This window comes from Polypterus senegalus, chromosome 14 (assembly GCF_016835505.1).
Source record: "Polypterus senegalus isolate Bchr_013 chromosome 14, ASM1683550v1, whole genome shotgun sequence".
Taxonomy (NCBI): Eukaryota; Metazoa; Chordata; class Cladistia; order Polypteriformes; family Polypteridae; genus Polypterus; species Polypterus senegalus.
In genome coordinates this window covers 29,930,191-30,074,369 of record NC_053167.1, presented here as the reverse complement: position 1 = coordinate 30,074,369, position 144,179 = coordinate 29,930,191, and the positions used below count along the sequence as shown (strand labels likewise).

Below are 144,179 nucleotides of genomic sequence, written 5' to 3'. Positions count from 1 at the left end.
CATTACAGAAGGACTTGGATAGCATACAGGCTTGGGCAGATTTGTGGCAGATGAAATTTAATGTCAGTAAATGTAAAGTATTACACATAGGAAGTAAAAATATTAGGTTTGAATACACAATGGGCGGTCGGAAAATCGAGAGTACACCTTATGAGAAGGATTTAGGAGTCATAGTGGACTCCAAGCTATCAACTTCCAAACAGTGTTCAGAAGCCATTAAGAAGGCTAACAGAATGTTAGGTTATATAGCACGATCTGTGGAGTACAAGTCCAAGGAGGTTATGCTCAACCTTTATAATGCACTGGTGAGGCCTCATCTTGAGTACTGTGTGCAGTTTTGGTCTCCAGGCTACAAAAAGGACATAGCAGCACTAGAAAAGGTCCAGAGAAGAGCGACTAGGCTGATTCCAGGTCTACAGGGGTTGAATTATGAGGAAAGATTAAAAGAGCTGAGCCTTTACAGTTTAAGCAAAAGAAGATTAAGAGGTGACATGATTGAAGTGTTTAAAATTATGAAGGGAATTAGTACAGTGGATCGAGACTTGTATTTTAAAATGAGCTCATCAAGAACACGGGACACAGTTGGAAACTTGTTAAGGGTAAATTTCGCACAAACATTAGGAAGTTTTTCTTTACACAAAGAACGATAGACACTTGGAATAAGTTACCAAGTAGTGTGGTAGACAGTAAGACGTTAGGGACTTTCAAAACTCGACTTGATGTTTTCTTGGAGGAAGCAAGTGGATAGGACTGGCGAGCTTTGTTGGGCTGAATGGCCTGTTCTCGTCTAGATTGTTCTAATTCTAATTCTAATTCTAATTCTAATTCTAATTCATCCTCCATCAGCCTGAGAAACACAAATTAGAAGCATAGTAAAGATTCTAAACTTAATACTTAATGAACACTCAACCATGAAATTCTCTACACAGTAATGTGTGAAGATGAATCAATCATCAACATCAAACTCCCTACAAAGCATCACGGGGTCCAAATGACTTAGAAACTCTGACACCCAAGCACTTTCTGCTTTTGAAGACACAGCCCAGCATACCTCCTGCATGTTTCTAGAAAATGGCGTTTATACTCAAAGAAGCTGAAAGCAAGTTCAGTACATATCTGGTTTATTTTGGTTAACGTGGTCTAAAGAACACTTACCAATACTTCAAGAAAGTCAAAAATGGCTTACATCAAGAGTAAAGTAAACTGGGAGACACTCCTTTGATATTAGAGGATGCTGCACCCCAAGCCAAAGCCAAAGGAACAGTCAGAAGAGTTTGAGTGTAGACCAAAACCAGCACACTGGGCAGACCTGTGAATAAACTTTGTCTGCCACAACAAATATCGAATAACTGAGATATAAGAAATTCTTAAATATTTGTTGTGTAGTTAAACTGCATTTGTAAGCAATATTTAGTGTTTAAGAATAATTTGTGGCTCTTACTGAAGTAAAATATAGCTCCCTGCATAAACAATTAGTGGCTGTTAATGTAAGAGACAATCTTAGAAAGTTAACATTAATATTCACAGAAGTGTTTGTGTAATTTGAATAGAATATCAGGATCACAGAGTCACTTACATAACAGTGTAGTCTTTAACCCCCAGTAAGTTAACTTGTAATTGAATATCTATAGCTATTTCTCTAACAGCACAGTGTTTTGTTAGCCAGTTAGCACACTAGAGCCATGGACCAATAGATTAGCTTACAGACAGAACAATGGCAGAGTTTTCTGACCGTTTATTAAACATCATATGATTGTATGAAGAGATGCCCTGATCAGAGAAATCAAAGAAATGCAGCAAAATACCTAAACCTTAAGCATCTTACACAAGAACCTTCCCTTTCATTTGAATAAGTTTTTCTCTTTATTTTTATGTGCACTGTTTTTACTTTGAATTTTAGTAAACATTTTATAACAAAGACATTTGGTTTGCAGAAGCGATTTGAATAAATGTCACACTATTGCCTGAATCATTCTATGAAGTATTGCAGAATTTTGAGAACTTTGGACAAATGCAGCTACAATGAGTTTTGAGGACAGAGTGAAGGATTTGAACCTTTTCGTTTTAAGTTAACAGATTGAGAGGTGACACGATCAAAGTATTTAAAATTATGAAGGCAGTTGGTACAACGGATCCCAGCTGTTACTTTAAAATGAGTTCAAGGTTGAAAACCTGTAAAGGGTAAATTTAGATGCTTTTCTTCACAAAGAGAACCACAGATACTTGGAATGAGTTATCAAGTAGTGTGGTAGATAGAAGGTCTATGTTGACATTCAAAACTGGACTTAGTGTTATTTTTCTCGATTAACAGGTTAGACGAGCTTGTTGGGGTGAGTGGCCTGTTCTCGTCAAAATTTTATTATTTTCTAATGTTCTAATTTGAATCCTCAACTGTGGAACTGTGAGACACCAGCGTAAATCGCTGTTGTTATTATTGTGCTTTTTATTCTTATCATGTTTCTGTTCATTAATATTCATGTATTTAATTCATAGTAAAACAACACTTTTTTATAAAATGAAACTGACAAATAAAATGGCAAATTCGTTGACACTGCTGGCTCATTATTTCTCACCTCGGGGGCATTCACTGAGATGGTGACTGGATAGACAGGCCCAAAGCACACCCAAAACCAGTCATTCAACATAAGCATGGAATACAGTGAAAAAGGGTGTGTTCTTTTTGTGTCAGGAAATTTCCTTTCTTTTTTATTTACTTTCATTTTCAGGATAATATTTGTCCCTAAAGCTAGAACATCCTATAGAGCAGGACCTTATCATGATTATAAACACAGAAACTCAGCTGCACTGAGGACTAATATTAATAATAATAATAACTTTTTTTATATAGCACATTATAATACATTGAAATAACTAACAACCAGACTGGTCATCTGCCTTCAGCCATCAAATCCACAATATGTTAGCATGCAATTTCAGAGTTATGTTAAACTATTACTTACTTTAGATGAGCTTCTGATATAAGCCAAATTTTCCCTTGGGGACAAAAAAAGTTCTATCTATCTATCTATCTATCTATCTATCTATCTATCTATCTATCTATCTATCTATCTATCTATCTATCTATCTATCTATCTATCTATCTTCTTCGAAGGAAGCAAAATGACCCTTAAAAATATTAAATTGACCTTAAATTAAAGCTGCTCTAAATTCTTCATTCAATCTAAAATCACAAGCCATGTATTTTTAAGGCTTGTTAAAAACCTTGTCTTTGCAATTGAGTGAGCTTTTCAATTCATTCATTCAGTGAGGTTTTGTTCAGCAAATTCCCATCACCGTCATTGTCCCAGTCGCCCCCCCTCCATACTAACCCACCCACCTCATCTGCATTGCTGATCTGGAAGGGATGGGTTTTAACTCCTACTATTCCTGTCAAACTTGTCTGAGCAGGTCGCCCCTCTGTCCCCACTTCAGAGTATCCCCTCCAGTAATTTAGGGAATGTCTCCATGGGCTCTCCCTCAGTTAAAAGGTCCAAGGGAGTCATTAAGCATGTCTCTGCACTTCTGGTTTGGTGACTGTGAAGCCAAGCAAGCCTCCTAATCTATCAGCTCAGACATTTTTGGCTGCCCCCTTCATTGATGATATTGCCACTTCTTCTGACATCAGGTTGTATTTCTCTCAGTAAACAGAATTTTAAAAGTGATTTTTTGGGCTTTTTCGCATGTCTGACCTAAAGTAAACCTAACCCTAAAGTACTTCAAACCCAGACTGTAGTGTATTTTTGGGTCTGAAATAAGGGAGGCCGGTTCATCATAGCAGCATATCATTCTTGTATTCCGTTTAGAGATTTAAAACATCATAACTCAGCAGAGCTTGCCATATTGACCTCAAACAGCACATAGCACCGTGTTGTCTGATGTGACAGTCGGGAGCCAGAGCTTCAGTGAATATCACTGCCACCACCACCACAGCATCCATGCACTGCAGACTTTAGGGATTTCACCCTTGGGAAGTTTTGCCTTCCTGATTTATTGCATTTATGTGAATTTTTGATGGGATTTTTAGAAGGTCACTGTTGATTTGCTGCTTGTTCCACAAAAAACAAAACTTCTAGAATTGTTTTCAGGAAAATAAAGAGCAAAGTAAACACATTCGATGTTCAATGCTCCAAATACAATTATCAATTCTGGCTAAACAGTTTATTTGTTTGATTTTATATTATTGACTGAGCTGAAAGGTCAGCATTACATCACAAATTGTTTATTTATAGAAGCTCCCACCTTGAAGGGCATTCATGTGAAATGTCTGAGAAACTGAGAAAATTAATGTGTGTCTGATAATATGTGAAGGAAACAACCAACCACACAAAAGCCCCACAGACTAAGTAATCTGTTGAGAGACACTTGCTTTCAGCATTTCACCTTTCTTATATATTCCATATTAAAAGTAAACTCAAGATCCTTTATCCCCAAGACAATTACAGTATAGCACCATGTTCAGTCTAGATTCTCTCACTGTTAAATACGGTTTTAACTACCACACATGCCTACTAAATTTACCATTGTGGGGATGATATGTGTGCCCAGCCACTCTCTGTGCAGTCTCCTCACTGCTATCAAACATCTGTGGGGTTTCCTTCCACTTGTCAAACATGATTGGTGACTTTAACCTGGCCTTGTGTGACTGAGTGTAGCTGTGAACATGGTTGAGCACTGGCATGGACGACTACCCACATGGAGGTGGTCACTATTAAGCCCAAAATCAATTAGTCAGGTATGAGAATCAATGGCTAGATGTTACTTTGACAGGACAAAAATTAGATTGTCTCAGTGTGTTTAGATCATTTGCTTATACTACATACTGACTTTGGGATTCCAGTGCGTTACAAAGTTCGAAATGATTAAAACGATTTCTTGTGAAATCTAAATATTCTTTTAGGTTAGAATGAGGGGAGCCAATCTTGCTTCTTCAGCCACCAAAGGAAGTGGAGACGCTGCTGTGCCTTCTTGGCTATACAGTAGAGGTGGTGTTAGCTGATCAAGTAAAGTTAGATGTCAGGTGCACTCTAAGGAGTTTGACAATCTTGACAATTCCATGGAAGAGCCCTTGATATGCAGTGGAGTACAGACAGCATGGGTCTTCTTGAAGTGAACAATAATTTCTTTTGTCTTGTCGACCACTTCGCCAATCATTGTCTCTCCATTCTATTAGCTGACTCATCCCTGTTACTGATGAGACCCACCACAAAACTTAATGATAGTTTTTGAGCTGTGAGTTGAGAATCAACAGAGTGAACAAAAATGGGCCAAGTATGCAGCCCTGGGGGGTCACCAGTGCTCAATATGATGTAGCAGGAGGTGAGGTTTTCCTGATACACACTGTCTGGAGTGTCTCTGTCAGTAAATCCAGGACCCAGTTGCATTGGGAAGTGTTTTGGCCTAGCAGACCCAACTTTGCTAAGAGATAATGAGTGATGATGGTGGTGAAATCTGAAAAGCATCTTAGCGATAGATGGCTCTCTTATCCAGAATGGACAGGGCCAGATGAAGAGTAGATGATCTGGCATCTTCAATGGGACGGTTTGGATGATAGGTAAACTGGAGAGGATTGTTTGATGTGAGAAATTTAAGAGGCCTAAGACAAGAATCTCAAAGCACTTCATGATGACATGTGTGAGTGCAATAGGGCGATAGTCATTGATAGTCTCTCTTCTCAACACTATCTTGGCCATGTTTGTATCATAGTCCAATTATCTACCTTAATTAAAGGATAAGTGTCAGTGTGTCTGTCCAGTTACTATGACTCTGTCATTACAAAAGATGGCGTTCTTTCCTCTAGGGGTCGCTAGCTCCCTAGTTGGAATAAGTTCTTTTGTAATTGCGGTGATTTAAGTAACCCAAAACTATATAGATATAATATTAAAAGGCAATATCTCTCCCATAGTGATATGGCGGAAAGAAATCACATAAGAGAAAATAACTTAGCTTTCTTTAATGACGATTTACATGGCATTACAGACGAAAGGAAGCCATAGCAAGACAATTACCAAGGTGGGATCTTGATGTACAGTATACAGTCTGCCATTTTCCGTCGCTGCGTTGGAAGGATTCTCAGGACGGATGACGTTATCAACCTTCCATCCATTGGCTGCTGTCCAAGTCTTTTATATTGTTTTCTCCATGTGCAGGCCCTCACTTAGGCTCCAAACAAGGCAAGGAGAGGATTCAATTTAATCTCTAACATACAGAAATAGTACAATGCCCATTTTTTTAGTTGTCTCCTTCTCTCTTCAAATGCTTGCCTAGCAGTTTTAAATGCTGAAAGCCCCCGTGTGCTAACTTTGGCCTGGCCTGTACATGTGAGTGGATTTATAAAATAATTTTTGTACAGAGCACAGTGACATTAAACTTATGTTCAGATTACAGGCACATCACAAAAAATATTTGGTAATAGAATTCATTGCATTTGTTACTCCAACAGATGGTGCATCACAAACATGTCCACTGCTTTTACAAATCCCAAACTGAATGACATATAACAGAGGCACATGTATTACATGGTGCACTGCAAATGTTAACGTTGAGGTCTACGTTGATTATTCAGATATCAAACATTCTTAGATGAGTAGCACAGCTAGTACTTTATATGGGTGTAATTTTACTTTTAAAGTTGGGTTGATTTTACATTATACTAACTGCCATTAATGGGTTAATACTTGTAAGCCAAAAGTAAATAAAGAGCTGCCAGAAGTAATTCAAAGATGAACAGAGCAACACATTCTGGCATATAAAGCACAGAGGGTTATAGAGGGAGTGCCTAAAAAAATGTAACCCCCCACAAAACAAACAATGTGAAGATTTCTCATTATATGTAAGAATAGGTGTTTTCTTCATTTGACATAAATGTATGGCAGTTGAAATGTAGGTTTCAGGACAGGAAGGATGGATGATAAAGGTAAACTACCAACTTGTAATGCTAGTTTTTTTCTTTTCAAAAATAAGTAATTCAGTTCCAGACATCAGTTTTCTAAACCTGTTTTATCCTGAGCAGGGTTGGGGGGCTATAGCGTGATCCATGAAAATAAACCACAAGTCAGAAGCAATCCTTGGACAGGGCACCAGTCTATCACTGGGTAAACATACACACATACACTCACACACACACATCAGGGCCAGTTTAAAAATGCCAATCCACTTAACCTGCATGACCGTAGCACCTAAAAGAAACCTAAGCAGTTACCTAGGGGACATGCAAAGCCCACCTGGGATGTAAACCCTGGTCTCCTTTCAGCGAGGCAGTAAGACTTTCAGTTTTTAACAATGAAGATATCAAATGGCAATGTAAATTAAATTGTAACTCAGATAACAAAGCCTCATTTTCACACCATAATTGTGAATCCTCCCTGGTCTCTCCTGACTATTCAGTCAAGCCAGCCATTAAAAGAGGCTGTAATGGTTATATTAACTTTCACAAAACTGTAATAACCCCGGGTCCTTTAAAAGCTTGATTTTTAATGAATGAGCTCATCTCCCTTAGGGGTAGCTTCTCTTTTGTCAACAAAGGCTTTGTTTCCAGTTCTGACAGATCAGTTTCTAACTTTTACTGCCTTAATGGCCCTTGGTTATTGCTAACATTGCACTTGCTAAGGTGGTGCCTTCTGTTTGTCTTTTTACAGCTTGTCTAACTGCTTACCTGTGACCACACCTCAAATAAAAGTACACTATTAAACAGGTCAGAGCATTAAAGAAGAAGTGGAACATGCAAAACAGAATTACATATCAAAACGTTCCCAGAAAATGAAAAAGAAATAGAAAAGCTTTCCATTTGCCAATTTGTGTAAATCTGAAGTCCAATTTGTTTACATTTGAAGTGTATCTAATCTGCCAAATCAGAAAGAAGTGTTTAATTTGCACTATTCGTTTGCTAAGCCTAATTTCTTTATTAAAGGGTCATCTGTCAAGACCCCACTTGTTGTAAGGGAGAAGCCAAATGTGAATGAGGTGCCAGTCCATTGCTGGGCACTCACACTCCTTTGTTTTGACTCAACAATGAATCTAATACACATGAGAGGAAACCATAACTCCAGCTGTCAAGGCCTTACACTGGCTCCCGGTTAAGTTTAGGAAAGATTTCAAAATCCTCATTTTAACTGATAAAGCCTTAAATGACCAAGGTCCGCTTACGTATCTAAACTTATCATGAATTACAACCCAGAGCACATATTAAGATCTCAAGTGTCTGGCCTGCTTATGATTCCAAGAGTTAATAAAATAACATTTGGAGGTCGAACTTTTAGTTACAGAGCCCCTAAACTGTGGAATGGTCTGCCTGCTACTATAAGAGATGACCCTTCAGTCTCAGCTTTTAAATCTCAGCTGAATACTCACTACTTCAGTTTAGCATACCCCGACTAGAGCTGCTGATTAGTTGTGCATACTGCATCTCTGTTATTAGTCATTGGTACAGTATTACAACAGTTTTAAATGGTTACTAACACTTCTCTATTCTGTTTTGCTGCTCAGGATCAGGATTGGTGCCAGGCTGCTGTCCTGTTAATGAAAAGGTCCTCTGGAATAACAGAGCATTGGAATCATTTTCTCTCATCAGATTAGCAGGCCCAGCACAAACTACATTACAGAAAACCCAGTAGCGGGTAGACAGCCAGTTAACCGAGGTCTCCAGGACTCTGAGCATATCTGACTTTATTTTTGACTTTCTCTTTTACAGTTTTAATCTCTTACCATTGCCAACAGGACATAGTTCATCAATTAACAATTGGACAGATATTGTTGGTTTCCATCCAGAAATTAGTTTAATCAAAACTTGTATTTTAACTGAGAATTGTTCACTGTGCACTGTACCTGCACTTGGTGAAGAGCGCGAAACAAAAATAATTTGTCGTAGTTATTTTGAGTGTACAAACTCCACATCTGAAAGTGGCAGAGCTGGCACCTGAAACCAAGTCCAACAAGCTTTGTGGCTGCACTGCTACCTTTTGTGCCACTGGGCACAAATTAACTCAGTTAAGCAAGCAACAGCAGCTCTGAGGTACAGTATGTTTAACCCAATGATTAAAGAAGGTGAGCAAACAGAAGAGCATAGGCGCCGTTTGGCCTCAAATGCATTAGCAACATGCAAGGCCAATTAAGTCTGACCTTAATGCCGACATAAACCATGTAATATATACTGTAGTCTTTTATAGTTTGCCCCAGGCAGCCACAATTCATTTAAGCACCACAAGACAAGTAGCAGGCCAGTCTGCAAAAAAGCTTGTTTTCAAGTGCTTGGCTAACCACACCCTCAGCAGGATGGAGCATTTAAAATTGAAGAAATCTTAAAAAATAGTAGTTGCTCATTGTATTTTCTCAACTGTAATGGTGAATGGGGATTTACCTTTGGCAGTGCCCCTCAACTCTATGCCCAGTAGAACAACTTTCATTTGCTACACCGCTCCTTTAAAAAGCTTTCAAGCTTCTTGTCTGGCACACAGGATAGCACTTCTCACTTACTCTACCTGTGTGATCTGGTTTAGGCCTCCATGAAAAGGTCACCATTGCTCCTGATGAGTAAACTAATCCTCCCACTTAATCTCCCAGCTCTAGTCTGATTATCCCCTGCAGTGTGGTTCATTTTACCTGTGGTCATATGTTTTGTTGTCAGCATGATGCCAAAACAAGTTTTTATGGTGACATCTGTACCTTCATTGCAACCCTGACAAGGTTCACTATTTAAGGGTGGCTTGAAACATCCCAAGTCTGCATTAAGAGGTCAACCACCAAATATATGTAACTCTTATGAACACTAGGGGGAACCACTGAGCCCTCCAAACACATGTGACCCAACACAACTCTGGGTACAAATGTCAGAATTTTTAATCCAGACAGCTCAATACAATTACAGTTACAGCCAATATAAAGCCTTTTAAGTTCTCTCTCCTTCTCTCCTCCAAGAAAGTAGCCCACTGCTTCCCAACTCTGGCTCCTCCATGTGTTGCAGTGGGCTCCTTTTATGCTGGACTTTTATGCAGCACTTCCAGTGATGTGACGTGGCCATTTGGAAGTACTTGTGGATCATAAGAAATTCAGGGCAGGGGCGGCCTTAGGCATGAGCAAACTGAACACCTGCACAGGGCCGCCAAATCCCAGGGGCCGCCACGGCAATATATATTGAATATAAAACAGAAAGAGAAAATAACGACACAGCTAAAAACGCAGTGGCAAATTTCGGCAAAAGTTAAACGCTTGTGTCATGAGCACGAGGTGGCTATGCAGTGTTTGCAATGGACGTGGCCATCCGCCATGCATAAGATACCATATTGACATTGGCGGCCTCCGATTCTTTCTCTGCCCAGGGCCGCCCAGCAGTGCCCTCTATTATCCCCCAGAGATCCTTCAGGACTGAACTTCCAGATTCCAATGCCCATGCAGCCTGCTGGTATCCAAACTGGGACTCTATATGAGAGACACTGCCACCTAGTGTAGTGGGAGATGAACTGCTCCCTGTCATCCTCTTTTACTGATTCCTGTAGTCTTTGGGCATCCCACTTGGTATGGGAACCGTAAGATGTCCCGGACAGGTATTGCCCACTCCTCCTGTCATTATGGCACTCACATTACACTCGCTCATAAGCGCCATTCTCAACCCTGTTGTAAACATTCATTATCCAACCCACTATATCCTAACTACAGGGTCACAGGGGTCTGCTGGAGCCACAATCCCAGCCAACACAGGGTGCAAGGCAGGAAACAAACCCTGGGCAGGGCGCCAGCCCACTGCAGAGCACACACCCCAAGCACAATTTAGAATCGTCAATGCACCTAACCTGCAAGTCTTTGGACTGTGGGAGGAAACCCACACAGACACGGAGAGAACATGCAAACTCCACACAGGGAGGACCCGGGAAGTGAACCCGGGTCTCCTAACTGCGAGGTGGCAGCACTATCCACTACGCCACCGCGCAACCTGTTGTAAACATGAAGTTCTATATTTTACTTGCTTCAACTTTCAACTAAAATTTTTTCATATATTTTGTGAAGATAAAAAGAGAGAAGGCAAATTGAAGAGTTGGTGTTTCCAGACAGGTCCCTGTTTCATTGGCAACAATGCTAATGTTAAGAAAAACCAAAAAACAAAGAAAGTCAAATATTATGAACAGGATCCTTCCAGGAATATTTAGCAATTGTGACTGTGGTTTCTCCGGCGGGGAGTCTGGCAGTCTATCTCATGAACATTCACTTCAGGCCATGACATTTCTTTCAGAGCTGAGCAAATGGTAGGAGGTGATGCTTTCAGGACAGACCAGAAATGTTGATTACATTCTTGTGGGTTGCTCCTTTACTGAAAGGCTCGAAGAGGAAGAGCGGTTAGTAATTGAATTGCACCCCTATTTTTCCACCAGGTTACATCAAGAGCTGAGAAGCTCTCGTAGCATACATATGTGACAATTTATTGAACTCTGGTACAATTCTTACCTTAGTAGTAAAGTATGATGATATCCAATGTTAGTAAAGTTACAACAAACTAACGAACATCATAACCATTAACTCTTACTCTCTATAACTCTGTTGTATTCATCCTTCTTAAGGCCCTCCTGCATTCACTGTTGCTTGTCATTTTACAACCAAACTGGATCCTAACATATTCTTATATTATTTTGTAGCTAATCAACAGTGTACCTCAATTGTGAAGGTGATCCTTCACAATAGTGATCCAACAAGTGTAAAAAGGATGTCAAAGGTTTTTGTTTGTTTAGACAACCCACAAAGGAACTGCAAGCCTGAAAAAGAAGAAACTCCCTGTGGACATGATAAGGTTATAAGGAAAGAAGCAGTTAGAAGAATAAACAACTTCCTTGTGTGCTGATCTGTTTTTTGCTCTGAGTTTGGCCATAACGGCTGACTCACTCTTCCTGAACAGCAGCTACACCTCCTAGACCCGTGGCCTGGCAAGCTGAAGAACTTTAGACCCAAAAAGCCATACTTCTTCAAAATAAAATTACCTAATCGCCGATCAAAGATAAGCCAAAAGACAATAAAGTGAGTATATATTAATAAAAAAAGAAATGAAACAAACTCCAAACAATATATATATATATATATATATATATATATATATATATATATAGTCACGCTTGGGTCACAGATTTGCACAGAGACACAGAAGGTCGTAGAAAAAGAAGGATTTTTATTCAGACACCGCAAACACATGAGCTTAAACGTGCTCCATGACAAGTCAGATATAACAGTTCCGCTAGGAGCAGAGAGAGATAAAAGCAAACAATCAATTCCCAAACTGACAGGCGCATGCAAGGCTTATAAGTCGGCGGAGTACCGCACGAGGCTTGTATTACGCGTTATAGTGCAAGGATAAGGAGCAATGTGTAGTCAGTGTTTCAGGGTTTGTGGTTTTCCCAGGGCGTCTGTCTCTATTTGGGGTGCGATCAGCCCTCCAGCTCACACCCTCCCCCTCAGCTTTATTCACATTCCTGTGAATCAAGCGACTCTCTGTACTAGGTTCATTTAGTCGTGATAACACGCTGCGTTGACGTGTTCAGAACCTGGTCGGTGCTTTACTGTGAAACTGTAAGGTTGTAAACCCAGAAACCATCTCATTAGACGAGAGTTTGTATCTTTCTGTCGGTACAACCACTGGAGTGGAGCATGATCAGTTACCAAAGTGAAGTTTCGTCCCCACAAGTAATAGCGCGCTTCCACAGCCCACTTAATTGCCAAGCATTCTTTCTCAATTGTAGAATAATTGCGTTCCCTAGGAAGTAATTTCCTACTCAAATATGTGATTGGATGTTCTTCTCCATCAAAATTTGTGACAGGACTGCCACACCAAATGCACTTGCGTCTGTTTGCAAGATAAAATCTTTTGTGAAATCCGGGTTCCTTAGAAGACAATGCTTTTTTTAAATCGTTGAAAGAACGTTCGCAATTTTCTGTCCACAGGACAGGTCGGTTTTTTTCTGCCTCTAGTAAGTTCTGTAAGAGGAGCAGCTCTATGTGCAAAATTTGGAATGAATTTTCTGTAGTAACCAGCAGTCCCAGAAAGGCGCACTTGTTTCTGTGTCTCAGGTCTCGGGTAAACAAGCATTTCTTCTATTTTCCTTAATTGTGGCCTAAGTAAACCCTTGCCCATAGAATAGCCTAAGTAATGAGTCTCGGACATGCCTAGTTTACATTTCTTAGGGTTAGCAGTAAGGCCAGCCTGTCTCAAGCTTTCAAGAACGGCTTGAAGCCGCTCTAAGTGTGTTTTCCAATCATTGCTAAAAATCACGACATCGTCAAGGTATGCCCCAGCATATTCAGAGTGAGGACGTAGGATCTGATCCATCATACGCTGAAAAGTTAGAGGTGCCCGTGAAGACCAAACGGAGTCTTGTAAATTCATAGAGTCCGTCAGGAGTCGCAAATGCCGTTTTCTCACAACTGCTAGCCTCTAAAGGCACCTGCCAATAGCCTTTCGTGAGATCTAGCGTGGAGATATAGCTCGCCTGACCCAGTTTTTCCAACAGTTCATCGACACGGGCATGGGATAAGCATCAATTTAGAGACCTTATTCAAGCGCCTGAAATCGATACAGAACCGAACCGAACCGTCTTGCTTTGGGACTAATACGACTGGGCTGCACCAGTCACTTTACTTTCACGAATTACACCCAGTGTCAGCATCTTTTTACCTCTTCAAGACAATATTTTGCGCGCTTCGGTATCCGAACGGCCGCATCTGTACGCGAACATCAGGTGCAGTGGTAATTTTATGTTTTGTAATGTTAGTCTTGCCTGGTAAATCTGAAAAGACATCAGTGTTCCGTTCTATCAAAGATAACAGTTCTGTCTTTTGCGTGTCAGTAAGATCGTTACCAATGGTAACATCGGACTGAGAAACAGCAGCCAAGGAAGTGTTAACCTCTTGTCGGTCGTGCCATTCCTTCAAGAGGTTAATGTGTAAAATCTGGAATGGTTTGCGCCGCCGGTATTCTAACCTTGTAATTTACGGACTCATACGCTCCTCAATAATGGCGGGCCCTGCCATTTAGCTAAGAATTTGTGTGGATCCGAGGGAACCAGTACCAAAACACGATCGCCAGGTTTGAACTCACGGAGCTTGCTGCCTATCGTAAAGACGCTTCTGAGTTTCCTGTTCTCGTTGTTGGTGTTCCACAGCAATAGAGGAAAGCATAGAAATTCTGTCTTGCAACGAAATTAGTCGATCTGCAAAGCTTGGACCCTTAGCTGCTCTCTCGTTTCCTATCCATTCCTCACGCATACCACAGGACCTCGCGCCGCCTGCCGAATAACAACTCGAAGGGACTCAAGCCAGTGGACGCCTGTGGTGATTCTCGCACCGCATAAAACAAACGGTAGGACAGTGTTCCATGTTGTGGGATCATTATGAGCAACTCGCCTGATCATCTGTTTCAATGTTTTGTTAAATCGCCGGTTAAACCATTCGTTTGAGGATGGTAAACAGTAGTACTCAATTTCTTAATAGCAAAGCTGTCACACAATTGTTTCATCACGAGAAGTGAAAGGTGTGCCCTGATCAGTTAAGATTTCTCTAGGGATACCAATACGAGTAAAAGTTTCACATAGTGCTTTGGCTACAGCCAAGAGTTGGCCTTTTCAGCGATCATTTCTGGATATCGTGTCGCATAATCAACCAACACCAGCAAATATTGGTACCCATCCTTAGTCTTAGGTAATGGTCCCACAATATCTAATCCCACACGCTGAAAGGGAACTTCCAATATGGGCATAGGACAAAGGGGAGCCCGAGGAGGCTTATAAGCAGAGACGATCTGGCAGTCTGGACATGAAGTACAAAATCGTTCAACATCTTTTCCCATATTAAGCCAATAAAATCGTTTTGATAACCGGTCTCTAGTTTTGTCGGCACCGAGGTGCCCCCCCAAGATGTGTGAATGTGCCAGATGCAAAACAGTTTCCCTATGTGCTTCAGGTACCACCAGTTGTTCAATAAATTCCCCCTCCAAATGATCTGAGATCACTCTGAAAAGGCAACCGTCCTTTTCTATAAAGTGTGGGGTTTTCACACCCCCGGAATTACGCTCTTGGTAATAAGAGTCATTAGCAGGGCGAGCCTGTTTAAATGCATATTCTAATGAGCTATCAGTATGCTGCAAACGCACAAAATCTGATTGTTCGTTAACACTCGGTTTGTGTTCGGGCGTTTGCAATCTGGGAAGATGTAGAAGGAGCAGCCCATTCTGGAAGATTGTCGGGGGTGACCTCCTCCGTCTCGCTGGAGAGATCGGGTTCAATATCTAAGTTGGGCTCTAGATTTTCCCCGCCGCTACCAGTTCTTCGTCTTGTATTTCTTCTTCTTCTCCCTCCCCACCAAGTTCATTAGTGGACTGGACTACTGGTCCCTTACATTTATTAATCAGTTTCGAAAAAGGGCATTTCTCCGCCTATGAGTAATGGCCAAGGGCACGAGTCAAACGGCAGACCAAACCTTAAAGTGGCGCCCTATAAGTTAAAGGAAGAAGTAAAGTCTGATAATCTTTAACATCACCATGTACACAGCGTATTTTTACAGTCTCACAGTCTCTAAGGCATTGTTCATTAAGACAGTCTCGTCTCACAATACAAAGGTCACTTCCGAATCTAACAATGCTGAGATTTCTCTGTCCCCCAATTTCACCAGGATCAACAAGCCATCTTTTCCATCCGGATATGTAATAGTTGAGCAACAAATCTCGGCCAGTCCAATCTCCATTGAATGAGCTGGAGACAAGCGACAATCTCTTGCCAAATGGCCGAGCTGATCACATCGGAAACATCTACGGTCGGCTCCGTTTCGAAATATCCTCTGACGCCCACGCCGGCGTGCTCTGTACCTCCACGGTCTGTCGACCGCTGTTGCTGCTGTCTCCCCAGAAACAGGCGTCCCATCTACGACTGGATTTCCCGGGGTCCTACCTGACCCCATTAGATTTTCAGGTCCTGCAGCTTGTCGATCGAAGCGACGAGAATGTCCTGGACGTTCATTCACAGGTTGCGAAGCAGCACGAAATCCACCGCTCTTTCTCCAAGTGGACTGTGAACCCTCTAATTGTCTGGACATAATCGTTAATGATTTAATATCATGGCGTAGAAATTCATCTCGAAGAACTTCAGGTATGCCGGCCAGTAATATATTCACGACAACTGTTTCCATCACGTCTCCTTCAAACCAACAGTGCACTTTATGTATCAAATCTTGAATTTGCGCACGGATTGGGTCATCCATGTTTAGTTTGGAACAGTGGAACCTCGAGATACAAGTTTAATTCGTTCCAGCACTGAGCTCGTATAGCGAATTTCTCATATCTAGAACAAACTTCCCCATTGAAAATAAGGGAAATCCAGTTAATCCGTTCCGTACCCCCCAAAATATCAACATAAAAATCAATTTTCCTAACAAATAACACTGATAAATAATATATACAAGTGGAACTGTTTTATGTTTTATGTTTTTATGATCTTGTAAATTGCCTGCTCTTTTGCCTGCTTTTTATTTTCTTACTTTTATTATTATTTTTTACTGTGTACAGTGTCCTTGAGTGTTTTGAAAGGCGCTTTCAAATAAAATGTATTATTATTTATTATTACTTGGTTTACGAGTGTTTTGCAAGACGAGCTAAATTTTTTAATTTTGACTTGATAAAACGAGCGATGTCTTGCAATACAAATAGTATGGATACACTTTGTCTGATGAGCGTCATGTGATCATAACTGAGCTGATGGTTCTTCTCTCTCGTGCGCGTCTCTCTCTCCTTATCTCTCTCGCTCGCGCACGCCTCTCTCTCTCTCTCTCTCCTTATCTCTCTTGCTCGCTCGCGCGCGCACCTCTCCTTCTCTCTCCTCTTGAGGGCAATCTTTTCATATTCTCCATCTGCATGTCCGCGATATTTTTGGATACGCTTATACGGCGAACTGCTACAGCGAAACAATGAAATCACAAGCGCACAAACGCGTAGATCCTCACACTACGGGAGAACAAGGAACACTGAGTGAGCTGATGGGCTGGCAGCGTCAGCTTGGGTGAATCCCCGAGTCAAGGCGGATCGGGAAACGCGTCACGCATACCCACAGCCTGGCTTGTGGCTCTTTACGCGAGCTAATGCTCGTATTTAGATCCAAATTTTTCACTCATACTTTCCTCTTATATTGAATTTCTCGTATACAGAGGTGATCGTATCTCGAGGTTCCACTGTATATATATATATATATATATACTGTATTTTGTCACAAAAAACAGACATAAGAGTCATAAAAAGGTTTGGGGCAGCCACCCGTACATTGGTATCCCGGCTGCAAAGTTGCAAAATGTATAACAGCACTGATGTGCACAAAACCGAGTCCAAAACAGAACTGGGGGAATAGGGAAAAGATGAAGCCTTAGAAGGGGAAGACAGAAAGTGAAGTCAGATGGGTCGGGCTCATAAGGGTCTTCAGTCATAGGCTCGAGCCCGGACGTGACATCAAAGGGGCCGGAGCCGACCAGGTCTTCCTTCATAGGCTCAGTCCCGGAAGTGACGTTAAGATGTCCAGGTGGAATCACCTGTGAATGGTCTGCAGGAAAGCCAGAAAAACAGTCAGTGCCCTCTGCCACATCCCAGTCTAACTTGGAATTGTCCTTACTCAAGCCCTTTAGCTGCCTCCCATGCGCACGTGTGTGACTATATATTTATATACAGTATATATATATATATATATATATATATATATATATATATATATATATATATATATATATAGTTATAGACGGCCAGGAGCCCTGGAGGATGCCTGGAGGAAGGAAGAACCAGGAGAGCGGCACTTTTTTTACCTGGGTACCCAGCCGGTCCTTGATCCCTGGGGGACAGAACTTTCGGGACACCAAGAATTGCTGACAAACCAGGGATGGTTTATGCCCGGACTGCTTCTGGGTGCAAGGGCAGCACTTACGGCACACTGGGGAGTGCTGCCGGAAGTCGGTCAGCAGGCACCTGGTGCACATCCAGGGCTAAATAAAAGGGGTTGCCTCACTCCATTCAGGGGCTGCAGTCGGGAGGAAGAAGACAGAGTTCTGTGGAGAGGTGGAGGCAGTGAAGGACCTGTTGAAGGATTCAAAAGGGTGATTGGTGCAGGGGCACCATGTGCTGTATATAAGAACTGTGTAAATAAACGTGTGCTTTTGGTAGACATAGAGGTGTCTGTCTGTCTGTGTCCGGGGCTGGGTTCCACAATTGGCGCCTGAACAGGGACTCACCACCTGGTCAAGGCGGGGACCGCATGAAAAATAATTATTGTGGGCAGCCCGGAACAGCAGCGCACTGCGCACCCTGCAGCGAAAGAGCGACTCACCCGAAGACCGCCTGTGGTTGCAGGAAACGTCATCTCTGCTTGATGCGGGAATGGAGGACCTGGCGAGGCCTGGGAGCGGCGGACGCCCTGAAGCACACTGTCGCTGCGGAGCCCTGGGTTGGCAACGCAGGAAGGAAAGCCGCACAAGGAGAGTGCCTCCGGCTGACAGGATCCAGGAGGTAAGTCCCTGGCCCAATGGCAGTCGGCCCTGGGGGGCTGGGCTGCCCGGACTGTGTTTGTGTGTTTTAGGCAGGGGTGGTTGATGAGCGACTGCGCCAACGTGGTGGCAAAAGAAACAATGGGGGAAGAGGAGCCACTGCTGCTCAAAAAGCCACGGGAGCAGACGAGCTGCATGGAGGCTCACCACGGCTCCTGGAACAGGAAGGAGATGACGAAGAACCGGAGGTCTCTCCTCGAGACTGGTAAAGGATTGGACGGGGTGTGTTGCATGCCCGCCGATGATTAGTCGGAGGCGAGACCAAAGAACGTCCATCCTAAGCCAGGGGAGGACCCGACGAAGTGGCGAAGGAGGCTTGGTGATCCACAGCCGGCGCATAGGACTGAAAAACCAGTGAGTCCACCACTGGCTGATGTTTCATCTCTGTTTGCGGCTCAGCGTGACCTGCAGGAGTGTCTTCAGCCGCCGAGTTGCTCCTCCAGGTTATACGCATCCTCTGTGAGCTGTTGGAGAAGCTGGAGAAGCAATTGCGCCCTTGAAGACACTGCGACAGTGGGCGGAACAGCATGGCGCTGGATATTCCAGCTGGAGTGACACGGCAACGCAGTTAGGTGACACCTGTGTCATATAGGGAAAAGGGAGGACGTGCGAAGGGGACTCGTTATCGGTTGGTTGCGAGTACCGAGTAGCTGCTCCTCTGACAGTGGACGCGGTGGTGGGAACCGGTCATGTGGCGGGTGTGCAGCGAGTAAGAGGGCAGGTAAGACGCCAGCTGTTGTGTGCCAGGGGTCTAGGTGCCCTGCTCAAAGAGCCAGCGTCGGTTTCACGCCGGTCTACAGGGATGCAGACGGTGCGGGGTCTCCTTTTATCCCATAAGGAAACCCAGACCATCCTTGTGTCCCAGAGTAGAAGGAGGAGGAACCGGATACAGAGGTCTGTAACTCCTGACAAGAAGCACGCTGGGCCCGTGCTGTCAAGAGCGGGTACAAAGGGTAGCCCCAAGCCTGGCTGGGGACCAAGCGGAGCACAGAAACCCTTCCTATTGCCATGTCTGGAGGGCATGGGGACATGGGGGGAAGCGTCGGTGCTTTACGTGTAATAACACTGGTCACAGGTGGAGGCGCTGTCCATATGACGCCATGGAGTGGTCCTTGCTGTATTTATCTTTTTCAGGGCGGAACTGTGACCCAAGACAGGCTGGCACCCCAACCTGTCAAAGGACAGCCCTCGCGGGACAGGCCGCTTCGCCCTGTGGGCTTCAGCTGCGGGAGGTGCAGTGTGATAGATGGCCAGGTGCCCTGCCCTGCCCTGCCTCTGTGTCCGGGACTGGCTTCCACTATATATATATGTATATCTATACTAATAAAAGGCAAAGCCCTCACTGACTCACTCACTGACTCACTTATCACTAATTCTCCAAGTTCCCGTGTAGGTAGAAGGCTGAAATTTTGCAAGCTCATTCCTTACAGCTTACTTACAAAAGTTAAGCAGGTTTCATTTCAAAATTCTACGCGTAACAGTCATAACGGTCAACAACGTCCGCCATATTGAACTTTCTTATTCATGGCCCCATCTAAACAAAATTTGGTAGGCGGCTTCCCTGCGCTATCCAAAACCGATGTACGTACTTATTTCGGTGGTATGACGCCGTTGTCGGCCGCCATATTGAATTTTCCAAACGTCACTAATTCTCCAACTGCTCGTGTAGGTAGAAGGCTGAAATTTGGCAGGCCCATTCCTTACAGCTTACTTACAACAATTAAGCAGGTTTCATTTCGAAATTGTCCACGTAACGGTCATAACGGTCAACAACGTCCGCAATGTTGAACTTTCTTATTTACGGCCCCATCTTCATGAAATTTGCTAGGTGGCTTCCCTTAGCTAACCAAAACCAATGTACCTGCTAATTTCGGTGGTATGACACCACTGTCAGCCGCCATATTGAATTTTCCAACGTCACTAATTCTCCAACTTCCCGTATAGGTAGAAGGCTGAAATTTGCAAGGCTCATTCCTTACAGCTTACTTACAAAAGTTAATTAGGTTTCATTTCGAAATTCTACGCGTAATGGTCGTAACGGTCAACAACGTCCGCCATGTTGAACTTTCTTATTTATGGCCCCATCTTCTCGAAATTTGGTAGGCAGCTTCCCTCCACTAACTGAAACCAATGTACGTACGTATTTCGGTAGTATGATGCCACTGCCGGCCACCATATTGAACTTTTCAACAGTCTTTGTTACTTATGGGCCCATCTTCAAGAAATTCTATCGATAAAAGAACTGTCACTTTCCGAGTGGTTTCCATGCCCGGAGATACCACCTACCTTTTCCATTCTCTTTGTTACATATTGCACGGCCATATCAGGCTCACTCTTGATATCCGGAGGAACATTGTGTCTTATGTATTAAATGACTGGGACAGGTTCAAGGTATGGACTGATGACGGTACAGGAGATAATTATACTACACAGGAACACTATAAGAGTGAAATGTTTAAGCCCTTCACCTATGGTTCTGCATGTGAGTTGATGGCTGTTCGGTTGTCGCTTTCAAGTGTACCGAAATGGCCAAATATTTTACACCTTTCGACAACCGCCAATGCCTCTTAAACATCTTAGATTGACAGGTGACGATTTCAGTAGTGGACACTTTGATGTTTATGAATGTTTAAACTCTCAAAAGCTGGATGTGATTTTATCGATGAAACCGATTGTGTGCTTACAACGCTTGACAGATGCCAAATGTCACTTCAACACAACAAATCCTGCAAATACTGTCGTAATTGAAACAAACCATGAAACTCAAACCGATTATGATAGCAGCAATCCAAGCTGTGAGATTTGAGACAAGATTACTGTTCACATGGCCAACTGTAAGTTACATGCTCAAGAGTAAGCTCAGCGCACAGCTTGGTCATGTTACAACCGGAGGGCCGAACTGACAACATGGTATACAAAGAGATCCTTAACAAATAATTATTGGCATATTGTCCCACAGTTTAAAAAGGTTTAATTTTCTTCTTAATAAAAATTTGAATGCAGTACTTCACAGCTGCGAAGCGCGGGTATTTTGCTAGTATATATATATATCACACCCCAACCAGCCCCGACATAACACTCAATCCCAAAAGTGACAGGTGGAATGTAATAATAAAAAGGTGCATCAAAAATTAATGTACAACACAAACTCTCCCTTGATCCCACACTAAACATGAAATCAATGAGACACACGGTAACGTGAAATGCACATAAAAGTCTAGAAGATTAAATGGAGAATAAACAGTGATTGTGAACCTTGTTCAGATGGAAAAGTGTCCTATGGCAATTATATACAGTTGAAAATGATGCCTTGCTCCTCCCCCCAAACAATTAAAATCATTCTCACCATTCTTATCCTGAGCATCTTCGCGTAATCTGGAGCCCCGGGATTTTGCATTGTAATGGTGAAGTTATAAAGTCTGGCATCAGAAGCAGGGGAAGGTGTAGGTGAATCGATCATTGTTCTCTCTTAGAGCTGTGATGAAGTGGCAGTGTATTAGACTGGATTTTTTCCTTCTTTTTGTCCTCCTGTTTAAATAATAAATGAGCCGGATGCAAGTGATGGGATTGACAAGACAAACTATCACGAGGGATCACGGTTCCATGGCATTATCCTTCCCCCTTTGTTTCTAGGGGACAATATTTACACAGACACACAGATCATGTAAACATGACAATGCTGCAAAAGATGGGACTCAGCACAGAATACATTTAAGACAACGTTAATCATGTAGCACCACTACATGGTGGTGGCATCTACTGAGCTGACTGGTACCTCCAGCACAGGATGTAGGCAGAAGAAAAAAACTCAAAGCTTTTTACAGGTTTCCTTTTCCTGGTTAATGACTGAAGTGTGCAGAACATCTTGGAATTCAATTGAAGAAGCTGACATTAATAAAAACTAGTGCTGGGCAACGATTAAAATTTTTTAATAACCATTAATTGCAGACTGTCACAACAATCATATTGTTATGTGCAAAATTTAACAATGAACTCAAAAGTAGTGTATTGTGTGCATTTGGTTTGCAAACACTTTAATCAAATAAGGTGCTTTTTAACAGCAGTATTCCCTTTACATAGTAGCAGTTAAAATATTTATTGTAAATCTCAACCTAAACATTAATATAATCAAAGCAACTAAATAACCAAAGCTATTTGCCACTGCCAGGGCATTAACATTGTTTATAGAAAAACAAGTCGAGTCCAGAGCCACGAACATAACATTATAACAGACACCATCCTAGCAACAGCAAGTTAACATTTCTAAATCTCTTTTCTTTATTATCTTAACACAATGGTTCTCAAACCGTGGGGCGGGACCCCTGGGGGGCACGAAGTAACAAAAAGGGGGGTGCGAAGATGTGAAAAAAAAGAAAACAAGAATCGAAAATATGAAAAATACATCTATTGAAACCAAAACAAATTAACTTAAACTGCATTCTGATACTAGAAAAATAAACATAGAGTTAGATAAATGTCGATAAAAGTTAAGAAGGTATAATAAAATATGCATCTATGATATATCATTAATTAAAAAAGAACAAATTGGTATTAGTGGTCTCCTCGAGTCGCAAATACTTAAAGGTTGAGAAACGCTGTCTTAACAGATGCCAGAAGAAACATTTCCTTTTATCAGGAAGCAGCATAAACAGTCTATGTTCAGTAGCAACTCTTTGAGGGCTAATATTTTTTTCAAAAAACTCAGTTTTGTGAAAAGCGCACAAAGCAATGGTTTCACACATCAGTCAACTGCCTGCTGCCTGTTGTGACTGCTGTCAGTGCCTGTTTGCAGTTTACGGCAGCAGCAGTTGCAGCAGCGGTAGCGAGGGGGGTGGCTCGACAGCCAGCAGGAATGCATGGTGGGCTGGCTGCCTGGCTGTCTTTATGAAACAAGTGCGCGGGGGTGAGAGTTGCAGTGAGACACAATGAAGTTTGTACCTCCTGTCATCGTAAGTGTCTGTCCTCCCAGGCGAACGTTGCCATAGGTGCATCAGCTATATGAACGTGTTCAGCACCACAATCAGCAGGGGACTGATCAGCTGATGCCGGTACCTCACTATCGTTTTTGATCTACATCTCCAGATCACTTGCATCAAAATCTGAGTCCGACTCAGCGATAATATGAAAAAAAATTTGCTTTGAGCATTTATTTTGGTATCTCTCCACATGCCATTTTAGAAGCTGTTTGCTCTTCACTACTTATGCACATGCAGGGAATCAAGGCTAAATCAACAAAGCTAACTTTCCATCTAGCAAAAGTGTATCAAAAGCATTGTAACAAGAAGATCACTGATCTCTATCGATCGCTAGCAAGACTGAGGCTTTCAAAATAATAATAATAATAACAAAAACTGTGTTAACACGAGATAAAACAATTGTCGACATTAATTTAATTAACGCATTAATGCACTAAAAACACATTAACTTGCCCACCCATAATAAAAACTAATCTTAACTCTTATCATCAACCCTTGGGCGAGAGGTGGAGAACAAACCTGTTTGTTATATTTTACTGCAGATGCCTGAAATGGGTGGGGTTGGGTGGTGTTGTGGTAACCGTATCATTCATGATAAATGATAAGGTTTTAACCACAACAACAATGTATTTCTTGTATGGCCCAAAATCACGCAAGGAATTCCTTAATGGGCTCTAATAGGCTCTCTTTTCTGGCTCCCTAAGAAGACAAGAAAAAAACTCCCAAAAAAGCCCTCATAAAGATTAAAAAATTGAAGCTATCATGGTAAAAAGGAATTCAGAGAGAGACCCCTTCCAGGTAGGATGGATGTGCAATGGGTGTCCAAAAATGGGGTAAATACAACACAAAAAAGCAGAAGATAAGTAATCCCTTTCACAGAGCTGGATGGCCAATCTGTCATTGCCACCTCAGAAATACAATATAATAGTACAAGATACTTTGTTATTGCCCAGTGCTCCTCTGCAAGTGCAGGTGCAGAGTGATATGACAACTCTTATGGCAAAATGAAAGAATGAATTATACCACTTACTAAATGGAGAATTATCACATATGGTGACACTGATTTGTTCAAATACATTAAAAACAAAGTAGAAACTTATTAACGTATATGAAAAACCACAATATCTTTCCATCAATTAATTGCTGAGCCATTACCAGTTTGTAGAAAAGGAGTCAGACAAGTCAGGCACAGTCAGAGTCCTGGAGACCTTGGCCAACAAGCTAGTACCCCCTCCCCACCATTGGACATTTTACAGTTGAGTCGATGCTGGGCTGACCAGTCTGATGAAAGAACCCTTATACATCATGATTCCCCCGGTGGTCCTTTAACTGAGATAACTTTTCCTTAGGCAGGCAAAAAACTTGGCAGTAGAGCAGTGCCACTTGAGGATACCAAGAAGAGAAACAGAATAGAAAGAGAGAGATGTTGTTTTATGGAGAAAAAAAGCTTAATGTGTTGGAATGTCAACACGTTGATATTTAAAAGGTGACAGAAGATAATTCTCTTTAGGAGGAGAAGCCACAATGAACAAAGGGCCGTACATGAGGATAAAATAAGCACATTTTTTGATTTTTGGATTCCTAAGCCGGAGTTATACTTCACGCGACGCGACGCATGCTGCAGCGGACGCTCCTGCTACGCAAGCGTTGTTCTGTTTATACTTGCGCGCATACTTTACGTAAATCTGGAGGAATCCACCAGGTGGCAGTGCGAGATATTATCACGGTGAGAACATGTTCGGCTTCTCTGTGTTGTGAATTGCCTAGAACACCTATTAAATTCTGATGACACCTTACCGCAATATCTCTGAAAAGGATGTTTATTGATTAAATCCATCAATCTAGGAATGTGTCCATTCCAGCAAGCATTGGGCACGAGTGAGAAACAATCCCTTGACGAGGCCTCAGCTCATCGCAAGGTGAATACAAGCACACACATACACTAGCGTCATTTTAGCGGCAACAAATCCCTAAATCTGCATATCTTTGGAAGGAAACCGAAGCACAGTGTGGAATACAAGCAGGAAATACCAGCAACGTAACTCCCTGCAAGACAGCAGTGCTATCACTCCACCACCGTGACACCCCCATGTGTGTAATTAACAGTAGGCTATTCATTATTTAAATGAAATTATATGTAAAATGTAACACACAACTTTAATGCATTTCATCATGAAAGTGAGTATAAATCTAAAGATTCTAAATGTGCAGAGAGTTGGAATATCATACATTTAATTTGTACTGTGTGGCATCCTATTGCTGCTTACCGCTGCTGTCAGGTCCAAGAAGCTCGCAGCAATTAAAAACTGGGATGACGTTTACGATGGTCTACATTAATGATAAAGTAAACTACGAGGTTAAAGTGGACATTTCGAGATTAAAACCGAAATTTCCACTTTAATCACAAAATACACGTTTTCACCGTGTCCTTTATTTTTTTTCTCAGTGGCTCAAATATAACGCTATACATTATGTTGCTGTTGTTAAGTTGCAAAAATAAAAAAGACAACACAAAAGATGGTATGTGAGACTTTTAAAATGTATCGTGTCATTACGTTCGGGAACTATCTACATGTGACAGAAAGCCTCTATGCCGATCCTACAGGATAGAAGCTGATGTGGTGAAGCAAAATGCCGACATACTGCTTTTATATTCAAGCGTTGCATATTCCCGATCGTAATGACATTAAAAATTTTAAAAGTCTCACATACCATCTTTTGTGCTATCTATTTTTATTTTTTTTTTGGAACTTCACATCATTAACATAAAGTATAGCGCTGTATTTGAGCCACTGAGAAAAAAATAAAGGACACGGTGAAAACGTGTATTTTGTGATTAAAGTGGAAATTTCGGCTTTAATCTCGAAATGTCCACTTTAACCTCGTAGTTTACTTTATTATTAAAGCAGACCATCTTAAACGTCATCCCAGTTTTTAATCGCTACGAGCTTCTTGGACCTGACAGCAGGTAAAGTAAAAAAATAAAAAATAGACGGCACAAAAGATGGTATGTGAGACTTTTAAAATGTATCGTGTCATTACGATCGGGAATATGCGATGCTTGAATATAAAAGCACCACGAATGTATCTGTATGTCCGCATTTTGCTTCACCACTTTAAACCATTCATCAAACAGCAAAGTGCACAAATTGATCCCCGAAGGATCTCCATAGAGGCTTTCTGTCACATGTAGATAGTAAACAGAGACTCTGACGTCACGTTCCGACTTTTAGCACACTGCGCCCCCTGACTTTTTGCTGGTACTGCAACACGCGTCTCGTTAATTTCTGAGGACCCGCTCAGAGGACGCGTGAAATGAACACTGGGAACGCGTGGCAGCCATGATGTGGGCGCGTATGCGTTCTGAGCGTGAAGTATAAATCGGCCCTTAAAGTTTTTATGGACATATTTCAGTCAATAATTCTAGTGGTATCTCTGCATTAAAGGAAAGTGGGAAACAGTCTTCATCCCTCAGCATGATGGTGTTGTTGTGCAAAAATGAGATAAGTAGTAAGTTAGCCTGAGTAATTCCAAACGTGTGTAGAAAACTCAACTTAATTATTACAAGCAAATTTTTCCAATGATCCATGGCATGCTCCATTCAATCTCGCTATTCTGGAGAATTCATCCTCATTATCATAAACCACATCAATTACTCATCTATGGTATGATTTAACACTTTGGCCAATCAACAGAAATTGGAATTTTATTGATATTCATTTCTGCTTTCAGTATGACCTTTTGATGTTGTAATATCTTCCAATACTTATCATCCCTGATACTGGTAGCCTAATACTTTATGAGACGCAGTGCCATTCCCCCATTCCCTCACACAAGGTTTGTAGGAGGCCATCTACGCCCTCAGTTGCCCTCCATGGCTCTTCCAAGGCTCTTGCCATGCAGCTTTGATGATCTTCTTCAACCTGTGTCAACTGTCTTCACAATCATGCTGCTGGCTCAGCCTATTCTGACTTAAGTAAAAAATATGTCAGTAAAGTGAAATAGGGACTAGCAGATGTAACATGATTAAAAAAAGTCAAAAATTCAATATTGAGCGCTTAATAAACCAAGTTATCAAAGCCATAGTGCAAAAAGGATCAAGATCCAGAAACTAATAATTAAAGCACACTGTAAATTTGTTGAGCACAATCCCGATCTCAGACTACTAGGAAGTGATTTACAACCATAAAAAACATGAACCACAAAATATCAGAACCCACTGAAAATAAAATGATGCCACAGTAACACAACAAAAATACACATAAATGAAAGAAACTAATTTTCTGATAACAAAAAGTACAAATGGAAAGCAAAACCCGTAAAAAAGAGTTACAAAAAGGCCAAAATAAATTGAAAGTGAAAGTGGAACACTGCCTCACGCTACTCACTGGGTGTCAGAAGCGACTCCATCTGCACTCAGTTCCTCCAGCTCTGTGAGATGATCCATACCAGAAGCCTTCTCATAATTATCCAGCGGGCGAGTACCCAGGTCAAAGGATTTAATCAAAGGAGTGGGTCTCATAAGCATTACTCTTTAAGTGGGGGATCATCTCTTTCATACACCCCCTCTACACAGGCTCATCTAATGGCTCTTCTTCCCCTTCTGACAGTCCACAGACACTTGTACAGCTTCACTCTCAGGTCCATGTGGCCCCATCAGCATTTTCATGCCAAAAACCCTACTGCATATTTCTAATAATCCAACAACTCTTGCCTAGAGGAGCCTTTCATCTTTATTCTTCTAAAAGAAGCTTCTCTCTGTGGCAGTGGTTCTTAACCTGTGGGGCGGGCCCCCCTAGGGGGGCACGGAGTAACAAAAAGGGGGACGCGAAGATGTGAAAAAAAAGAAAACAAGAATCAAAAATCTGAAAAACACATCTGTTGAAACCAAAACAAATTAACTTAAACTACATTCTGATACTAGAACAATGTCGATAAAAGTTAAGTAGGTATAATAAAATATACATCTACATTTCAAAAAAATGTTAGGGGGGGCGCGATTAAAACTGTTATGAAAACTCGGTTGTAAATACTTAAAGGTTGAGAAGCACTGCTCTATGGCATTATGAGCCAAGTATGCCCCAAGCAATTAATGACATACATCAGAGTATTTTAGGTTTTAGTCAAGGTAATTACATTTTAGTTTTTGAAAAGATTGTAATTAAAATTTATAACCTGGCACTTTCATGTATTTGCTCCATCTGATATTATAAAGGGATTAAATCTGTTTATCTTGATCAGATAAGCCTATCTGGGAACCTAAAGCAGGTCTTCAAAATTCATTAAGAGTTTGTTCAGCAGAATCTTTACTGTTGTAGTGAATTACATATTTGAGCATATCAGTGAAAATTAAGGGAAACTGCACTTTAGACAGAGGCTATCACACCTCTACACTCTAAAGGATCATGGGAATCAGGAGCAAATAAACCACTTTCTGAAATGGAAACTGGATGACACATTGGGTCAAATCAGCTATCACCTAAGTTTGATGGAATGAATGATATTGTCATTTATGGTATCCTGTTCTTTTATTTAATATGACTAAATTGTTTTCCATATCTCCTTCAGAAAACTTACCTCAATAAATGACATCTTTCAGACTCTCCTCGAATTTTCTTGTCATCAGCCAAAGTTGAGAGTTCACCTGCTTTAACATTTCTCGCTTTTCCTTCAATTGGGAATCTTGTGTTTTGTGAATTGTAAGTAGGAGGACATGTGTGCCATGATCTTAGGGTGTTGAAAGTTGTAGAATGCATTTCTGTGATTAATTGGATTTATCTGCTCATATGTTCAATGCTATTATTTTTGTATCATTACCATTTCATTGATTTTAATTTCTGGTTTGTTAGTATTTACCAGGTCAGGTCAGGTTGTGGTTTGGCCCGGTTAGCACAGTCCAATTCTGTGAACTGGATCACCATTGGGGAATCACTCCCTAGTGCCATAACTGACACTCCTTCACAATGCAGGTAATGTGCCTCATTTGGGACTCCATGAACAACCACTCATTCGACACAAAGTCAAACCGGCGGTACCAAGGATTCTCCACAGAGACACAATAAGTAAGGAGTCCAGTCTTTGTCTCAGGTCACTAAATAGCATTTATGTCTTGTAACCATATAGCAAGACAGGAAGCACAAGGACTTTAAAGACTTGGACCTTTGTCTTTTTGCATAGATATCAGTGCCACACACCCCTTTCCAGTAACCTCATGCTCTTCAAATCTATTTACTGACTTCATAGGAAGAGTCACCAAGGACGTGACTGTCACTGCCAAGGTAAGTAACCCTCTTGACAAGGTCAACATTCTCTCCGCAGACAGACAGACACACTGTCGATGACTGTGCCTAAGAGGTCATTAAAGGCTTGGATCTTGGCTTTTATCCAGGGCACTCGCCATCCCAGAAACTCAGACTCCTAACTAAGTCTTTTGACAACCGTGATCAGAGCCTTTATTGACTCTGTGAAGAACACAGCATCATCGGCAAAGTCAAGGTCAGTGAATTTCTATTCACCAACCGATGCTTCAATCTGATGGGTGTTTTGGAAGTTTTCTGACTGGTGAACTGGCTGCATGTTAGGAATCTGATGCTAAATTTCTGTCTCTTTTATTAGCACAAATCAGGTGTTCTTACACTTGTCATGGTGGTTTTCTAAACCAGTAATCTGATTCTGAATGTTTTTTTTTCATTGATGTGAACTTTGATTGCTGTGATATTTTCTGGTTTGATTTCATCTTCACTTTGTGTCTCCTGTTGTTAGGACAGAGTCCCGTGTTGTTATGGCCGTGATCTTCCATTAATGACATGACAGGTTAAAAAGTCATCTTTCATAGTACTTCCGCATCCAAATTTTTTGGATAACATAACCCATTTCCCCACTGACTTCTGACAACTTCAGAACTTCTTTTCATCAATAGCCTTGGCTTGTGCTTCGTTTTTTAAACACAATTTTGTCTCTTGTTTTGCAACTGTTAATACGGTGTTGATTGACTTTCCACATTACACTTTTATTTCAGCTTTTGTCTACATATTGTTTTCCAGTCACTGTCATTAAATACTTTGTTAGCGTGTCTTGCGTAACACTGTACAACTTGACAGATGTAAAAAGTAACGTTCAAATTGGGAGATGGAGTCATTTCTTTCAAACGAGCCAATGAAGTTAAACCAAAATCAGGTAAAATAAACAAAGAGAGAAAGTTCAGAAGTTAATAGTTTCTGTGAGTAACTAATGCCCAAAAGAAAGACAAAACTGTAGCTGAAAATGGAAGAAGATGCATAGGCAGAAATAAGGAAAAACTAATAACGGAGAACTAGAGGTTTTTCTTTGAATTATCGACAAACTTGGATTACCAGGCAGTGTACAACATTAACCTTTATACATTTGACCTGATGATATCACACTTACAGTTGACCTTTCCTAGCCACAGATTAGCAACAGGCTACATGTCTGCTGTCTTCCGGCGTCTGTGTCAGCCGGCTGCTGCACTTCCAGCACTGACATCAAAACAGACAAACTATGGCATTTTTCACCATTGCTTCAAGACATCATTAAAAAAATGACCTCTTAGACAAAGCCTTCAGCAGTGTTTTTGTCTGCCGATGGAATGTCGGCCTAGTCTGGAGCTTTACTTACCTTGGTAGCAGCATTCATATCTCTGGAGACTCTTTCTAAGAAGTTAGTACATAGATTGTGAGAGCATGGGAGGTCATGAGGTCACTGGAAAGGCATGTGTGGCACTTCCAATATCTCTACAAAATGATGAAGGTCCAAGTCTTAAGTGTCCTTGTGATTCCTGTTTTGCTAGATGATTGCAAGACATGGATGCATGGACCTTAGACAAAGACAGGATTCCTTCGGTACTGTGTTTCTTTGGAGAATCATTGGGTACTGCTGGTTTGACTTTGTGTTAAATGAGCAGCTGCTAATGGAGTCCTGAATGAGGCACATAACCTGCATTATGAAGGAATGCCAGCACTACGGCCATGTGGGTGAATTCCCTGAAGGTGATCTGGCTCGCGGGGTCCTTATTGCTGAGGATACAAGAGGACGCCCACGTAACACATGGCTGTAGCAGAAGCATGGTCATTTGTAGAGAGTGGGACTGGACTTTGTGTCTGCCTGGGGGGTTGCCAACCAGGATCCTGAATTGTTTCGTTGCATGGAGGGTATGGCAACACATTGTACCATTGCATTCTTTTCAACATGAAAAGACATGCTTCAAGACGTGCCCATATTTACAATAAATGAAAAGTTGCATTATTCAAACATTGTGCAAATGTCAGGTCCTAAATATGAGAAGGGCTTCAAACTATATGTTTCAAGCTACAGTACATCGACATTTACAAAAGTAAGATCCAGACATATTAAAAACTTGTGTCTACTATGAACTTACATGGAACATATATGTGATTAAATTATGCTTCTTTGTAAAACAGAAATTAAATAATCAGGCATTAAACTTTATTCAAAGACAGGTGAATATGTATGTAAGCTTAATACTGCAATGGAGCTGGACAAGTTATATCAGTCAGTGAAGAGTCACCATAAGAATGAGCTGGCATTACACCAGCAATATCCAACAAAAATGACAGCCCTGCACAGTCGCATGCACTTTTTCCAACTAGTGTGGCAAAAGGCAGAAGCGAGTCACCTCAAAGTGCTGAGAGTCTATTCATTGTGGCGCTCAGCACTGATGCTACAATCCAAAATAATATGAGTCTGCTGGATATCTTACCTTGAAAAAAAAGTGAATGTCTCTGTGTGAGCCAGCAAAACAGTGAATGCCAAACTGCTACTTCATTGTAAGCATCTCAATTTGTTTCCTCAACGAGAGGATCTCATCTATGAGAGACAAGTTTTCATGAAGCAGTGAGTCTGAGAACTGGATATAAAGCTGAAGCGTAGTGGTAGTCCTGGAGGATTTCATTGTTATCCTCCACATCCAGTGTGCCATCCTCCATCGGTCACTTTCTCCTCTTCCAAACCACTGGTCTTGAAAGTGGAAAGGAGAAAATGTTCCACTCAAACAACGCAGGAACCACTCCCTTCTTCAACAGTCATCACCCTGTCTCAGACTATGGCTCACAAAAATATTCTTTGTTTAAAATGCTGGCTACAAACTTGGGTATGATAACCAACTGCAAAGCTTTCTCTGTCCGGATAGTGATGATCCATTTAAACCGGGTTTCTGCATTAGAGAGAAATGTATGAAAATTACGTACTGGAAACTGAACATAAAGGTACACAGCAATGATCAGCTGTAGAGCTCTCTGTACGCTGAAACTTAAACTTCTGTTTCTCTGACATTATCACCACTAAACAAAATTTCAGCAGCAGTATGCAAAAAAGATAAGGCTGAGCGTGGAGAGATTTCACCGGAAGTACGTCAACACTAACCTGTGCATGTAGAAAAAGCACTATTAGACCAAACAAAATGCACAAAATGGCAGCTCCAGTGATGCAAACAAAATGACACAGTGGAATTGTGTATTTTATTTGCAATTCTTTGGCTTCCCATATCCACAAAACAAAACCTTGGTGATTTTTAAAAACAAAGCAATGACTAAAAAAATTTAGACATAAGTCAGATCATGAAACGTGCAAGAGATGAAATATATCAAACTGAACCTTGAAAATGTTATGTAAAGGTCTGATTTTATGTATATTTTTGTTTAATCATGTTTAATATTTGTATTTATTTTCTGTGTAACTATCTACTTTCTTTTTAAATTGTGCCTCCATTGCATTCATTTTGTGGGTGGAGCCCCAGGAGGCAGGGCCACCCTGACTTCACAGCTGTGTTATATTCCCAGCCATAAGCAGGATCCAGCAGTCAAGCATTCGGTTTGTGAAAGTGTTTGTCCTGAGAGTGTTGTTTTTATTTGATTTTCTGGTTTCTTTGACTTATTTTTCTTCTGTCTCAGGTTCTCTCTCACAGATTATGTATTTGAACATGTTTGCTTCAGGAATGCTCTTGCATTTTCCATTTTTGTTAATAACTTAACTGTTTATAATAATTCTGTTTTGCCCTTTTATCTACAAGCCAGGATTTTATTGTAATAATATCTCTTATTGGATATTTTGTATATTTTGGGACTTTCATAGCCAACCCCCATTTTGGGGTCTGCTAGGCCAGACAAAATCAGATAGTAGTTGTGAGGCTAACTGGATTGAGGTGAGCATGTGAGTTGGTCTGTAATGGTCCTTGCCTTTTATGGAGCCTTTTGGAGCCCACACATCTATCTGCTATGTTTGAAACTCCCAATCACAGCAGAGAAGAGTTTGATCCCTACGATTCTGATTTGCTTCCGGAAACAACCTGTAAGCCAGTCTATTTTTTGTGCTGAACACTGTCTGTAAATAAAGATGGATGTCCATTATTAACAGCAGACCGATGGAGTGACATCATGTTAGGAAATGAGCTGTTTTTACAAAGACTGAAGGAATCTAACAGAACATTTAGGCTCATTTAGATAATATATTCAAATATAGGTTTAATTTAAACCAATCACCTCACATCTAAATGGAATTTTTTCCATAACATCCCTATGCTATCATGTATTATCTAAAGTGGCAAATTGGTTAATGTTTAAAGTCTTTCAAGCACAAATTTCCCTCTACAGATAAGCTTCTTATTTAGAAATTCTTAAAGAGATAAAATATATTTAATTGTAATTATCTCATCATAACCAATCCTTGGTTACTGTTTTGCATTTGAGAGACACAGGAAATCTTACTAAAATAAGAAAGGCACTGCTATAACACTCTTATATTCACATACAAAAATAATTAAACAAGTACTTGGTTGTCCACATTAGTGACAGGTTAGACTGTACCTGTAACACAGAGGAACCATATAAGAAAAGGCAGAACAGACATATTTCCCTTAGGAAACGGCATTCCTTTAATCTGGGAAGTGAGATCCATCACATCTCCTATAATTCTGTGATGGCCAGTACGATTTTCAAAGCTGTGGTGTGCTGGATTGGTAGCATCACTTCAAGAGACTCCCACCTAATCAACAAGGCAATTACTAGGTCAAGCTCAGTTATAGGATGAACTCTGGACCCCCTAGAGGTCAGAGTGGAGGAAAGGATGAAGACAAAACTAAGTGCCATTATGAACAATGTTGCACATTCTCTCCCTGACACACTAACACTGAGGACTGTCAGCTAATGAATCACTCAACAGATGTTTGTCAAGAAACATGACTGAGGGTTCTTTATAACCTTTTAAATTTTTTTATACTTTATACTATGACTGGGACAGCCAAGTCAGACATTTACTTTCTTTTGAATCTTCTTTCTTTATAATCTTTCCAGTATGTGTTTATTTGTTTATTTATTTATTTAAAAGGCTTCTGTAAAAAGCCAAATTTCCCCCTAGGAATAAATTAAGCTCTATCTATCTATCTATCTATCTATCTATCTATCTATCTATCTATCTATCTATCTATCTATCATGCTTTTCATATATATGTATTATATAGTGCCTTTCATAACTATCAATCTATCTATTATATAGTGCCTTTCATATCTACCTATCTATCTAATATAGTGCCTTTCATAACTGTCTATCTATCTATCATATAGTGCTTTTCATAGCTATCAATCTAAATATCTAAAACACACTTGGGTACGTACTTGTGGGTTATCACTATAAATAATAAACTATTATAAAACAAAATCCTGGGAGGAAAAGACTAGGAAGACGAGAAGTGATCTTCAATGTGAAGATCACAGAAGATACTTAAAAGACCCACGAGACAAAAGAGATTGACCCAGGACTGTCTCGCGGGGACATAGAACATGAGATTCTTGCAAGACACACCCTACTTACTTACTTAGAACCAATATCAAATAAGACCACTGGCAGCCAGCAACACACTCAGTCATGTAAAGGCTTTGAGCACACACAGATCCAGGGCTCTCAGCTTATATAAAGCATATAAGGACAATACAGTACATTATAGATGAAACATCGACGACTAAGTAAAGAAGAAAGAGCAGCGTGGAGAAAAGAGACCCAAAAGGGTTGGAGGTAAAAAAAAATGATAAAAAGAAAAAGAATAATGTAGGTGCAAATTCAGAAAATAAGGAAAGTAATAATCAGCCCGGAACAAGTGGAATTGAAAAAAACACATCCAATTGGGCTCAGAATTAAAAGACAAAGAGTAAAAGACAAAGTAGAACTTCATAAAGATGTTCAAAAACGTTGGCGCTATACACATGCAAAGCAGGTTAGAGATTATGAAAGCAGTGGAATTTGAAAGGCTCAACAAAAATAGTTGGCACGATACAAATGCCTAACTTGCTCCCAGCTCTTAAAACAACGACAAGCAACAAGCAAAACATGCAGCTTGATAGCAGCAGAAACCCAGCGGATGATCCGACCTCTTCTCCTTGTGTGCGTTCAGTCATTCTAGACGCCCCCTCTTCAAAACGTGAGCGACAGAGACGCGAAGTGGCAAAAGGATAGCTGCTGTACAGGCTTGACGGGCAGCACAACAGCAACAGAAAGACAGCAGATGATCCGACGACTTAACCACACCCGTGGCCGGAAATAAAGGACAAGTATTGTTTCTACAACATCACACGAGACAAGGCAGTGAAACATCATTTAAAACAAGTCCACTGACATCTAACCAAGCAGTTGTTGGATTGCTTTTGGTAGACACGCATCATGTGCTATCAGCTCTTAAAACAACGACATGCGACAAGCAGAACAGACAGCATGCCATCAGCAGAAAGACAATGTGCGTTCAGCTTCCCTTTCTTCACAACATGAGCAGCGTTATACATCCTGCAAGAAAGTGTTGTAACCACACCTGGGGCCGGAAAAAAAGCACAAGTATTGTTTTTGTAAATGTTTTAAAGTAAAAGTGAAAATAATGCATATGTAACAATTCCCATGAAACTAACAATCTCTTTAAATTGTATATCCAGTAAACCAAACCCAGGAGTGGGTGAGTAAAGCGAGCAGGGGGCGGAGCCACTAGTTGTACTAAAGACATTTTCAAACCTACAAAGCATCTTTTTATTTTTATCATTGACAAATAAATGCCATTTAATACTCTATTATTTGCATTCTGATTCTTATTTAATACATTAACATGGAAAAGTTTAAAGGAAATAAAATTTTAATTTTATTGTCATTGGATGTGAAGTTTCTGAAAAGCACACCCACTTCATTTCAAAGATTTTCCTAAAGAGCGATGTGCGTCTCTGATTTTGAATGAGCTTGAACTATTATGGAATAAAAGTGCAAAATCTGAGAGTGGAAGGTGCTTTGGGTAATGGGTGTGCACACGTATGCAACAAAACACTCAAAGACATTTCTAAGTAGCCATAAAGTCTTACTGAGGGTGAATCAACACTCCCTTTTTTATGACTCATGAGAAACCCAACCCATATTACTCACCTGTGTATTTCACATTTTTTGTTTTTGATTACAGCAGATAACAACAAACTAAAACATGCTTTCTTCTGCCCCTCCCCCTTTTTAAAATCAACTGAGGAAATTATAAAGAATATGATATGAAAGTCTCCTTAAGGAAGAACATGCCCAAGAACAGCATGCAGGACCCGCCTGTAATAAGCTCTGTGCTAACACTTGCCAAGTTCTTTCCATCCAAAGGCAATAAACCAGTTTGTGCAGGCTTTAAAAATCAAAAGCCAACTCACAAGGTGCTGAGGTGAACACCTCTAGCTTGACATAAAGGAGAAATACAGGAAATAAAGCCAGTGGTCTGCATTTGTAACTTTATTTTAAATAGGCCAAATTATCTTCTCATTCATAATACTTCCAAATGTTTCTCATTGTGTTTTCCTTTGTGTCACTTATATTCTGAAGAGATCTCAGAGCAAGAGAATAACAAATGTATATTAATAATAATAATAATAATAATAATAATAATAATAATAATAATAATAATAATAATAGTAATAATAATAATTAACAATAAGAATTCTTTACATTTATATAGAGGTTTTCCCACTACTCAAAGCACTTTACACAGAAAATGGGGAGCCACTTCAACCACCACTAATGTGCAGCATCTACCTGGATGATGCAAGGGCAGCCATTTTGCACCAGTACACTCAACCACACATTAGGTAGTGAAGGGGTGAGTAAGAGAGATAGCAATTTAGAGACAGAGGATGACTAGGTGGCAAGAATACGTCATGGTGGGCTTGGACATCAGGATAGACTCTACTCTTTACGAAGGATGCCCAGGGATATTTTATGACCACAGAGAGACCAGGGGCCTCATGTATAAACGGAGCGTACGCACAGAAATGTTGCGTAAGAACTTTTCCACGTTTAAATCGCGATGTATAAAACCTACACTTGGCGTAAAGCCACGCACTTTTCCACGGTACCTCATGCCTTGTCGTACGCAAGTTCTCCACTCGGATTTGCAGACTGGCGGCACCCAGCGTCAAAGCAGTGCTACTGTTCCTGTGTGGTTACTCCTTATTTTCATGACGCGGCTTTATAAATACACTGAAACTAACCGCATATTGTTTATTAGTGTAATGCATCTGATTGTAATTAACTTGTAACAATATAATGGTCCAGGGAACAGCCATAGTATTCCAAATACCATAACTGCTTTAGCGTTGTTAATCTCGCTGCACCTTCCTCTTCTTATTATTTTTCTTCTTCTTCTTTCAGCTCCTCCCGTTAGGAGTTGCCACAGCGGATCATCTTTTTCCATATTACTTTCACTGCACCACTTGGAGTATTTATATTACTGTATCTGAGTGTGAATCACAGCAGCAGCTGATCGGAAAGAGAATTATCGGGATACAGCTTCAAGCACATGCTGTCTCAGCCACGGCAAAACGTTTTAAAGCCTTTCCTGTACGGACCTCGCGGTTCAGAAACAGTTTAATCCCAAGAACTGTAAATGCAGTCAATCAAGTGCTCCTTGTAGAACTGTTAGGACTTATAAGTACAATCACCCCACTGTAAACTTGCACTACAGTTATAATATCGCATATTTACATATGATGACAATATCATTTTTAAGGTGAAATGCAGCAAAATATGTTTGTTAAATTATACAGATAAAACTTTAACTTCATTTAAATAATCTATATTCTTCACTGGGAGTGTCGTTAAGGATGAATAATTAAACATGTACTACGAAGATATTTCAATGTTCTTTAAAAGTTTTGAAGAATCGGTGCTAAGCTTACAGATGGCTTAACACTAGGAATACCAGAGCCTACGAAAAAACTCGTAATTCCGTCCCACCTTAAATTGCTTCTTAAATCCCTTCACACCTCTCCGCCAGCGTCCTTTGTCTTCTAAATGTGCTGATAAAGAGAAGCTAGGAGCAGCCGGCTATTCCATCCCCCCACCAACAGACGTGGCCATCCACCGTGCATAAGCTACCTTACTGACGGGCGGACGAAGGAGCCACCGATTCTTCCTCTGCCCAGTGCCACCACAAACCTAGAGCCGCCCCTGAGTACTGCTGCAATAAATTATTTCATCGAAGTGAAACACATGTTTAATAACGTGCTTTAACTCCTATCATTATGAAAATGATATCACGTATACATCTCAGTATTTTATTTATTCAGAGAGCTGTAATATCACGAATGTCATGGATTCTGTGTCCAGTCGGAGGAAGAGAGCCGGTTTAAGAAGCAAGTAGTGATTCACATACATAGGCACATAGAAGATCAAATACAAAACAAAACATTTAACGTGCTACTTTAATTACGATGTGATTTGAGAAACTGGTTAATTAAACGATTTTAAGATGAAGTTTATGATGTTCTACTTTAATGACAAAATAAACTATGTGATTAAAGTGGAAATGTCGAGATTAAAGTTGACATTTCGTGCTTTTTCCCCACTGTGTGCCTTTTTCTCTGTACCCTAATAAGCTTTCATATGACACTCAGACAGTGGGCTTACAACTCGGCTTTTCACGGCGACTTTGATATGTGACTTCTTTTTTATTTCCGGCACTGTGCGATTTTATGGATGTGAGCTTTCAAGTTTCTCCAACACGGTATGTCACTCGATCAATTTCCTTTTGTTGATTATACCACGGTTTATTTGAATGAATAGTATGTTTTTCCTTTGCCTCCACTTGGTATTCGCTGAAATTCTTATATTTCCCCCATGCTTTTCCCATTGTCTTTTCACAGAAGGCTGAGCTTCAGGGCGATTTATATTCATTTGCATATTCAAAGAGGCGTAATTCTGGGAGGAGTTGGGGCGTTACATAAAGCGCGTGCACGAGCGTTAGTTTTCACGCTGATCGGGATTTATGTAGCTGAAGAACGTGGAAGTTGGAGTACGCACAGATTCCTGCATCTGGATTTTTCTGTGCGTAAGCACATTTCGGCTTTTGTGCTTACGCCATGTTATAGTGTGAGTTCTACGCACGGCGTTATACATGAGGCCCCAGGACTTTGGTTTTATGTCTCACCTGAAGGGCGGCGGCATTTTCACAGCACAGTGTCCTTGTCACTGCACTGAGGCATTGGGATCCACATTCAGACCACAGGGTAAGTGCCCCCTGCTGTCCTCAGCAACCCAAGATTTCCCTTGTTGGTCTCCAATGCAAGTGCTGGCTGGGCCTGACCAGGCTTAGTTTCAGGTGGATGACCTCTTCTGAACTGCATTTGTGAGTTTCATCCCTCATCTAAAAGACATGCAAGTTAGGCTGACTGGTCCATGGTTTCCTACACTTTTTTTGTCTTGCCCTTCTTTGTGTCTTCTTGATCCAATTCCTTGACGATTGTCAGAGCAAGGATAAAGTCACCCTTAGAGAACCCTCACGGATCGTCACAAGGAGGAAAATAAGTTGCAACAAACACGTATGAAAGGATAGGGCAGTTAATAAATATGCTTTAACACTAGAATTACCAGAGCCTATGAAAAAACTTGTAGATCCGTCCCACCTTAAAACGCTTCGCACCTCTCCGTCAGCGTCTTTTGTCCTTTAAATTGGTTGATAAGCAGCAAACAACAAGCAGCCTGCTATCACATCCCCCCACCCAGCACAGTTGTCTCAGCTCAAGTCTGTTTACCTGCGTGTCAGTTGCTTAGAGTTGTATAGAGTGAGAAGTCAAGCAAAATGACACCTTTTATAAATACTATATCATTACTTGGAACACTTTCATTTCATGTGTGTTCCGTGTCTACAAAGATCTATGCACAGTAAACACATAATTAAAACAGAAACGTTTTTCATGTTTTAGTAATAATTGACAAAATGTAGACATGAAGTGTATAATGTGTGAAGCCTTAATTCCAAATATCAAAGAAACACTTTCACAAAAAGTACAAATATAACAGAACAAGTGTGCTTCTATTCAAGAATATAACTGCAGAGAAAGAACCCGCGTTAGGGTGTGACATTGACACACAGTTTCTACGACAGCTTCAGTGGCGCAACGGTATCAACTGTTGACTGGTAATCAAAGCTTCACAGTTTCAATCCCGGACAAGTCTGTTTTAAGAAGTGAGCTGCTCGTATTCTTACTATTTCAGAATAAAAACATACATTTAATTCCAGTCTGTAACAGCCGGTGTAATTTATGATACTTGTAAAGATTAGCATTGTTTTCTTTTTTAATCAGTTTTATTCTCTCAGGTGCGTTTTATCTGCTTAATTGATAATGACATAATGACGGGCTTTCCCACACCTGCCCATGAAATAGCCTTTGAGTCAATTGTCCAATTACTTTTGAGCCCCTGAAATGAAGGGATTGTTTTAAAAAAAATGCTTTAGTTGCCTCACATTTTTATGCAATCTTTTTGTTCACCCGACTGAATTAAAGCTGAAAGTCTGCACTTCAACTGCATCTGAGTTGTTTCATTTAAAATTCATTGTGGTAATGTACAGAACCAAAATTGGAAAAAAGTTGTCTCTGTCCAAATATTTATGGACCTAACTGTACATATATATACTATATATGAAGTATATACACAGTGTGTATATACAGTATATATAGAGAGAGCAAGAGAGAGAGCCAGACAGACAGCACATGTCACTACAAAGGTAATAGTTGCAGCACAACTCTGGGGATCCTGGCTCCAATCCCAGCCCCAATGCTCCAACATGCCAAATTTATTTCAAGCTCCGCACGGAGGGGGTATGAGTGACTGTGCCTCTGTGTGCCTGTGTGTGTCGACATGACATGAGATAGAAGTGTGAAGCTCAGTCGAGAGATAAATTGTTTTCTTTCCACCACCAGCTCTGCAATGGCAAAATTGGTTCAGGAAGCAATGGATGGATCATACCCATAACTGAGTAACAACAGAGAGAGTGTTATTATTCCTTTCTCTAAAATGCAATGCTCATGCTTCTGAATGTCAAAAACACTAAATAACGCAGTGAGAGTCAATGAGATGTTCCTGCAAGTCAACACATGCAAAACAAAAACAATATTAAAGCAACTGTTAAGAAAGAACCCATTAGAAAACTGCCACTGAGCTAAAGAGAACCCTGGCACAAGAAAAGCATTTAGAGATTATCCTTACCTTTGCATCTTCAAAATCTACAAGACTTGCGCGGAGGCATCACAGACCAACATCTTGAAAGGAGTCCATATCATTAACAGTTTATGAACTTAAGGAAAGTATGCATGAGTGGGGATATGTTAACATTAAAAATATCACGTGTTTGAGTACAGACTAAATACTTAATGTGCTGTCTTTGATTTCAGATGTAGGGTGACGCGATGCCACAGTGCTTTGAGCTGCTGCCTCATATATCCAGCATTCTGAGTTTGATTCCCATGCCCGCTCATTGTCCATGTCTCCAAACGTGTACCAGATTAACTGGCAACTCAGAATTGTTTCTTTTTCAGTGACTGTGTCCTTTGATGGACTGGCACCTTCTCCAACCCTGGCTTTTGTTTTACACCCAATGCTCATGGGACTGACAACTGCCATCAGGACCCTGCATTACATTTACTGAGTTTCAGAATACTATACAAGCACAATGCATGCTTCTCCTTGGGTAAAATTTCAAATGTGTTTCAGTTTGGCAAATGTGGGACAAAATAACATTTTAAGAAATTGCTGAGCCATGCTAAACTGGGGAAGAAATGTCCTTGTTGTGTAAGTTTTAATACAAGGTAACGGATGGCGTTCTTAAGGCCTTGAATAACAGCTTTGTGTTGGTCCCTTTTTATCGGTATTTGATATATTTTGCTGTTTCTAGCAAATCTTCTATCACCGAAGCAGCATTTGTAATCTGGCCTTTTTAAAACACAGCTATTAACAGATTTATTTATTGGGAGAAGACTGACCTAATGAATCCAGCGGCAATTTTCAGAACAGATCTTACATCTCTTCTGTATCAAGTTGTACGGTTCCATACATCATAGAAAGATGCATATCTTAGGATGTAGGCAGAGTCTATTAGTTTACAAAATACAAAATGTTTTCTGACATCTGTTTTCAATTAAAAATTAAAATAGCAACAGTAAGGAATACACAACTTTGTATTTTTTTGTGCACTTTGCTTGGATGCCCACAATGCAGGATGATTATAGAAGCTTCAGTGAATGTGTTACTATAATAGGCACAGTAAGTCTACTGGGAACCTTCAGTCCATTCACCATACCATGATCCCTTCTCTTCATCAGCTGTATGGTACTCAAAGCATAAGGGGAACCATTTATTTATTTGACCCATGCCCCCTGTTTTCCACTCCTGCTTCTTTAAGCTCTGCCATGGCCTTGATGCAGGGGGGCACAGTAACATAAGCAAGCACCATATGAGCCACTCACAAATGTGCTACTGCACTTGTCTTTGTAGCTCATGGTTGCCACCTAGTGTCCATTTGGAGGTGCAGCCACACATACTTGACTTCTTCCATGAGGTGCAGCCACACATACTTGACTTCTTCCATATCTTCATTCACATCTATGCATTGAGAGGTTTTACAGTTTGTCAGGAAGCACATGCAGTAGTTCCAGTAAGCCTAATAATACAAGATGGCTCAGGCTTACGTCAGCCATTTGACATTCAAAAAACAGATACCTAAAGCAGAGAAGCCCCCTTTTAGACCAGCACATCCACTCTAGCCTTTAATAATGTAAGTTTTCCGTCAGTAGGCTTTTCTTCAATACCCAATCTTTGGGAAAAGCACTTCATGACACTTTTTTTCAGCCTGAACTGTTTAATAGTATGCATTTTGTCCCAATTTAACTTAGCAGTGTGAGTAGTTTTCCCATAAAGAACAACTTTAATAAAATTATGTGCTATCAAAAGAAATATTCTTACGATCAAGTTACATTATGCATCATTCTATTTTCTAAAGTGTTATCATTTATATAAGTAAGGCTGCTTTAATTCTGCATATGTGCTTTTGTCCAATTTTAAAATTATAAACCCCTCTATGGTATTTTGCACTGTTTTGGGATTGTATTTCAGTGTGTTTATTATTTAAATATAGTTTATTTAGAATAATAAGAAAATGAGAAAAAAAACACCAGTCAAACGAGTTTTACCATTGAAGGACATGAAAATTTGCTTCATAGGACGCGTTATTAATTATCACAGGCATTTAATGATTTACTGCTGCACAGGCGTAAGAGTGGGGTATAATTCCATAAGGTAGAAAGATAAACATATGAAATACTTTCATCTTGTATGAACTGCCCAGGACTGTATCCAGCAAAGCTCTCCACAGTGCAGCCAAGCCAGCATTACTGCTCAAAGTGCAGCCCAATTCCAAGTACAACAATAATATTCTTGCATAAAAAGGCCGTTGGACAATGCGGCTAGCATACTGATGCCGCAGGATTTCGGGAGGTCCTGCTATGTCTCATGTGCTGGTGAACTGTTCTCCTGAGCTTTTGCTTGGCCACTCTGCAGGTCAGTGTCCTCCTGTGCATCCTCTTCATCTGACTGGACAGTAGGAGTCTCTACCCCATCCTCATTTGTTTCCAGGCTATATGGGTCTGTGGAGGTTGACGAAGTGGAAGACATGCGTGACTTGATTTCATGGGGGTTTGGGACCTGCAGTGTGAGTTCATCTTTGTACACATCATCATCTTCATCATCTGGAAGGGAGACATAACATGTGTGAAAAAAAGAAAAAAATGCAAAATTTGAAATAATTCAGGCCCATTCATGGGTAATATGTTCTCATAGTTATAATTTATTGATGGACTGCTATATTAGTCACACTACAGTTATTACAATTACTTGAAGTATTCCAACCAGTTGTTATGCTGGTGAAGGGAGGTAGAAGGAACACATCTGAAGAGAATGGCACAATAAAGGTGACATGATGTATATAAAGAGCCAAATACTAGTGAAAGGAAAACCAATTCTGAAAAATAAATGTTTGATCGGGTGATAGTGGTGAGCTGAAATTCCAATGTGTATAGTTTGGTCCCAAAGGAGATTCTATGCAGCAGAAGACTAAGGGAATTACCTAAGGAGCCTGACCTGGTGCCAGCTCTTCTTCTGCAAGCCCCTAGATGGTCAGTTGGTGAAGCACTAACATGTTCTTCTCTGTGGTGAAAAACAAACCTCCCTTAGACATGAATGGCAAGTTGAATGCTTAAATACAAAACCATTCTCTGTGGTACATTAGAACCAGGGTTCTGATAGTTCAAGATCTTCACAGAACTTCTCCCAATCCACAGACTGGCTCCAAAGTTGCTTTACCCATTATCGCAAAATAGGACATTTATGGATTCCTCCTGCCAGGACTCTTTGAATAAGGGAGTGAGAAGGAGTGAAGGCAAAATTGGAAGCATGATAAAGTGGTCTGAGAGTTCACAAGGTGAATATGCAGATCCATCATTTTAAATAAAAAACTAAGCTGTATCAAGGCCACAGGTGAACTAAGCTTTGTTTAAACATTTATTTTAGAGCAGAGCAGCATCTTCCAGAATTAACAAATAGCTTTCTCTCACACGGAAATTAGTGTAAAATAGGTTCTTCTTTTAATTCTTGGGAACAGAATAACATCTGCTGGTAAATTTTGATGTTCACATAACAGTTTTAGCAAGGTGAGGACATCTAGTTCCTGTCTCCCTGATTGGAAAGTCAAGTATTAGGTTCTCAAGTCAGACAGCACCAACAATGACAACCAAGATGTGCATCAAATCCCTGGTATTTGTAGTTCACTATAACACTTGTGCAGGCCACTGAGCAATAAGCACCACAGAAAAGATGCCTATGTTATCACTTTAGGAAGCTACAGTGACATTTTATTCTCTAGACCAATGGCTTTCAAAGATAACAATGTCAGGAGGAACTTGGATGTCAACAGAATTCCAGACAAGGTTGACTTCCTTAAAAAAAATCAAATAAAATGTTCAGGTTTCTCTTCAAATTACCTCATGCAGTTATTAAATAAACATAACTCAAAATGCTATTCAATTGTTGCATAAAAGTAGATGTATATTAATGTAATTACATCCTTGATCAGTTCTTGTCTGCCTGTGTATACAACATAAGCAGCTGCCGTTTGGTACATATGTGGTTCGTGCTCTACTCTTTATGTCCCCACTGATGCCAATTTGAAGTCTCTCACTACTCACATACTGTAGAGTCCGAGGCAACAGCTCCCTTCCAACCTCTTTAATCCAAGCCGTGTGGGGATTTTAACTTATGGAATTTTGTAAAAGAGAACAAAAATGAAGTTCTACTTTCTTCACCCTATGCACCTCTCAATAGTAAGTGGGCTGCACATCATGCCTCTTTCTCTCTGTCTAATAGGAGACTTATAACACTGAAGATACAACGGGGTACATTTCTTTTGTTTTTCCAATTGAAGCACAGGCAGGCGAAGTGACTTGCTCATGGTCACACAGTGTCAGTAGTGGAATTTGAACACTCACCATCAGGGTTTGAAGTCTTACGTGCAAAGCCCTGACCACTATACACCACATGTGACTGAAAATAATTATAAAATGGCGGCAAAATCCCTACATCACTAAAGATAAAGCTACAGCAAGAGCACTAAACTTCTCATTTTAAAGCAGATAACACTTTACAAGTATTTGATAAGGTGCAACATGAGAGGTTGAGTGTCAAATGAAAAGAAGTGGGAGTTCAGGATGATGTTTTTAGATGGGTGCAGAATTGGCTCAGACACAGAAAGCAGAGGGTGATGGTGCAAGAAACCTCATCAGAACTGGCTGATGTTAAGAGTGGTGTTCCACAGGGGTCAGTGCTAGGGCCGCTGCTATTTTTAATATACAGAAATGATTTAGATAGGAATATAAGTAACAAGCTGGTTAAGTTTGCAGATGATACCAAGATAGGTGGATTAGCTGATAATTTGGAATCCATTATATCATTACAGAAGGACTTGGATAGCATACAGGCTTGGGCAGATTTGTGGCAGATGAAATTTAATGTCAGTAAATGTAAAGTATTACACATAGGAAGTAAAAATGTTAGGTTTGAATACACAATGGGTGGTCGGAAAATCGAGAGTACACCTTATGAGAAGGATTTAGGAGTCATAGTTGACTCTAAGCTATCGACTTCCTGACCGTGTTCAGAAGCCATTAAGAAGGCAAACAGAATATTAGGTTATATAGCACGATCTGTGGAGTACAAGTCACAGGAGGTTATGCTCAACCTTTATAATGAACTGGTGAGGCCTCATCTGAAGTGCTATGTGCAGTTTTGGTCTCCAGGCTACAAAAAGGACATAGCAGTGGTAGAAAAGGTCCAGAGAAGAGTGACTAGGCTGATTCCAGGACTACAGGAGTTGAATTATGAGGAAAGATTAAAAGAGCTGAGCCTTTACAGTTTAAGCAAAAGAAGATTTAAGAGGTGACATGATTGAAGTGTTTAAAATTATAAAGGAAATTAGTCCAGTGGATCGAGACTGTTATTTTGAGATGAGTTCATCAAGAACACGTGGACACAGATGGAAACTTGTTAAAGGTAAATTTCACACAAACATTAGGAAGTTTTACTTTACACAAAGAACGATAGACACTTGGAATAAGCTACCAAGTAGTGTGGTAGACAGTAAGACTTTAGGGACTTTCAAAACTCGACTTGGTGTTTTTTGGAAGAAATAAGTGGATAGGACTGGCGAGCTTTGTTGGGCTGAATGGCCTGTTCTCATCTAGAGTGTTCTAATGTTCCTTAAAAAAATGCTAACTTGTTTTACGTTACGATTAAGAAATTCAAGCACTAGTAAAAAATATTTTTACTTAACAAAAACACAAAACGCTGTTTTTAAAATGGCATCTTAATGTTATGTTATGCTTTAAAAAATACCAGCAGTGTAAAGCCCTAGCAGCAAAAATGATTTCTTTAATAATTAAGTTAAAAAACAAGCAGCTCTGTCAAGACTGCAGCAAACGTACAGGAGGGTAAAGAACATGGACTGTGGAGGGGGTCATTTACATATTCACATAGTGGGGAACCTTTCCCCGTAGGGATATCACATGACATTTGATCACATACTGTATATATTAATAGTCTGCCATAGTTACACATTTGCTTGGATTAATGAGTCAACTACTATCCAAAATCATACTATGTGAGAGAAATTAGCAATAACCAAGATCCAAGTTCATGCTCTGGTTTTCAGCATCGTGTTTATACAAATGATGCATCTTCACCAGATGATACAACATTTTTGAGGGGGCTTTAACTTAGACTTTTAAAACCCCTTTTCTAGACTTGAGCCACAAATTCGTTTAAAATGTGTATCTGGATAACACCAGATTTTCTTTTTTACCACAATTTTCATAGTGTGAGGTGTTATATTCTTAACAGTCTGAGTTACCTGTAAGTAGGGAACCAATGCCTCCTTCATCTGCACTGGAGCTGAGGAACACATCTAGAGCCTCCTGGTCTGAAATGTCCATCAGCTCCATCTGCTCGAGCATGTCCACGTTGACTTCCATGGAGGATATACTGCCAATAGGAGCTACAAAACAGACCAAACAAGTGTTCTACAGGGAAAAGGTAGTTCTGTTTGTTTTTTCCACACTCTGTTGGACAAACTTAAGAAACCCCCTGTCAGGCTGACAATGAACAAGTTAAAATACAATCTGTACATTTTAAAAGTCATTTTAGCCCTTTATAATGGTCTTTGTAGTTTTCTTCCACTTCCCAAAGATCTGCAGATTAGGATAATTGGGAACTCTAAACTAGCCACCCTGTGTGTGTGTGTGATTGTGGGTGTATCCATGAGTGGGACCTGCAATGGACTGGCATCTTATTCTGTGGTGGCCACTACCTTCTGCCCAGTGCTGCCACAGTAAGTAAGCTCCAACCCTATGACCATGAACTGGATTTTACAATGCAAGAAGCAGGCTGGATGTGTTTGCACCTGTCTAGCAAGAGGAAACACAGCCACTGCATGGCAGCAGATTACCACTGGTGAGAAGAAAAAAAGAGTACACTGGCAGACTTGTGACTGTGTAAAGAAGCTTAGCAGGCTTGGAATAGAGATAAACCCCTCTTGTATGGCATGACGCAAACTGAAAAAGCAAAAAAGCTGTGGGATGAGATCACTGCACTTGTAAAGCCACACGATGTGAATGTTAAACTTCAGTTTTGTTCAAAGTTTATTACAGAAGTTTGTTTTCACTGATCACTGTCAACAAATTTTCTGAATACGTCTGAGCAACAACTTACAAGTGTTTGTTTTAAAATTGGGATACAATCTGCCAGCTTATGGTATTGTGTTTTTATTAATTACTTAAAAAATGACTCGATATGAAAGCGTGCAAGTTCAAGTTTTAAAACAAGGTTGTGTAATAAAGCACAGCTGCCTGATTTGCAACAGTGCTAGACAGTGCCCACTTAATATAGTAATATTTCACATTTTGCTCCTTCATTGTTATATCAACCCGGCCACTTTCCTGGCTAACTTGATATTATTAACCAGCAGTAGGTCTGATTACACAGTAAGCACACTATCAGGATTTGTCTTTCCCAGCAGAACACACCCATTCTCTTAAAGCTTTTATACTGTGGGATCAGAATCCTTTCCATGTGCCTGGAGGAACTGTGAAGTCAGGAAAGACAAGGTGGTGTGTGATCATGTACTGTGAGGCCTACCACCCATCAAGGGTTCATATTTGCCCTGCAGCCAATGCTGCCATGACAGGCTTAAGCTCCACACAACCCTGACTTGAAATATGAGGGCTCAGGAAATGGACAGATGAATAGATTGCTAATGTATGCATTTGGTTATTGTACATCTATTTTTTCTCATTGCTTTAGATAACTACTTTTACATTTTGTGGCAAAACAGTTGTACTCAGAAACGGTGATCAAAGCTGCATGGAGATCAGCAGGACCAAATATGCAAATATTTCTTGACAGGAAGAAACAACTGAACAATTTAGTGAGTTTAACAGGTGACTCTTCATTCATTAGTTCTGGTGAACTGCCCAAGATGTTACAGCACATGTCTGTAATAATGTGACTTTGGTATACTACTGGGATCAATGATTAGAGGAAGGATCTTGAAGGTTGAGGAACAATACCCAGAAGACTGGCAGATCATGCAATAGGCCTTCAAGCCACCACCTGCAGAAATGATGCTCTTTTCATGAACCAAAGTGAAGTAGTGGGGAGACTCCATTTGTGGCATTTGTTACAGCATCTGTACTTTCTGATGTGTGCATCCCGTATTCTGTATGTTAGCTTTTATGAACACTTCTGTTTGCAACTAATATTTTGTTGCAGTGCACTTCATACTATTTTAAAGCCCAAATAACAAATCTGTCATACTTGTGACAGATAGTCAAGAAAATTATATGAAATCTTGCATGGAGTTTAAATCTCATGTAAGTGTAAAAATGAGAAGACACGATTAAGGTGAGCAATGGTGGAGTTGGGACTGTTCAGGTGTATCATTCTTAGAAAACAGCAAAAGTCAACTATTCATCCATTTTCTTAATCTGCTTATTCAGAGCTGGGTCACGGAGAAGCTGAAGCCTATCCCAGCAAGCAATGGGTGCAAGGCAGGAACAATCTCTGGACAGGGTTGTAACAAATCACAAGGTAAAGGCGCATGTACAAACACAGTCAGGGTCAATTTAGCATTGCCAAGCCAACTAAACGGCATGTCTTTGAACTATAGGAATAAACCAGAGCAATGCCATGCAAACACGGGAAGAAATGCAAACTCCTCCCTTGACGTGAACCCCAGTCTTCTTTGTGTGAGGAAGCAGCCCTGCCACTCTGCCATCTTGATGGCTAAAATCAAATATATTCTGTTAATATACCTAAAGGAAGTATAGGCAGAGGAAGCTGGAATGGATGAGAGTGATCCCTCTTGCACGTTATACAATCTGAAAAATATGCACATGGGTGGTATGAAAGTGTGCAAGTGCCTAGATATAAATATGATAGCACAAAACAGATAATTGATATGTAATTTTGTTTTTTATTCTTCATTGTGAATGATGCAGATACCAGTGTGCCAAGTGTTCAGCATCTGTCTGTTCCCTTCAAAATCCGATTGGCCAGCTTTTCTGTACCAAGCTCCAGTACTCCTTTATTCTGTTACTCATTGCTTTGTGTAATGATGATGTGGGTGCAAGAAGACAGTTACAGTTTTTCAAGCAATCATTCCAATTTCGACATGTGATACTTTGCATGGAAGAAACCATATGTATCAATCATGTCATTTTTGAGTACACTAGGCTGTTAAGAAGAGCAGTTTGGCTCAGTAACAGAATGGCCAGCAGATGGAGGTAAAGTGCTTCTAGGACCTCATGCCATCATGCACCTGTGCCATTCACCTTTGCATGTCTTTCACTGAATCCCTTCAGGAGTTACATGCCTGCTGGGGAATTTGCCTGAACGATGACAAACGAGTGTCCAATGCATAATGAAGCCGTACCTTGTTTTATACATTTTCTGGGACACCCAGGGGCTCTCAGGTAACTTAGCAAATGATAAATGGTTGACAAATAGAGTGTACATGATCTTTTCTAATGCATGGACATTTATTTGAAACAATTTACTTTCTTGTGCATTTCAGATCACAATGGCACTGTATTTAATAATGAATGTGTAGAAGAGAAGGACACTACCTTGTGAAAACTGTTTATTTAATCAGGCCAAAACTATATTTCACACATCAGTGCAGCCTCATGGCAAAGGCAGTTGCTCCAGAAATTGTCAAGGCTGAAACTTAAGTTTACTGCCCTGACTCAATGTGAGTCACTTAACCTCTCCGTCAAGTGTGTAACAATGTGCCCCTGTCAATGTGTGCTGTATTGTACCATGTAAAGCCACAAAATGTAACATAGAAAAATAAAACTTGATCAACCTGTCACCCCAGGATCTGAATATATAACTGATGCTGGGACATGTGCAATGAAGTTTAAGAGGTAGGGGTAACACAATGTAGACTTGTGAAACTTAAGGTATGAAAAAATGCATTGATTACTCACGTCTCCTGTGCTCGATCTGCAAATGCGCGGCTGACAAGTAGATATCCATATCATGCTGGAAAACCTCCTCGAAGAATCGTTGCCTCTCACGGAACTTCAGCGGCTGTGCACTCTCAATGTCTAGCGCCCTCTGCCCATGCTCATTTTCAGCTGGAGATCAATGTATGAAAATGAACAGTCAGATTGAGAATGCTGGGAGCCATCGGTAATTCTGCTAGACTACACATTGGAATTCAAATGATGCACTGCAACTTTCAGTCACCACCACCTGATTCTACAGTTAGCATTCTGGAGCTGGGCAGAAATCCAAATGATTACCGGTTTCAGTCCCTGCTAGCTTGGTACCACATGCCGGTCAGGTAGTCTGACTATGTTTCATACTGTAGAATCATAAGATAAACCCATATGCAAAGTGTATATAAAATAAAAGTGTTATTGAATTGTGCAAAATACCATAAGGACAGTGGACAATAGGCCCTACCAATACGTGAATGAGGTAAACCTCAGATCATCAATATTTCAGTACTACCAGTTTAATATGCGGGCAGTTACCAGCAAATGGTTTTCAGCTCCTTCTCCAACTTCGGCAGTACATAGTGTTTCAGCCCAGAGGAATGTGTGCACATTCATTGGCCAAATTAGGACATTTTCCCAGAAAGCCCAGCTGCTGAACACAGCAGCTGTGGAGGAGGATTTGGCACAGCAGGCAGGAAAGAGAAGCTGCCACACACTCACACATTCACACTCACATGAACACATAGACACAGGTACTGCTATACTCACACTCAAAGGCTAGCAGAATCTCACACTTAGGGGCAGTCTTCCTCACACACACACACACACACATTTTCACTCCCATTTACTCTCCACTCTATAGTCACACCCTTTGGTCCGTTTCTCACACTGACACACACAGTCACTCGGCATAGCTTCTTGCACATTGCCTCTTTTAACACTTTTAACTCATGCATTTACTTGTGACTTAATATTAGTACTCCTCCAATGTCACCCAGTTCATCTTTTCTCCTTCCATTGCACAAAAACACTGACTGTGATCACTTCTCCACTGTTTTCTTTTATCTACACTTTCACTCCATCACACTTGTTGATTCCTACAGTATATTCATACTCTAGTATACTTTCCTTCATGTGTACTAACACAAGTACTGCTCCCACCAACATTCGCATGCACTTTATTCACACAGGCACATCAGCTTATTATCGTCAGCATCCACCACATCCAATAAACAAACAGAATGCATGTTGGGATGTAGCTACATTGGATGGAGAAGAGCTCATGTTTCTGCAAGGAGAGCTTATTCGAACCAGATTAGGGCCTTATGATGGGCTAAATTAGAAATCAGTACCTGAGGAAGTATTCACTTATGGTCATGTACACAACTAATATTTCCTCTAACATAATCAGTTTCTTCATTGCACTGTGGTAAAAAAATATATTTTATCTGTGCAAAAGAAGAACTTCTTTCTCCTGAACTACAAAAAATAATTGAATGCTCAAAGAGAGCCTGCTTAAAGTGACATGACAGCTCTGATATCTACTCAGACCTCACAACCCTTACACCAGTCTGGGACATAAGAACAAAATACAGTATGGGAAGTGTAATTGATGCCCTCCAGTTAAGGCAAATCACATTATCTAGCAGTGTGTCATTGACATTCCCTTAAGGACCTACACCTTTATCAAAGGGGTGCGAAGGTTCAATGGCTTTCACATTATGCTCTTCTATTTTTAGCCAGTACAATTGTATGTGCCCTGTTGCCCATGCTCCTGTCAAAGAATAAATGTGCAAGGATAGCAAAAACTAGGAGGCTAGCTTCCAATTAAATTAAGGTACTGAGATGAAACTGCACCTTCAGGCAAGAGACAGCAGGAAGAATGGAGCTTATGTAAGAGTCTCCTGCCGATATGATGTAGTGACTAATGGCAGTTGTCTGCTTACGTTATAGTCAGGGTAACTTGAAAGCCACTTACTATTCTGTGTCCAAAAAAGAAATAAAAACAGTACCTATTCCTTATCTACAGTTTCCAATTAAAATACAAAATAATATCTTTATAGTAATGATAAACCTAAATAAACTCTATAGTCTTAATAATAAACTCTTAAAATGATTCCTGAAGGAAACAAAACCAGATTTTGGCCAACAATAGCCTGGTGTTTTGGTTCTTTACACTCAGGAAGGGAAATTTAAATGTACAATCAAATATAAAAATTAGCACCAAATACAGAATTTCGAAAATGCTCATTTTTGGCTCTATTCAATAAGGGGGGCACAAAAGGCGAGCTTCAAAAGGGCGACCTCAATTGGCTGCTGAATAAAGCGTTAAGTAGATAATTTCGTTCAAATGGCTCTGGAATATGTGAAGAGCAACAAAGGTGCAGATCTACTCGTAGTCGAAGGCTACCCATTCAGAAAGGAGAACACTATCAATGGGAAACACATCTGGAAATGCACTGAATATAGGATTGGAAAATGTTCAAAATATAGAGAGCTTTAGTAATAGTTTGTTAGAAGTTCATGCATTAATTAATTGGATGTTTTAATATTCTTGCTTTCGCCTTTTTATACGTTCAATCATTGCCTTTATCTAATAAATTTTCTGTAATAATTTTGTTGCGTTTACCTTTATTCGCTGCGCCCAATTGAGGTCGCCCTTTTGAAGCTCGCCTTTATTTACGCACCCTTATTGAAGGATACCGTCTGCATCCCATATCTTGTATATAATGAGTTTGGAGGAGTAGTTTACTAGCATTAAGGAGCATACGCATTTAATTAAATGCTCAGTGTGTGTATACAATGTATACCACAACTCTTAACTGGATTTCATGGGTTTGGTAATTGATGGATATACATACAGTGAACATGATGTGCACTGGATTATTTTGTATATCTGTATGTAAGCACACTTGACACTGTATACAGTACATATTGGCTGGTCCCTGTATCAGAGTAAGCAGGTTGGAGATTATACATACAGTACAAAATTTACACACATGTACAGTTTCTCTAAAACAACTCAATTGGTTGATATCTAAATTTGCCCTTACTATGTTAGAATTTCACACCTCACTCTCGTACTTTCTACAAATGAAGTTCACAACTGCCACCTGCAGCCTACTCTCCATATCACTACATCATTTATACACCCAATTCTGGCTACACCTGCATTGGATTTCGACAAACACTTCTACTCTATATACAGTACCTCATGGTCATGCATCCACTTCTTCAATGCTCTCTGCCTCTTTACTCCCATCCACTTGATCTTTCCTGGGTTTACATTGAGTCTTCAGTTTCACTTTTTGTCATCATTATCTGCATGCATGAGTTCTCATGGTAATACTTCATACAATTATCTGGTATCCGCCTCCACCACTAGTACAAAGAGCTAAGAATGGATCCCCAAATCAGCCCCACCAAAACTTGCAGTATCCCCAACTACTGTTCTGGCTTCCCTGTACACCACAGACACTAACAATCCACACATATCTTCCCTACCATACACCCACTTTCTCATGTTGCACCATGTTAAATGCCTTCTCATGATAAACAAATGCACCATATTTCCTATCAGTTTATACCTATTCAACATTTGCCTGACAACAAAGATTACATCTGATATCTGTCCCATCTACGAAAAGAAAACTACACTCTCATCCACCGATGGCATCATTTGTAGACTAAAATCAAAAAATGGAGATCACCTGTCCCTGAATGACTTTTTGCAGGTTAAACAATGAAAGGACCTGCTTATCAGCATTGTATTTATATACTGAGAAATTCAAAGTTGGGAGACATTACAACCTAAGTTTATTGTCTGGATGGCTTGGTGCTGTGATGTATATATGCATGCAATTTCAATAGACGTGCAAATGCAAATAGATGTTATCCATCCATCTGTATCCTTAACCTTTTCTTTCTATTTCAGAGATGTTGGGGGAAATCAGGCTGAAAATGAAGCCTGGATGGGTGCCACTGTTGCACAGGGCATGCTTGTGTACACACATTCATTTCACCATGACAAGCATTTACTGGCAGGAGAGTGGGGGGTCTCAGCAGGTCTCGAGAGGTAGGGGAAGGCTTGGCTCACAATTCTTTATTACAGGAGACAGCAGAAGAGCGGGATTTGGTAATGTTATAAATATGGCTCAAAGCTGATTTAAAATTGTTCTATGTAGACATCAAAGCCAAAAATTCCTTCATCAAAAAACTGAGATGAATGTCTACCAGCAACATAAAGTAAAGTTACCAATTATGTTTACTCATTTGCTTTAACAAATAAATGTATTGTAATAAGTTCATTTCAGACTTTTCATCACGGTGTACACACTACAATGAAATAACTTTTTGCACAGCGGCCAGAATCACATTCCATAGGTTATGTGCAATGTAACATCACAAAATATAGTAATTTGTAATGAGTGAAACAGCCAAGTTTTCTTTCGCATTAAAGTTTTGCAAAATTGTTTAGAGTGTGATTTCGCAATAGTGAAAATCACTAAAACGGTTTTGTGGAATGTAACGCTTTTTGGAATATCGAAAGAAATAAACATTGCTCCTTAAGGGTTTGGCAGCACTCAACTTCCCTACTGAGCCCCTGTATTTTTCAGGAATGGGTCCTTAAGAAAATAAATAATAGAAATATTTCTTTTGGAAATGGAACATGGCTAAACACAATCACAATGAGACAAAAGGATATACTCTTAGAGAAAAGCTGCAAGTGAGGCAATGAAATTGTTATTAAAAAGTAATTGAGAAAAAAAAACACTGCAGCTAGACTCTTTTGGCAGTCTTACATAAGATCTTGATTTACTGGGGCTACTATTTAAATACTGTGTGCGACTATTTCTGCCTTCACCTAATGGGAATTGTGTCCTCACCCTGGTACTGCCACAAGAGGTGAAGATACGAGTCCGGGGGTTAGGGGAGATTTTTATGAATACTAATCACCTTTCTTATGCTGCTTATGAAACGGCATGGCAGCACTTTTCATTTTGTGAAGTGAAAAATCTAAGTTTCGCTGGAATCATCACTAATAATAGGCTAAAAGTAGCCCAAGCCTGGGTGATCCCCAGGTTTTACAGTCTATGTACATTCTAATACTCACTAATGGAAGGCTAATTTAGTGTCTCTCATTACCTCACAAAATCTACACAGTCATTAAAATGTTAGCATCAGAGGGACTTGCACTTGTTGCACTGGTTTGTGTCTGTAGTCAACACACTTTGTATTGGATATCAGTAAGATGAAAATGAAAAAGTAAATGAATAAAAGAATCCAGCATTGAAAAGATTTCTAGATTAATATCTACTTAGCCACACATGCAACAAACCGAATCAGAGCATTTCTACAAAAGCCCAAATGTTCCTAATTTAAGGACAGCCACTGCTATCTTGATGCTCTACTGAACAAGAGAATAAGCCATATTGACATGCATTGCATTTCATTCAAGCCAATTCAGATAAGTGTTATCATGAGCACCAAGGCAAGATCACTAGGGATTAAGATGGTTTAGCAGGAGCCTCTGCCTTCATCTATTTCAATGACTTTTCTTTAAAATATTTAAGAGGTAACACACTGAATGAAAATTAAAAGAAAGCATACACATATTCATTCCATCTGACATCTAAAATGAGTCATGCAGGATTTTAACGCTTACATCTTCATTTTTTTGTAGTTTGTCTGCTGTTGGCAGACAGGCAGGTGGTAATTTCATTTTGATGCTGTTTTTGTAGATTTCATGGATTTGTTTGCCTAGTCTTATCTCCATTCCAATTCATGTTAAAAATCCATCATTTCACATATACATCATAAGATGGCTTTTGTTAACTTTGTGCTGCTGTTCATGAGATAATTCCACCTTAATAAATGGATACATGGTTGTGTGTCTGTCTGGTTGCCATGTCTCTGTCATTCCAACAGATGGTGCATCATAAACATTAACACTACTTTTATGAATCCCAAATCAACTGGCAAATAAAAGAGAGATATGAATGGCTGAGGTCTATGTTGATTAAGTAGAGTTCAACCCCTCTTAGATGAGTAGCACTGCTAGTTGTTAAAGGAAAGTACAATACCAAGATGGGAGCCCTTCAACTACTTGGCCAAAGCTCCACCTTTATTAAAGCAAACAGATTTGGAAAATGAATGAATGAGCAATTATTGTAAGATATTTTAATCTGAAGTTGAGGCTAAACAGTTTTTCTGTAGTTTTGAGAGTTGAAATACTAGTATCGATTCCAGTATGTACAGAAATGTGCTGACAGTACTCCATCATTATACACAGAAGTTCAATATGGTGTCCCGCAGGGCTCAGTACTGGGACCTTTACTGTTTTCACTTTACATGCTTCCACTGGGATCTCTCATTAGGAAACATAATGTTAATTTTCACTCGTATGCAGATGACACCCAGTTATACCTTTCATTTAAATCGAATGAAGTTTCTCCGATGTTGTCTTTAATTAGTTGTGTTAGTGAATTAAAGGAGTGGATAGATGAGAACTATCTGTCTTTAAATAAAGATAAAACAGAGATGTTAATTGTTGGAGGGAATGACGTTGATCACAACAATATTTTGTCATCATTTAACTCAGTGGGAATCACCATTAATTTTACAGAATCAGCCCACAAGCAAGAGTTCTCTTTGACTCTAGCATGTCATTTAAAGCACACATTACAAAGTTGTCTAAATCATGTTTCTTCCATCTTAAAATTGTTGGGAAATTAAGGCACTTTCTAAATAAGCAGGATTCTAAGAAATTAGTTCTTTGCATTTATTTCAAGTAGGGTCGACTACTTCAACGGGGTGTTCACTGGATGTTCAAATAGTTCGTTATACAGCCTCCAGTTAATCCAAGATGCTGCTTTAAGAATTATTATAAGAACAAGAAAATACAAACACATAACTCTAGTTCTTACATCCTTAAACTGGATACCAGTTAAGTTCAGGACAGATTTCAAAATCCTCCTTTTAACATATAAAGCCTTAAATGGCCAAGGTCCGGCTTACTTGTCTGAACTTTTTGAATGACTTACAAACCTGAGTGCACATTAAGATCTCCAGATGCCGGTCTGCTTATGATACAAGGATTAATAAAATAACAGTGGGAGGTTGTGCTTTTAGTTACAGGGCCCCTAAACTGTAGAATGGTCTGCCTGCTACTATAAGAGATGCCCCTTCGGTCTCAGCTTTTAAATCCAGGCTGAAGACTCACAATTTCAGTTTAGCATATCCTGACTAAAGCTACTGATTAACTGTACAGACAGCATCTCTGTTGTTAGTCATTAGCACTAAAATATAAGTAATATGAGATTTATAATTTGTTACTAACCCTCACCTATTCTGTTTCTCTTCTCTGTACTCAAATGTGGCACTTAGTGCCACTGCCCTACCGCCAAGTTGTTTTTCCTGCCTAAGGTAAAGTCATCTCTGATGGTGGATCACAGGAATTGTTGGGTAGAGGGGTCCTTTCTTTGGATTGGCTGGCCCAGCACCATTGAGCTGTGGAAAGGCCAATGGGGGGGCAGCTTGATAGCTCAGGTCTCCAGGACCCTAAACAAATCCAAATCGTATTATGTAATATCATCTACTGTTGAGTTCTGCTCTGTACCTATAATATTTCTATTGTACTATTATGGAGGATTACTCGTGTTATGTTCTGTGTACTGTATTGTATTGAGCCCCTTCTTTTTGACACCCACTGCACGCCCAGCCTACCTTGAAAGGGGTCTGTCTTTGAACTGCCTTTCCCAAGGATTCTTCCATTTTATTTTCCCTACAAAGATTTTTTTTTTTGTGGGGGAGCTTTTCCTTGTCTTCTTACAGAGTCAAGGCAGGGCCTATTAAAGCCCACTGCGGCACTCCTTGTGTGATTTTGGGATATACAAAAATAAATTGTATTGCAAATAGTGCACAGTACATTGACTTGAATGATCATTACAAATAGACAAAAAGTCAATGTCGATCAATAGATTAAACATTATTTTGAGTAGTAAGGGGTAGCACCTGAACACGTTTCCAACCATGCCCCAGTATTGTGGTTGAAGAGATTACATTAAAGTAACACCTAAGATACACTGTACTAACTCTTCCTTAAATTTAAACACTTTGATTATGTCACTTCTATTTATTTAAACTGAAAAAGCTCAATTTCTTCAATCTGTCATAGTTCATACCTCTCAGTTCTGAAATCTGTCTGGCTGCTCCCATCTTAACTTTCCCTAGCACAGTTATGTATTTTATACAATAAATATGGCTTTGACTCCAGATACTCTAGTTCCTCCTACATCCCAAAGATGTGCATTGTCAGGTTAACTGCAGACTCTAAATATGCCCAGTTTAAATTAATATGGGTGTACCATGCAAACAACTGACATCCCACTCAGAGCTGGTTTAGGCCTTACAACTGATGGTGATAGAGTAGGCTTGAACAACCCCCAATCCTGCAATGAAGTTAGCATTTCTGAAAAATAATGACTGGATGAATATTTTATGAATATACAGTATTCAAAATAATAATTAGCATGTTTAAAAAATTCCTCCATTTTTCATAAATTTTCTTACTGTACAGAACAATGCTCTGAAATTCCATGCAAAGGAACAGAGCAAATGGATTTTCTTTTTACTTCATTGCATATCTGCAAACCCTGTGCAGTCTTTTGAAGAGCTCTTTCAAGACAAATGACCTTTGCAATGCTTCAGGCTTCTTGAAACACACAAAGGGACAGACTAAATTACAATTCATTTCCACAGTTGACGCTTACACTGCACACTGCCATGAGTGGAAAAAAATTACCCTCGCTGTTCTGTTCAAAATTGTTTTATCTCTTAATACTGAATGCTGAACAGACACTGTGGCCAGCTCTGTCAGGTATGCTGAAGCAGACAAACTCCCTGAGCAGTCGTTTAAGTGGTACAGTGATTAGATCAGAACAATTATATCCCCTCTTTGTTTATTATGTGAACACTATGAAACAGATAGCACACCATTTCTGCCTGGCCTTGGGCTTGTGGATGAAACAGAAGTGGACAATGTATGAACTAGCGCAATATAATTTTATATTTTATGGTTTTCTTTGGAAACCACACAAAAATAAACTGACACTGGTAAGAAGGTGGAAATTTGCATAAAGATCATCATACTGCTACTGGATAAAGGCTTCTTCCTGATGTTTCAATGGCCAAAGACATTTACGTCTATGGCTAAATCATTTTTTTTTAATCTTTTCGTAGCCATACCTGAACTTCATGGTCTGCTTTTTTTTTATATTAAGACACAAAATAACTAACACATAAACAACAACCTGCATCCATCTGAAAATAAAGAAAATAAAGAAGACGTCAGTAATGTTGATCTGCTTAGGTCCACAAAACATTTTGACAGCGCTCTTAAAAAAGAAAATCAACACTTTTGGAAATGTCTGCCATGGCAGAATGAGCGCCATGGAGTTAAATAACAGGTTTAAATAGCGATGAGAACTGGCTTCAAGTTAAGAAACTGAATGAAGTGCAGTTGGTTGGAGTTTGAGGCCCCAACTTAGTTGCTCATCTGTTGGCTCACTTCACATCAAATTTATGTTTAGGTGCTGTTTAAGGAAAAAAGAATCAATTCAGCGGTCAGAGTTTCAAGAAACATCAATTAAAATAAAGGGAAGTAGTTAATTAGCACTAAAAACTGGTCACTAATTAAGAAAAGGGTTAGAATGAAAACTTGCAGCCACAGTAGTTCTCCAGGACTGGAGTTGGAGACCCCTGTGTAGTGTATATTGTGAGCAGCATGGAGGTATAGTGGTTAGCTTAAGCGATAATGTTTGAATCCTGTGTGGAATTTGTATGTTCTATTTCCACATGGGATTTCTCCTGGTACTTACATTAGATGTCCTCACACATTCCAGATGTATGCAGGTTAGGTAAACTGGCAGAACTGGCCCAGGGTGTGTAAAGTACTAATTCTTGCAAAGAACTAATATTCTAGCAGATGATCCCAGCCTTGTTCCAGATACTACTGTGATCCAGCTCTGCAGCCAATGTGTAATGGAGTAAGTAAGGTTCAGAGAATTACCAAGTGGATAAGATGTGGCTGGCTCTGCTGTCTAACATCTTCATGAAACGAGAAAGCCCATCCACTTTCACATTTCCTCATTGACCATAGTTCATGACCATAGTTCACAAATGTGCATGTTTGATTATTTACAACATTAAATTGGTCCAGTGGAAGTGTGTCCTTTAATGGACTGGTATCCTGTCCTGACCAAACAGAGTGGATACCTGCAGCACAATAGTGGAAATTGTGGGTTGGATTGCATATGCTATATGGTTTACTATATAACTTTATTTACTTCATTAAAATTGTTGGACTTTTTAAATCTATTTGTGATAATGTTTAGTAGAAAAAGCAGGGTATAGAGTTAACTATTATTTCACACACCATTTTCTTAACTCTTACCTCCACATAGTGGAGCCTGACTAGCTTCACCTTGTCTAAGTTAAGGTTATGCACACTACTACGCGTTTTCATATCGTTATGAAAGTATCTCTGTCCACACTAAAAATACCCAAAGCTACATACATCTGACGTAGATGTTCACTTGGGTATGCACACATCAGTGGGACAAATCCATGAAGGTATGGTAACACTGCCAGCCATGGGATTCATCATCAAACTGTGGTGACATGTAACTTATTTGTCTTTTGCTCATGTATACAACATTCAAACTGTACAAAACACAATGTAGATGCCTACAAGTAAGCAGCAAAACAAATGCCATGCAAAACAACTCCTTTAGGTACATCATGTTGGAATATGTTTTTCTTCCATGTAGGGTGACCAACTAGGAAATAATATGCTGTAAAGAGCTGGAATCAATTAGGGAATGATTATGTAATAAGCACAAGTAAATTTGAGCAAAAGTAAAGCCTACGTTTTCAAAACTGTCCATTTTCACCTGTCCACAAGGAAATTCTGAGCCGACGTATTCAGATCTGGAGAGCATTTCAAATGTTTCTATGTTTGGGGGTCAAAACACCAGGGGCCTCATGCATAACGCCGTGCATAGAATTCACACTATAACATGACGTAAGCACAAAATCCGAAATGTGCTTATGCACAGAAAAATCCAGATGCAGGAATCTGTGCGTACTCCAACTTCCGCGTTCTTCCGCTTCATAAATCCCCGTCAGCGTGAAAAGTAACACTCGTGCACGCGCGTGCTGACCCGCCCAAACTCCTCCCAAACTCCTCCCAGAATTACGCCTCTATGAATATGCAAATCAATATAAATAGCTCTTAAGCTCAGCGTTCTGTGAAAAGAAAATGGGAAAAGCACGGGGGAAAATATAAGAATTTCAGCGAATACCAAGTGGAGGCAAAGGAAAAACATACTATTTGTTGATTTAAACTGGAATAAACAACAAAAGGAAGTTGATCGAGCGACATAGTGTGTTGGAGAAACTCGAAAGCTCAAGTCACAAAGTCACACAGTGCCAAAATAAAAAAGAAGTCACATATCAAAGTCGCCGTGAAAGTCGAGTTGTAGCCCACCATCTGAACTTATTAGGGTACAGACAAAAAAAAAATAGGCACACAGTGGGGAATATAGCACGAAATGTCAACTTTAATCTCAAAATTTACACTTCAATCACGTAGTTTATTTTGTCATTAAAGTAGAACATCATAAACGTCATCTTAAATTCATTTAATTTACTAGTTTCTCAAATCCCATCGTAACTAAAGTAGCATGTTAAATGCTTTGTTTTGTATTTGATCTTCTATGTGCTCTATGTGTGTGAAACACTACGTGCTTTCGTCCTTTCTCTTTCTCCAACAGGACACAAAATCTATTACATTTGTGATATTACAGCTCTCTGAATAATTAAAATATTGAGATTTATACGTGATATCATTTTCATGATGATTGAAATGAAAGCATGTTATTAAACATGAGAACACGATGGCGCAGTGATTGTTCATGTCTCACACAAGATGCTGCTGCGCCATGCGCGACCTTCGATGAAATAATTTATTGCAGCAGTACTGTCTCTTTCAAACATACTAACTAACCTCCAATTCCTGTCCTTGCTTTTCTTTCCCCAAATACCTAATCACCACACAATCAGCTCTGTAATAGACGATGATTCTTCAAAACTTTTAAGGAATATTGAAATATCTTCATAGTATGTGTTTAATTATTCTATCAATCTATCCTTCCAGTGTCAGCAAATATACAGCGCGAGGCAGGAGCAATACGTGAACTTGCTAGTGCTGCGGCACCAAGTCCTCACATGCTTAATTATTAACAATACAGATTATTTAAATGAAGTTAAAGTTTTATCTGTATAATATAATCAGCATATTTTGCTGCATTTCATCTTAAAAATGATATCGTCATCATATGTAAATACACGCTTTATAAAGTGGCGCAGGTTGTGTAATATTATAACTGTACTGCAAATTTACAGTGGGGTAATTTTACTTATACGTACAAACAGTTCTACAAGGAGCAATTGATTAAGTGCGTTTATAGTTCTTGGGATGAAACTGTTTCTGAACCGCGGGGTCCATACAGGAAAGGCTTTGAAACGTTTTACCGTGGCTGAGGCAGCGTATGCTTGATGCTGTATACCGATAATTCTCTTTCCGATCAGCTGCTGCTGTGATTCCCCACTCAGATACAGTGATATAAATACTTTGAGTGGTGCAGTGAGAGTAATATGGAAAAAGATGATCCGCTGTGGCAACCCTTAATGGGAGCAGCTGAAAGAAGAAAAAGAAGGTGCAGTGAGAGTAACAACGCTAACGCAGTTATGGTATTTGGAATACTATGGCTATTCCCTGGACAATTATATTGTTACAGGTAATCTACAATCAGATGCATTACACTAATAAACAATATGCGGTTAGTTTCAGTGTATTTATAAAGTTGCGTTAGAAATGTGGTTCTAAGAAATAAAGGGTAACCACACAGGAACAGTAACACTGCTTTGACGCTGGGTGCTGCCAGACTGCAAAACCAAGCAGGGAACTTGCATACGACAGGGTATGAGGTACCGTGGAAAAGTGTGTGGCTTTACGCCAAGTGTAGTTTTTATACATTGCGATTTGAACGTGGAAACGTTCTTACGCAACATTTCTGTGTGTACGCACCGTTTATGCATGAGGTCCCAGAATTGTTCGGATGAAAGGCAGAAAGAAAAATTAATGTCTGTGTTTTTAAATTCAAATGAGTAGTAGGGATGTAGCCTGACAGAACCAACCCATAACTAAATTACATTTAGGCTTATATACAATAACACGCTTCACAATTGATTGTGGGAGGCATGGTGGCACAGTGGTAGCACTACTGCCTCGCACTAAGGAGACTAGGGCTTATGGTCTGCATGGGTTTTCTCCAGGAACTCCAGTTTCCTCCCTCTGTCCAAAGATGCAGGTTAGGTGAACTGTTGACTCTAAATTAGCCTTAGTGTGTGTGCGTGTGTGTGTGTGTGTGTGTGTTCACCCTGCAATAGACTGGTGTGCTGCCCTCAGTATGTTCCTACCTTGCACCAAAAGCTAGCTGGGAGAGGCTCCAACACCCCCTGCAGATCTGGTCTGGGATAAATGGTTTAAAAAATGAAAAAACATCACAACTGATCTCCAAGCAAACCACTGCATAGATTTCACCTGGAATTTAGACAGAAAGGAAACATGAAACCTTAAACATCAAGTGACAGTTATTAATGGGTCTAAAAGTATCCCTCCAAATGATAAAAATTGTGAAATAACTCAATCATTCTAACATCTTTAGTAATGAATGAGAGTACATAGATAAGATGGACCAACATAAAGACCAGCTAGTAGAAAGCAAATAGATAGTGTAAAGGACCGAGAGAGACAGTAGCAAGGGTTGGGGTTTTCCGGCCCCGTATATTGTACAGTTAAACAAAAACAGGTCAAAATCATAAACAAACAGTTCATATCGCGCGCCGACTCCTGGCGTCGCGGCCATTTTATTGGGGAGGAGCCGGAAGTGGAGGAATGTCGGGAAGGACCGCAAGGGAGGATGGGAAGGATGACGTCAGGGCAAGATGGCGGAGGAAGGGCGGAAGTATCGCACTGCGGTCATCCATGCCTATGGTGCAGGACGGTCTTTTTTCCTATGAGGAAGCAGAGGGAGAAAGTTAATACCCCACCATTCCCTGGCGGCGAGTGGTTTCCCAGGTGCTGTCGAATCAATCCGCGGCCTCCTACTCGCGCGTGCGTGACACGATCCCCCCCTTAGCCCAGGACCGCCAGGTCGGGCGGACCTAACCGAGAGGTCGTGAATACGAGAGAGGGCATCGGCATTGGCCTGAAGGGTGCCCCGCGATAAGTGACAGTGAACTTATACGGCTGTAAGTCCAGGAACCACCTGGTGACCCGCGGATTCGACTCTTTGTGCAGGGACATCCACTGAAGTGCAGCGTGATCAGTCACCAGAGCGAACTCGCACCCAGCAGGTAGTACGGAGGTGGGTCACTGCCCACTTAATGGCCAAGGCCTCCTCTCCACTGCCGCTGCACCGGTCTCCCGGTCCATCAGTTTCCGGCTAAGGTACATCACAGGGTGGCTCGACACCATCGACGCTTTGGCTCAGCACGGCACCCAGGCCTGTGTCCGCGCCGGTCTGGAGAATAAACGGAGCCCAAAATCGGGCGTCCGTAACACAGGTGCCGACGTTAGGGCCTTCTTTAGGTCACTGAACGCTGTTCTGCTTTGTCGGTCCACACCACGTATAGGGAGCGCCCTTTTGTCAGGTCAGTCAAGGGTGCTGCTCTTCGAGAAACGGGAACAAACCGGCGGTAGTAACCCGCAAGCCCCAAGAAAGCCTGCACCTGTTTCTTGGTACTGGACGGGCCATTCTAAGATGTCTTTAACTTTGGAGCTCTGTGGCCGCACCTGTCCTTGTCCCACGAGGTAGCCTAAATATTTGGCCTCCTTTAATCCAAAAACACTTCCGGGGTTTATGCGGAGGCCGGCTTTAGCCAGTGTTCGGAGGACAGCTGCGACCTGCAGTAGATGCTCCTCCCAGGTGCCGGAATAGATGACAACGCCATCCAGGTAGGCGGCACTATAGGACTGGTGGGGCTTCAGCACTCTATCTACCAGACGCTGGAAGGTCGCCGGGCCCCGCAGCCCAAATGGGAGGACCTTGTACTGCCAGTGCCCGCTAGGGGTGCTAAAGGCCGTTTTCTCCTTTGCGGATGCCGTTAAAGGAATTTGCCAATACCCTTTGTCATGTCAAGGGTAGTCAGATATCGAGCCGCACTCCAGCCGCCAAGGAGGTCGCCAATGCGGGGCATGGGGTAGGCATCGAACTTGGAGATCTGATTCAGACGCCTAAAGTCATTACAGAACCTCCAGGAGCCGCCTGGCTTGGAGACGAGGACAATAGGGCTGGACCAGGGACTATGGCTCTCTTCAATTATGTCCATGTCCAACATACGTTTCACCTCCAGTTCGACCTCTGCGCTTTTGCCTCCGGAGTCGGTAGGGCCTCTCCCGGACGACACCCCGGCCCGTGACTATATCGCGGCTCAATCAGCGCGGTCCGCCGGGTGACTCGCCACTACCTCGGGATGGCTCGGAGTGTTTGGGCTAACTCCTGCCGCTGCTTGGGGTCAGCTCTTCACCGAGGTTAAGGGCAGTTGTGCTTGCGAAAAGGGAGAGTGACCTACGGAGCTGGGAGCTCCTCTCTATCTCCAGGGCTTTAACAGGTTGACATGATAGATCCTCTCACTCGGTCGACGTTGGGCTGTTTTACCAAATAGTCGACGAGTCCTTTCTCTCCTTGACCTCGTAAGGCCCTTGCCAGTGAGCGAGCAGCTTCGAGTGGGAGGTCGGGACGAGCACCATAACTCGGTCCCCCGGGCGGAACTCCCTGAGGACGGAGTTGCGGTTGTAACAACCGGCCTGCGCTGCTTGCGCGAGTCACGCGGCTCTTTTAGGAGGGGCCTGATCTTTGTGAGTCGGTCGCGCAGTTGCGCTCACGCTCAAAATATTAGAGGAGGGAAGAGCCTCGCCTCCCAGCCTTCTTTAGGATGTCGAGGATTCCCGGGGTTGTCGCCCGTATAGTAATTCAAAAGGGGAGAAGCCCGTAGAGGCCTGGGGTACCTCCCGTAGGCAAAAGCACGAGCGGGAGGAGCTGGTCCCAGTTCCTGCCGTCGCGCTGACTACCTTGCGGAGCATCTGCTTAAGCGCCTGATTAAATCGCTCACCAACCCGTCAGTTTGCGGGTGATAGACTGACGCTTTCAGGTGCTTTATCTGCAGTAATTTGGCCACCTCCTTGAACGTATCCGAAGTGAAGGGCGTACCCTGGTCCGTGAGGACCTCCTTGGGTATGCCCACGCGTGAAACAAGTTAACCAGTTCCCGTCGCGATGCTTTTAGTATTAGCGGGCGCAGGGGAACCGCCTCTGGGTACCGGGTGGCATAGTCCACCATGACTAGGATATACTTGTGGCCACGGGTTGAGGGCTCCAGGGTCCCACCAAATCGACCCCTATCCTTTCAAAGGGGATGTCCACGAGGGGAATAGGGACTAGAGGAGCACGGTCCCTCCTAGGAATCTGGCGGGTCTGGCACTCGACAGGATTGACAGAACCGCCGGACCTCCTCATTGATCCCAGGCCAGTAAAAGCGGAGCTTAATCCTCTCCAGTGTTTTTCGCCCCAGGTGGGCCTAGGAGGTGAGCATGTGCCAACTCGCATATCTCCCGCCGGAAGGTACGCTGAATTAGCAACAACTTCCGCACCTCGCCTCATGGGTAGCCACTCGGTACAACAGATCATTTCAAGGACAAAGAAGGGTTCCCGCGTGTGGATCCGTCCGCTGTCGAGCTGTTAGGCAGAACAATCGCATTCGGCAAAGCGCAGGGAGTCGTCATTCCACTGCTCCCTCTTAAAGGAGGCCGGCGTGGACCGAAATTGATGGTCCAGGCCGCCGAGAGGGTCTTGGGGCCTGGGCCCGGGGAGAGTTCCCTGGCTAGTCCCTTCTCCGGCGGAATCTTCCGGGTCAAGGTCCGTAGCCACGAAAGGTCCCCGAGACACCAGCCCCATAGGGCCTGCCCTTGTGCACGGCGTGGAGGCCGCGGGAGGGTGCCTTTTCCCCTCATGACAAGATCCAACGAGGCCCCGGAGCGCGAATGGCTTACCGCTGATTCTTTTAGACCAGTCTTGTCCCAGATCACTGGGAAGGGGGTCAGGTAACACAGCGACCGCCATTTGATTGGTTCCCCCTTCCAGGTAAGATAGCAGTGAGCGGAACGATATGACCTAGTCCCCCCATGCACACAGGTAACCAACAAATGTTGCTTTAACCACTGTTGCGGTAAGACGAAACGGCGAGCAACAATGGTAATGTTGCTGCCGGAATCAAACAAAGCCACCACGGCGTGCCCATTTAGCAACACCACTCCCGTGATTCGACTCGCCAAGGGATGCGGCGGGTACAATACCTCTCCGCTGATGTCCAGCTGCAGTCCATAGGCTCCGGGGCGATGTGATGGAGGCAGTTTGGCAGCAGGTGGCCGGTCTCGCCACACTTGAAACAGCGGGCGGACCCGGCCTCTCTTTGGCTCTGGCTGGCGCTTCTGCAGCGCGTCGAGGGGGCTCGGGGGTGGCCGCCCGTCCCTGCCGGTTCCCGCGAGCAGGCTTTTCTGACCCCCCAAGTCGGAGGACCGCCAACTGACGCTCCAGGACGCCGAGGAGGCCCGACATGTTTGATAGGCGTGCCCCGACCTGCTGGGCGAGGGAACTGGGCATTGCATTGACCAGGCCTTCACAGGCCACCCGCCGACACTTTCCGCCCGTCGGGCTCTCTGGCCGTAGCCAGCGCCCATCTTGCCCCAGAACTCAACGCCTGGGCGCGAAGGGCTTTTCGGGTCAAAGACCCAGTTCCGCCATTCGCCGCCTGCTGGCCCGGCTAATGCCGAAGCGGCCATATTTCGGGCTTGAGGAGGTCGTAATTAGCGCCTCCTCCTCAGGGAGGTCATAATAGGCCGCAGCGCTGGTCCTTTTAGGTATGGCGCCAAGATGGACGCCCACTGACCGCTGCCACTCGCTCCGGGTGGCCGCCCTCTCAAACATGCCCAGGTAGGCATCGACGCCCTCCGGCGGCCCATCGGTACCATAGGATGGGCGGCTGCCTGGGCGGGTCTGGTCTCGCCCGTTGGGCTTCCACTAACCTGGCCTTCGTGGCCTCCAGCTCCCGGTTGGTAGCGGCTTGCGCTTGCTGCAGGGCCTGGAGCTGGCGCTCATTCCCTGCAGCACGGTGTTCAGGTCCTGTCCCTCCGCATTCCGGGATCTCTATCCTGCCGACTACGCCACTTGTAAAGGACCGAGAGACAGTAGCAAGGGTTGGGGTTTTCCGCCCCGTGATATTGTACAGAAACAAAAACAGGTCAAAATCATAAACAAACAGTTCATATACGCGACGCCGACTCCTGGCGTCGCGGCCATTTTATTGGGGAGGAGCCGGAAGTGGAGGAATGTCGGGAAGGACCGCAAGGGAGGATGGGAAGGATGACGTCAGGGCAAGATGGCGGAGGAAGGGCGGAAGTATCGCACTGCGGTCATCCATGCCTATGGTGCAGGACGGTCTTTTTTCCTATGAGGAAGCAGAGGGAGAAAGTTAATACCCCACCATTCCCTGGCGGCGAGTGGTTTCCCAGGTGCTGTCGAATCAATCCGCGGCCTCCTACTCGCGCGTGCGTGACAATAGATAGATAGATAGATAGATAGATAGATAGATAGATAGATAGATAGATAGATAGATAGATAGATAGATATTTGCACTGTTCATCTCCACGTTTGTAGGTGCCTGCTGTCTATTTCATTATCACTTGGAACAGGTAGGAGTACAAAGTGTAGGACATGCCCATTACTGCTCTTATCTATGTTAAGACAATATCAGTTTGCCCATTAACCTAACATGCATCTTTGGAATATGACAAAAATACTCAAAGGTAAAGTAAAAACAGACACAAAGAGAATGTGCAAATTCCGAAGAGATAAAAATTTGGGAGTGCACTGTACTGCGGTGGGCTGGCACCCTGCCCGGGGTTTGTTTCCTGCCTTGTGTCCTGTGTTGGCTGGGATTGGCTCCAGCAGACCTCTGTGACCCTGTAGTTAGGATATAGCAGGTTGGATAATGGATGGATGGATTGCACTGTAGCACTACCCATTGCACCAATATTACTATAAAAATAAGCTTAAATATTCTCACATACGAATTTATTAAAAATAACAGTGGTAAGATATTGTGTTATGGACAAATGAGTAATGATACATCAGTGTCTACTGGAGACTGATTACTTTAAGACAGTTTTTTACTTTTCAGAGATGAAAAAAATAAAAAAAGGTTTATCAATAGTAATCAGAATCATAACAGCAGGAAACACTATGCTCAAAATAAATAAATTTGAAAGAAATGGAAAAATGTTATAGTGAGCTTTTTGATCTTACACAGTAGGTGGGATAAAAGGAAGAGCTTTGATGAGAACTGTTTGTCCAAAGAAAGAAAGAAAGGACGTCATTCACTGAAGGCCACATCAATTAGCAGGTTTAGTGCCCGGTGGATTAGCGTTCTCTAAATTCCCACCGCTGACTATGGGGAGCTGATTCAGGAGGAGTCCGCTTGGCTTGAGTGGGGGTGGGGGGGGGTGTGTGTTGCCAGGAAAAACAGGACAGACCTGCTCAGAGTGGCTCTAGGCTGAGTGTATGGGGTAGCGGAGTGCTTTCATGGGAGTATAAAGACAGAGGTTAGGAGGTTTACACAGTCCTTGGGAGAGCGGTTGTATAGGAAACATGTTGGGAAGTTTTTTGTTCAGCAGGCCCGGCTCACAGTTTCTCATGCTGTTTGGATATAATGGAAGTGCTTGTCTACTTTTTTTTTTGTTCCAATTTAACAAAGCAGGAGGTCCTCATAAAAGGGAGAGTTACACACATTCAGAACTACGGATTTCTACATCCCAACTAAAGTGGCTAAGATTTAATGTAACCTATCTAAAGGACTCAATAGATTCCACAAAGACGGCTTCTTGATATTTAACAGTGGGAAAGCTGAATAGAGCCTCTCTAAAATAGATCTTTCCTTAAAGGTTAATGCTAAAAGTTTCTTTTTTCACAATTTTAGAATCTGCAATGATGGAATTGGAAGTTCAAGTGCAGTTTGGCAGTTTGAAGTTTCACAAGGGGCTCTGCTCTGTCCACCAAAAGTAAATGCCCATTCAATACTCTTGAAGCAAATACTAAACCTTTCATTACGCAAGAGTTAATCAAATAAATTAGCTTTACTTTGACAATTTTTTAAGATCAATTGCTATTTCTACAAATGTAGGTGTTGATTAAATGAAAAGGGCAAACACTAACTTAATTAAGAGACACTACATTTCTTATGACATTAGAGAAATTGAGAGTATGTACAGTTGACCTATTAAAAAAAAAATCACCAATCTGTTTAGAGAAAAAGAGTGTGTTTACAGTTGATCTATTAAAAAAAAAATCACCAATGTATGCGTCTTGACTGGTAAATTACTGAGAAAGACAAGAGAAAGGATCTCGCTGTACACCTAAGAAGCCTCTGTAAGTCATCAGTAAATAGCAGGGAGTTCATATCTCATCCTTTTGATTAGCAACATCTGAATTGTGACTTGCTTATAAATCTGTCCTTCATATCTGTCATATAAATGAGGGTCACATGAATAAGGGGCCCATTTAGACTTTAAAAAAAAAGCCTCAGGCAGTCAGTGCCTAACTGTGAACACAAGGTGCATAAAAGGTAAAGCCCTATTCTTCAGACAGAACAGCCTCCATGATAAAGTACAATTTAATTTATAGGCATTATTTCATGAGTATAGACATGGTATTCATCATGACAGAGTGGTAAGTGCTGCTGGCTCACAGTTTCACAGATCAAGGTTTGCTTCTCAGCCAGGTTTTTTTGCACACCGATGTGCATGTAAGGTTACTCAGAAACTCTAAATTGACTTGTTGTTTGTGAGCGTCCCCTTCAATGGACTGGTTTCCTGTTCAGGGCTGTTTTATGTCAGGATAGGCCCTTGCTCCAATCACCCTGAACTGGATTAAGTGGATTCAATGAAGGATGTGTAGCGTAAAAGTGTGCCCTGATGGACTGGTGCCCTGTTCTGGATTAGTCCCTGCACTGCACTCACTTCCTCCAAACTAGACATTCTGTGAATATGAAAATGGAAACACTGGGCTTGGCAAGTGAAGGGATGGATGGAGTTAAGTCACCTCATCATTTACTAAGGCCAGGTGTCATAAATGGCACCAGGTTTGCTATCGTGAAGCTACATGAATAAGGAAAAATATGCACCCAACATTTACCTTAAAATAACTGTGTTCTTGTAGAGTAACTGATTAAAAGTAAGAACTCATATCTTACCTACCTGCTGCAATTAGTTCATAATTTAAAGATTAAAAATGACTTCCTCCAGTCTTTATTCTCACAGTCTATACTCTTTAGTTCTGGAATTAGCATTAATTCTCTGAACTTTTGTCCAGGGCTGTTATGTTCTTTGCATGATAAGGAGCCCAAATGCAGTATACCAAATTTGGCATTAGCTTCTTGACTTGTACTCTACACAGTGCAACATATCTTTTTTCAACAATTCTGTACAAAGCCTATTTATGGAAAGAAATTAGTCCACTAGGTCTTCTTATCTTAAGTCATCTTATTTATCCAGATTTCTATATTTGTACTTATTTTGAATGTTATTACTTCTTAAGTGTTAGGAATTATCAATATTTATTTAGATTTCATTTACCGAAGAGTAAACAGTAAATCCTCTCCATTGGCAGATTCTATTCCCATTGATTCACTTATCCTCTATCATAAAAACATAACCCATTTCACAACATCCATGGCCTAATTATGCCTATTCTCTGCGTGCTGCAGGATGGAGCAGGACAGACATCAGGGGTTCTGTTCCTGAGGTCTACTGCACATAAGACATTTAGAAATGATAGGTCTGTGATACACTTAGCTGTCTGTGGCTGCTCACACGGTACACTAAATGGATTAACGTGTCTACCACAGGGAGGTGTCGGTAGGCCTTTGAACCCCAATCATGATGGAGACCAGGGATTGCAACTGTTTCTCATGACTGAGGAATTCCCAGTAAATGCAGGTCATAAGCACACAATATTTAAGTCCTTGCCTTTTATGCACACTGCCCATTGCTACTACTGATTGGATGATTTAGTGAGGTCCTTAGATAAGTCTCGCTGTGGTCACTCGTGGCCACTGGCAGAGCGCCTAGAACACAATCAAATTTGACAATAGAGGAAGAAAAAGTTGTAATGTAGTTTCTGTAAGTGAAACAGTGAAAACATAAATTACCAAGCCTTGACGGGAGACAGCAAAGGGCCAGCAGGTGGATCTGTCTGTCCCCAGCTGGTCGCCCTACTAAGCATCTTTTCTGAGCCTAACCTCATTTTTCCCATTGGATCAAGTCTTCAGCATCCACATTTTCCATATCTGAAGGGTTTTTCAGGAATATGACACTCACAGAGAATGAAAATGGACTGCATTACATACACAAACACTAGTATACTCCTGATAGTAGTTGAAAGCTTAGGAATAAAAAATCATTTTAACATACGCGATTCATTTTCTCCCTTTGTGGATTTTCAGATACAAATATGTAAACCGTATCACAAACCTTCACATCTGTTCATATGACCTTTGTACAAGAAGCCCTCCAATGCGTTAGACGATGGGAAACTTTGGCTATCTGAGAAGCTCACAGGTAGGAAAGATTTTTCTTCCTCCACAGTTGGATGAGACAAGATGCAACTCCAAGAGGCCTACCATTTAAACCACTAACAAACACTCCAAAGATGGTGATCATCATTCAATAATTCACAAGACATATTCTATATGAACTATTACCAAAACAAAGCACAAACTAACCACTTACAAATCTGAAACAATGAGGCAACATTCCAGGTTTCTTGCGACATGTGGACTGATGGTTACAGTGTAATTGGCTAGACTCATCCAGGCCACAGCTTACAAAAGCCATAAATCTAAGCAGGATACACTTAACAAAAAATGGAATTAACTCACTGGGAATATGCATACTAATGAACCACAATCTAGAGTATACAACTTCTCCAGAAGACAGCTTTCCACCAAGGAACAAAATATTCTCGCCAGAGGTTTGAAGCTCAATCATAAAGACGCATCTGACATTAACTTCCTAGGCTCCTTGGAACACAAATACAAAACAAAAAGATACCTGCTGACAATACACAAGAAATAAAGTGTGCCAAAAAATGACAACTGACAACGACCCTGATTACAGGTGTTTATCGCAAGAGATGTTATGCAGACTAAATATTAGACTTTGCTAGCAATCATCCATCATTGCATAAATGGAGCTGTGTTAAGACACTATGCAAAAGAGTTCACACCCATTGTAATGGCAAGGAGGCTAAAAAGAATGAAAGACTATCTAGAGACTCCAGCAAACAATCAACTCTAACCTGACCCCCATACCACCTGATACACACTTCTTTAGCACTACAGGATATCAGAAGGCGCAGCACGTATCCTTTACAGATCAGGCATCAAAATAATGAACAAGTCTATAAATACTCTGCAAAGACTCCAAAGATGGTGTCCTTTTTAATGCTAAAAACAAGAAATTGGCAGCAGAGACACAGAACATGGTTTACACCATACCTTGTGGTTCATGCTCAGCTGTATACATAGGACAAAAAGAACTCACAACACATATACAGGAACATTGCAATGCAGTCAGAAGGAAGGACCCACGGTTTCTGATTTATGCACATAGGAGTTCAACCGAACATACATTTAAATGGGAAATTCAAGTCTAATACCAAAAGTGCCAGAGAGCTGGCTGAATCGTGGCTATATAATGTATATAATAAAATCTCAATTAACAGACATTTGGACATGAACCCATCAAATGCAGGTGTGAAAAGAACAATATCCACATAATAAATAAAACTTTATGTCCAACACCCTCCAAACCCCACCTGATTAATCCCCCCTACTTACATCCACCTATTCTCTCCTCCTTATTTGCTATATATTGCCTTTGATTTCTGTATCTCTAATTATTTTCCTCTGATGATGACTCCTGATGCTGGGCCTTAAAAAAGAAACTACTGGCAATATGGCCAGTAAGCATGGGGTCAGGAGGTTTAGTGGTGCAAAAGACTTAGCAGGCTAGACGAAGAAAGGTGAGAGGTGGGATGAAGACAATTGGTGGTGCTGTTGGTGGCAGTGGGTGTTTGGTACTCCATAGGAGCAGTTAGAGAATAAACTGTAGAGATGGGCCCCTAAAGGGCTATCACTATTCACTTTTTATGTTTTTTATTATTCTCAGCTCTTACAGTTTACTTTCTTCGTGTGTTTATTTTTTATTATAAAACCATGTTTTCATTTGGATATTTTTTATTTTTGGTCTTGTAGCTCTCCTACTGGCCACTACACTTTATATGTATTATATACAGGTTAAATCCAGTGTGAACGCTGGCCCGGACACACACAGACGGACAACATATTTTCAACCCACACACTGTTTATTTACACTATTTACAATATAAAAGTCCAGTGCACATTCACAAACCCCAGTGCCTCTTGCACCGATTTCCCCAAAGTCCAGGGCCCACAGTCCTTGTGCCTTCCTGGCCGCCTCCCATCCTCTCTCTCCAGTTCAGTCTTTCTGCCTCCCGACTTCCACCGCTGACTGGAGGGAGGCGGCCCCTTTTATGGGGAGCTGGATAGGCTCCAGCTGCTTCCCGGCACTTAACGGTGGCCACACCCCTGTGTGGCGGAAGTGCCGGCTCCCGGAATAATTAGGCCCTGGGGCGCTGCCTGGCAGTGGCCACGGGTCCCTACAGGGCTGGGCTTCCAAGCCCTGTACCCGAGGCCCCCTGCATAACCAGGACGGACGCCCCCACTCGGTCTGGAGGAGGCACTCGCCTCCTCTGGTCCTCCAGCGCCCCGCCGGGCTCCAGCCCCAGCCGAGGACCGTACGGGATAAACCGGCATCGGGGCGCCGCCTGGCGGTGACCACGGGCCCCTACAGGGTAGGGCTTCCATGCCCTCGACCCGTGGCTCCCAACAGAACCAGGACGGACGCCCCCTCGCGGTCTGGAGGAGGCACAAGCCCTCCTCACGTCCTCCTGGGCGTCCCGGCCGGGCTCCAGGGGACCACACCAGCTATGGTGAATACCAAAGTAACGAAAGTTTTAGAATAATGAATACTTTTTGTTGGCCTGGACAAACATTTATAGAACATCAAGTTAATCATATTTTGTTTTAACAAAATGTAAATCTCAGTATAACCAAAGTTTTTTCAACCAAAAATATTTAATGTCGCCCCTACACTTTCCGTGTCAAGTGTCGGCCGATGTGATGGCCACACAGTATACATACTCCACTCAATAGTGTCTTGGCATCCAGTAAGGTCATCATTGTTCACACATGCGCATTCCAATACACTCTCCTTGGCTGCCAGGTTACATTGATGTCATGCAAACCATTCTCATTATATTAACAACGGCTGAACTATATATATATATATATATATATATATATATATATATATATATATATATATATATATAAGATAGAGAGTGCTGAACTGGTGATGATGGATGTATGAGGGACAAATGGAAATTTTGAACAATTTGTCCCCCAACATGACAGATGGTATTCCTCCCTCAACTGTAGCCCAGTCTAGACACCTGTAGGGATGCCTGAGAATTATAGTATGGTATGGTGACCCTGTCAGGGTCCTGCAGAGATGTGCTGTGAAGAACGGACCTTCCTATTTTGGGGAGTTTCTGTTTGACATGAAAATGCTTCTGGCAAACAATGCCATGAGACCAGAAGTGCTCCTCACTCCAGCATAAAAGGAGGCATCTCACTTCATACAGTGATAATGAGTCACGAGGAAGCTGGATGATGAGGAGATACAAAGGCAGAGAGAGGTGCTTTATTGGCTATTGGTATGATACTGGACTCATTTATTATTGTGGTAAGGCACTATTAAAGATTTTATTTTATCATGAACTGGTGTTGACTGAGTTGTGTCTGGTGTTTGGGCTCTGGGTGCCCCCTAGTGGTACCCTATATTTAAACATACACTGTATAAAAATATGTTAATAAATACTGTATGAAAAAGTGAAAGACTAAGGGTCATGCCCTAGTGGTTTCACAAAATATCCAGGCTTCAGTGATTCTAGAAGGTGTACAAATGTGAATTAGCATAAACAATCAATATAATTTACATTTTACATATTTAGTTACTTTAAGGTGACATCAAAATATTGAAGTAAACTGATGAGGTGACAACCTTGACATTTTCAGAATCCATTACGGGACATAAAGTCTGCAGCACCTCATTAACACACCCTATCAGGAGGCTGTAATTTTCAATACTAACATATACTTTGAACTTCATAATCTTGCATTTTCCACTGTTTTCTTGTATGTTGCATATACCGTGTCAGGGAGTAGTGATGTTGATTTGGTATCATTCATGTGAAAATGTTATTTGTGCTACCATAAGGAAGTACCGTACATTGGTTTTTGTTTTGTGTCCCTTTCAATAAAAATTAATTAGATCCTGCATGAAAAGAAGAATAGGTAATATATTTTCTTTTGGATGGGTCTGTTTAATTGTAAATTTAATTCCATAAAGCTCTGACTCCTTTTCTGTTGTGATTTTTAATGCTATTCTATGTGCAAGTCTGAAATGACATTGTGACTATCCATAAGGTTTTGGAAGTGGGGCCATACTTTAAAAATGTTTGAGAGCCACTGCATCTGATTCATATAAATTTTACAAAAAACTCCTTTAACCTTAATTAAACAGTACAATATTAGCTCTGACTTTTTGTTCTTCTTTCAGCTGCTCCCATTAGGGGTCGCCACAGAGGATCATCTTCTTAAATATCTTTCTGTCCTCTCTCTCTTACTCTGTCACACCCATCACCTGCATGTCCTCTCTCACCACATCCATAAACCTTCTCTTATGCCTTCCTCTTTTCCTCTTTCCTGGCAGCTCTATCCTTAGCATCCATCTCCCAATATACTCAGCATCTCTCCTCTCCATATGTCCAAACCAATACAATCTCGCCTCTCTGACTCACAACTGTCCAACCTGAGCTGACCCTCTAATGTACTCATTTCTAATTCTGTCCATCCTCGTCCCACCCAATGCAAATTTTAGCATCTTTAAATCTGCCACCTCCAGCTCTGTCTCCTGCTTTCTGGTCAGTGCCACTGTCCCCAACCCATATAACATAGCTGGTCTCACTACCATCCTGCAGACCTTCCCTTTCATGTCTGTCACAAATTACTCCTGACACTCTTCTCCACCCATTCCACCCTGCCTGCACTCTCTTCCACAATCCCCATTCCTCTGTACTGTTGATCCCAAGTATTTAAATTCATCCACCTTTGCCAAACCCTGCATCTTTACCATTCCACTGACCTATCTCTCATTTACACACATGTATTCTGTCTTGTTCCTACTGATCTTCATTTCTCTCCTCTCCAGAACTTATCTCCACCTTTCCAGGGTCTCCTCAATCTGCTCCCTACTCTCGCTACAGATCACAATGACATCAGCAAACATCATAGTCCACTGGGACTCCTGTCTAATTTTGCCTGTTAACCTGTCCATCACCATTGCAAATAAGAAAGGGTTTAGAGCCAATCCCTGACGTAATCCACCTCCATCTTGAATGCATCCAATAATCCAGACCAGACCTCACCACTGTCACACTTCCATCGTAGATATCCTGTACAACTTTTACATACTTCTCTGCCACTCGTACAATACCACAATCTCTCGAGGCACCCTGTCATATGTTATCTCCAGGCCCACAAAGATGCAATGCAACTCCCTTTGGCCTCCTCTAAACTTCTCCATCAACAGCCTCAGAGTAAACATTGCATCTGTTGTGCTCTTTATTGGCATGAAACCATACTGCTACTCACTAATCATCACCTCACTTCCTAACCTAGCTTCAACTACTTTTTCCCATAACTTCATGCTGTGGCTTATTAATTTTATTCCCCTGTAGTTACTACAGTCCTGCACATTCACCTTATTCTTAAATATCAGCACCAGTACACTTCTTCTCCACTCCTCAGGCATCCTCTCACTTTCCAAGATTCTCATTAAACAATCTGGTTAACAACTCCACTGCCATTTCTCCTAAAGAAAGAAAGAAAGATAGATAGATAGATAGATAGATAGATAGATAGATAGATAGATAGATAGATAGATAGATAGATAGATAGATAGATAGATAGATAGATAGATAGATAGATAGATAGATAGATAGATACTTTATTGATCCAAAGGGGAAATTCACATAATCCAGCAGCAGCATACTGATGCAAAAAAAACAATATTAAATCAAAGAGTAATAAAAATGCAGGTAAAAACAGACAATAACTTTCAATAATGTTAATGTTTACCGGGGGAATTGAAGAGTCGCATAGTGTGGGGGAGGAACGATCTCCTCAGTCTGTCAGTGGAGCACACCTCCATGCTTCCACAGGTACATCATCTGGACATAATATTAGCAACATAATTAGCTCTGACTATCAGTTATTAATTCAGAGCAGGATATTTGTCTTACAAAGCACAGGAGGCAAGTTAATTACAAAGAAACAGTAAATCCAATAATTGAGTTTCCACAGGATAGCAGTGGAGCACTGACGAATGTCAGGAGATGGTGTGAACTTAACGGACTCTTTCCATTCTCCATTTATTTCTCTCTCCTACAACACATACTGTAGCTGCTGGTTCTGAATTAACTAAATGTTGATTTCTTAGTCATACCATACATTAAAGAAATGTTTGGGCAATTTTGTTCACACTGACATGGTTTATTCTTGTGTTATTTATATTAAAACAGACAGACCAAGTGCACACATTGAGCTGTTGAGTTGAGTTGTTGAAAAGACCAAGTGGGAAATGCTTCTTGTAGCCACTATTAAGATTTCATCTTCTTGCTTACGAGAAAATCCAATATAAATAGACAAAAACTATAGAACAGTTTTAGTGGGGGAAAAGAAAAATCAGTCATTTTGCACAGGGTTAAACCTAGTAGAATGCCTTAAGCTATGCTACCACCAGCACAATGTCAAAAAAGGAAGGTCTGTTCTGTATAATGTGTAAGTATATCACCATCACTATCTGTAGGTAATAGTTGAAAGAATGAGATTGTGTGACCACAGAATTTCTAAGCTCATTTTTGTTGTATTTCAAGAAGTTAAATATTCTGTTCCATTTGAATTGGATCTATGTGAGGTGGCTGGAAAGAGATGTTCACTGATTGACCAAAACTTCAGAGGCTGTTGTCTGCTTACAACAGCCTTTCGCAAATTAGCTTTGAGGGACAAAGGGAAGAGCAGTGACACACTGTAGCTTGTAGAGTTAGCACTGAGAAACACCAGTGCTATATTCAATACAACACTTACCCCTACCAATACATGGCAGCTGCATGATGAGTGTAAAGAGGAGCCATGGGAACAGCGCTACCTGACACTTTGAGTAGCTGATAAGGCGTCCTGAATGCCTAGAACATGAAGTGGACCAGATATAGCCCACTGCTGGAGACCCAAAGTGCAGAACATTGGGGTAGGGTTTTCCTTCTCAGTTTCCCTTAGAAGGCTTGAGAGTTCCATAAGCAAATATGGAACATGTTATTGAGGGTAAGAATACCTGGAAAGCATAATCAGCAAGTCATCATCAAAACTGCCACTGGCAGAAGTGAAAAGATAATGACGTAAAAGTACATGTTGATGCTTTGTTTGATCTGTCACCATTTGTTCTTTTCCCAACTGCTTATCCACTGCATGTATTTGAGGCAAGTTGGTTTTGTTCTTCTTGTCAGACAGAATTTGTTCTTGTATAGAAATAAAAGCAGAATGTATTAATTTTAATGAAATATACACACATGATTCATGGACATGGTGCACTGTCCAATTACCTTGAATAAAAAATAAAAATAGAACTTTTACAAAGGCACATGATGTCGCTGGGCTAATAAGGAACCATGCATGGGCCCTTTCATCACAGTGCACAGAGCCACACTCATTCATGCAGGGCTAATTCAGAAATCAGTTACTCATGTACAAAGAAGATAATAACGCAAAGTCCACAGGATCTGAGGGCAGAAGCACTTATCACTATGCTAATTAACAGAATGGCCATCTCTTTTTATGATAAATCAAATCTGACTCCTACCCAACAAAATTACTGCATTTATCTGCCAGCTACAAGTATGCCACATTCCTTTACCTGCCCTCTGCCGCCTGGGTTTGACACTCTGTTTGTCTGTGCTATCGGACCACAATGTCCTCAGAATAAGAAAAAAATGTATGTCAGACAAAAATATACCATAATGTTTGGGACAAAGACTTATTTTTCCTTGATTTACCCCTCTGCTTCACAGTTTAAAATTACAAATCAAATAATTCAGATGTGATTGAACTGCACATTACAGACTTTTCAGTCACTCCATGTAGAAATTACAACACTTTTTATATGTGGTCCCCGCATTTCAGGGCAAAACTGTATATAAAGTATCAGATATACTTAACAAAAATGCATACTTGAAGATATGTTCACAGACACAAACAATCATTTTATGTTTTTTAGGAATTCACTGAAAGAATACAATTTTAACCGAAGCAATTGAAACAACCACATTGTGTAGAATACTGTAGGCCCCATTTCTGTATCTAATTTTGCAGCTCAGTTTTGACAGTTGTCTCTCCAAGGATCCTCACTCTATCTCTAGCTCAGCCTTTGGCCTTGTTCATTCCTAGCTAAGACCTCATCTACTTAAAGGAAGTTTGGCATGCTCTGCACCCATTATTTATTATGCCTTGTGCTTCTGTTTACTTAAGGTTGCATTTATTTTTTCACTTAATTTGCAGCCCTATAGCGAAAGGAATTAAATAAATAAAAATCTTCAGAGTGTAAGCAGATGTTGACTCCCAGCCTTGGTGCCAAATAAAGAATTCTTTGGTCAGGTTTTGCTCTGGAGATTTCAAGTAATGAGAACAGATCCAGATGTTTCCAGTCTGGTCACACCCGTCTGAAATAAGACTCCAGACAGAGAGATGGTTTGGATTCTATCAACACTTTCACATTCCTCTGTTTTTACGGATGTGATGGCTATGAAACAACCAAGACTGAAATGTAAAATGTTAACATGGAAGTGCCCCACCCCTTTGAACTGAGCCCTGAAATGCATTGCATTGCATTGATCCTTTACATCAGTGGTGCTGCAAGTTAGTCTCTTTCAGAACAATCAGACTCAATAGGGAGAATGTGAATCAGCATTATACCAACACTTTTACATAATGCGACCAAAACCACTGTCTGCCACTTTCATAGGCACAAGAGTGCAACTGGGTTTTAACAAGCCAGTCTTTCACATGTTTTTTAATCCCCTCTGAGGCTTCATTGGAATTCAAATGCATCACCAACCCTTTCTTTTTGAAAACTGACTGAGTTGAATTTCCTTTTGTATATTAAAATGTTTGGAGTCTAATTCCAAAAGGTAAATTGATTTCACCATCTTTAAAACTATGTACAGCCACATTCTCTCACAAGAAACTGGACAGTTGGCTGTTTTGGTTTTTTTTTTTTGGTTAATGCATTTGTTGTGTCATGGATGATGTTCAATAATACTCCTGGATTTATTGCATGATTTTCTTTGTCAGCCTTTTTTCCAGGAGATCAGAGGGTATTACATCTCTGTGGCTGACAGAAAGACCTCAAATTCAAGATTAAGAAATCGGCTCACTAACAAGGTAGGGCCTTGTCATGAACTGAAGGTGGTGTGTAAACAAGGCAATCTAGCAGCCTGAGTGTTATTTTAACACCACTGAGATCATTTATACTGAAAACCTTCAGAGCTGATACTAAAGGTTAAGGGAGAGCTGATCAAAGAAAAGGAAGCATTCAATGCTCACTAGAAATAACACTTTAAATGAGAAGTTGTCTGACACAATCAATCACTCCTACACCCAGCAAGAGACAAGCTTGTAACTCCCTATACTGCTAGCAAGCCATTGTATAGGTGAAGAACAATATAGCACCAGGAGACAGTCATGTCCCCTATTCAAGTATTTAAGCAAAGATGAGAAGTACAGACAGAACAGAAAAAACTTGACCTCCACATTAACAAAGCGTCATGCACAAATTTCCACTTTTCAGTCCCGACACCAAATAAGATCCTAAACAATGTGAAGCATGATTACCCGCTTGGAAGTCATTGCACCAAAATGTACATGGTTGATGAAGAAATCCATTATTGGCTAATTACAGTATATCAATTCACCCTTTGGTTGGTTCTGGTGTCCTAAAATACAGCTTATGCTTGAGTTGAAGATGGGCTCCCATGCCTACTCTACAGAGCTGATTTTTGGACCATGTACCGAAGACATAATACATACATTACACATGATTAGAAGGTGGAAATCATCTTTCTTGAGCTACACTGTAATAAAAACATTACCTATATGTGAAACACCTATCTCCCAAAGCAAGTGTTTTTCTTCCAATTCAATTAAATTAAATACAAAAGAACTAAAAGACATACTCAAAGTTAAAAAGACTAAAATGAGCAATGGTTATCATGTCTTGAAACACCATTGGTCTTAATCCTTGCTCTACAAATGGCAAAAGAGGGAACTAAGATATGAGAATGCCACAAAGTCTATAAAGATTTCCATAGGTCCCACCTAACTTGCCGAAATGTGAATGGGTATGAGTAAGTTTAGAACTAGGGTATCATGGTAGTAGAGTGGTCAATGCTGCCTCTTTACATATCCAGTGTCCTGGGTCTGAATCCCTTGCCTAGTTTGCATATTGTCCTGTGTCTGTGTGGATCATCATATTCTTTCTGCTTCACCAGATGCTTGGGGGTTAAGTGATGATTCAAAGCTGGCCCCATGCAAGTCTAAGTGAGGGTGTGAGCATGAGTGGGCCCGAAAGTAAACTGGACCCTGGTCTGACATTGCTTCCTACCTTGCACCTAGTGATGCTGAGACAGCCTCCAGCCACCATTGTTCTGAATTTGATGAGGTGGGTTTGAGAATGGTATGTCCACTAAACTTTCGTGGAAGATAATCTTGTTGGTACAAGTTAGTGATGATTTATACATGTTGAGAAATATTTGTCAAGTCTCTGCATGTTCAATCAAATCAGATCAAGTGGATCTTCATCTACTGCTAATCACTCACAGTTTAACCCTACTTTCAGACTGGTGATAATATTAGCTGAATATATTATCTGATGATGGATTCATATGAATAAGAACAGTAGGACAAGGAAAAGGAAACCTGATCAAAATAGATATAAAAGATTCAGTAAATATAAACAGAAGCTAAAGAGCAGGTAAGGGAGTATGTAAGGTACAGCCATCATGCTTGAAATCTCAATAAACTGAACACAGCCAAAAGTGTTACCTGTTATTCTAATGCAGCTATACTGGGAATAGAAAATTATCTGAAGTTGAAAATATAAAAGACTCCTAAACTGAAAAGGGACTGAAGGCCACAAGACTGTTAAAATTCACCAACAGAAAAAGGAAAATTAATACAAATGACCTCAAGTTAATCAGAGTGAAAATGTTGATGCCAGAGTAAGACATGGGAGGTAGCTATAGTTCTTTAAAAAAGAAGGATGTTCATTTGCTTTTCTGAAGATCATTCCATTTGCCATACTGCTGTAAGCAGTCAAAATATCCATCCATCCATTTTCCAACCCACTGAATCCGAACACAGGGTCACGGGGGTCTGCCGGAGACAATCCCAGCCAACACAGGGCACAAGGCAGAAACTAATCCCGGGCAGGGTGCCAACCCACCGCAGCAGTCAAAATTTGTGTCTATTAATCCATTGGTGATAGATTGAGTCTACACCAATGAAATGCACACCATATGGTCTTATACTTATGTCCTGGTACTATACAGGATTAAAAGGAATGGCATTACAGTCCCAAGTTCTTATTCAGCAAATTATTTCATTATAACAAAACACAGAAAGAAACACATTAACATGTAATCATTAATAATGCTCTCTGCTGCAAAAACAGCTCTCCATTTTCAAACTTGTTTAATTCAGGTCAGGATCATTGGGACCCAAGCCTGTCCTGGTAGATGCCAATCCTGGATCAAGCACAGTTACTCTTACAGAGTTAATACCTTTGATGTGTTAAAATAGAAGAGAACTTTGTCAGACTGGTTTATTCCAGTTCAGTTTACATGATTTGGGGTGTCACAGTTTGTTATACCACCACAAGGTGCAATCTAGGAAGTATGCTTAAACAGGGCATCAGTCTACTGCAGTGCTTTCACCCACAGGGCCATTTTGGAATTAGCCTCACCTCACATATCTTTGGGGGTGTGGGAAGAAAACCAGTATACCTGGAGGAAAATTCCTGCAGACATGGAAGTAATGTGACAATTCTACATAGGCAATGGTTAAATTTGAACCCTGTACACTGGATCCATGAGGTGGCAGAAGAAACCACTGCACCACCGCATGTAAAGATATAGAGCACTGTACATTTGAAAGGCGTGTGACAGACATTGAGAAAGCTTAAACGAGAATGGGCACCCTCAGCCCAAAAGTGCCTCTGTGATTACAGGCTCTCCCTCAGGACAATCTGACTTTGGAGTACACTGATATACTTGTCATATTTGGCATTTCCTTTTGTTTTACTCTTTTAATAAATAGATGTTTTAAAAGCACAGATCTGTTTTTAGCCTCATTAGCTAGAGTCGTAACGTTTATTTTAAGCAGGCTTGTGTAAAGCAGCATTCTCCTTGACAATGCATCAACATTTACTTGGCTATTTGAAAAATAAGTAATCTGAAAGCTAATATTCCTGTAATCTCAAACCCACAGATCCAAATTTCATCTGACGATTTCTGTCTAATGCAGGAGTAGCTGAATCTGGTGTAGAAGTAGGCAGGCAGTGCAGCACAAGCCCAAGCACCAAAGTCTCAGGCCCAGACCACATTGCAGGCAGTGTCCTTAACACAGGTTTAATGCTCTGTTACACTCTCTAGCCAAATATTTTAGGTGTGCAAACTACTGAAGGTTGGTGCCCCAATTAAGGACTCTCCCTCATTAAATCCTTGAGCACTTTGAAATTCTAACTGTGATCCCTTAGTTAGCATTCCATCTACATTACAGGCTTCCCAGGAGACAAAGTGTAACATTCAAGTATCCAGCATTGTGAAGAGAGGAAAGTGGTTAAGATCTTAAAGTAAATAAAAGAAACTAAGTTCCCAGACATAGCGGCAGCAATATTATTCATGGATCAGGGCCTTCACTGATCTGTTTTAGGTTGGCAAATAAAATTTGTAAAGCCAAGAAGATACTGTCAATCAAACTCTGGTTTCTCACTGCAGACATTAGTCAGTCTTTCTCCTGAAAGATTGAAGCCTGTTTCAAATTTCTTTTCTAGTTTCCTCACCCTGGGAACTGCAAAGTCCCCAGCTGGGAAGTGTTCCAAAAAATCCCACTATTTTTAATCACCAGTGGTTGGGGTAATAAGGCAGTCATTTGTGCCAGTCTCTGTAACACTTCTGTTGACAATGACCTCATTATGAAGTGGCACTAAGCTGCTCAACATTTCCTGGAATCCATGTGCTTCTAGTCACCATTACCTCTCATTATTCCCCTTTGCATAGTTTGCTGCCCTTGTGAAACCACAGAACATCTCAGTTTGGTTAAGTTAACCCCTGTATTTGTGGCACTGACTAACATCACAGGTAGTTGGAAAGCTTTCAAAAAAAGTATTTTTAAGAATTTTTTAAAAAGAACTGAAACATTACAGCATCGAGGAAAAGCTGTGACTTGGCAGGGAAAGACACTTTATGATAATATTGAAAATAATTAAATGAAAGAAAAGAGCAAGGTTAACCAAATACACATTGTTTTTCTTCAAGGTTAGAGCAGTACGATGGTAACATCTCTACCTCAAAAAACAATAGTCATGGCTTCAGATAGTGTGGGGATTTTTCACATTATTCCTCCTACAATTTAAAGATATGAATGCAGGATTAATTTGGCCGTTATGAAGTGTACTGTAGCTATACCCTGCAGTTCCCCCCGGCATCTTCATATCTGATGCTGCCAGAGTAGGCTGTGCTTTTACTTAATTTGTAACTAAATAAGCAGGTTGAGATATTTGCTATTATTTCATATTTCCCTGCCACCTACTTCCAAGAAGAAATGCAAGTTTAGGATGCAGGACGTCGGTACTCATAGACACTAGTTCATATTTACAGCGGAGGTGAGGACCAAACCTGCAACTGTAGTCTATGATATTTCATCTCACTGCCTGCATTATAAATGGGTGGATATAATGGATGGATCATTCCAGATTTGTGGATTATTTTGTTCAATTATGAGTTGTTAGGTGACAGCACAACTTACCACCATCTGATCAGGACAATTGTTTTTTTCTTTTTAGGGTTATGGTGGGGAAAACACAGCCAAAGTGTGACAAACAACTTCTGTTGCACTGACACTGCCAGGTTTTGTTTTGCTTCAGATGCCTCACAGATTAAAGACTAGATATACAAATTAGAAACAAAATTTTACAAGCATACTGGAATATTGTCACAAAGACAACTGTTGACAAAAACCAGATCCCAAAATGCTTTGAGAAACCAGTCAAGGCCCACTTAACATCCAGACTCTTCATCATATTGGATCCATTATAGGTTCTTTAACATCCTGATTGTTCCATCAATGACCATATAGTCACTACACTTCACTTGAGCCTGGCACACCTGAAGGGTTGAGATAGATAGATAGATAGATAGATAGATAGATAGATAGATAGATAGATAGATAGATAGATAGATAGATAGATAGATAGATAGATAGATAGATAGATAGATAGATAGATAGATAGATAGATAGATAGATAGATAGATAGATAGATAGATAGATAGATAGATAGATACTTTATTAATCCCAAGGGGAAATTCACATAATCCAGCAGCAGTATACTGATACAAAAAACAATATTAAATTAAAGAGTAATAAAAATGCAGGTAAAAACAGACAATAACTTTGAATAATTCTTAGAATTCAGTTCAGCATTCAATACAATTAAACCTCAGCACCTTTTGGACAAGCTTACTCTCCTGGGCCGGGAATCCCCCCTCTCCTTTTGGATATTAGACTGGAAATAAGTTGGGTTGGAAAAAATACATTAAACACAACAACAGTTGTGCCAGGTACCACGTGAACCACTTCATTAAGCTTGCAGACAACACATCAGTGACAGACCTCATAAGTGTTGATAACGAAATAGCTTACAGGGAGAAGGTCAAACAACTTGTGGGCTGGTGTAAAAACAATTACCTGACCCTGAACCTTGACAAAACTAAAAACATCACTGTCGACTTCAGGAAGATCTGTTCCACCCACCTTCCCCTCTTTATCAACAGCTCCACTGTGAAGCAAGTCAGGAGCACAAAGTTCCTGAGAGTGAAGATAACAAATGATCTCTCCTGGACTCAACACACCTCCTCCCTAGTCAAGATAGGACAGAAGCGACTGCACTTCCTGTGGCACATGAGAAGACCTTGCCTCCCCAATACCATCCTCATTTCTTTCTACAGTGGCAGCACAGAGAGGGAATTGACTGCCTGCATTTCTGTCTATACTCCCTCAGACCAGATTTCCAAGCAGAGAATAGTGACAGCATCTGAAAAAGAACCACTGGGACATCTCTCCATCCCATAGGGATACAATACAGCAAACACTGCCAAAACAGGAATACCGACATGATCAGAGACCATATTCACCTCCACAATGGACTCTTTGACATTCTGCCCCCAAGAAAGCAGTACTGAACTATACAGTGCTGAGCTGCCAGATTTCATAAATGTATTGTCCTACAAGCCATTAAACTCATTAAGAATGATGAGTCTGAACATACAGTGCTAATCTGTTAATAGAATACAATACATGTAGTAACTCATCTTGGAAATTCTCTGTTTAATCTCTTTATTCTAGTTGTTACTCTTGTTTCGCGTTGCTGCCTATTCTTGCATGTAATATGTTCGAGTGACACGGTTTCCTTCAGCTGTGCACTGCTGTGAGCGGTTTCAAATACTGAATAAAGTTAACATTGATCTTGAAATTGGGCTTATTCAATATGAATGTGGTGATTTTCATCCAAAAGGCAAGGTTAGGACTACTGTGGAACTAATGTCAAGTCCTGGATTTAAGTCCCAATCTGGTCTCCATCGATGTGGTGTTTACACAGTGCCCTTTTGTGAAGTAATCCTAGTTCTTCATGGTTTCCTTTTTCTACTGATGGTTGCTCTCATTCTCCCAAAACATGCAGTAGACTGCATTCTCCAAATTGGCCTTGGCATAAGTAACTGGGTGTGGGCATGTGCACAAGTGTGCTCCACCAGAGACTGGCATACGGTAGATGTGTGAAATGGGGTTCCCCATGAGGTACTGTTGTCTTGTCTAGATTAAACTGAAGCAATGTGCATCCCAATGCTCAATGAGGGTTTATAAGCATTTATATTGGGTCATTATTGTAATATGCCAGCTCTTTTTGGCCCTGTATACTCTTAAAAATAATGGTTATAAAATTGGCATTTTGCTGAGTTGTGGGGTTTCTTGTAGAAAACTTTAAATTCTAGGAAGGGTTCTTTGTGTATGACATTGGATATTTAGATTCCTAAAACAGGGTACGTGGACAATTTAGACATGTTTAAAATATAATAGGCTACCTAGCTGAATAATACAGATCAAAAATGAATCCCCAATGGCATCACTCTAAAGATCCACTTTGCACCTTTATGAGTGCAATGTAAAAAGGATACGTAGAAAAATAATGGATCTGCAGATGGATGTATGGTATATTTCTGTGCAGTTAATAAAACTTTAGCTCACAACACAGTGATGGCAGCAATAGTAGAACAGCATGCAGCCAGCATGAACAATTACCCAAATGCCACATTTTCAGGTAAAGTCTTGACAGCTCTGATTTGCCTTCAACTTACATTTGAAGAGGACTTCTAAAATCTTCCTTTTCACATATACATTTATAAATTGGTTCGCCGCACCTCCCACTTTACAGAATTTAGTACAGAGCATACACTGCGAATACAAGAAGCCAGACTTCTTAAAATTCCAAGCATTGCATACAGCTAAAGTAAAACAGCAGAGCTTTAACCGACAGGACTTCTAGTTTCTGGAATAATGTGCCTCTCAATACTACAGAGACTCAGTTGGTCTCATTATTTGAATCAATGCCAAAAAAACTTTGATTTTCTCTTTAAGACAACACAACCTTGTTAGAATTGCTGATGAAGTTGTTCATATTACTTTTAATACACTTAAATCAAATTACTTCACATCCTTCCCATTTTCTATCTTTTCTAAATGTCCCTCATTTCCCTTGGCATCAACTCTTACAAGTAGACAAGAGACATCACCAGTGTCAGAACCACAGTCAGTACAGATAAGATTTTCTTTTTCTCCTTTGTTGCTGAGTTTTTGCTTATTTTACTTACCATTTATTTTCTTCATACTGTATATGGGCTAGCTTGTTTGTTTCCTGCCTTGCTCCCTGTGTTTGCTGGGATTGGCTCCAGCAGACCCCCGTGACCTGGTACTTGGGATATAGCGGGTTGGATAATGGATGGATGGATGGATATGGTACCTGAGAACTTCATTTAAAAATGACAAATGATGCCTTTAGTTATGTTTTTATTATGTAGAGTTTTACATCTTATTAAATTTTACTTTGTGTTAAACAACCCTGAATAAGGATTAAAAAGAGTTTAAAAATGGGATGGGTGTTTGTAAATATATTCAGGGCTTTGAGCTGTCACTAGTGAGCACACAGCATAAAAAAAAACACCTGAAAAGAACAAAATTTAAAGATTTTTATTTCAAACAGTCAACTTTCCTTTTATGTGTTTTTACTAAGATTTGATTGCTAAATTAATTGGTAGGAAATTACAGAAACGATGAAAGGAGGATACATTTCTCCATAGGTGACTATTAGGATATTCCTTTTACCAGTATAGTTGCAGTGTAATGGCATGTGCTCTTATTAAGTGCTGTGAAGGAGCATTCAAAATCAATGATTCTGGAGGTGATAAATATGGCTGTGTCATGACATTTCATTGATTATTCAAAGAGTCAATTTGAACATATAGACCTCTGATTGTGCCCCATTAATAATTTGGTGGTTTTGATATTATGTAATACCATCTACCCTCAGGTGTTTTATTATTATTAACGTCTGCTAAATTTAAGATACAATGGCATACAGTACAATTTTCAGACCTCCATGTTTCTTATATGCCTAATTTCATAGAAATTACTGCATTTAAAAAGCAAGGAATTCCAAGTTGAGATTGTAAATCAATACAAGGAGGAAATAAGGTCTTATTTCAATCAATATACAACACATAATTTTTATATAAAAACTTAATTTGGATTGTGAGTTATAAATTCAAACTGACACTTTCTCATAAGACCATATAATTACAGTTACAGTGGGGAAAAAAGAAAACTCTCCTTGGCACACTCTAACCCCTTTACTGCTTTTTGTTTAATTACTTAATGTTTAAGGAGAACTTGTTGTGGATAGTTGACATCTCTTTACCCTTGTTTCATAGCAGAGAAATTCACTACAGATGACACTTTATGTTCAAATTAAAAGCCGCCCATCATTTTACATGTTGTATTGGAGTGGACAGTTGGGAGATAAAGTCAGAGAGGTGAGGTTACGTTGGTTTGGACAAGTACAGAGGAGAGATGCTGGATATATTGGGAAAAGGATGTTAAAGATAGAGCTGCCAGGCAAGAGCAAAAGAGGAAGGCCTAAGAAAAGGTTTATGGATGTGCTGAGAGAGGACATGCAGGTGGTGGGTGTAACAGAACAAGATGTAGATGACAAGAAGAGATGGAAAAAGATGATCCACTGTGGCAACCCGTAACGGGAGCAGTCGAAGGAAGAAGAAGAAGACTGGAGTGCAAGGCACTGTCACCTCACAGCTCCAGAAGATACTGCATGTGAGGTGTTAATATGTTCTGTGCTTGGGTTTTCAACTTGCATCCAAAGAATGAGCCTGTTATGTGGATTGAACCCATAAGAGTAAGAATACTTGGCATTGGGCTGCCTCTCTCTCTGGGGCTGGCTTCTTTCTTGCTTGTATTACTGCCGGATTCATTACCATTTATTTAACTATGAGAGGACTGGATAGATACCAGTGGGCCACAGTTGGGAAAACTAATGTGATGGTAATATTGCATGTCTCTACTACTAATTATGATGGAGAAGTTCATCATACCAACTGACTGGAAAACAGGACTTGTTGTTCCTATCTGGAAAGGGAAGGGTGATCGCCTGGATTGCGGGAACTACAGGGGGATAACACTGCTCTCGGTGCCGGGTAAGTTCCTTACTATGATCGTCCTCAATAGGATTGGTGATCACTTGCTCATCTAGGTAACCAGTGACTGGAACAGTCTGGTTTTATGCCTAAGAAGTCTACCATCGACTGCATCCTAGCACTGAGGGTTCTCATGTAATATCGGCAGAGTTTCTTTGCAGCCTTTGTCGATTTTTGTAAAAAGTTCAACTCAGTTCAACGAGCTGCCCTGTGGGACATCCTGCGGGTTCACGGGATCCCCTCGAGGTTGCTGGATATCATGGCTGGCCTGTACACTGGTACTGTGAGCGCTGTGCAAAGTGGAAGCAGGACCTCTGCGTTTTTCCCAGTTGATTCTGGGGTTCATCAGGAGTGTGTTCTTGCTCCCACTCTGTTCAATGCTAGTATAGACTGGGTGTTGGGCGAGGTCGTGGGGTCCAGTGGCTGTGGTGCATCTGTTGGTGAAGAAAGATTCACGGATCTTGACTTTGCTGATGATGCTGTGATCTTCGTTGAGTCAATGGAGGCTGTGATCGGGGCTCTCAAGAGACTAAGCAAGGAGTCTGAGTGTCTGGGCTTGCAAGTGTCCTGGATAAAAACCAAGATCCAGGCCTTCAATGACCTCTTGGGCACAGTCATCAGCAGTGTGTCTGTTTGCGGAGAGAGTGTCAACCTTGTCGAGAGGTTTACTTACGTTGGTAGTGACATTCATGTCTCTGGTGACTTTTCCTATAAAGTCAGTAGACGGATTGGGAGAGCATGGGGGGTCATGAGGTCGCTGGAAAGGGGTGTCTGGCGCTCCCGATATCAGAGCAAAAGAACGAAGGTCCAAGTTCTTCAGGGTCCTGGTGCTTTCAGTCTTGCTATATGGTTGTGAGACATGGACGCTATCCAGTGATCTGAGATGAACACTGGACTCCTTTGGCACTGTGTCTCTCCAGAAAATCCTTGGGCACCGTTGGTTTGACTTTGTGTCGAATGAGCGGTTGCTCATGGAGTCCCGAATGAGGCACATTACCTGCATTGTGAAGGAGTGCCAGTTACTGCACTATGGCCATGTGGCACGTTTCCTCAAAAGTGATCCAGCTCATAAGATCCTCATTGTTGGGGACCCGCGTGGCTGGACCAGGCCAAGTGGTCTCCCACGTAACACCTGGCTGCAGCAGGTAGAGGGTCATTTCTGGAGGGTGGGACTGGACCGAGTGTCTGTCTGGGGGGTTGCAAACCCGGATTCCGTGTTGTTTCATTGTGTAGTGGGTGCGGCAATGCACTTTACCAGTGCATGCTCCCCAACTTGACTTGACTAATACTGAATCTGTCACTGTTAACTTTGACTTTTCACTCTTACATTTATACATCATATTTCAATTGTTCAATTTAGCATTAAAGGAAGCATATCAGTTTTTGTCCGTTTTTGCCATGTCATACTTTCTAGTTAGAATTAAACAGCTTTGGCTTAAGAAAACCCAACACCATGTGATCTTCCATTTGCATAACTGCTACCATCACATGGCTGACAGGCCTGCATGACTCAACCAGAGAGCTTGATGACCAGCAGCCACCCACTATGAGAAGGCACTGAGGTAAAACTTAACTATTAAGGGGTCCAGTATTCATTTGACCAATCTGGGATTCAGTCTGAAAAGTCAGCTACTTGAAAAATGGACTGAATGGTTGGTAAGCTTTTATCAGGATTACAAAGTTTCAGACACATATTATTTCTAGGCAGAAAATAAAATCAAATGACTCTATTAGGGATTGTTGCCGCCCAGATCTGTGGGAAATTTTCTTTTTTCTGTCTAAAGGCAGAGTTTATCTGCTAGAACATGTGTTCCTCATAGAGCAGCACCAAACCTTCTGGGAGCAGGTGTGGTCCTAAAGGCTTCTCAAATTTCATTATACTACATCACAAAGTGTACATCAAACTCCACTCTTTAAGAATTTAAAGCACTTTACAAGAAACCCAAATGTCCTGACAACTCACAGAATTCAGGAAAGACACAAAGGAGCGTTTGTGCTTCTTCACTTTTCCAACTGCAATGCCTAGTTAGATAATGATAAATAGTATCCAACCATTCCATTTATTTATGCTACCAATCTTCCTATTGCCCAAATAGCCATTTGTATATGAGGTTTTTAGCCATTCACTTATGTTCAGTTGGAGCTGTTGTATAAGCGCTGACACTTACTCATTGCTCAAGAGACATAAAACAGTTTCAAAGCATGATGTCATACCATTCAAGAAGAAGAAGAAAAGAGTGGCTTCGAAGGATGACTTCTGCCCTGACATTTTGGTCACTTTCTTTGTGCTAGGGTGCCGTAATTACTGGACAATTAGTTCAGTTCTTTACTGTCATTTTGCTGTCAGTTCAGGTTTGGTTGAAGACAATATATGTGAGTATTCTAATGCATGGGACTTTGAAAAATAAAAGAACAGCACCTATGAAAAGAAAAAGGGTAGACACAGCTTACAAAATCCCAGAAGAATGGATCCTAGCAAGTGTTAATAATTATGCAAACAAGTTCTACAAATAAGCCCCTGCAAAATATGCATCAGTTTCAAAGTAGGTAAGGTTAGGACTCAGTTAGGAATAGTCCACAGCAGTGGTTCCCAACAAAAGGGGGCACAAAGATGTCAAAAAAAGAAAACAAGAATCAAAAATATGAAAAAAACATCTGTTGAAACCAAAACAAATTAACTTAAACTACATTCTGATACTAGAACAATGAATATAGAGTTAGATAAATGTCGATAAAAGTTAAGTAGGTATAATAAAATATGCATCTACATTTCAAAAAAATGTTAGGGAGGGCGCGATTAAAACTGTTATGAAAACTCGGGTCGCAAATACTTAAAGATTGAGAAACGCTGGTCCACAGAGTTATAAAATTTCAGATGTAAGGGGCTAATTTTAACTGAAATATAATGTGCTTACAATGTCAACATAACTTTGTAGTATGTCACCAAAAATACTTACTACTTTTTAATCTCCAAAAGCCATTTCTTGCTGTCTTATATTTTTATTTCTCTTGTACTAACATATACTGTATTGCCAACTTGAAGTCACCTTGCAGGCCAACGTGAAGATTGAACTGACTTCTGCTTCAAAGCTTTTCTTTGTCAGAACTGTAAGCTGAGGCACTATCAAACTAAAAACAAAAAATCACTGCATAATAAAATATGTTAATAACTGCTCTGGCGGCAGCTCTGCCTGCAACTCTTGCAGATCAAAGTGGTAGAAATAGGTGAAAGGCAGGAATTTATCCATATGAGAAACCAGGCCATCAAGAGGTATGCAGCCATATTCTTGCTTTCAATATATTGCTGTTTCGCACATCTTCAGACTACAACAGAAAACTCTTGTCTAATACACAGAAAGAACAAGCAAACTCCACATAACAGGCATTTCTGTCTGAGAAATACCTACAAGGCCAGAAGACTCAAATAAATATTCAGTGTAAGAACCCTCCTACCCTCAAAAACAAATAAAATGTTCCCATTGCACTATACTGGATAAAGCCTAATCAGAAACCAAAAGGCTGGGCGTTCTGATAAAAAGTGTTACATTTTTTTCACCTAGAATAATTTTTTAAATGAGGTTTAAAATCTATCCATCTATTTTCCAAATCCAATCTTTATCCATGATCAGATTCAACAAGAATTTTGAAATAATGAGCAAAACAAGAATCTAGAGAGCAACTTTGAGTAAGAGATACATAATTTAAGGCGATAGGAATACATTGTAATAAATGTAATACAGATTAAACCTAATACATATTAAACTACATATTTACTTAGCATTTAAGTGAATATGATTCAAATGCAGAGAGAAAATACAAAAAAAAATGTCTTCCAATATATACATTTATTTGTAAGACATAATTGAACAATGTACTACTGAACAATTTACTAATAAAATATTTTGGCTGCAAATAAAACACTTTACAAATCCTTGTCATCATCCAGTCCAGCTAAGATCATAACACCTTACAACATAATGTTTTAATTCCAGCTGCCTGTTTAATATTGTAAGCTTTTGAGAAATGTATATATCATGTCTTTTACACTGACAATTTAAACATGCAGGATTACATGTAAAAAAGTGGAAGTTGTAAAGTTTTGCTTATAAAAATAAAAAAATCTAACACTTAGTGTTTTATTTAAATCCGTCCTCATGCATTACCTTGCAACTCCCACCCTTCTAGAAACAAAAAATGAAAGCCATCACTGTGTCAAAAAAAAGCTCAGTCGATTAACTCAAATTGAGCACAAGCAAATGTGAGTTGAAGAAATGAATTCACAAAGGGGGTGCAGTTCACACACACTTCAGCTGGGAGATAGAGTACGGCAAACTTCCCAAGACATCCAGCACCTTTGCTTTAAACAAAGACAGCAGGACAACAAAAAAATACATGTTACTCACTAGTAAAGTATGGCGGTGTGAACTGACAAGTGACTGAATTGCAAAGTGAGTATAAAGTTATCACATATTAACTTTAGAGAGAAAAAAAAGATTAACCATGCAGGCCACGAAAAGTCACAGTACATTAAATTTTCCTTGCAAATTCCAGACATCACTGTTCTTCTGTGTGAACAGAGTTATGGCTTAAATTCCACTGAACAAGTAAGGCAATTTAGATAAAACATTACTAAAGCAAGAAGAATCTGCATCTTTACTGCATGGCCCCTAATTAGTGTGCAGGTTCTCACATACATCTAAACAGCAGAACAATGTGCCTTGTATAAATGAGTTCCCAAAAAAAGACCGGCAGCTCTACATGTGTTTTCTTTAGTCCCAACCTGGATAACCAAATTTATTAGTATAGATGATCCATCAAAGGATGTACAGGAACCTGTGTGATTCAGAAAAGAATTTGGCCAACAGCACATTTCCTTCTTCTAAAAGACCACACAGAATGTAGCCCTACTGCTGGGCAGAGTTATTAATCAAATGTATTTTATTCTGAGTTTTATTTTTAGTCACCATTTTCTGCTTCTATATTGTAGTTGTTGTTTATCAGAGATTGGTAAAAGAGAATGAAAAAATATCAATTCTGTGTTGTTATTACAGAATTAAAGTAAAAAGCAAAACAAAGATTTGGCAAAATATAATGTCCTTTCTTGCTGATTGCTGGCTTGGCTTTTCATAACAGTCGATTCTGTTTAGTTTCACTTAGCATCAGTGAATGAATGATAAGCAGGCCTACCAGTTTCAGAAAGTGTTCATGCCTTGTCCTGACTTTTCCACCTACCTCCAGTCACTGGTCTTATGGTGTGATTTCCATTCACCCCTCTTTGTAATTTTTCCAGTCTCAAGTTGTTGCTTTCTAACAATACTTGTTTTATTAAAAGAAACTATTAAAGCCAGAAAGTGGGCCAAGTCAATCTGTTAAACCAATCAACAAGGATCCCAAAACACTCATCAGAAGAAGGCAAATCTGAGTACTGCAGCTCCCTGGCCTCTAGTTCACCTTCTCTTTTAAATGAACCCTGTAACACGATTCACTGAGGAGCTTTACAACTTAAAATCTGGCTCTGGCATCAACAGCCAAACATCTCACTCTCAGCTGACAGAGAGATTCTCTTTTCAGCTTCCTGGAAAGGCTTCACAACACTGCAAAAACTCTGGGTTTCTTACATTAAACAGGCCATCATTTAGGAGGTGATAGGTCAGCCTCCTTGTGACTGATGCCCTCTGGGCCAGCCTGAGATCTCCTCTGTAAATATCAAATCAGATATAGCAGTACTTACAAGGCATCCGCTTGCTGTGGCTGTTTGATCCTGGAGAGGACATGACTTCTCCAAGTCGCTGCTCTCCACTGAACTCAGAAGAAAGACACCAGCAGGTCGATTCAAGGAGTCAGAGTTTCAGGACCAGTGCATCTTCTGAAGCATGTGCTAAGGTGAGCTAACCTGATCCTCTGGCCGCTGACTTTTCCCTTGCTCAGGTCTGGGAGAATTAGCAGTAAGCGGCTCGGCTAGGAAAAGCCTCCCTTCTGAGAGCGCAGCTCGAGCCAAGTGGACACACGCAGGGGAAGGGCTGCTCTCTCTGTGTGTGTGTGTGTGTGTGTGTATGTGTGTGGGGCGGAGGAAGATTTTTACGTAAGGCTGCGCAAGATCAAAAGCTGCCAGAGAATGATGATGGGAGAGAGAAGGAAAAGGAAAAGAGAGAGAGAGAGAGAGAGAAAGAGAAAGTGATGGATATGTGCTACTGGGTCAGACCATTAATGCTGTTGGGAAAAAATGCAATAGTCAGGGAGGAGTATGCAGTTCCTGAACCAAATTAAATGCAGCCCATTCATCATTTTGTCATCCTTATTAAGACCCAGCATTCTAGTAAGCATTCACTTCTTGTCAAACGCGTAGGTTGAATAAAAAAAAAAAATGAAAACTGCAGCAACAACTGAAGACAACAAAGTACAACAAATTTTCTGATTCAAGTTGAGTTTCCTCAGTACCCTGCCAAAAATGCATTCCTCCTAACTAATTTAGGATATGCAATTAGATTTTTGTCTGCAGCATTCTGATTTAAAAGAGGAAGCATTTAGTATTATTAGATGTTGATTTCAGTAAACACTGCTAGCAGCCACCAACATTACAGAATTTTCTGGTGAAAGCAGGAGTCAGACTCAGATGAGGCAGCAGTCCAAACCTTTCAGTCACTCATACCAACTTAAAGCTGATAGTTAACCAAATACAGACGCCCAGGAGGACCAGAGGAGGGCTTGTGCCTCCTCCATACCGCGAGGGGGCGTCCGTCCTGGTTATGTTGGGGGCCTTGGGTACAGGGCTTGGAAGCCCAGCCCTGTAGGGATCCGTGGCCACCGCCAGGCGGCGGCCCAGTGCCTGAGTGTGGCGGAAGTGCTGGGGGGAAGACGACAGGGGACACCCGGACGGCTTCCGGGTGCGCAACCGGCACTTCCGCCAGGTTCCCATTTAAGGGGCCGTCTCCCTCCAGTCAGCAGTGGATGTCGGGTGGAAGTGGACAGAGCTGGAGTAAGGACTGGAGGCGGCCAGGAAAGAGAGGCACGAGAAACTGTGTGGCCTGGACATTGGGGAATCGGTGCTGGAGGAACTGGGGTTTGTGAGTGCACATAATTGTACATAATAGTGTAAAATAAACAGTGTGTGGTTTAACAACGATGTCCGTCTGTCTGTGTCCGGGGCCCAGTTCACAGTGGCATAGTCGTTTGGATGGTCCGTCTGGTACAAGACGGGGACCTGCTTTAATATCAAGTCTGTCTGTGTCCGGGGCCCAGTTCACAATGCATATTTGCAAAGCAGAAGGTACCCAGAGTTCTTGGATAACATCCACACCAACATGGGGAGAGCATGCTGACTCCACATTGACAGTGACCTGAGTAGTAATTACACCTAGGTCTATGAAGTGTGCAGTGTCACAGTGCCATCCTTTGGCTGCCATCACTTGTTTCAATTACAGTTAGGTGTTGTGCTGATTACCAGTAGGAACTGTTATCAGTGTTTACTTTGTCCCTTATTTACTAATCAATAATCCTTCATCATGCACAGCTAATATGTAGCTGGGATCATTGAGTACTGATTTGTATATTAAGTTATATGTCTGCTTTTCTGATTCACCAGTCTGTCAGTGTCAGTGTTCCGTGAAGAACAAACCCTGGTGCATGAGTCCAATATCATTAATTATTATTTTCACTGTTTACTGATCTTTGATTTATGTTTTCAGAGACAAGTTTTTCCATTCAGGGTAACTTAAATCATTAATTATTGGTTACGTGTACACTGACATGCTTGTCTAGTAAGCATTAGCTGTCAATTAACCGTAAACAGAGTTTTTGTATGTCTGATTAACGTCAGACACAGATCCGAGAGTTTAATGCCTTTAGGTTAGGCACTGGTTAACCTGTCCATTATCATTACACATTTAGGTATAATTTGCTTGTGAATGACTTTCAGGATCAGGATTTCAGATAATCAGACACAAATTCTTGTCTTTTGTGGAAATGTACTTATTAGAACCATGCATTCTTTAATAATTTGTCATTATGAACAATACTATAACACACTGTTAATGAAACTAGGGTTCAGGGATTCAGTAAAAGACACAATGCCTGTGAACTAACATTCACATTCCAGCAGGGGAAAATAAAAGAATAGATCATAGTTGCTTAAACCTTTAAAATCTCTGCACAAAAGACCTCATTAAAGGACAGAAACTGTACCTGGGCTATTATCTTTCTGGTTTACTGTATATTACTGACAGTAATGTAAAGAGAGTAAAAAAAATATGAGAAATTTCTAGATGAAATAAACGTGAATGGAGAGAAAAAACTAAGAGGGCAGAAAAAACAATTTAGAACTATTTATAACACCTATACTCCCACCTAGGAATATGAGTTCATGGTTGAAAAACAATGACGTCACGATTTTATGACACACTGAGCCACAAAATGGCACTCATGAAGGTGTTCTGTAGTTTCCTTGGAAATCATGATGAAGCTTTAGTTTTTCTGATACTAATGCAACAGCTTTAATACTAAGATCATGATAATAATAACAATATTTAAAGTAGTTGGAGCAGAGGAAGAAGAAAAACATAATAAGGTAGGATATTGTGCTAAGCTGAATGTAACTGTTGCCAATTTGCAACATCATCAAGAATAATATTGTAACGACTGCCAAGATGGAAAGACCAAGGCAGACACACCAAATGAGAGTAAAGCCTGGTATCAGGCACGTTTATTAAATAAAAAATGATCTACAGTTGTACATTCAGAAGAATCATCTTCCTGCCGTTATGACCACAGGAAATACCTTGTAAAGTAAGAGTTATTTATTGTTATTTATTCTTGCATTGTTTCTGAAGTCACATTTACTCTTCCAGTGTTCCCTATCATCTTTCAGAGTGACAAGACATGCCTGTTTCCGTGCTCTCCCCTTATCTTCTGCAATACTCTATTTATCCAATGCCGTGGGAATCTCTGCCTGCTTTCTTGAGCCTTGAGGAGCTTGGAAAGTGTAACCTGAATATTTTAGGCCTCAGTGGACCTCTGTGACATTTAGCTGTCAATCACCTATCCTGCCCCTTCCATCTTCACAGTGATATTCTGGCTACAACAAAACAAGGTGTGTGTTGATGCTGGGATATCACTTGTGATTAACATTTGCATGCTCATCCACTTTTGGGGCAATGATCATTACATTGTTTTGCCTGAATGCAGCTGGATTTAACATTACCTCAGTCACACAGAGTCATAAGGAAATTAAGTGTGTATTACCTCATGCATTGTAAGGGCATCCAAAGTTTGGTGAAAAATTTGAGAAATGCTTGGTTGTGAAACAACCAAATTCTTTGCTATTGCAAAGCTGTACTTTTAACATAAGGTTACCAACATTTTTATTTTGGATGATAGTGTGTGGCTTCTCCATGTAGATGGAGCAATTACATAATGTACACAATTTGTTGCAAATGTTTCACCTTCTCTGTCAGATTTACAGTATGTCTTTTTACCAGTTCATTGTTATCCAGAATATCCAAAGTATTCAGCCTTTCCAGGGATGAACGTCCTGATCTCTGCTTGAACGCCATCTTCTAGAAGCTCCTAGCCAGTTAGGACAGCTCACAAGCTCTCCTACAGTTCATTCTGATGAAGTTAGGATTACCTTCCTAAATTAGGAACATTGGCAAAATGCTTTTATACAGCGGGGAAAATAAGTTTTGAACACGTTAACATCCCTGTGTTAGGATATAGCGGGTTGGATAATGACTGACTGACACGTCAACGTTTTTCTAAGTATATATATTTCTATTGGGGTTACACACATGAAATTTACACCAGATTTCGGTAACAACACAAGTAATCCACATATACAAAGAAATCACAACAAATAAGTCCATAAATGAAGTTATCTATAATAATAAAAGGCAAAGCCCTCACTGACTGACTGACTGACTCACTCACTCATCATACGTCCATAGCCTGCAGCTCGGTCACTGTGTGAGGCGGCGTTGGGTTCCCCATCCTAACGCCTCCCACGTTGTTGGCTGCCTGCCTATATAAGGCTATCCGTCGCTACAGTCTCTACATTCCCTTCCTTGCTTCGCCATGGGATTCACGTCTCCCTGCTGATAACTACAGCCTTTTTATTTAATCCATGGCTTCTCCGCTGTTTTATTGGTCGTTCATTACGATTATAGTTATTGTGTAGGTATTTTAGACTTACTTTACATTGTTCAGGTACCCATTTCCTTTATCATTCCAACCGTACCCCCATTAACATGTCTATCGAGGTGATCACCATCGATCAAAGAAATGTCACTTACCGAGTGGTTTCCATGCCCGGAGATGACACCTGCCTTTTCCATTCTCTGTGTTACATATTGCACGGCCATATCAGGCTCACTCTTGAGGAACATTGTGTCTTATGTATTGAATGACTGGGACAGGTTCAAGGTGTGGACTGATGGTACAGGAGATAGTTATACTACACAGGAGCACTATAAGAGTTAAATGCTTAAGCCCTTCACCTATGCATCTGCATGTGAGTTGATGGCTGCCGCTGAATTGTTCGGTTGTCGCTTTCAAGTGTATCGAAATGGCCAAATATTTTACACCTTTCGACAACCGCCAATGCCTCTTAAACATCTTAGATTCACAGGTGACGATTTCAGTAGTGGACACTTTGATGTTTATGAATGTTTAAACTCTCAAAAGCTAGATGCAAAGTTATTGATGAAACCGGTTGTATGCTTACAATGCTTGACAGATGCCGAATGTCACTTCAACACAACAAGTCCTGCAAATACTGTTGTAATTGAAACAAACCATGAAACTCAAACCGATTATGACAGCAGCAATCTAAGCTGTGAGATTTGAAACAAGATTACTGTTCACATGGCCAACTGTACGTTGCATGCTCAAAAGTAAGCTCAGCGCACAGCTTGGTCATATTACAACCGGAGGGCCGAACACAATGTGGTATACAAAGAGATCTTTAACAAATAATTATTGGTATATTTTCCCTCAGTTTAAAAAGGTTGAATTTTCTTCTTAATAAAACTTTTAAGGTACTACTTTGCTGCTGCAAAGTGCGGGTATTTTGCTAGTCTATACTAATAAAAGGCAAAGCCCTCACTGACTGACTGACTGACTGACTCACTCACTCACTCACTCACTCACTGACTCATCACTAATTCTCCAACTTCCCGTGTAGGTAGAAGGCTGAAATTTGGTAGGCTCATTCCTTACAGCTTACTTACAAAAGTTAAGCAGGTTTCATTTAGAAATTCTACGTGTAACGGTCATAACGGTCGACAACGTCTGCCATGTTAAACTTTCTTATTTATGGCCTCATCTTCACGAAATTTTGTAGGCAGCTTCCCTGCGCTAACCGAAACCGATGTACATACTTATTTCAGTGGTATGACGCCACTGTCGGCTGCCATATTGAACTTTCCAACAGTCTTTGTTACCTATGGGCCCATCTTCAAGAAATTTGGTACCTGGGTTCCCAACGCTAACTGAATCCAACTTACGTACATATATACGTCCATAGCCTGCAGCGCGGTCGCCATGTGAGGTGGCGTTGGGTCCCCCATCCCCACACCTCCCATGTTGTTGGCTGCCTGCCTATATAAGGCCATCCGTCGCTCCTGTCTCTTCATTCCCTTCCTTGCTTCGCCACGGGATTCACGTCTCCTTGCTGATAACTGCAGCCTTTTTATTTAGTCCACGGCTTCTCCGCTGCTTCATTGTTCGTTTATTACGATTATAGTTATTGTACAGGTATTTTAGACTTAGTTTACATTGTTCAGGTACCCATTTCCTTTATCGTTCCAGCCGTACCCCCAATAACATGTCTATCGAGGTGATCACCATCAATCAAAGAACTGTTGCTTACCGAGTGGTTTCCATGCCTGGAGATGCCGCCTGCCTTTTCCATTCTGTGTGTTACATATTGCATGGCCATATCAGGCTCAATCTTGATATCCGGAGGAACATTGTGTCTTATGTATTGAATGACTGGGACAGGTTCAAGGTGTGGACTGATGACGGTACAGGAGATAATTATACTACACAGGAGCACTAGAAGAGTGAAATGCTTAAGCCCTTCACCTATAGTTCTGCAAGTGAGTTGAAGGCTGCCGCTGAATTGTTCGGTTGTCGCTTTCAAGTGTATCGAAATGGCCAAATATTTTACACCTTTCGACAACCGCCAATGCCTCTTAAACATCTTAGATTCACAGGTGACGATTTCAGTAGTGGACACTTTGATGTTTATGAATGTTTAAACTCTCAAAAGCTGGATGTGAAGTTATTGATGTAACCGGTTGTATGCTTACAACACTTGACAGATGCCAAATGTCACTTCAACACAACAAGTCCTGAAAATACTGTCGTAATTGAAACAAACCATGAAACTCAAACCGATTATAACAGCAGCAATCCAAATTGTGAGATTTGAGACAAGATTGTTTTTCACATGGCCAACTATACGTTGCATGCTCAAGAGTAAGCTCAGCGCACAGCTTGGTCATATTACAACCGGAGGGCCGAACTGACAACGTGGCATACAAAGAGATCCTTAACAAATAATTACTGGTATATTTTCCCTCAGTTTAAAAAGGTTTACTTTTCTTCTTAATAAAAATTTCAAGGCAGTACTTTGCCACTGTGAAACACGGGTATTTTGCTAGTGTGTAATATATTGGAATGACACAGGGAAAAAGTATTGAACACATGAAGAAAAGGAAGTGCAAAAAGGCATGGAAAGCCAAGAAACAAGTTGAGATCTGTGAGTATTTAGAAAGCAATTCTGCCCGCTATCAGTGCAAATTAACATCAGCTGGTTTAGTCCTAATTGATGGCCTATGAAAAGGTTTCTCATTACCAAGGTGTCACACAAGAATCATCTCATGATGGATAAAAGCACAGAGCTCTCTCAAGACCTTCGCAACCTTATTGTTGCAAAACATACTTGTGGCTTTGGTGACAGACGTATTTCTAAGCTTCTGAATATTCCAGTGAGCAACATTGGGGCCATAATCCAGAAGTGGAAAGAACATCATTTCACCATAAACCGGTTATGACCAAGTGCTCCTCGCAAGATTTCTGACAAAGGATTTAAAAGAATAATCAGAAGAGTTGTCCAAGAGCCAAGGACCACTCACAGAGAGCTTCAGAAAGACCTGGAATTAGCAAGTACAGTTGTTTCAAAGAAAACAATAAGCAGTGCACTCAACCGCCATGGCCTCTACATACACTCACCATGCAAGACTCCACTGCTGAAGGAAAAGCATGTTGAAGCTCATTTAAAGTTTACTGCACAACATTTGGACAAGCCAATGAAATACTGGGAGAATACAGTCTGGTCAGATGAGACCAAAATTGAATTCTTTTGATGTCATTGTACACACCATGTTTGGAGGAGAAATGGCACTGCACATCACCCCCAAAATACTCCAAAATACTGGCAGACTTCATATAATTGAAGGAAGGATACATGGAGAAATGTACTAGGATATTCTTGATAAGAATCTGCTCCCACCTACCAGGATGCTGTAGAAGAAATGAGGGTGGACATTTCAGCAAGACAATGATCCCAAACACACAACCAAGGAAGCTCTCAATTGGCTGCAAGAATGGCCCGGTCAATCACCTGACTTGAATCCAATTGAAAATCTATGGAAAGAACTGAAGATCAGAGTTCATAGTAGAGGCCCCCAGAACCTTCAAGATCTGAAGACAGTTTGTGTGGAAGAATGGTCCAAAATCACAACTGAGCAATGCATGCAACTAGCCATCTTGAAGCTGTCATTACCACCAAATACTTTTCTACTAAGTATTAAATACATTTCAGTAAGCGTGTTCAATACTTATTCCCTGCGTCATTCCACTTTATTACACATAACTTAATTTATGGACTTATTTGTATGTGTGGATTACTTGGGTTATTACCGACATCTGGTGTAAATTTCATTTCAATAGCCCCATTAGGAATATACTGTATTTACTTGAAAAATGTTGATGCGTTCAATACTTATTTTCCCCGCTGTATATCAACTCTGCTAGCTGTGCGGAGAAGTAGTGCTTCCTGACAGTCTTGACAGTGTCCTACTGTGACAAGCTAAGAATACAGAATCTCTCTAGTCTCACACAGTGGAGGTCTTCATACAGGTTTACAAAATTCTGAAAGATATTAATAAAGCTGATCTAGTAGAATTCACATACTAAACAGGGAATCAAAGACTAAAGAATACCCAGGAAATTAACAATAAATGAAATAAAGTTGGAACAGGGGACCTGCATTTTTAACATGCCATTTGGCTGCCTTCACTGCTTTCTGGTTATATGAAGCATATTGAAAAAAATCCCCACAGTGCCTCTTACTGTATAAATAGTCACAAGCACGTTTATGCTTACAAAATCTGCTTAAGAAAAGCTTAAGAAAACACTGTTGAAATAACACGTGCTGAGTTCTGCTCACTTTGAGCTGGTGCTGGTCATCCGAAAACAGAGGGCAATGAATGAGGACTGACCAAAGAGTGATGTTTTTGACAACTGTTTTTGACATTTTTTTAAAAATATTACTAGTGTGTCCTTCAGAGCTCACTGCTGGACATCCAATACCAGGAGACGAGCTGTGGTCAGCCACCCCTCTGGTGTCGGAAAAGAGCTACAAAATTAAAAGACTGTTAAATAATCTTCTTGCTTGTTAAAAAGCTAGCTAAGAAAGTCTTTTGACAGACAGGCAAGTAGAATTAATTTTATGTAATTAATTACACAAAAACATAACTTTAATGTTACGGATTTCCACAGCTTTTTAGGAAAGCAAGTCTTATTTTTTTGTTTCATGGAGATAGAACAGCCTCTCTTGGACATCTCTTCTTTAATAATTTATGCTCCTTCATCCCTAGTATAAATTTTACCCTCAGGGTGGCTGGAGCTCTTTTTGGTGTGGTAATGAGATAAAAGCAAATAAATAAGATGAAAAGCAGTCCTCTCTCTTGACGTATGAAGAAATCAAAGCACAGAGGTTGATTCTGCAAGTACTATATGTGAGACCTCCCAGACACACTTTCCCTTTAAAAATAGTGCTTCATTTCTTTGAATTTTATCTAAATTTCTTGAATAAAGGAGACAAAAACTTAAAAGTATAAATTTCCATATGTTTTTGGCATTAAGATGCACTGGCTCTTCAGAAGCCTTCCTGGGCCTTGCATTTTAAACACTCAAACAAACTTGCACTCAGCTCTTATTTACTGTTATCTGTTGAAATATTCAGTAGTGTGGCCCTGCCTTGTGAAAATGGCTGTCAACAATATCTTGCAAAAATGGAGAAAGCAGAGTTCATATGACTGTGTCCCTGAACTAATGTGACATATTTCTGTAAAACAGAAAATGTAAAATTATTAATAGTGCTAATCTTCTCAGAGGCTATTTAAAAAAAAAACCTTATATGAATCTAAATGTACAGTATGTTGTCATTATAAAAATGGCCCTGAAACAACAGAATATATCTTTTTCTACACAATACAGTGACTGTGATTAGCTAGATTGCTGCCTGTGTGCAGTTTACACATCTCTCTTGTGTCATTGCAGGTTTTCCTCAGAGAATGCACTTTCTTCTCACTTTTCCAGGGTTTGGGAGTGACTGGACATTAACTTGGAGTGTGTGATTAGAATCCTATTCAGGGCTGGTTTGTGCTCTTAGCCTAATGCTGCAGCGTGTGCATTGATATTGACTTAATTCGTTTGGTGGCCTCAGAATACTGTTGTCTCAAGGAAAAACAACATAGTATGATGTACATTAGCTTTGAGTTCATAAATCCTAAGTCATGACTACAATATAAGCAACTTGTTTCCATAGCTGTCACATTTTGGAAGAAGCACTGATTTCGTTAACTAGATTGATCAATATCTTGTAGAGTGCATGACTTGGAGTTACCTTTGTTATCAAGGCAACCTAGGGTTGCATCACATTTTCACTTCAATCTAAGCAGCCATCATAAGAGAGTCTAGAGATGGATTAAAAGAAAACTCCATCTTTCACAATGGCAGCTATCTTAAAATACTATAGTGGCTTCAAATCTGGATACATGATCTTTTTATGTCCACATAACGTTTTCTCCAATATAAAACAAATCAGTTTGAAACAGTCCACATGGTACTTTTATGTAAATTACACTTTAATGATACCGCAGGACCAACTGTACTATACAAAAATATGCAATCAAGTACATTAACTTATAGCAGGGGTGTCCATCTCAGATACTGGAGGGCCAGAGGACAGGGTTTTCTTCCTGGAATTTTCTTAATCACTGACCAATTTCTGCTGTTAATCGACTTCTTTTCCCTTCATTTTAATTACCTATTTCTTTTCAGATTCAGTCCTCAGAACTGCTACTTTTTTCTTTAAATGGCAGCCAAACAAAAATAAGATGTGAAGAGAGCAAACAGATGGCCAGCTAAACCAGGGCTTCAAACTATAACAAGTTTCTTAATTATTCTCTTTGTTAACCAAACCCATTACGTAATTCCATGGCTTGCTGCAGCTCTCATTATGTCACACTAGACATTTCTGAAACTGTTTATTTTCTGTTTTCTAAGATCACCTTCAACATGTTTTGTGGACCAGAGCAGCTCAACAGTATTGAGTCCTTCACCTTTCTTTATTTTCAAAAATTGTATAATGGAAACAGGTCAGATGGTCAATGTGCTAGCTCCTTCTGCATCTAATTTTAATTTAATTAAGGGGTCTGAGTCTTAAAAATAAGTTAATTAGCAGCAAAAACTGGTTCTAAATAAAAAAAAGTGGCTAGAATGAATACCTGAATCCACTGAGGCCCTACAGAGTTCAAGTTGGACTCCTCTTACTTATATAATATTAGGGGGTTCCCCCCACTCACTTTGCTCACCAACCCCCCCGGCCTGCGCTATATGCCAGCCACTATACATCTCTACTGCTCGCGTTGTGAAAAGGGGGGCTGAAAGCACCCCAAGGAGACACAGTCGCTCCTCCGAAAACCCCACTTAAACAATGATACAATGGGAAACAAATAGTTTTTTTTTACCTCCTCTTTGTTCGATCAGCTGCTAGCTTGCAGCTGCTGCCATGCTGCGTGATCTGCATCTCATGCAGCGCTTCAAACATTTAAAAGCCTGTACAGCAGCTGTCTTTGTCATCTATCCATCCATCCATCCATTATCCCACCCGCTATATCCTAACTACAGGGTCACGGGGTTCTGTTGGAGCCAATCCCATCCAACACAGTGCACACGGCAGGAAACAAACCCTGGGCAGAGCGCCAGCCCACCGCACTTTGTCATCTACTCTTTGTCTTTTATTTTCGGCATAGGGCATGGTTAAATCACTTGGCACAAAGTCTCGTCTGACAGGACGTGAGTTCTTGATATTTTTTAGTTTATAAATTAAAAACAAAATAAGAATCTGAAAATCTAACATCACATTAAAGTTCAATAAATTCTGAAAAGAATGATACCAAACATATATATGTAGGTTTTAAAATAAGCCCAATTTAAAGCATGACATAAAAACGTCACATAAAATCGTTGCACAAAATTGTTGCACTTTTAGCCTTAAGATTTTATATATAGAGAGTGTATATATATATATGTATATATATATATATATATTTGGTTAAGAATTGCTGGTTGCCAACTTTCAGATCTCATGATTTGTTTTCATTCTTATGAAGTTTGTTAATTCTTTGACCCTGCTTGCGTTTTTGCTTTGGCTTCTGGGATGGTGATTACAACATCTCCCACACAGAACACAAAGCCAGCTTTATATATTTTTATGAAAAGTCTTACTCAGTGGTAACAACTGACATTATTATATTTTCAATAAACACTTCTTTTAATCTGCCATGGTTTTAACCTTATTACCATAATCAGCATGTGAATTTTTTTTTCTCGACTAATTTTCTGTTTTTACCAAGCATAGGATAACTTAAAATATAGTCTAGAAAAAAATATATACTGTATGTGCATATTATATATATTATTTTTGGGAATCTTGTAAAGAAGAGTAATTCAATTGTAAAGGAAGAGTAATGCTAAAGAAAAGTAATTAAATGGTAAAGGAAAATGTTACGTTTGCTAATAAATGTATGTGGGAGCCTCACCACAGGCACATAACTTTACGTCTATATGCTGATCTTACACGTTTCTCCAGTTCATCAGTGGCTCTCCTCCTATCTGGTCACACTTCCTGTTCAAGATAATATTTATCTTAAGATCAGATTGTTTAACATCCCTTTGTGGTGACCTTCAAAACTCCACAGCTCATCTCGTTTAAAATTTCAGTTGTAGTCAAGTGCTACTCATCATTTATCTTCACTGAATCAAAATTTCTGCCAGACTAACTTTCAAAATTGTGTCGTTGGCTTACAGGACTGCTTCAGCATCGCAATATCAGGATACCATATGTTTCTACCTTTACCCCTGACACCTACAAATAATGCTTGTGTTAAAGGGCAATAAAACTGTTTTCTGCTGCTTCTCTGCTTAGGGTCTACAGTGATCAGAATTATGGAATTACTGTAGATCTGGAAGAAACATCTGAAAACTCATATATTTATCTGTTTATATATTTAATGTAGCCTTGCAATTTTTGCAATATCCAGCCAATTGTTCACTTTTAATATTATATCTACTGTTTACAACACTAAGTTGTTTTTGTTATAAACATATACCCAAAGAACATTTTGTTGATATCAAAAATGTTAAATTTGGATTAAGCACTTATTTATGATGTGCAAGGGTAGGGCAGCTGACAAAAGTACAGAAGGAGAAATGAAGAGAAATGCAGCGTTACGCACAAACACAAAAAGTAATTCCCCTGCTGCAGGCCAGCTCCAGTTTCTCAGAAACCTGATTCCTCTGAGCAGTCAGCTCCAATTGATTTAATGTGAAAGCCAACATCCACAACCAACAGCCAAGCAGGGAAATGCTATTGTGTAAAAAAAAAAAAAAAATCTCAGCCATCTTGTGGATACGGTTTCTCTTTCAGTCTTTAAGAGCCAATTTGATTCCAATTTGACGGAGTTTAAGCTTGCCAAGAAATACCTACTGGATTCTGAAAAGGAGAATGACAATAAGTAGTCTACCACACGCATTTAGGAAACTCAACAGACCTCCAGACTCATGGTCTGCTTTATAACATGACTATAAAGTAGCCTGCATCTGAGATTGAGAGTTTCACTGTAGTGATGCCAAGCTATGCTTCTTTTTAGATGCCTCAAATTTGAAATATTTCTGAAAATTTCAAAAAAGCATAAAACAAACAATATCTTTGTGATTCCAAGCTAATATGTACTGAAAGATCAATCAATCAGTTAAACTTTTATTTATATAGAACCTTTCAAGCAACTCAAAATGCAATTCAAAGTGCTTTACAAGTGATTAACACAATATTGATTGTTTAAAACGGATTTATAAATGAAATGTATTCATAGTAAAATAAATGTTAATAAGGTAAATAATAAGAAATTTAAAATTTTAAAACAAGTATAAACACCAAAACCACAAAGACATTAATTCTTTCAGGACTGATGTTAATGTTTGTCGAAATTCAGGGGTAGAGGATGGTAATTGGCTATAAATTGCAACAAAACTCGCCCTTATTTTTTAGTTCAACACTTTTTTAGAAGGAAAGTTAAGTAGCTTTGTTGATTTAACTTCAATTCCCTGCTCGTTCATGAGTAGCAAAGACAAAACCTCTAAAATGTCATCAGTGTTTGGCATGAGACTAAAGCGGATGTGCAAGTTTAAATACTCCGTGGACGTTTTGCTTATTAGCGTTGAATCAGACTCTGACTTGTCGGACTTGGAGTTTGATGCAAGTGATCAGGAGATGGATATCGAAAACGAAAGAGAGGCACCAGCATCAGCTGATCAGTCCCCAGCTGATAGTGGTGTTGTGTATCGCATTTCCCTGGGAGGACCACCACTTATATGATAACAAGAGGTACAAACCATATTGCGTCAAACTGCGACTGCCCCTGAAGCCCACTTGCTGTGTGAAGACAGCCAGGCAGCCAGCCCACTGTGCATTCCTGCTGGTCATCGAGACACCCAGGCACAGCCACTGTTGCCAGAGATGCCGAACAGGCACCAACAGCAGCCACAGCTTTTAGCAACAGACATTTTAAGTTGATTTATGTGTGAAACCAGTGCATTGTGTGCTTTTCAGAAAACCAAACTTTTTGGAGAAAAATATTGAGCCCTCAAAGAGTTAAGGCATGAGAAAGACATTGGTCTTTACCAAAATAATTATTCAGTTAACACAATACTGCAGAATGACAACAGGCTGATCGCATATAGTAATATTAAATCCATCAGTCCACCTAACCCTGCTATATATGGGCTTAATTGCACAGACCCAAAATTTCCCGATTCTTTCACTCCAAAAAAGTTCTCACTTCTGTCTCTCTTCCACATTTGTCTCCAATGTCGTGCCACCTTTGCTTGCTTCCAGCGAGCTTCTTTTTAGCTTTATTAACTGAAAGCTCAAACTGACCTGGAATTTCAGAAGTAACACAGAAACATAGTGGACTACCCTACTGTGGGAATTGCTGGTAGTTCAGCATTTCTGTTAAGGGGTCACACAACCAGAACTGTGCCCAGCTTGACTACATTTGCCAGGGGACAGCAGAATCAGAGCAGATTCTCCTGAAGACGATGCCCGGTTGCCAACTAGCAGTATGAATGATGTAGCTTGGTCTACATGGAGGCTTTCAGTATGGCCCACAAGGCTTGGGAACATTAAAATAAAATAATCAACAAAAAAATCACACAGCTACACGCAGTGCCCTTCATAATATTTGGAACAAAGTCAAGTTTCTCCTCGAGTTATCCCTCTGCTCCACAGTTTAAAAATACAAATCAAACAATTCAGATGTGATTAAAGTGCACATTGCAGACTTTTATTTAAGCATACATTTCAGTCGCACTCTGTATTAACACTATATACAGTATATGGTCCCCACATTTCAGGGCACCATAATAACAACAGTTATTTATATAGCACATTTTCATACAAATGATGTAGCTCAAAGTGCTTTACAAGATGAAGAAAGAAATGTTTATGAAAAAAAGAAGATTAGGCAATACTAAGTAACAAAGAATAAAGTAAGGTCCGATGGCCAAGAGGACAGAAAAAACAAATAAAAAAAAAAATCAAGCGGGCTGGAGAGAAAAAAAAAAAAAACAAAATCTGCATGGGTTCCGAGGCCCTGAGACCACCCAGCCCCCAGTGTAATGTTTAGGGCAATCGTCATCACGGGCGTTTGTGGTGACTCTGGTGTGTTTCATTCCTTCATTAGTGTAGCCATAAGATACTTAAGCTTGCTTCTACCCTTTGGGGTCTGTAGTTGCCATTGTTCAACATGAGGGCAAGAGCTGTGCCAATGACAATCAAAGTCTAAAAAAACAAGAATAGAACCATTAGAGGCATCGGTAAAACCTTAGGATTACCTAAATCAACTGTATAGGGTATCATTATGAAGAAAGAATGCACTGGTGAGCTCAGTAATTACAAAGGGGCTGGCAGGCCAAGGAAGACCTCCAATGCTGAACACAGAAGAATCCTAACTATGGTAAAGAAAAAGCCCCAAACACCTGTCCGACAGATCATACACAGTCTTCAGGAGGCAGCTGTGGATTTGGCAGAGACCACTATGCACAGAAGACTTCGTGAACAGAAATGCAGAGGCCACAATGCAAGGTGCAAACCACTAGGTAGCCACAAAGACAGGATGGCCAGATTCTAGTTTGCAAAAAAAAGGTGCTTAAAAGAGCCTGCAGAATTCAGTAAAAAGGTCTTGTAGGCAGAGAAGACAAACATTAATCTGTATCAGAGTGATGGCAAAAAGCAGAGCAAAGAGATGAAAAGGAACTGTTCAAGATCCACACTAAATCATCTTTTAAACACGGTGGTGGTTGGGTTGACATGCCTTGGGCGTATATGACTGTCCCCAGTACTTGCACACTTATCTTAATTAATGATGTAACTGTTGACAGCAGTTGCACGAAGAATTCTGATGTATAAAGAAACATCTTATTATTTCTATGTAGTGTGACTGAAATGTACGCACATACTTTTAAATTAATGTCTGCAATGTGCACTTTAATTATGTCTGAATTGTTTGATTTGTAATTTTAAACTGTGGAGGAGAGGGGTAAATGAAGCAAAAATGTATCTTTGCCCCAAACATTATGGAGGGCACTGTATATGAATACGAGGACCGAGCTCATTACTGTTATTCACAGCAGTACAAACAGTAGCAGGGCTGCAACCAAGAAGTGTCTCTCTCATTATGGGATTCATTAGCTCCTTCTGGTTCTGGGACTGAGGTTAAGTTAGATGGAGCCCTAATATAAGGGAAAGTAACATTTGTTTAGTGCAGACCCTGCTACTTAAAAGCAAATTCATGATTGCATCCACTATAAATATGTTAATAGGTATTATTCACATTTTTGAGAGTCCCTGTAGAAAGAGTATGAATGCTACACTCAAAATCTTATAAAGGTTCTGAGATAGTTTTTATAATTTGAGAGGTGTCACTGACATCAAAACATAATGGGGCAGTGTGACTAGAGACTACTCCCTAAAGACATCTCAAAGAAACCATTTAATTAAGAAATGTGTTCTGATTTGCACAGGATAATCTGCTTTGTTCCAAAAGCTCATTATGTGCCCTTCACCTATTAACGTTTGTCTTTGATTTTTGAATTTAAGAGCATTACTGCTAACCTGGGGATGACTTTACAGAAAAAAAATGGTTCTTATCTGATTTCAGTTAGAGGCTTTTGGAGTCTGATTTTTGAATATAATAGAACCATATGAATGCTCTCTTAAAATACATAAGGGGTAGAGATATTCTTGACACTAAAAGCAACATAATGCTGCTAATAATTTCTGCCTGTGAATGAGTTATTGCACTGAGATAATTAACTTGGGAAATACATTACTTTTTCCAATTAAACAACCGAAAAGCAAATGATTGTATTCATTTGAATTTCTTGAGTGCATTTCTTTATTATGAGTTGGCACAGAATCTTCTGATCTTTAGATCCTTTACTGTGCCTATGTGACTGAGAGAATGTTACTTATACAGAAACCCAAGAAACTACAGTTAATTTCCTAGTGACATTTGCTCTTACTGAAGTCAAACAAAGAACAAAGGGTTAGGAATGAAAAATACCATTTCAGGGTCATCAAATGTTGCCTAGTTAAAATGAACTCCATGGCAATTGTTAGGATCGTTAGGAGTTATGATTGTGTCTGTGTATGTAGGACAAGAGGGCTTTCTGATGCTGCTAGCAATAGGCTTTCTCACACACTGTACTTTGGATTTTTTCTTCCCATGTTGAAGCCATTTAGTTCTCTGCATACAATAAAGACCCTCTGACTAGTGCCTGTAACATTATTTGTCAGTGACATTTCTTTATAATGCTGTGGAGATGTCTTCAGTTCCCAACTGTTTTGGATAGTGTAATAAAGAGACAACAAGATCATAAAGATTTGGGGTTTTCCGGCCCCGTATACTGTACAGTTTTGAAATCAGGTCAGTGATATTGCTTTCCAGCGTTACAACAGACAAATGAAAATGGTGGAAGGGAACAATTTATGGAGTGGGACCGGAAACAGGCAGATGGAATGCTGGGAAGGAACCGAGGTGGCGTATGGGAATCATGACGTCATCAGAAGTGGACCAGAGGAAGGGATAGAATGCGTAAGTGGCAGCGCGTGGTTAGGGAGTCCAGGTGAAATCAAGGCAGCGTTGTTTCTGTTTTTCTGTGGAGATAAAGAAAGAGAGATTAGTACCCCACCTTTGTCCCCTGTCACGATATACTATGCTGCTCGTTGGGTCATTATGCGGCTCCCTATACGCGCGTGCTTGTATTTGTGAGTTAAACACTATTCTTAATACACTTACTTTCAAAGGTAAACAAAAGTAGTTTGTGGAACCCACTGTGACAGCTATACCTGAAAGAATTCTAACTTCATCTTAAATATAAACTCAGAAAAATGTTACAAAAAGTATCAGTGGCTACAAAAGCCCTTTCTCACCAACAAACCACCACAGGTTGTATCTGCTGCTAGCCTTACACAATCCTATATGGACTGTGCTAATCAACCTTGTAAATATGCAATCACGATACTGTAGGCCTTCGTTGGCTGGTAGAGAAGCCTCCAATCTGACACATCCATGCAATGGCCCCTGCATTTGAGGAGTCCCATGCTGCGCTCTACCACTGAGTGCACAAACCCATGTGTGGAACTGTAGCACCTCTCCTCTGCATCCTGGGTGTCAGGGAAAAGCATAAGGAACCAGGATCTGAGCAGGTGTCTACTGTCACCTGGCACATGTAAGGACATGATTGCTGTTAGAATAAACATATGAAAAGCTGAGGATTCAGTCAGTCAGTTCAAGCCATCAGTCACATACAGCACCATCAGTAAGTCGTGTGCCAAAGCAACTTCATCTCAAAATAAATGAATCAAAGATTTACCCAGAACACCAAACCCAAGTGTTTGCCAGTCATCACAGATGATTTGTGCATTAATGGAATATCACTGCTAAACAAAAGCAGCTTCATTCTCACTAGGTGCACGTTTTGCAAAATGAGTGCAGTGAACTGCCTTGATTATATTAAGAAAACGGGGCACTGTGGCCAATTGCCTTTTACTGTTGTCAGCTTTTTTTTTCTTTTGTTGACAAAAACACGTTTTGTGCATGTACACCGACACCGTATGGAAGCTGAATGGAGCACCTTGTCAGCTGGTTCATGGCTTCCACATTTTGGGCATGAAGGAGCTGGAATTTGGCTGAGAATTTCCTCACCTGTCAGTTATTTCCCTAAGAAGTGATACCAAATAGCTAGGTGGAGTGGTGGCTCTGAGGCTAGGGATCTGCACTGGCAATCGGAAGGTTGCCAGTTTGAATCCCGTAAATGCCAATAGGGACTCTGCTCTGTTGGGCCCTTGAGCAAGGCCCTTAATCTGCAATTGTTGAGCGCTTTGAGTAGTGAGAAAAGCGCTATATACTGTAAATGCAAAGAATTGTTATTAAATAGCCGATATAAACTGACAAAAAAACAACAACCTTCTTCAGTGCATATACACAGCTTTAGCCCTCCTAAAAGAAAATGAAAGTGGAGTCTGCCACCACTTAACCACTTCTGAGGTTTAAAATATTTCTCATGCCAACGGACAGTATAATAATAATGGCTCGGTGATTAGTACTATTATACCCGCGAGTCAGGCTGGTTTGTCTTTATTTCCCTACTTAATTGAGGATATTGTCATTTCCCAGTTTCTCCAAAACATTGCATATACAAGGGTCAGAGTTACCCTAAATATATGCAAGTTCTCCCATCAAGTTTTCTTTTATAAATCCTGTGTTTTGTGTAGAAAGTTATGTATGCACATTTAGGCCTCTTTTTGCTTGTGCATACCTTTTGTAAACCTGACAACAGGTCTAGCGCTTTCCTTAAAAAGTCTAGTGTTAAAGAAATTCTGAATCATTACAATGTGCAGATAATGCAGCTGTGAAGTTGTTTTCAGTGTAACAGAAGTACTGGTAAGTTCATGTTTACTCAAGTGTTCACTTTATTCATTTATTCTGCTTAAAGAGTGACAACTGTATAATACCTTTCTTTTTACAATCATTTTTAGATTTTGTTTTCTTTTCTTTTTTTTTACTTTTACAGTTAACTTATCTCCACCAGCAGGAGAGGTGAGTTGGTGAACAAGCAGCCTGCAATTGCACCTTTCCCACCATTTGACTGACTTACACTGTTTGGCCATGAAGAGAGACTTTCAGATGATTAAAGAGGAAAAGCTCCGGTTTCCTCCCACAATCCAAAGACATGCAGGTTAGGTGGATTGGCGATTCTAAATTGGCCCTAGTGTGTGCTTGGTGTGTGGGTGTGTTTGTGTGTGTCCTGCGGTGGGTTGGCACCCTGCCCAGGGTTGGTTCCTGCCTTGTGCCCTGTGTTGGCTGGGATTGGCTCCAGCAGACCCCCGTGACCCTGTGTTCGGATTCAGCGGGTTAGACCATGGATGGATGGATGGATGCAAAATATAAGAATTGAAGTAATCTCTCTCAAGGTAAATTTGACCCAGTAAACTAATCTGTAATTGACATCACACCGATTTTTTTTTTCTCTACGAGTCTGCAAATTCGATAATGCATTCAGTGAAGGATTTTGAAATCTAAAAAATTTGTACAGCAAGCTGTATTAAAGATATCAAAATAAAAAATGAAACTTTCTGAACAAGTAGTCTCTCAGATTTCAAGAAAACTGGTACAGTGGGAGTAGAATTGTTTTAAGCAGACAGACATGTGCAACCACAGTAAGTGCTTTTAGCATTATATACAAATACCCCTAAAAATCAAAAAATACAAAATCACTATATGAAAGTTTCAATGCATAACTTAAATAAATAAGTTAAAGTAAGAATTATTAACTTTAGTATTATACACAATCATTTCCAATTAATTGAACCAGAAAAAAATGCATTGGCAACAAACAGCATATGTTCGTTTTCACGTCTGTTTTGTAGTTATGAAAACATTCCACCAACTTCACTTTATTTCAGTGTTGCGACTGTTCTAATTTTTTTTATGACCTTAGGATCAACTTTGAAAAAGGTGCCTTATAACCCAAAGTGAATTAGTCCAAAACACTGTTTGCTTCTTTGCTAAAAGATAGTTTTATGATCCACTGCTTAATTTAAGTACAATGTCACATTTTGCCACTTGCCATGGGTTGGTACTAGAGTAGTACCTGACACTGGAATAACCCTTAAAAAGCCAGAAAGTGACTTAGAAATTCACACTCTTTGTAGGGTCTTCGTCTACATCAAAAATACTTGTAGATAGTGAGGAATCACTAGAGGGCAGCAGATGCAGTATTTCTTCTTCTTTCGGCCGCTCCCGTTAGGGGTTGACACAGCGGATCATCTTCTTCCATATCTTTTTGTCCCCTCCACCTTGTTCTGTTACACCCATCACCTTCATGTACTCCCTCACCGTATCCATAAACCTTCTCTTAGGTCTTCCTCTTTTCCTCTTCCCTGGCAGCTCTATCCTTAACATCCTTGTCCCAATATACCCAGCATCTCTCCTCTGCACATGTCCAAACCAACGCAATCTCGTCTCCCTGACTTTGTCTCCCAACCATCCAACCTGAGTTGACCCTCTAATGTCCTCATTCCTAATCCTGTCCATCCTCATCACACCCAATGCAATTCTTAGCCTCTTAAACTCTGCTACTATTACTGCAAAATTCCCCCATAAAGAGAAGACTCCAGGAACACCACAGATAGTTAACAGAACATGGAAGGTTAGAAGAAAGCCAATAAACCCCTTATTGGAGGTTGCCTCTCTACTCAAGACAGTGAGGCCATAAGGACCTGGTGGGAGTTTCAGTATGGCACATGGCAGCAAACAGAACTTATTTTGGATATGTGATGGTGCTGTCCTAAATAATGACACGGCAGGCATGAAGATACCTTGCAGTCATGGTAATTTAAATGAAAATGGACTTAACGGACTCCAAGGTAAGTTGGTGGGTGTGTTATATTGGTGTGTCTTGTAGCTTCAGAAAGCTGTTTTATTTGGTACTTTGCATTCCCCTTTTATATTCCCTTCCTTGTAGGGCTGGGCGATATTACCTATTACTAATTTCATGGTATGCTAAGGCTATTTCATGATACAGTATGTAAGATATATCTCAGTATTTAGAAATCTCCTCTAAAGCACTTTGTAAATGCTGATTTAATCTGATTCATACATTCACACCAATACAATGATTCTAGTAGTCCCTACAAGCTACAACATACAGTGCATCCGGAAAATATTCACAGCGCATCACTTTTTCCACATTTTGTTTTGTTACAGCCTTATGCCAAAATGGATTAAATTCATTTAAAAAAAAAAAAAAACTGAGAAATCACATGTACATAAGTATTCACAGCCTTTGCTCAATCCTTTGTCGATGCACTTTTGGCAGCAATTACAGCCCCAAGTCTTTTTGAATATGATGCCACAAGCTTGTCACAACTATCCTTGGCCAGTTTCGCCCATCAAGCTGTATCATTATCAGTCTCATCATTTTGCATCGTTTGTTATAATACACCAAAACTGCATCTTTCAGTGATATGCTTCAGAAAAGTTTTTAAGTGTCTCAAGCAATGCATAAGAACACTTCACATGATTTCCACAGCCTTCCAATCAATCTCCCCACATCACCACTTTCCCTGCGGGATGCTTGTGGCCAAACTCCCTGTCACACAGGAGACAGTAGTAGGTGCGGAGTTTGGCTGGGACGGTACACCTGTCACATCATAACGTAGATGTCATAAGGTGAGCTCAGGAATGAAAAAAAAAACCTCCCCTGGAGCAGAAGGGCAAAAGCTCTTTTAGCCTACTCACACTTATCAAAACACATTAAGCATCTATTGTTTGGAGATGTTCCCATGCTGAAGTAAAACTGGAATCCTTTCCATTCTCTTCTTGAAATCTATGAGAAAAAAACAACAACAAAAAATTTACTGTAACTTGCACAACTAGTTTAACGAGACAGCCGTATGTTATGTGCATAGTCTAATAGAGCGAAGGCTGGTATTCCAGCCAGTCGGGTTATGACAGCAGAAAGCTTTAGCGGCCTTTCAAGAATATGCCTCTATGGCAGCGGACAATAAAATTTACAAAGTAGAGTAGTGTGACAGATATGTGCAGGGCGTTATTCGGGCCAGCAGGGTCATGACAAAAGATAGGCAGGCCATGACATCGGCCTTTCAGGTATATACCACTATGCAGCTGACCCAAGAATGGGGCTACCGGGTTCAAAGGGTTAAAAAAAATTATTCAACAATTTGTACTTACGTAGAATAAGCTGCGATGCATTGAGTGTATTCAAAGTATTCCCCAGCATCCTTGTTTTACTATTTAGGAATTTTCTTTGTACTACTCCTGCTATGGAGAGACTGCTAGTGGACTTTCTACTATTACAATTCTAAAAGCTCTAGTTATGTTGGTCAGTTTGCTGTGTTTTTCAAGGATGCCATCAGGTAGGAAACTCATCAGGCACCAGGACCATCTGACCATCTTTTTAGAGGGGATGGGGTTGAATGAAATGCCGTAAGGTGGCTGATCATATCTGGAATAATGGTAAATAAAGAATGAAATAATTAACATATTAATTTGTAGCCCAAACATGAACAACCTTCTTAAAGGGAAAAGTATTCAGTGAACAGACCAGCATTGAACCATGATAAGACAGCCAAAACACCAAACCAAAATGAAGAATAAAATACAAACTGAGAAACTGAGCAATTCAAAACCAAAATAAACCAAAAACCAAAATGCTAAACTAAAAATGTTTGTTTTGGTAGCAGATTTTACCCCTGTCGCAATAGGTCTTTCATTTTCCAAACAAGTCAAGGGTCAGACATTTTCTTTTGTGTTCCGGTACTAGTGGATGCTTGATGAAATTACATGTCATGTGACTTCCATGTTAGTACTAGTAGTAATGAGTGAACCCCACTGAATTTGTTTCGCCTGAAATCCGGCGAAAATGTGGGAATGTATCCTGAGCTATTACAGTAGGTGTTATCTCAGTGCTAACCATGGGGCCACCATACCTTTCTGAGATAAAATGACATGTATACTCTGCATCGCTCATACTCACTGAGTTCTTTAACTCTCTCTGTGTCTCCCAAGCTCCAATCACTATGACTAACTAAAATTAGCAGAGCCTGAGAAACAAGGTGTCATGAATTGGGAGTACCCTAACAGAAATGTCTCAAAAACTTTAGCAAACAGATTCACAAGTGGAACATTTGACTTGAAAAAAGAGGCAAACAAAGAATGGTTATAAAATAGATCTATATGCTCAGTTGTACAAATACGCTGCAAGGAGCACAAAAGCCCCCAGATTAGCTGCTTGAATAACATAGGTAATCCCTGCAGACTAGTTCCAAAAACGTGAATCCAGAAAGTGAAGTGAAAAACAGATAAACTATAAATCCATGATAGCATAATAATCACAAGAACTAATCAAAACCACTAAGCACATTCAATGAACCCCAAGGGACTGCTTGTTTCCTTAGCCTTTATAGGATTGACAGCAGTCCCCTAATGGAGATGAGCAAGTGGCTCCACCACTTGGGAAACCACCCACAAAAATATGAAACTTGGTAACACTGGCATGGATATATAGAAACAACATCATACACAAAATTCACAAAAAACAGAATTATGCATATAAATAATAAAAGTAGCAATATTAACATAGCTGCTGTGGGCTGGCAGGGATTGGCTCCAGCAGACCCCCGTGACCCTGTAGTTAGGATATAGCGGGTTGGATAATGGATGGATATTAACATAGACAAAACAATCAAAAATGGACAAAAAACACATAAAACAGGAATATGAGCCCTAGCCAGGGGAGCAACCCAGGTTGAAACATAATGACAAGAGATCAGCACTGTATAGGTGGTGGTCAGTCCCTGTCACTACCCAACCCATGGTTCATAGTGAGGAGCATAACATGCTTAATCTCCCTGCAAAGATACAACATAAAATGAATCTATACAGAACAACAAACTGTTCTCATTATATTCTCATTATGGCCAGTTAATGTATTATCCAAATTAGAATAATGCAAATTGTTTTGTTTGTTTTTCCTACTGATCAATCAGTGATATCTTGCAAGAGTATACGAGTATATGCCATAAATTACTTACGTATGCACAAAGCAGATCGGGCAGCTCCATAAAATGTGGTACAGTACACTTACAGTACACATTCGTGAAAGTTCTGGGAGTGCATGATTCAAATCAGCAGGTAGCACAGATGTCAGTGGCATCCCCATCCAATATGGCTGCTGCTGCTCTATAATGTCAAGCTGGCCTTGCAAGGCGTCATTAAGTGCTGAAAAAAAAAACAGTTAATCAAAATCAGCCATATGGTGAATTTTCAGGCACTGCTGCCATAAACAATATTGCTGCACACATAGATCATGATGCAAAACTAACAATAAAAATTGACAAAAAAAAACAACTGCAACAAGTCCAAAAGTTATACAAAATTACTCAGGACACTGACTAACAAGTTCCTGACAGAAGGCACCATAAACTTAATGGCTGCTATAAGGCACAAAGTTCAGGCTAAAAATATATCAAACTATACTGTCCTTTTTGTAGAGTAGACCTTTAGGCATTAACAGGAAAGGTTATCCAGTGTTAGAAATTAAACATCCATTTATATTTCTGTCTGCCTAAATTGTCATTGGCAAGTGCAGCCTTGAGTTCTGATAACCACACAACTTATACACAGGGGTTTCCCACCACTTGTATAATCTGATTCCACCAAGTACTTTACTATAGCAAATTCTATTTGATCTACAGTGAAGCATATTGCAAAGCATGACACAGGCCCAGAGTGGAGTTTGCATGTTCTCCCCGTGTCTGCGTGGGTTTCCTCCCACAGTCCAAAGACATGCAGGTTAGGTGGATTGGCAATTCTAAATTGGCCCTAGTGTGTGTTTGTGTGTGTCCTGCGGTGGGTTGGCACCCTGCTTGGGATTGGTTCCTGCCTTATGCCCTGTGTTGGCTGGGATTGGCTCCAGCAGATCACCGTGACCCTGTGTTCGGATTCAGCAGGTTGGAAGATGGATGACACAGGCCCTCCACTTTTAGGGACATGCAATGGCAGGTAATTAGGGGGCAAAACCGACTTCACTGTTAGAGTGACATCTAGCATGAGCCTCTCTTTTCTAGCCTTGTTAGGTCTGGGAGAAAACTTGAGTTCTTCGCTTTCCTGTCAGAAAATCTTTTGTGATTTTAGTTTTGTATATGTGTTTTTGCTTGTAGAGTTAATGCATGTCTCTGTTGACACTTTGCCTGTCATTAATTATATTGCTTCCCATCCAGTTGTCTGGGTATATATGGTCACAAGACTTGTTAGACGAGCTAATGTAATTCAATTCAGAGTGCAATATGGGAGTTTGAAATAAAACCAATACAATAACTTCTCTTTCTGCCAGATAGACTTTCCGGTTTTCCAAAGGGTATGTTTTGCCAGTCTGATCGCCTTCTGGGTGTGGACCCTTCACATTCCAATCTTTCGCTGACAGTGCACACTTGCTTATTTCAGATGTTTCTCATTCATTCATTTTTACATGTAGCAAGGGTCAGTGTGGCTTCTTTACTTGCCTTATTTCTTTTAAGACAAAAAGTGAGTTCCTGATATACTGAGAGGAAAGCAAATGAAATTGCATCCATATTGCTTTAGGTGCATCCTTTGCATTTCTTCAAGGACTACAGTTAGGTCCATAAATATTTGGACAGAGACAACTTTTTTCTAATTTTGGTTCTGTACATTACCACAATGAATTTGAAATGAAACAACTCAGATGCAGTAGAAGTGTAGACTTTCAGCTTTAATTCAGTGGGTTGAACAAAAAGATTGCATAAAAAATGTGAGGCAACTAAAGCATTTTTTTAACACAATCAATATCTCTGTAGTCATCAAAGATTGGCATCTATCATTGGATGGAAGACTCTTTATCATGAAGTCCCAATTATGTGTTTTTTTAAAATAATGTTAACATACACTGGATTTTCTCATTACAGTATTCAGGTAATTTTTTTCAAGGTAACACGCAGACTTTATCAAAATATAACAATATAATCTACAACGTATTAAAAAAGTGCAATTCATAATTCATGATGAAATCGCTTACCAGTATTTTATAAAATTTATACAGTCCACACATACCGGTAACAGCGTTTGACGTGGGGTTGGACCCGCACACCACTAAGGCCACCTCAGGATACTAGTCCATAACAAGGGGCACATGTACGCTAACAGCAAGTTAGTTTGGACATCTCTGTAAACCCAAACAACACATCCTTAGGATGTCATCGGATACCAAAGTATCAAGAGAACCCACACATACAGGGGAGAATCCACCTTGAACAGTGTGCCAGTCACAGGGCATTCCAACTTTGTTAAATTAGGGCCTCTTTGTTAACATGACAGGCACAATTTTGAAATGTAGGGGGAAAATACAGCAAACCTTGTCATTATATTTTACATAATAATATACAATTCATAACTGCAACATGATTGAAACAATGTTCACAGTAGAAGTATTGGCACAGTTCAAACCATTCTTACTTTAATGCACAGCTATATTTGCCTTTAAATCCCTGTTGAATATTCTTTTAATCACATTTCTATTACTTTACTACTTTTTCATTAACTGCAGTCAATTAATACATTACTTTATTTCACTGTTGGCTTTTCAAGTTACTTAAAGAAATGTGTACTGTGAAAAAGTTCTGTATAGAAAACTGATTAGATGATGGTTACCATTTGATTCATAGTTCACTGTAAAGTAACAATTGCTATTGGCCTCTGAAAGAGTTTAATTGTGAGCAATAACAAGTGTCACGGTATATACAGGGTGCCTGATAAATACTGTAGTTCTGAACCTCCTAATGTGTTGTGACATACTGCCCCCTTGTGACTCTGTACAGTAAGGTCAAGCAATGGGAACAATTCAAGTGTTAAATCAATTTGAAATTGCGTAAAATATAAATGCTACTATTTTTCTAAAGCTTAGATAAGCAAAAAATGATAAAACTCAGTTAACTTATCTTGACTTCTATGAACTGTCCTTCATTATAAAATTCATCACAAAGCTCCTGTCCTTTAGTTTATTTAAAGCTGATACTTCAAACACAACACTCCAAAGCTTAACCTGGTTTCCATATTTTGCACAACTTTATACACAATATCTTCACACATACAGATTTACAAATCTGTCAAACGCTCTTTTTATAATCCTGGACACAAATGTCAAATGTTAACCTTGTGCTGTCTCATAGAAAGCACTGCCACTCACAACACAGGTCCCCCCATACCTTCCGTTAAACACAAACAACACACAGCAGTCATTGTCTAAGCAGAAACAATCTTAATTTTTAGCCCAACTGTCGAATCAATCAATGAGGAAACAGTGATGCCGTGCCAATACATACATAAAAAGAAGATTCAAGCTAAGGTAGCTATTAGTTTGGTAAAACAGAGCATAAAATAAACAAAGGAACCAAGAAAGAGGAAGTGAGAGAAGAGGAATAGGTCAGGGGTAAGAAGAATACGACAACGTCAGGTGAGGTAAGAGAAAAAAATCATTCACCATTTTCTGGTTCATAACCACGTTAAAATGGGCCAGTGGGTCAGGACTAATCTGAGCCACTTCTTATGACATTTAGCAAAGAAAACAGACAAGTCATATTACTGCAATGTACTGTTGTTTTGTTGTCCGTGGTGTGACCTATTTATGTGTCTATGAATTGTCCCATTTGTCCGATTTTATTTTTTTCTCCAGCCGTCTGGAGTTTTTTTTTTTTTGTTTTTTCTGTCCCCCCTGGCCATTGTACCTTACTCTTATTCTATGTTAATTAATGTTGACTTATTTTGTTTTCTTATTGTTTCTTTTATTTTTCTATTCTTTATTATGTAAAGCACTTTGAGCTACTGTTTGTATGAAAATGTGCTATAGAAATAAATGTTGATGTTGTTGTTGTTGTTGATTATCAAGAAAACAAACATTTTGTTAATGACAAACCAGTTTTACTGTATATTCACAGTAAGGGAAGCACTTACACATATAATACCAGCCGAATGCTAATCCAACACTTCTATCAGTTTGAGAGAAACCCAGAGAGGACAACAACATCTTCCATGGAATTCAAAGTATGGACCTGAGCACCCTTCACCACGTTCAACTATCTAACAGAATATATATGGAATATATATGAAGCAATTTTATTATGCTCCATCCCAGCACAGCGATGAAAGGGTATATATATATATATATATATATATATATATATATATATATATATATATAGATAGATAGATAGATAGATAGATAGATAGATAGATAGATAGATACTTCATATATATATATATATATATATATATATATATATATATATATATATATATATATGTGACACGTGTTTTGATGAGATGACAAAGTTTCATTTTGAACAAAGTTGAAATTGTTCTTGGGTTCCGATGGACAGAAATTGAGTTTGGAGAATATTGTTTTTAGATTTGTGTTTAGACTTTTGAAAATAAAATAAGTTTTAGCAGTTGTAAAAAAAAAAAACCTAATATATTAGGATTGTATTTTACACTGGTTAGGACACCATGAGGGAGCAGAGTTTTTAAAAATTATTAAATAATTAAATTACCTTTTGATACATTAGTACATGGCTCATGTGAGAAATTTTATTTTTAAACAGTCCAAACATGCCACAATGCACCTCCAAAGTGCTGTAATACATTTAGCTGTCTAAAATATATTTGAAAATGCTGCATTATGAAACAATATTATGAAAATTAAGAGTAGAAAATAAGCTGAAGTCTTTGCTAAATATTTTTTTAATTGTTTTTTTTTTTTTAATTATACTTTTGCAGAATTTCAGATAACTTTGAAACAGGTGGTTTCTGCACATCCTTAACAAAGTACAACTCAAACTAATTGTGATACTAAGAAAGTACTTCTTGTTATATTTATAATTAATGATATAATGGAAATAAATAATTTGGGGTGACTTCATTGAAATAGATAAAACAAGTTTGGGGGCATGATTTGGTCATCCATCCATTTTCTAACCCGCTGAATCCAAATAGGGTCACGGGGGTCTGCTGGAGCCAATCCCAGCCAACACAGGGCACAAGGCAGGAACCAATCCTGGGCAGGGTGCCAACCCACCGCAGGACACACACAAACACACCCACACACACACACCAAGCACACACTAGGGCCAATTTAGAATCGCCAATCCACCTAACCTGCATGTCTTTGGATTGTGGGAGGAAACCGGAGCGCCCAGAGGAAACCCACGCAGACACGGGAGAACATGCAAACTCCACGCAGGGAGGACCTGGGAAGTGAACCTGGGTCACCTAACTGCGAGGCAGCAGCGCTACCACTGCGCCACCGTGCCGCCCTTATACAGTTAATGTGGCAACTTAACTTTTTCCCTCCTTTTTTGTTAATTTTTAACACCTAACCTCATGTATGATTTAACAAACTGCATAATTTTAAGGACCTAATGAAGTTAAAGAAGATTATTGCCCACTGTTAAAAATCTTTTACCATTTGCTTTGTAAAATGAATAAATGAATTACAATTCTACATTCTAGGAAAAGTCCTATCAAATATTGACTAACTCATAGCAGTGTTGATTACAAAATGAAGCATTTGTTAGTGCTGCTGCTATACGCTTTTGCAGGAACTCCCAACTTTCTACCACACCCCAAAGACATGCCAGTGATGTTCACTGGTGATTCTAAACTGAACCTAAGGGTGTGAGTGTGCCCTGCAATGGAGTGCTGGCTTGTCCAAAGACCTGTACTGGGGAGGGCTCAACTCTTTAGTGACCACTGGAATAAGTGGTGAAGGAAAATGAATGAATGGTGGTAATGCTGCCCATCATGAGGAGGTGTTTGGTAGAAATGTAACATCTTATTAAAGAAAGAAACATCCCCTTTAAGGACATTTCAGTAATTAGGCAGGATAAAAGATGTTCATTGTATTTTTTAATGACTCCTCGGCGAAAATGCCTTAGAGGGAGCATTCTTCAAAAGCAATCTGTTACAGCATGGGCAGAAAAACAAAGAATAGAGGTTCACTTTATAAACTGTTCAATTTACATACAGTGTCAATCAATGCATACTGTACATGTTACTCTGGTTGGTTCATTGGTTTACACCCAAATTATTTATATAAAATAAAATCAATTACATTATATTCTGGTTCTTTTTATACCTTTTGAGATGAGACACCACCCTTGAAATGTCTGTGCATATAACAACTGTCCATTCTCGTTTATAGGACATCTGCTGACTTCTTAGTCATCCTTCAGTACAATTTGTATATTACATCAGCCTTTCTTCTGGTACATTCTTTATTTACTTGACAGTATTTTTCCTAAACCAATTCTTATATTTCAGTGTACATTTTGTTGTTCACTTGACCTTTATTTAGTTTCCCACACTTATTAACCCTTTGTGCTATTTCTTACAGATGAATGCTATGTTACCCTAAAATTATTCTTCCATCAATCCATCAATCAAATTTATAAAACTGATCAATCCTCCTTTTAGTTACTGGGGAGTAAATGCTGAACTCAAACTAAACAAAAGCACGCCAGAAATTCCCACTGAACTGTACAAAAATGCATTCAGTAATAATATTGTGGCATACCAAATTTTATCTCAAGGTAATGAACAATTTTATTATTTCAGTTTAGTATCTTTTTTCTGTTGTTAAGAAATGAGATCATTTTGCTGCTGTGAACCCAAGTAAGACCACATTTCAGACTCACTCAGAATACACTATTTTTAAAGGAAAGAAAAAATGCCTGCGTGAATTTCACATTATCTACAGAGTCAGCATTCGGACTTGGTGACTTTTGACCCTGTTTTATACTGTATAAGCATCTTCCAAGAACTTGTTTCTTTTTATCATTTCAAATACAACCACAAATTGACCAAGTGAGTTTGCTCTAAAGTTTGTAACTTTAAATGCAACTCACGTCTGTAACTTGAGTCGCTTCTGACTCTTTCCAGTAGCGCTCACCCCAGGGTTACGGGTGTGTTTAATACTCACATTCACCACATTTTTTTCTCCTGTCTGCCCTCATTAAAAGATCCACTTTACCAAAGGCAACCTGCAGACTGCAGACCAAGCTAAGTGTGCAGATTTGCATGTTAGGTGGGAGGAACAAAGTTTCAAATTAACAAAAAAGAAAAAAGAAAAACACACACACTAAAAACCACTTATTTTTTCCCCATACCATAATACTTGCATGGCACTTACACAAGCTCATTTGAAGGTAAGCTCAACTTTGCTTGTATGGTTTCCTCCCCTGCAGAATACTTTGTGTGTGTGATTCTTAAAATCGTATTTGTCACTTTGAAGTTCCTATCAGTACCAGTTTCCTGTGTGAAACTGCAAAGTTTTCTCATTTTGATTAGTGCCATTTCTGATGTGGTGAGTGAGTCATCCCTGAAGTTTGAGTGCATACATTTAACAGACTCGCAGATCTTTTAGTCAGCTTGTTTGTAATGGTACTGTTAGACTGTCATTGCACAAGTTCAATTGAAAAAAGCATCTTAAAGCTGTCATAATTTCCAGTGTTTAAATGAAAACATCTCAAAACATTTCATTCTCGTACACACAGGATCAATGAAATTATATTAATGACAAGAGACTGATAGACAGTAACACACAACAATGAAATCAAATGAACTAATACATGACATTTTTAAAAGACAGATATACTGCAAATGCACAAATTAACTCTGTGCTCAACACACACATACTCTTTTCATATACTAATAAAATTTTCATAAATATATATACCACATATACAAGCACACACAGAAATGTAAAACACTCTGTATTTCAACACTATATATTTAAATAAATTTGAATTACTGAATATCCACACACACAGTTCAGATATGTACTAACAATATCACATATACCTGTATTTTGTGTGGACATAAACCTGCTGTAGAAAAACAATGTCAGTCAGTATCCAAGCCGCTATACCCTAACACAGGGTCACAGGGGTCTGCTGGAGCCAATCCCAGCCAACACAGGGTGCAAGGCAGGAAACAAACCCCGGGCAGGGCACCAACCCACCAAGGACAATTTAGGGTCGCCACTGCACCTAACCTGCATGTCTTTGAACTGTGGGAGGAAACCCAGGCAGACACGGGGAGAACATGCAAACTCCACGCTGGGAGGACCCAGGAAGCGAACCACAGGTCTCCTAACTGCAAGGCAGCAGCGCTACCACTGCGCCACCGTGCTGCCCAAAAACAATGTATATACAGCATATAAATTCTCCTAAATAGTAACCTATTAATACCTGCACACATAAAAAGCCAAAGAATCTATAACACATACACACAATTCATATTATCTACAAATACAAACAGTTTATATGCTGCACGTACTCACACACAGATTTCATAATACTGTGTATATACAAATATGCACATATATATATTGTGACAAAAGGCACTATATCAACGTTCAACCCGACACAGACAGATGCGGGAGGCACACTGATAAAACAAATAAATGATGCGGGAGGCACACTGATAAAACAAATAAATGTTTTATTTTCTTTGCCTGTGGGCCACATCTTCCCCATTCCCACAGGCACAGCACAACCACAATACTTTTCTTCTTGTCTTCCTTGTCTTTCTCTTCCACTCTCCCTCTGGCAAGCTTCATCGTCCTCCTCCTCCTCCCGACTCGTAGTGACTGCTGGCTCCTTTTATAACACACCCGGAAGTGCTCCAGGTGCTTGATGATTTATTTCCAGCAGCACTTCCTTGTGCGGCAGATGAACCCCTGGCAGTGCCTTCCCAGCAGGGCCGCACCAAACTCCAACTCCCATGAAGCCCTGCGGAACTCCGAGGCACCGTTGCAGCCCAGAGGGGTTGCCATCTAGCGTCCTGGGGGAGGTAACACTCTGGGCACCTCCGGTCCTCCCAGCATGGAGGTATCCTGGCCAGGCAAAGGCCCTGGCATCACACTACAATATACACGCACACACACGTATATATTATATAGGACAAGGAGTAATATCACATATACAGTGAAATTCTGAGCAACACATAACAATTGCCATATCATGTTTATACAAAGAACCTGCATAAACACAAGCCTTTGTACGTGCATTATATGGAATATACATAATCATATTCATTGTGTATGCTTTGTACATTACTTCTGCTAAACTGGTTGAACATTGCTAACATAATAAAACACGGGACCTTTTTACCTTGCAGATGTCAGAATTAATACAGTCAGTTACTGTATTTTGAATTGTCCAGAGTTTTGAATAAGCTGTCCAGTGACAAGTGGTTGTCAGTGCTGCCTCATGAATTCATTGCTCCAGTTTTTCCAGAGTGGTGTTTGCACTTTCTTCCCATCTCTTTGTATGTTTCCATGGAAGTGCTCCAGCTTTCCACTCACATTCCAAAAACATGGGTGCTGGGGTAAATGGTTACTTGTTAGTGTGAGTGTGTGCATCTAGTAGTGCATGATGCTCATAGTCTTTGGTCTCATAGGACCCTGAATATGATTAATCAAGTTCCAGAAATAAAGCATTTTATTAACTATACTTTAAAAATTAACAGCATGAGTCTCAGTGAAACAAATGCAATGCATACAGTATATGTCAAAAGGGAAATCCTGTAAATAATTTAATCAGAGGCTGGAGGGCATTATTTAATTTAAATACCTTATATAAATACATGTAAATGGTAATATCTACATGGATTTTGGTCTTACCGACTAAAGTGTCAGGTTAAATATATCAAATAGATTAATATAAGCCAAGCCCAAGTATCCATGTGTACCCGCTACTGTAGTGCCTTCAAAGAGAGGTGCCCTGTGAAATAATTATACCTATATACTGTATAAAAGAACTGAAAGCTAAGTACAACCTACAGTGTGTGTTAAGAATGTTTTCATTCAAAATTCACTAGACATAAGGAGTAATATCACTAAGCTTTAGTCATTCAGAAAGCAGTGCAGATTTCAAATGAAACTATCTTCAGGATATGTGTATATTTAGTTGCTAAAATATATTACCCTCTCCTGAGATGAATACTAACATCCTTCCTGTGTACTCACTAGCTGTGCTCCAACTACCCCTTTGTCCTACATTGTTGCTCCCCTAACAGCCAAGGACATCTTAATCATACCTGCTTGGCCTACATGTGTGTACTTGAGTTTTACTCTCCTTATAGCTCCAGAATTCCAAGCAAAATTTTCAGCTCCAAATCTTCTCCTGCAGCACTGGTTGTCTTCTACATAACTAAAGATCTAAAGTGATGCTGGTAAGGGGACTGGTGCCTCTAAATTCATGCAGGATGAGTGAGTATTCCTCACATTAGACTGACACCCTAGTGCCATTTGGATAGACATGAACTGTAAATCCAAGGAAGCAGTAAGAACTGAGAAAAAAGGGGGTTCTCTCTATGACAGTAATTCTACCTAAATGAAATGTGCCAGAATGTATTGCTTGTTAACAGATTTTATTTAAAACAAGGGTAAATTCACAGTAAAAAATATATTTAAAGAAACTTCTGCTGGCATGGAGTGTGTCTGCCAGCATTTTCAGCAGTGATACAGGTGGCAGACCTTCAAACAATCGATTAGATACACGTGTATAATGTGCCACTTCTTTGTTGTGGTCACTCAAAGGCATCCATATCATGGTCTGCTGAATGCTTGCCTGTAGTCGGAACTGAGTGGAGGTTTTTAAACCATAGCCTCTAGCAAGGCTAGAATATTACATACCTTCCTGCTAATGGTCCTATCCTTTGCCTCTGATGACATTTGAGGAATTAGGAATACAAAGAAAACACACTAAGTGTGGAGTTTGTTGTATTTCGGTTCTATTCTTGTAAAAGAAAGGGCTTACAACCTTTAATCCTTTATAATGATAAATGCAAAAGGAAAAGAAATTGGTACCTCAGAATAGTGTAAAAGCAGAGTACACTGTGTTATTGGGCTCAGTCATGGAGGTGAATATGACCAGTCTCTAACAGAGCCAACCATCTGGACACAATTTGAAAGATCTTTTATTTTATAAAATTGACAACTCCAGTCAATGTGATCTAGTCCATGCAGTAATTATACAACATAATGCCATGATCCATGGAAACGTAAGAAGACCTCAGCAAAATGTTGCATGTTAGTCAGTAACGAAAAACAGAAAGACATAACGTTTATGAAAAATAAATGATAATAGGAACTTTACCTAGATGTTGACGTCCTTCACATTTGCTCCTCAGAGCACTGCACTTGTAACTCAACAGTCTGACAGGGAACACAAGGGGAAAAGCAATTATTTGAATAGAAGGGGAGACAACACAAACCTATTGCTCTCCAAATGAACATCTTTATACTAGTTAGCTTCCATTCATCCATCCATCCATTAGCCAACCCACTATATCCTAACCACAGGGTCACAGGGGTCTGCTGGAGCCAATCCCAGCCAGAACAGGGCGCAAGGCAGGAAACAGACCCCGGGCAGGGCGCCAGCCCACCGCAGGGCACACACACACACACACACCCACACACCAAGCACACACTAGGGACAATTTAGAATCGCCAATGCACCTAACCTGCATGTCTTTGGACTGTGGGAGAAAACCGGAGCACCCGGAGGAAACCCACGCAGACACGGGGAGAACATGCAAACTACACGTAGGGGGGACCCAGGAAGCGACCCACTGCGCCACCGTGCCGCCCACTAGTTAGCTTGCTAAAGAAAATGTTTTAGGCACAATTAAAAAGTTTCATTAAGTGAAAACATAATACTGCTCACCAACAGTAAACCTTTATCTCCACTGTCAAGCATAGTGGTATGAGTGTCATCATCTTGGAGCTATTGTTCTGCTTATAGATCTTAATGACAGTCCATAATTAAGGAAATCACATATTCTTGTCTTGTCAAAGAATTCTAGAGAGGAATATCATGCCTTCGATCTGGGACTTAATGGTGAGCAAAATGTTATGCCTCCAATATCTAAATGATCCTAAAGATAAAAACCAAAGAATGGGTTAAGGGGGAGAGGTACCCATAATGTGAAACAGTGGAGTGCCAACAATACAGAAACACTTGTGCCAGACAGCCAATAAATCTGGAGCAGAAGAAATGTTGTAAGGATGACTGGGCAAGAATTCCTCTACACAGACGGGAGAAAGTGATTAGTAACTAGAGATGTTTGGATGCTGACATTGCTGCTAAAGGATGTGTCACTGCATACTAAATTAAAAGACTTATCCATTTTGTGCATTAATTAATTTTTTATTTTACTCTCTCTTTGTGTATCACATTTAACAGCTTTTCAGTAAAACTGTCAAATTTGCTAATGTATCATCTTTCTTTAAGACTAAGCAAGTATTAAGAGTAAAAATGTAACATTTAAAGAATTAAAATAATGACTTTCAAATCATGTCACAGTAGACCTGTTCTGGGTTCCTGTATAGTGGAAGGTTACAGAAAAATGCTCAATGCTTACAAAACAGAACTCAGAGTAGCTTACTGCACAATCCTCCCTCCCTTTCAATTTTTGGGAGTGATTTTCTCAACCCATTCTAGTTAACAATCTTCATCAGTTCTGCTAGCTTTAATGGTTTTCAAATGCAAAGTGATGACACTGAGGAATAAGCATTCTGTTGTATATACAGGATAAGCAAATTTAGTGTTATTCTACAAACATACAAATATCCAACAAGATCAAGTACCCAGAGCTGTGCAAACTTGTTTGGATGGAAAGGTAAGTTACAGCAGAATATGTCTGTTAAAGAGCTGAATGGCTTCAGGGAAGAAGCTACAGAGATGGCAGAAAGTCTTACTTAGCAATGGACCCACCAAAACCATGCTTGAACATGCAAACATTCTAACTTTCACTCCTTGATTTCAATCGGGCAGTCTCTCTTTGTTATCGGATCTCATTTTCATTAGTGATGATACCCACAACTGTCACAAAATCAACACATTTCTCAATTTTGATGGATGTTTCATTGGAGATACAGTCATTAGTGTAAATTCTGAACAACAGCAGAGCTTTGGGGAGCGCCTATGCTGACAGTCATGGGATCAGAGAAATACAAGTCAAGTGTTGCATATTAACTCCTTATGTCACAAAGTAAGTAATCCACTGACAAATACTGGGAGGTACAGCTAGCCTAATTCGCTTTCTATAAAGCAGCTCTGGGACAATAGTGTCAAGAGTGGAACCGAACGATAAAAAAAAAGTTCCTAACATATGTATTATGTGAATGGAGATGTTAAAGAATCTGATGGATGCACCAATTGACCACATCTTAAACTGAATGGTTTACTCTGTGTAGTAAATGTAAGGGGTCGAGGAAGAGACCAGAAAAGGATTTAAGGTGGGCCAGTATGAAACACTCAAAGGTTTTCATAACTTCTGATGGCATAGTGACTGGCCTACTGGCCTAATCTTATCCCTCTTTGTAAACTGGGATAATACCGACAGCTTTAAAGCAGGATGGAACCTTGCATATTTGCAGTGTATTATATATTTCAATAAATACAGAAGCAGGCTTATTTCAGACTCCCAGATGATACAGCCTCAGCCTCTTACAAAACTGATACACAAACTCTTATCAAAAAAAAAATTAGGGAGAGAGAAAGGGCTAATAAGGGTAAGGAAACTTAAAAGGTGATATAGGTTGATTGTTAAAGTGGCAGTAAAACTAATTAAGCCAAATGGTCGAGATGGGGAAGAGAAAGGCCTGGGAATTCTTCTCTTTGAAATTGGTGAGTAATTGTATGGTGTGCCAGATCATTTGGCTATTCTTGTTGGAAACATCTGTCCTTATATTTATCCTTTGCAGCTTTGACTTCTTTCCATGTCTACCATGTGATGGGTGGAAATGAAATCTATTTTTATTGTATATAAAACTACTGTAGGCAAGCTTTTTGCTTCATTTACAACTGTGGAAAGTGAGAGGGAAATTGCAAGATTTTAAGATGGCACTGTACTAACATGTAAAGACAAAGTCATCCTGAAGAGGACTTCAAATTACACACAGATGATACTGAGGTTCAGATAAAGACTAAGTTGTTATTCAACAGCTGAAGAGCATCACAGACCAAAGTGTGCTGATACAGCACGAGGGCTGTGTTGCAGGCCTGGTTTCAGTTTTACACACATTATACACGTGGCTTCTTTTCTGTTGCTGCTAAAGATATTGTCATCTGTGTGTGGTTCTTTAACCAACTCAGCTCTCCTTTTCAGTTTCACTCAAGCTCACACTCCCATGAGCTCTAAGTGAAGTTGCAGTTTGATCAATGATCAAATTGAAAACGTTTCTGGGAGTTGCAACTCAGACCAAATTTAACATGACTTGAGACACTTGTACAGTATGTCACACTTGTAACACAGGGTGACATGTTAGTCTTAGAACACCTCATTGTAACATATCATCAACTGATAATATTCCCACAAATCTAATGCAAGTACCCAGAAGCATAATGTGTTTTTTTTTGCTACATTTCGTCCATCCCTAGATACAAACTAGGCTTATGTTCTTCCCGTGAAGTGCAAAAAGTAAGAGAAGGGTCTGTCTGCAGACCTCCAGTGATTGAACCCTCTGTGGATACTCCAGTACAAACGTACAAATAGTAAAATCTCTTTTGTTATTTAATTTATACACTCATTATTTTGTGATATTAGAATTTTTGTTTAATTATGTTTCGCATCCATATCTACCTGCACAACTGACCCAATTCTGAATTAGCTTTGTTCATACTAGGGTCACATGAGGAAGCACTGGGCTTAATTTAAGTGCCAGCCAGAGCAGAATGTCAAGGATGCCTATTGCTGGGCACACTCACATCCTGAGTCATTTCAAAATTGCCATTAGCTAACTCTGAAATGGAAGTCTTTGTGATGCGGGAACTATCTGGCAAAAACCAACGCAGACAGGGAGATAACAAGTAAATGGCTCGGCTGAAAAACAACATCCCTGGAGCTGTGAGGTAGAAAGGGTAAGCATAGCACAAATCCATAAAAATAGCTCATTTAATACAAATCACCGTGCTTTTAATATACAAGTTCATATACTAGGGAAACATAATTAAAACAATAGACTTAAAATGTAATACAATAATGGGCGGCCGTTAGGAGACCCGAGTTTGCTTCCCGGGTCCTCCCTGTGTGGAGTTTGCATGTTCTCCCCGTGTCTGCGTGGGTTTCCTCCGGGCACTCCGGTTTCCTCCCACAATCCAAAGACATGCAGGTTAGGTGGATTGGCGATTCTAAATTGGCCCTAGTGTGTGCTTGGTGTGTGTGTGGGTGTGTTTGTGTGTGTCCTGCGGTGGGTTGGCACCCTGCCCAGGATTGGTTCCTGCCTTGTGCCCTGTGTTGGCTGGGATTGGCTCCAGCAGACCCCCGTGACCCTGTATTCGGATTCAGCGGGTTAGAAAATGGATGGATGGATGGATGTAATGCAATACAACATTCCAGTGATTTTACACAGAATATTCAAGAAAAATCCCACAGAAAAGAAAACAGGAATCAAGAAAATCCAAACAGGTCACCCTGTGCCATAGGAATATTGGCTGTTGCCTAGAAAGCCCTTCCGTATAGATCAGTGGTTCCCAAACTGTGGTACGCATCGCGGTCCCTGAAATTTAATTTATCTGTGCAAAACCCTTTATGACAAGCCTGTTGTGAGCAAAAACCAATGAAACGGTTTAAATACAATAATACGTGGATTCCCAAATTTAGTGTGGTGTGAAATTTCATCATCTGAATAAATAAAACCTATTATTCGAATCAGTATTTAGTTCATTTAACGTTACCATAATTCCGTTTCGCGGAAGTCAACTTCTACTTCTTCACTGTTTGAGCTTTTGGGCACTAGATGAAATCACAACGCCAACACCATTTAATCTACGGTAACTCTGCCTCACAGAAACCGCTCACGTTTGTTGTTATACTGTACGTGCACTGCCGATGTATCGCATCGTAGTCACTAGATCTAAGCACAAAACCGATACCATTTCTTCGGTAACTGCGTCACATACAGACCGAAGGCAGGATTTAGTTTCGGGGCGGAATTTATCAATTTATGTACATGCACACATTTTTTCATTAATTTTATGCATAATTTCTTCCAATTCTTTAACTTTTATTCAGATTTTGTGGCAGTTGAGATGTGGTGAAACAGGCCAACCATAAATTTTGGAAAGGAACACAAACTATGTAGCAGTAAGCAATCATTTGTTAACATGTTGAAACGTTAAATCCATTTTAACAATGAAACGTAGCAATGGGGCTCTTGTGTCTCAGTAGTGGCTGTCACTAGTGAAAGCAATAGATGTTTATGTATTGAAGCTTGCCTCTTCAGACTGTTCAAGGACACTACCCCACCATACCCATTTAAACCTGTTAATCCTTTTGTCACTGGGCACCACTGTGTTGGACTTGATCTTGACTTCGCAATTCCACCTTTCTTACAAAAAAACTAGGTATTTCACAAAGGAGGGAGAACATTCAGTTCATTGGGCTAACTAACTGCTAAGCTATCCCAATTTCTCATCCAGATGACTGTCATTAACATACCAAAGCAATTAAATCGATACACGTGAAATGGTGCTCTACAGGTCTACAACTACATTAGCAAGGGACCTAGAAGATATTTATCACTTTGTCAGCTAGTAGAAACAAATGGGAAATGTTATGTGTTGAGCTCCACGAAGATTTCAGTGACAAAGCTACAGTAATCATCTTTCAATACTAGATGAAAATACCACTGCACCATTCAAATAATTGGGTTAACTTCAGAAGCATATTACAATACTTCCTATTTGCACCTGCTACCTTGGACACAAATGACTTTACAATTTCAGGAATGAATGTCACCAGCAGACCTAACAACCCACGGTGAGCTCTCGTCATTCTGGCTTGAAGCTACAACTTCACTAATTTACATGTATTAGCTCTTGCTAAAAGAGAAAGACAAGTAATTTCCCCAAAGGACAGAAACCAAACATATATAACGCACAGCAAGATGAACTCCAAACAGGTGCAACCTCTGAAGTGGGAGCCTGTGTTATGCAGCCATTTAGCGTCTGCGTCGTGGCAGAAAAGCCACGCCAATAAGCTTTAACATGGTGTATAGCCCAGTAAAGCACACGTACTGTATGTCAGGGTGTACACCTGGTTGAGGAAGCAGGACAGAAATCAAAGCAGTTCAATTAAAATATATATTTGATTTAAAGTCTATAACTCCAAAAAAACATTCAAATGCAGGAAGATGTCATAACTATGTAAGTAAAGCAGGTGAAAAGTAATACACGTCCAGGTAAAGGTATCTACATAGTATAAAACAAAAGGTAAATCTATGAACAGCTAGGCAGAAAATTTCAAGAATCACCAAGATACTTAAAGAGAGTTTGATAACAGGCCTGTGCTGTTACATGTCACATAATCCTCTATAAAGTGCCTTTACCAGACTCTCTTTTTTATTTAACTTGTTCCTCTAATGAAGTGACGACTGCGTGATTAATGGTGCAGAGCAACAGACAAAGATAGGAGGACCAATGGAAAAATGCAGACAAATGGAGTAACTATTAGAGGAGTCCTAGTCACATCCTGATACCTGCAAACTTATGGTATGAACTCCTTAACTCTCGTAAAATATTACACATGTTAAAAATCACTTTTAAATAAAACATTCAGGTTAAAGTCCTATGAACATCATATGATACAATAAATAAATATAAATAATGAATATGAATGATATTTCTCTAACATGTGATCTACTGAAAGGTCATATAAATAAAGTATTATTAAAATGTACTTCGTATTGGACTATGAAACACTAATTTTTTAAGCACGGTGACCTTTACAGGATTGCCTGCAGCATTCCGAAACACAGAATTATTGGAAAAAGTGTTTTTAGCAATGAAATAAGCAATCACTGAATGGGATGCACAAGGAGATAACACATTACCAATAACATGTTACCGAGTTGCCTCTGCAAGTCCAACTAAAAAGAAGTTTTCAGTTCTGTCTGCAAGGTGGGAGTCTTTGCCACCAACAAAACCATACAATATCCTCCTTTCTCACCTTCTAAACTTTTCATAAAACACTCTGGGCCATATTTCCACCAAATAAACCTTTGCCTCTCACTCTGCTCCTGACTCCGAGCTCAGCTAGGTACTGAGCTGAAAAGAGAACTATTTACGGTGATGCTGCTTGGTAAGCCTCTAGAGCTGGTAATGCTCTTGGGAATCATTCTAATAGAATTTCCCCTACTGTTGGGTTGGGTTCCTTGCAATCCTGGAGTCCAAAATGAAATGGTAGCAGACAACTGCGTACTTTGAGATATAAATATTCCCTCTACCAATTTTCTTATTACATTCTTCTGTTGCATTATATTATATACTACACTAGCAGCTGTAAAGGAAGGACTTCTTCCATAAAAGTCTGTAAGTAGGTGACCTTCCTCCAGATTCCAGTACTGAATATCATAAAAACATTCAACCAAATACTCAATAATGTTACCTTTTGATGTAAGCAATTACTGACCATGTTTAAGTCGAAAGAGATTAATGAAAAGTTCAGATTATACAATAATAATACTGGTGGGCATTTTGGGCAGATGAATTGCTGTTTAAGTTAAATTTCTTTGTAAATAACTCAGAAGGTAGGATTTAGCCTCAAGCCAACTAGAAATACATGTCAGAAGTGTTAAAAAACAAAACACACTTGGAAAAGGGCATCCTACAACAGAGGTGAAGAAGTGATCAGGCCTCTTGAGAGTGTAAAAAACATTTTACAGTGTTGGAGTTATAGGACATTATATTCTGTGTGTGCCATAACTGAACAAATAAAATAACTAAAGTGAAATGAAGAGAAAAATGTTAATTAAGAAGCTGCATGAAATAAAAGGACTGACTGATAGGTGTTGATTGGCTCGGATGCTCTCGAGACCGGATTTAAAATATCATTTGCTGCCTGCATGCTTTTATAAAACAGGGTTCATAAATGAGTCTTGAACTTTCAATAAAATACACATTAATTTCCTCGCCTTTTCCCCTAACATGATGCAAGTATCTACAGCCGATCTTTGGCAGCAGTGGGCATAAAGCAAAAAGTAACTCTGTGTGGGGAACCAGTCCATTGTAAGGCACATTCACACACACACACACAACCAATTTAGAGATCCCAGTCAATCAAGGACTACTTTTTTAGTGATACTAGGTTTTATAAAAGATGGCGTGTGTTGTTTGCCTGTGAGCTCTGCAGACCCTGTTTCAGTTTCAAGGGAAGAGCTCATCACTGACACATTTGTGTTTTGTTTGGCCATTTTGGCTTTGCCAAAAGAGAAATGTGTGAATGGTCCAAGTCTGTCCAACCACATTGATCTCTGTTACCTATGCAATATCTACAACAGATATTTGCAGACAGATTTCTGAGGGGGCGGCACGGTGGCACAGTGGTAGCGCTGCTGTCTCGCAGTTAGGAGACCCGGGTTCGTTTCCTGGGTCCTCCCTGCATGGAGTTTGCATGTTCTCCCCCTGTCTCCGGGTGCTCCGGTTTCCTCCCACAGTCCAAAGACATGCAGGTTAGGTGCACTGACGATTCTAAATTGTCCCTAGTGTGTGCTTGGTGTGTGTGTGTGTGCCCTCCGGTGGGCTGGCTCCCTGCCCGGGGTTTGTTTCCTGCCTTGCACCCTGTGTTGGCTGGGATTGGCTCCAGCAGACCCCCGTGCCCCTGTGGTTGGGATATAGCGGTTTGGATAATGGATGGATGGATGGATTTCTGAAGATGTCAGCAATCTCTGGAGAATAACATCAGTGCCCAGTGTCTGACAAATATCAACACTTTGTAAGAAAGTGTATAGCTACAGGCAGACCCCGACTTTGTAGCGGAGTCATTAATGTACGTATTTTATTTAGCTGCATGCATGACTGAACATTAGCAATGACTCTAGTGAAGACATTTACTAATGCACATATACGGTAATGTAATGAATTAAAAAGCCAATACAGAAATATAATGTCCTGAGAGGTTTAATTATTGCATAAGATGCACTTATTTTTGTGACAGATTTGTGTTTTTC

General features: G+C 40.2%; 1 protein-coding gene and 1 long non-coding RNA gene across 3 annotated transcripts; both read right to left on the bottom strand.

Annotated features, from left to right (window-relative positions):
• Positions 1-43,985: 43,985 nt before the first annotated feature.
• Positions 43,986-99,480, bottom strand: si:ch211-253b8.5 (dysbindin). Its single transcript, XM_039735371.1, has 4 exons — positions 99,175-99,480; positions 51,905-52,054; positions 48,271-48,414; positions 43,986-44,560 (listed from the first exon to the last, which is right to left on the bottom strand). Exons 1-4 carry the CDS (start codon positions 99,215-99,217, stop codon positions 44,316-44,318), a joined length of 582 nt encoding a protein of 193 aa, XP_039591305.1. The 5' UTR covers positions 99,218-99,480; the 3' UTR covers positions 43,986-44,315.
• A 15,460-nt stretch (positions 99,481-114,940) lies between these two features.
• LOC120515169 lies at positions 114,941-124,493 on the bottom strand. Of its 2 annotated transcripts, none has more exons than XR_005630612.1 (3): positions 124,189-124,493; positions 121,874-121,961; positions 114,941-117,225 (listed from the first exon to the last, which is right to left on the bottom strand). It is a non-coding gene; the product is annotated as an uncharacterized LOC120515169 (long non-coding RNA). The 2 variants fall into 2 exon arrangements; XR_005630611.1 differs by lacking the exon at positions 124,189-124,493 and adding an exon at positions 122,327-122,715.
• Positions 124,494-144,179: the final 19,686 nt, after the last annotated feature.

Excerpts from the sequence above, each read along its gene's own strand:
- si:ch211-253b8.5 (XM_039735371.1), bottom strand. The coding sequence starts at position 99,217 with ATGTCCTCTCCAGGATCAAACAGCCACAGCAAGCGGATGCCTT. Across the intron at positions 52,055-99,174 it reads CCACAGCAAGCGGATGCCTT|CTGAAAATGAGCATGGGCAG; the intron begins GTAAGTACTGCT and ends ATTGATCTCCAG. Across the intron at positions 48,415-51,904 it reads GCAGATCGAGCACAGGAGAC|CTCCTATTGGCAGTATATCC; the intron begins GTGAGTAATCAA and ends TCTGTTTTGTAG.